The 144,179-nt window shown below is 48.2% G+C and overlaps 1 protein-coding gene, 1 pseudogene and 5 gene segments (V, D, J or C); all 7 read left to right on the plus strand.

Annotated features, from left to right (window-relative positions):
- Positions 1–8,332: 8,332 nt before the first annotated feature.
- LOC308492582 (immunoglobulin lambda-1 light chain-like) lies at positions 8,333–77,561 on the plus strand (the record flags this gene model as incomplete). The annotated part of the gene is made up of 4 exons (XM_081037758.1): positions 8,333–8,378; positions 8,501–8,802; positions 75,771–75,810; positions 77,112–77,561. 4 exons carry the CDS (start codon positions 8,333–8,335, stop codon positions 77,429–77,431), a joined length of 708 nt encoding a protein of 235 aa, XP_080893884.1. The 3' UTR covers positions 77,432–77,561.
- A 1,777-nt stretch (positions 77,562–79,338) lies between these two features.
- On the plus strand, positions 79,339–81,436 carry LOC308492642 (Ig lambda chain C region-like). The segment is given in 3 exons: positions 79,339–79,356; positions 79,656–79,695; positions 81,120–81,436.
- A 4,205-nt stretch (positions 81,437–85,641) lies between these two features.
- Positions 85,642–88,302, plus strand: LOC308492643 (immunoglobulin lambda constant 3-like). The segment is given in 3 exons: positions 85,642–85,667; positions 86,464–86,570; positions 87,983–88,302.
- Positions 88,303–89,658: 1,356 nt separating this feature from the next.
- Positions 89,659–92,275, plus strand: LOC308492644 (immunoglobulin lambda constant 6-like). The segment is given in 3 exons: positions 89,659–89,705; positions 90,422–90,528; positions 91,959–92,275.
- A 483-nt stretch (positions 92,276–92,758) lies between these two features.
- On the plus strand, positions 92,759–97,198 carry LOC308492645 (immunoglobulin lambda constant 3-like). The segment is given in 3 exons: positions 92,759–92,785; positions 95,584–95,623; positions 96,879–97,198.
- A 1,311-nt stretch (positions 97,199–98,509) lies between these two features.
- On the plus strand, positions 98,510–101,185 carry LOC308492646 (immunoglobulin lambda constant 3-like). The segment is given in 3 exons: positions 98,510–98,535; positions 99,340–99,446; positions 100,866–101,185.
- A 24,810-nt stretch (positions 101,186–125,995) lies between these two features.
- LOC308492648 (sodium/glucose cotransporter 1-like) overlaps positions 125,996–144,179 on the plus strand; it is a 61,990-nt pseudogene continuing 43,806 nt past the window's right edge. The window contains exons 1-3 of the transcript XR_013995420.1: positions 125,996–126,128; positions 140,228–140,299; positions 144,118–144,179. The exon at positions 144,118–144,179 is cut by the window's right edge and continues 43 nt beyond it. The product of XR_013995420.1 is annotated as a sodium/glucose cotransporter 1-like (transcript). The remainder of the gene's footprint in view (positions 126,129–140,227; positions 140,300–144,117) is intronic.

Raw genomic sequence — 144,179 nt, forward strand, 5'->3', positions numbered from 1 at the left:
GTCCCTTTGTCCTCTGTGATTTAACTATATTTGAGTCTCTGTCTCTTTATGAGAGTTTAACCCTCGCCGCCTCCCTCGCCTTCCCATGGCTTGTGTTGTGCAGGATGCAACAAAAGGGAATACAGAATGGGTAGTAAAAGAAGGTAATTATAAATACGAGCTATGATGACGTGACCAGTTATAGAAATGAGGACTATAATTGTCATGACTATTTCTTCTTTATTTTGTTATAAATATATTTGTGTATGTAGTATACATATATTAAGCAGATAGCTCGGTTTCCCTTCCTCTCTTGTTCCCTTATCATGTAATTGAAAGTCATGGAGGAATGCTTTTGATCCATTTAGGGTCAAATCTTTGGGAGGCAAATAATCTCCAGAGACTTATTGGTGCCTCTGTCTCCAAGGTCCCAAATCCCTGAAGCTGAGCGAGTCGTCTTACAATGTGGTGGCCACCATCCAATCGAATTGAAGAGAACAGTGACGTATTTAAAATATCCAACCGAGCCCTGAAGAATGGGGTCACATCCACCACTCCATCCTCCCTTCTTCAGTTGGCCCCATGAGGTCTGGGGAAAGCCTTAGTAAATAAACACCCAACACAGAGTTTCAGGTTCCCGGATTCCTCAAGTGCATAAATGAAAAGGCTTCTGGGTGGATCAAAGAAGGAAGTATCCAAATGACTACACATATCTCCTTCTGTCAGAAGGCACTAGGGGGCACTGCTAGTATTGGGGACAGAGTATCTGGCTGGATTTTAGGACTTCTAAGCTTGGGTAGACCCAGGAGCTGGCAGCTGAACAGGCCAGAAGGAGATATTCATGAGCACTGGAGTCATGGTGACCTTCCATGTGACCCCATGCTCTTGCCACCTCCCCAAAGCCCAGGGAGTCTGTCCTGACCTGTGCAGAGGCCCAGGAAAAGGACAGTGGTCCAGGACATGTTGGTGATGCTCCTAAAGACACTGCTTCCTAAGGACCTCGCAGCTGGAACTGGACTTGAAATGGAGCAGTTTGATTTGGAGGTTTTCAAAAAAGCACTGAGGATTGTTTCAGAAATCAGCCCAAGGCCCAAAGTTGAATCTGTCAGGCCTGAGTTGCTTGGGGGAAAGGAGACTTTTGGATGTGCAAGAAGCAGGGGGCACTGTGGGACCACATCTCTCTTTGTGGGGGCCTGGGCCCAGCTGTGAAACTTTTCAACTGATAGCATTTGCATTTTCCGTTAAGTGCTCACCAAGCGTGCCTCAGCAGCTGTGATAACCCTCACACTCAGGGCGGGCGGGCGACAGGAAGAAGGAAAACAGAAACAAAGCCCTCACCACCACCCACCTTCTTTTCCACCCACCCTTCATCTAGCAGAGTGTTTACCAGCTGGGACTCAGCCCTAAGTTCAAGCAGGAAACTGGGTGGAGATTTGCATGGAGGCCACCCTTCAGTGAAGAGATGGAGAAGGTGGAGAGTTAAAGTTGGAGGAGTCCAGTTCCAGCTGCGAGGTCCTTAGGAAGTAGTGTCTTTAGGAGCATCGCCAACATGTCCTGGACCACTGTCCACTTCATGGGCCTCTGCACAGGTCAGGAGAGAATCCCTGGGCTTTGGGGAGGTGGCAAGAACAAGGGGTCATGTGGAGGGTCGCCCCAACTTCAGTGCTCATGGGCATCCTCTTCTGTTCTTTTCAGCTGTCAGCTCCCAGCCTGTGGTGACTCAGGAGCCCTCCCTCACAGTGATGCCTGGACTGACAGTCACTCTCACTTGCTCTATGAGTACGGGACCTGTCACAACTGGGAATGCTCCAGGATGGTTCCTGAAGAAACCTGGCCACGCTCCTCAGCAGCTCATATACCAGATGGACAAACGCCCGGCATCTGTCCCCCACCGCTTTTCAGGCTCCATCCTTGGAGGCCGAGCTGCCCTCACCATTGCTGGGGCGCAGCCTGAGGATGAGGCTGAGTACTTCTGTATAGTCTGGTACAATGCACCTGCTTCACAGTGATAGCTTCTAATGCGCAGCTGAATAAAAACATCAGTGTACTCAGCCTGGAGTAGCAGCACTGTGAGCAGAGAGAAAAATCTCTGGGCAAGGGATGAAACCCACCCAAAAACCAGTTCTCACACAGCCAATGGTTGGACTGGATATAACGTTCTTGGGACAAATTTCTTTCCTTCAGAGCACTGTGGATGTTGCCTCACTGCTTCAGTAGGGCTCAGTGCAACAGGGAAGAGGTATAAAATGGTATGAGTTTCATAGTTTTGGGTCACAGAACTTTTGTTTTGGGAATTTGTGAATTCTTTGGAATAAATTTAATTAATATGAATTTGAAAACTAGATAATACATGCACATTGGCAAAAGTTTTTCAAATGATACCAGTAGTGGATGTTATTGGTGCCATGTCTCAGTCGACTTATTAAAAAAACATTTATTTAATTGGATTTTGGGTCTGTCCCTGACAGCTCTTATGCCACAATCTCATCTTCCAGGAACAGAGGGAGCTCTGGCTACCTGCTCACATAGATATCCTTCTCTGGAGATATGCATGTGGTTCTCTGAAGATTGACATTGCCTTGTGAAGAGGTGCTTGGAAACTACCCACTTGCTTCTGTAGCCAATGACTGACTGGTGCAGGGGTACACAATGAAAGAGGGCTCATTACGACTAACATTAAATAAAAAGTACTAAAAGAGAATACTATGAACAAGTGCATTCTAAAAAAAAAAGGTAGTGTGATACAAACTACTAAAACCAACTCAAGAGTAAATACGAAATCTGATTAAATTTATAACAAGTAAAGGGATTAAATTAGTAATAAAAAAAATCCCGTGAAAAAAGGTCTAGGCACCAATGGCTTCACTGATAAATTCTACCAAATGCTTAAAGATGAAATAATACCAATTATTCAAACACTCTTTAAGAAAACAGAATGGAGAACACTTAGCAACTCATTCTATGAAGTCAATATTACCCTGATACCTCAACCAGACAAAGATATCACAAGAAAACTACAGATCAATAATTTTTATGAATATAGAAACAAAAACAGCAACAAAATACTAGAAAACTGATTCTAATAACATATAAGAAATATTAAATACCATGACCAAGTGGTATTTGTCCCAGGAATGCAAGGTTCTTTTATCATATGGAAATCAAGTAATGTTAAATGCCATATTAATAATAAAATACCACATTAATAGTAAAAGGACAAGGCCACATGATTATCTCAATAGTCACTTAAAATGTTTTCATACAAACAGACATTGCTTCTTACTGCTTATCTAATCCTGTTAGAACATAATAAAGGTAAGAATCGAGGTGTAGAGTTGTGATGGGGGTTTTATTTCATGTAGACTCTGGATGTCCCACATCCAACTGTGAGGACGCTTAATGATAAATAAAAAAGGATTGTAATTCTGTGTTTCTGAATGTTCAGAGACCACTTCCTAGACAAGCGATACGTACACAGAACTGAAAAGATGACTGGGATTTAGGCACTCTCTGGGTGAGGAGCAGGGTCATGGGAAAGGTTTCAGTCAGAGAGAAACACATGCAGAGGCTGGAAGACAGAGAGAGCATAATGTGCAGAAAGTAGGAAAGTCCTTATCAACTGGAGCTGAGAACCAGAAAATGTCACGAACATCTATTTCTATCTGGGCATCCCCACACACACCCAGGGGGCTTGTGAAATGTCTGTTCTTAAAACATATCCTCCACATCATTGCTGGGTCTAGCATCTGAATCAAGCTCAGTTGATGAGGGCAGAACAGTTAATCACCAAGACCCAGGTGGTCTAAGAAGGGCTTGGGGGCACAAAAGGGAGGAAGTGAGGGTTTCCATGGTGACCTGAGCCAGAGCTTCTGGATCCTCAGTGAGCACACAAGTCCCCAGGTGTCTCCTAAGATGCAGCTGCCACAGCCGCAGGTCAGAGTGGGCCCAGGATCCTGCATGTCTGATGGCTCCCGGGGAGCCTGTGCTACTGGTCCTCCGAGGACCACACTGCAGTGGCTTCACTCCTGCTCACGTGCTACTCACCACAGGAAGGCACTGTCTGTGAAGCACAGGAGACCTGCTCTCCCTCCCATTCAGGGTCCATGGGGCCTTGGCCCTGCAATCACCCCTGTCCACACCTGTCCTTCCTGTTAGGGTTGGGGACACAATCTGTCTTTACTCTGCCCCCTTGGCCTCTTAGTATCTCCCAAACATGATCACATCTCCTGTGCTGAAGCAGCAGTGACATTGAGGGTTATAATAGTGTCTCCTGCTACCAAAGCTCTTGGCCACAGGTCCACATGTGGTCAGGACCCATCATGATCCCAGAAGGAACAGCATGTGGACATGGGGTCAACAATCAAACCTTAGATACCTCAGATTGTATCTAAGGACCCAAGTCTGACAAGTCAGCTTCTTTGAGCATCTCTCAGCTCAGCGGAGCCACGCGGCTGATTAGTGTTGCTGTTTCTATGCAGGGAAAGGGATGGGGCTCTTTCTCACCGTTTCTACGTAATAAGGAAGTGAAACCAAAGCCCTCCAGAGCTTCTAGACTTGACTTCTATCCCCTGGAATGCAACACCTTCCAGATTCAAGACTGAAGAAATGAGGTCTCTGCCTGTCTCTCATCACTCAGCAAAGTGAGCCCTTGAGGTTATCAGCTTATGAAGCCACTTGGGAATAAAGTCTCTGTCTCTGGCTGTGGTCTGCGTGCTCAGACGTGTACTTGATTTTCTTGAGAGAAGTAGGTATAGATGATGTCCAGAAGGCTCAGAGTTCAGGCTGGGAGAGAGCAGGGGTATCACCTTGAGATCCTGCCTCGAGCTACTGTTGTCCACTCCATTGTGGGATGGGGACTTCTCTATCCAGCTTTTCAGATCTGTTCTCTCTTCCCATTATCACAGAGAGAGTGGAGGACAGTTGATAATAGACTGACTTGCATGGTATTCAAGGAAGCAGCTTCTTGCAGGAGGGTTGGTGTTGCCAGGAAACATTGCCAGTGCCAAATGTCCCCAAACCAAGACTTTCTATGTTTCTGTATCTTTCTTCCTCCCACTATTCTGATGCCTTTGCTTTATATTAAGTATAAGGTGAAGGGCTAAGGATAGTAATAGAAGGAGGAGGAATAAACATTCATGTGGGCTTACTACATACCAGCACCATTCTCAGTGCTTTATATTTATTAAATTGTTTAATCGCAGATACTCTTAAATAGGCATTCTCATCATCATCCCCTTTTACAGAAGGGGAAGCTGAGGCACAGAGGGATGAACATCTTGTCTGAGGTCAGAACTAGAAAGTGGTCGACCCAGCAGCAAGCCGAGGTCTTTGATCCCAGGTCCCTGGGCTTCATCACCATCCTGTGGTCTCTCATTGTGCTTTCAAAGCTAAGACTTGGCCTCTCCTTAAGGTGCCAGAAAGTTCTTTCTCCTTTCTCAAAAGCAAGTGACTTATGGTATGGTGACTTTGCAGTATAGTCTTATCCAATAGAAATAAAATTTGAACCACATATGTAATTAAAAATTTTCCAGTAGCCACATTTAAGAGATTAAATGAAACAGGTGATTAGTTTCCATTATATAATTTAACTTAGTTGAAAAATACTATTTAATAGAAATAAAATACAATAATATTGATATAGTTTACATTATTTTTATACTGTCTTTCAAACCTGATGTGTATTTAAGAAGTACAGCATGTCTCTACTGGGACGACCCACATGTCATTCTCAAAAGCTGCATGTGGCTTATAGCCACCATATTGGACAGAGCAAGATAGATGGATTAGGTTTCCTCTAGGAAACTGTCCCTGCAGTATATACTCAGCCATTAGGGGACAACGGAGGGTCCCACTACCCAGAGGCCTCACGCAGGGGCCTCACTAGGGAAGAATGGTTGCTCCTAGAAATAATGGAATTCTTTTTTTTTTTTTTTAATTTTATTGGAGAATATTGGGGAACAGTGTGTTTCTCCCAAGGCCCGTCAGCTCCAAGTAGTTGTCCTTCAATATAGTTGTGGAGGTCGCAGCTCACTGGCCCATGTGGGAATCAAACCGCCAACCCTGTCGTTCAGGGCCCATGCTCTAACCAACTGAGCCATCTGGCCTCCCTGGGAATTCTTATAACATGCTTCCACTGTCAACATAAGAAATGTCCAAACCTGTAGAGAATATTTATAAGAGATTATTCGAGCCAAACTGATGACATATGCTGGGGAGCAAGATCTCAATGCTCCCAAGAATAACAGTTTTGCAGCTTCTTTTATGCATTTGAAATTAAAGAGGGATTACACAGAGATGGGAGAAACAAGGCAGGCATTGATTAAGGATAGTTAATAAGATTATGTACTTTCTTGAGGGTGGTTACAGTTTATTTCAAAGGTGTGTTAACCTAAATGCACAAACATAATGGACAAGGCCTGCATGAGGCAAAAGTAAGCCTTTTACTAGAGAAGTCATATGCCTGGAGCATAACTACCCACCATGACCTGCCCAGGTAGGAATTTATAACCAGATCACCCTATGAGGTTACTTTCCGTAGAACACCCCTTTTTTTCATCCACACTATACTTCTTCCTTATCAAAGACTAGATATTAAATACAATGACAGTTTTAAAGATAATTCTGAACCATCAAACACATTTTTATTATTAGTCAGTGTGATAAATGACAATTGTTTGTGTGAATTTTAAAATAAATATTGGTACAAGAATACCTTTCAGTGGAAAGATTATTTCCGTAAACCTCACATAAGTCATAAAGTTATATTTTGTGCAGAGATCTAGAGGGAAGGGGGATTGTAAGGAATACTTTATTGAGTTGGAAGACTGACTATTGTCTACAAAGGCACATATTGGCCTAATTCACAAGCACAGATCGTATTTATGAAAGTCAGTTCTCCCAGGACGGTACTAACAGGTTACCTCCCATGTTGTCATGACCCAGAGCACAGGTGGGAGAACTGGCCTGCAGGAGTGGACAGTGGGGTTCCATGGGGAGACCCTGAGGTGTGAAGTGTGTGGAGTGGAAACATCAGGTGGGAAGGTCAGAGAAAGCCATGTGTCACCTGCTTAGCTGGGAATAGTAATGGGAGGCAGGTGGCCTCCTATTATCTTCAATTGTCTCTTTTAGACCAAACTCTGAGGGGTGAGCCATGGGGTCTTTCTGTCTCTACACAGGTATCACCACAGTGCTTCACACGTCATTTCTACATACAATGTCTCCAGCTAGGTTACATCACCCTCGATTGTACTAGCTTTGAAAATAAATACATTTGTTTGAGATATAGGTAAAAATGTATCTTGCCAATCATATTTATTAAAATTTATAAGATTTCTCTTCCTATTCTGACAGTTGTCCAAACGCAATAGCCTGGACCATGTTAGAAAAGGAATTCTGAGCTGTTAGTACCCTTGCCTGACGAGAGGAGCCCAGTTACCTGATTCCCAATGTCATGCTGACATGTAATCCGTGTTGTTGGCCATGGGGGGAGCAGATTGAATGTCCCCACCTCTGTTCACAGACAGTCCCGTGTTTCACTGGGTAATGCAAATTCCAATACCATGAAGATCTGACACTCCTCAGAACAGACTCAGGAAGGACAGAGCACCTGAATATAGAAGACAGGGTTGTGACATGAGAAGCCCAAGAGGTCTGGGACATGTGGAGGAGGAGGATATGCGGCATGGTGAGGGGCAGAGTAGGGAGGGGGCTCAAAGGAAAGCTGGAGTCAGTCTCCTGGATTGGAATCCTGACTCACCATCACTGTCTGAGGGACTTTGAGGAAAACATTTTTCTCAGAATGACAACTCCCTCCTCATTAGACTGGAGGAGGAGGCTGTGCCTTTAGCAGAACGATGATGTTGGGTTATTATGATGTCGGGTGAGGGGGAGCTGGTAAAAAATTTATCAAGGGTCTGCATCTATTAAGGACTTTTAAGGACAAAAGTCTTTCTGTGAACTACTCATACATGTATGATGACATCTATCCCGGGGGCAACAGGGGGCACTGTGGGTCCTGGTTTGGGGACCCAAATAAGTCCTATTCCCCTGGGCCAAGCTCAGTGCAAAGGGCGTGACTGATGTTCCTTTGAAGACACTTCTATTGGGTACAATCAACTATCCACTCTGAAACCCACACCTGGCCCTTCTTCTGACCTCAGGAAATTATCAGCAGGAGACCCTTGGCTCAGGGCTCAGATAAGAGCTCAAACAGACACTTGGGGAAGAGAAAATAGATTTGCATTCATGCTCCTCCCTTCCTGAGCTGCAAGAAGAGAGAATAAGACAGGAGCTTGGAGAGGCCAGTCCCAGCTGGGCAGCCTCAGGGCAGAGCTCCTGGAAGACCCTCCCCACCATGGCCTGGGTTTCCTTCTACCTCCTGTCCCTGGTTTTCTCCACAGGTCAGAGCGTCCCAGGGCACTCAGGGGTCCTGCTCCCCAATATTTCCCTCCAAGCACAGTCCTGAGGGGAATCTGTCCAGTCAGGGTGCGTTCAGTATCTCTATTGTATTTTACGTTTCCAGGTCTCTGTGCTCTGCCTGTGCTGACCCAGCCCCCATCTGCGTCTGCCTCCCTGGGAGCCTCGGCCAAGCTCACCTGCACTCTGAGCAGTGAGCACAGAACCTACACCATTGCATGGTTTCAGCAGCAGCCAGGGAAAGCCCCTCGGTATGTGATGGTGGTTAAGAGTGATGGAAGCCACAGCAAGGCCGATGGGATCCCCGATCGCTTCTCAGGCTCCAGCTCTGGGGCTGACCGCTACTTAACCATCTCCAACCTCCAGTCTGAAGACGAGGCTGAGTATTACTGTGGAGCAGACTATAGTATTGATGGCCAGTACGGGTAAGCCACAGTGACACAGACAAAGGGGAAGTGAGACAAAAACCTCCCTCCCTCCGTCTCCTCTTCCCCACAGGGACGCAGGGTGAGCTGCTCTCTGTCTGTCCCCCAGGTGCTGAGATTTCATTTTCTCCCATCATCCTGCAGCTCCTCTGTGAGACAGCACTAGGGAGAAGCAGACATGGGTTGTAATTTAGGCCATTTTGACAACAAACATTCTGTTTCCTCTAACTCAGGCCTTTGGGGACAACGCTGGGAGAGACCAGACCAGCCAAGGCAGGAATGTGGTCTTGAGAGTGTAACTGGGCTGAAATGACCACATCTCCAGCAGCCACCAGGCTGTGTGCCTCCCATCATGGGGTTGTGCTCATGGAGGAAAGATGATCTCAGGGCTCCGGAGAGTCATTGCAACGAGTGTCTTGATCAGGTGCCCCACGAGTGACGTAGGACTGAGGTTCCAAGGGAGGTCCTCAGAGGAGGCAGGATGGAGAGCCTTGATCCTGTGGTGTGGGCAGAGCTGGGTCCTGTAGGAAAGCGGGGCTTGTTAGGAGGTCTGCAGCAGGACCGCCATGGAGCACGGCCTGGGCTTCTCCAGCTGTGAGGGATTCTCAGCTTGTGGTGACGGGACGGCTTCACATCTGCCCACAGGACGTTTCTAAAGACAGGTCAGGACCAAGTCCACTGGGACAGTGGCAGGGCATGGGGGATGGAGGACACTGAGGGGGAAAATACATCGCTTCCCCCACGCCTCAGTCTCAGCCTTGTGGGGGATCCGCCTCAAATACATTTGTGAAGAGCAAGTTTATTGGATGTGTTGATTTTCTCTGTAGCTTTTCAGGAAAAAAAGCACACACTCACCTCTTTGAGTCAATATGGCCGAGCCATGTTATCCATAATAACGCTGATTGGAGGACACTGAACTGAGCAGGGTCGACGGGGATTTGAAGGTTCATCCCCCGTGACTGATTCTGAGATGAAAGTCCAGGAGCTGCCCATGGTCTGAGTGACTCCCAAGGGGACAGGAGGGCAGGAGAGGCTAGTATCCGGGGAGAGAGTGGAGAGGGTGCAAGGGAACAGACTGAGACGTGGACTCAGGGCTCAGCCCTTCAGTGACCTCTGTCACTGAGGCTGGCTGGAGTCACAGGGACACACGGCTGTCTCCATCCTCCTCACTCCAGTAAAGAGTTGTTCTCTACAAGGATTGCAGTGAAGTTGTCCCAAATAAGTCTCCTGCAGGTCCCACTAGCGAGAAGTCTCCTCCAGCACTGACACTGCTAGAAAGAGAATTGGTAGAGAATTAAATCCAAACCCCAGTGTGGACCCCACCTTATACATGTCCACCAGGGCCTGTGGTGCTAATAACATGGACGTTAGTCAGCAGTGGCCTCGGATAGACAGATGGAGGGACATTCTGTAAAAGTGATGACAGTGAGTGGAAAGGGAGCAGACACAGATCATCTTCCCCTGCTGTGCTTAGATGGTGACCAGCCAGTGAGGGAGCTGCCACCACACATCCCAGGTCAGAGAGGGGCAAAGAGTCCATGAGAGGCCATTTCTTATGGTCAAGGTTACAAGAGGGTCAGGGTCTCACTAAGAGACCACTGTCACCTCTGTCCTGTGACAGTGACTAATGAGCAGTGTGAAGTATCTCTTTCATTGTGTGTTCCATCTCTGTGGTTTTGGCTTCATAGATGCCAGGTGATTCTGAGACCAAAAAGTGAAAATGGAAAGAAAAAGTTTTAGTGTGATATCAATTTTACTCAATATAGGTGTTGAAAAAAAGAAAAATGAATGCTCTGTGTACCCTGTGGCCTTGGGAGTCCCCAGAAGAAGCAGCTGAAACAGGTCACAGGACCTGCTCATGCGGCGAGGTGGAGCTGATATGGCTGAGAGTGTGACAAGGAGGCGGCCTTTCTCCTCAGGCTCGCTGTGCGTCTCTCTCCCTCTCTCTCTCCCCCACTCTGGATTTTTCTGTTACTAGTGATCTATTTAATTCTTCCGTATATCTCTGTTTTATGCTTTTTACTCCTTTTTCATCAACTCCTTAATTTTTTCCTCTTCATATACTGTGTGTGTGTAGTTAGTTCGATGTGATTTTATCCCCCGTGTAGGGTCCACCACAGCAGTCAAGACACACAGCACTTCCATCACCACAGGGTCCCTCGTGCTGTCCTTCGGGAACAGCACCCACCTCCTCCCTCTGAGGTTTTGTCCCCTGCACCTAACTAACCCTTGGCACCACTAATTTATTCTCCAGTTCTACAATTTTGTCTTTTTAGAATAGATCTATTGAAATAAAAAATAGAACCGTGTGCTATATAGCTTTTGGGATTGTCGCTTTTCACTTCACCTAATTCCGGGTAGATTTCTCAAACTTTTTGTTGCACGAAGAGTTCCCTCCTGTTCATTGCTGAGTAGTAGCCATGGTCTGAGTGGACAAAAGTCTGATCATCCACCATGGAGGGGCATCTGGATTGTTCTCACTTTGGGACATCATGCACAAAGGTGCCATGGACACTTGTGTATAGTTTCTCTGAAACATAAGTTGTCTCTTCTCTGAAATAAATGCTCAAGAGCACAATTGCTGAGTTGTGTGCTAATTGCAAGTTTAGGTTTTTGAGAAGCTGCCAAACTCCTTCCAGAGTGTCTGCACCATTTCACATTCCCATCAGGGGATGAGTGGTCCCATTTCTTCACAGCTTTGCCAGCATTGGGGGTTGTCACTTTTTTTTACTTTAGCCATTCTGATAGGTGCATGGAAATATCTCTTTGTTATTTTAATTTGCATTTCCCTAATGGCTATGACAAACATCTTTCCATGAGCTTGTTGCCCTCTCTCTATCCTCTTTTATGACATATCTTGACCCTTGACCATATTCTCAATGTATTACTTTTGTTTTCCTTTTACTGTTTACAGAGTTCTTTTTTTTAATTAAAGTTTTTTGGGGTGACAATTGTTAGTAAAGTTACATAGATTTCAGGTGTACAATTCTGTATTACATCATCTATAAATCCCACTGTGTGTTCAACACCCAGAGTTAGTTCTCCTTCCATCACCATATATTTGATCCCCTTTACCCTCATCTACACCCCCCGACCCCTTACCCTCTGGTAACCACTAAACTATTGTCTGTGTCTATGAGTTTTTGTTTCTCATTTGTTTGTCTTGTTCTTTTGTTGTTTTTGGTTTATAAACCACATATCAGTGAAATCATATGATTCTCGGCTTTTTCTGTCTGACGTATTTCGCTTAGCAGAGCGTTCTTTTTATGCTCTATACAATATTTGTTCACTGGATATTTAGTTTGCAAATATTTTCTATCTGTTATTTGGTTTTTATCCTCTTTAGACAGTTTTGCAAAACAAAATAATAATTTTGATATATTAACCTTTCTTTTTATGAATCATGTATCTGGTGTCATCCAGATTTTTTGCCTAACTCTAGCTCCCCAAAAATCTCACATTTCTTTGTTTTTTTCTAACATAACAAAAAGAAAGAAGAGAAAAAAACCTTACCTGAAAGTTCCATCACCAGTCTCACTGTGTCTGATCATGGAATCTGGCCTCTGGTCTCTGGCACACCAGCATGACCACTGTCCCTACAAGCACTCCCCACCACTACCCCTATGAATGACCTCATAACTAGGCAGGATGACTGTGGGGGGGGTCTCCCCAAGCCTATGGATTAGGCCCCGGGCTCAGCCTGAGGTGAGTATGCAGATGCTGGGTCAGGAGTCTCTCTCAACCCCACAGAGAGCTCTGGGGAACCTGGGTATAAGCCTGGAATGAGGGCCTAAATTTAAATACTCCAGAAGCCCAGCTATTCTCTGCTCAGTGGGAGACACTCAACTAGCCACAAAAGGAAGGAAGTAAATTTGCATGAAGGTCCTCCCCTCCCCCCGGAACTGTTTCTTGAGAATAAGAGCAGCCCAGAGACCAGTTCTCCATCTGTGGGCAAGGAGGCAGAACCTGTGGCATCTCCACCATGGCCTGGACTCTTCTCCTGTTCCCCCTCCTCACTCTCTGCACAGGTACCGACCCCAAGGCCCTGCCCATAAGCTTAGCACCCATAGGACACTGAGCTGGATGTGCCCCAGACCCTGGGCTCAGTCCAGGCACAGCTTCAGGGTGGAATCTACTCGGAATGGGTCTTTATCCTCAAACGCCCTCTTGTCTCCTCTCCTACAGGCTCTGTGGCCTCTTATGAGCTGAGCCAGTCGCCTTCTTTGTCAGTGGCTTTGGGAGAGACAGCCAGGATCACCTGCACTGGAGATTTACTGGATAAAAGATATACTTCTTGGTACCAGCAGAAGCCAGGCCAGGCCCCTGTGCTGGTCATTTATAAGGACAGTGAGCGGCCCTCAGGGATCCCTGACCGATTCTCTGGCTCCAGCTCAGGGAAGACGGTCACCCTGACCATCAGCGGGGCCCGGGCCGAGGACGAGGCTGACTATTACTGTCAGTCGAGCCTCACTGATGATATTACTCACAGTGACACAGGCAGATTGGGAAGTAAGACACAAACTTACTTCCCCATCTGTGTCACACTCTCCTACAGCCCCAGGACGACTGGTGACAAAGCCATGAGTAGGTCTGGCCCAATTCTCCAGATCTTAGATCCCCAAGCTGCCCCCACTTCTCAGCCCTCAGGGAATTCTGCAGGGGCTGAATCAGGAGTGGATTCAGGGCTGGCAGGACCACACTGTCCTGGTGTCGTCTGAGCCTGGGTGTGAGTTGGGAACAGAGGGGGTGAGTGGAAGGAAACGAAGAGGGAGACATACATCCAGTGGTAATCAACCCTGGATATCAACTTGATGGTGACTGGGACACTCGTTGGTCCTGTCCTGGATTAAACCTTAGAACCATCCAGCTCATCTGAGCTTATGAAGGCCCGGGATCCACGGCAGCCTGGGACTCCGAACAGAGCCACCCAGTGCACTGGACACTTGGAATCCACCACCGTCCCCTCCTCACAATTAAACCACCAGCCTACCCCTGCTGGGGACCCTGGCAGCTCACAGCTGTGCCCTCACTGGGAAGTGCTGTCATTGTAGAGACTGCCTTTCCCAAGGTCATGCCCCCTCTGAGAGTGTGGCCCAGGCCTAAGAACAACCTGAGGCCTGGATGCCGGGACCCTGCCTCAGTTCAGGATGACCTTGCAGGACCTCCCAGCTGAGTCCTCAATTGTTACCACATTGTATGTTACCAATCTTGTCTCCCACATTTACTTCCAGAAATATCACCCCAAAACCCTAGTGCAGGCAATTCTCCCTCTCTCAGTGTGCTTTCAGGGAACCGCAATTATTCATGAGTTCTGATGACCACATCCTCGAAGCAAACTTCCTGAGGCCATAGGGGAACCACCCAGAGACACTGGAGGGCATGCGCAGAGATCACACACAAATCAGAAGTCCTGCTTGACCCACAGTCATAATGGGAAAGCTCCTAATCAAGGCACCAGGTTGACTCGTCAGAAGAGCTTTGCCTCACTGGTGGGGAAATCAGCACAAGACTGAATGCTGCTCTGGTCCCACCTAAGAAAGTGTAACAGTAAGTTTCCATTAACTTTACTGAATGTAGAGCAATGTAGAAGACAAAAATATGTATAGAAATACAAACATTATGCAGTAAACAAGGAAATATTCACCAGGCCTGAAACCTATCAAAATTTCCTGGAAGGAAGCAGGAAAATATGTCCCGTAATAATCAAAAAAATCTATCAATGCAAACTGACCATGAAATCTCACAGGTGATTGAATTTGTTGGCAAGAAAGCAAAATAAGTTATTATAACTATATTCCACTTTATTGTGAATGTAAAGGAATGATTGACTATGTTAACTGCAGACTAGGAAGCCATTAAAAAAAACAAACAAACACCCAAGTCAAACTTTTAAAAAAGAAAAGTACAGTGTCTGACATTAAAATTCCACTTGAGATTGACAGAATATTAAGCACTGCAGTGGAAAAAATAATAGTGAATTGATGACATGTTGCTGTAGAAAGAAACGAAACCACAGAGAAAGAAAAGACTTTGACAAAAAATGAACAGAAGAATCAGTGTGATAGGACAACTTTAACAACCCAAATATACATGCAATTTCAGGCTTTAAAGCAAAAAGTTTTGGGGGTAGTTGGTAAAAAATATTTGAAGAAGTACTGGCTAAAATTACTCTGGTTCTGTGAAACTTCAGAACCCACATATCCAAGAAGCTCAAGAAACCCCACGCACAGAAAATATAAAGGAACCATCAACACATATCATAATCAAATTCCTTAAAACCAGCAATGAAGAGACAAATTTTGCAAAGTCAAATGTCCCAAAACCAAACTTTCTATTTCAATAATTTCCTCCTTTCACTATTCTGATGATTTAGCTTATAGTAAGTATAAAGATGAGAATTAATGATATTTAGACAAGGAAGAGAAGTAAACATTTATATGTGCTTAATGCATATCAGCACCATTCACAGCACTTCATAGTTATTACAGTGTTTAATCACAAATAGTATAAGACAAGCATTTTCACCATCACCCCATTTCACAGATGGGGAAGCTGAGGCACAGAGGATGAGCGCCTTGTCTGAATCAGAGCTAGAAAGTAGCCAACCCAGCAGTAGGACCCAGGTCCTGTGACCCCAGAGTCCCTGGTTTTTACCACCATCCTGTGGCCTCTCATTGTATTTTCAAAGCTAAGACTTGGCCTCTCTTTCAAGTGCCAGAAAGTACCCTCTCCTGTTTCAAAAGCAAGTGACATATGATTACTTTGCAGTACAGCTCTTTCCAATAGAAAAAAAAAATCGAAGCATGTAGGTAATTTAAATCTTTTGGGATCTACATTTAAGATTAAAAGAAACAGGTAAATTTAGTTTTTATAATGTATTTTGTTTAATTCAATTGATTGAAAATATCATTTCAATATGAATTAGATATACAAATATTAATATATTTTACATAATTTCATACTAAGTCTGTACAATCTGGTGGGTGTTTCAGAAGTACAGCACATCTGTGCCAGGAATACCCAGGACATTTCATACTCTCCAGCTGCTTGTGGGTCCTGGCCACCATATCAGACAGAACAGTGGATAAATGAGGTGTCCTTGCAGTACATACTCACAGCCACCAGAGGGCAATGGAGGGTTCCATGACTAAGGCCTCACAGGGGAGGAAGGGCTGCTCCTCTTTCCACCCAAACCAGGAATATTGAAGCCACCCAGAAACAAGGGCAGTTTTATAACATATGTCGATACTAGTTATTTATCAAACAGATGATATTAAAATAACTACAATCTTAAAGGTGAATCTGAGCTATCAAACACATTTTATCATTAGTCAATGTAATACATGACAATAGTGCCTGTGAATTGCCTTTATAAACATTGTTACAAGTAACCCTTTCAGTGGGAAGAACATTTCAATGAACCTCACAACAAATCATCAATTTATATTTGGTGCAAAGATCTAGAGGGAAGAAGGATCGTAAGGAATATTTTATTGACCTGGCTCCGCTGTGAGGTAGACCCTCCCTTGTGCCTCTCGGGACAGACCCGAGGGATGACTGCTGTCTCTGCCTCAGAGAGTTGGATGACGTGCCACTATTGTCCACACAGAGGAATATTTGCCCAAGTCACAAGCACAGATCATGTTTATGAAGGTCAATTCTCTCCGATGGCACTGACAAGTTACCTCCACTGTTGTCATGACCCAGAGCCCAGGTGTGAGAACCGGCCCGCAGGAGTGGACAGTGGGGTCCCATGGGGAGATCGTGAGATGTGACTTGTGAGGAGTGGAAACATCAGGTGCGAAGGGAGGAGAGGAGCCATGTGTTACCTGCCCCCCAGAGAACATAGCGGGCCTGTCACAGGCATGAGACCTCCTGTTATCTTCAATTGACTGTCTCCTTAGACCAAACTCTGAGGGGTGAGCCGTGGGGTCCTTCTGTCTCTACACAGGTGTCACCACAGTGCTTCACGCATCATTTCTACGAACAACGTCTCCAGCTTCTGTTAATGATATCGTTTCATCACATCAGCGGTACTAGGTTTGAAAACCAAACGTGGTCTGGGATATTAGGTGAAATATGCTTTTTTGCCATTTATGTTTCAAAAATTAAAGGGTTTCTCTTCCAATATTGACTGTTGTCCAAATCAATGGCCAAGACCATGTGAGAAAAGGGACCGTGATCTAACGGTCAGGAGCCGAGCCTGACCTGAGGAGCCCAACCGGTCACCTGATACCCATTCCCACTGACACATGATCCTGTGTTGTCTGCCTTGGAGGGAGCAGAGGGGGTGTCCCCACCTCTGTGCACACACTTGTGTTTCACTGGGAAATCCAGATTCCAACACCATGAGGACCTGAGTGCTATTCAGACACTTCATCCTCCGTGAGCGTTGTGACAGGAAGGCATCAAGCAGCCTGGGAAGGGGGAGGAAGTGGATATGGGACGTGGTGAGGGGCAGAGTAGGAAGAGGGCCGAAGGTAAGGCCCTGAGGTCAACTCCTGGATTGCAATCTGGACTCATCACTGTCCAGGGACTTTGGGAAAATCATTAAGCTGGCAGTGACAGCTTCCTCCTCATTGGACTGGAGGAGAGGCTGTGCCTTCAGCAGAGGGATGAAATTGGGTATTATGATAGCGGGTTGAGGGGGTGCCGGTAAAATACTCACCAAAGGTGTGACCTCAGGGCTTCAAAATAGTCATCCTATTGAACCAGCTACATTTGTAAGATGGCATTCATCCTGGGGCAGCAGGGGGCACTGTGGAGGTGTGCTCTGGGGACCCAAATAAGTTCAATTCCCCTGGGCTGTGCCCAAGTGCAAAGGGCATGACTGATGCTCTTTGAAGGCACTTCAGTTGGGTGGAATCATCTCCCCACTCTGAAACCCACACCTGGCCCTTCAGGAAATTACTAACACGAGGCCCTTAGGCTCAGGGCTCAGACAGGAGCTGAGACAGACACACTGGGGACTGGAGAACAGATTTGCATTCATGCTCCTCCCTTCCTGAGCTGCAAGAAGAGAGGATAAGACAGGAGCTTGGAGAGGCCAGTCCCAGCTGGGCATCCTCAGGGCAGAGCTCCTGGAAGACCCTCCCCACCATGGCCTGGGTTTCCTTCTACCTCCTGCCTTTGGTTTTCTCCACAGGTCAGTGTTCCCAGGGTAGCAAGGGTCCCCCTTCCCAAGTACAGACCTGAGGGACATCTGCTTGACTCTGGCACATTTGGTATCAATTTTGTGTCCTTCCCTTCCCAGGCTACTGTGGTTTAGTTGTGCTGACCCAGCCCCCATCTGCATCTGCCTCCCTGGGAGCCTCGGCCAAGCTCACCTGCACCCTGAGCAGTGAGCACAGCAACTTCTACATTCACTGGTATCAACAAGCCCCAGGGAAGGTCCCTCGGTATGTGATGAAAGTTAACAGTGACGGAAGCCACAACAAGGGGGACAGGATCCCCGATCGCTTCTCAGGCTCCAGCTCTGGGGCTGACCGCTACTTAACCATCTCCAGCCTCCAGTCTGAGGACGAGGCGGAGTATTACTGTGGTACACAGCATACAATTGATGGCCAAACCCGGTATACCACAGTGGTACAGAAAAAGGGGAAGTGATGCCAAAACCTACCTCTATCCCCTTTGCTCACCCAGGGCACAGGGTGTGCTGCTCTGTGTCCCTCGGCAGGACTCTGAGACCTTCGGCTCTTTTCCTTGTTAATCCCGTCATCCTATGGTGTGTCTCAGCCTCCCTGAGACACCACAAAGGAGAGGTCAGGGTTACAAAAGCGTCTGGGTCTCAGTGAGAGCACTGTCAGCTTCTATCACGTGTCAGTGACAAATGAATAGTGTAAAGAAGTGTCCCTTTTGTTGTCGGTTTCTTACCTATGGCTTTGGCTTCAGAGATTGTCAGGTGACTCTGGGACCAGAAAGTACAATTTCACATCAAACGTCCTTGTATGCTACCAGTTATACTCAATATAGTTGTTATGATAAAAAATAAAAATCGGAAGAAATGCTTGTGTGGCCTGTGGCCTTTGTTTCCAGAAGAAACATCATTCAGTTCCTTTGTATCATTTGGGGAATCTTTTGGGCCAATGAGCTCTTGACAATTAACCCAAAGGAGTAGCTTTAACAGGTCACAGGACATGCACATGGGGACAGGTGGAGCTGATGTGGCTGACAGTGGACGGGGAGGCGGGGCCGGATGAGAGTGCGCTGAGGAGGCGTCCTTTCCCCTCAGGCTCCCTCGGCTTCTCTCTCTTTCTCTCTCTCCCTGGAGGTGACTGGACTTTTCCATTATTACTGTTCTACTTAACTTTTCGTGTATTTCTGTCTTATGCTCTTTGTTCCTTTTTCATTAACTCTTTCTCTCATCATGTAGTGTGTGTGTGTGTGTGTGTGTGTGTGTGTATGCGTGTGTGTGTAGTTAGTTCGATGTGATTTTATCCCACGTGTAGGGTCCACCACAGCAGTCAAGACACACAGCACTTCCGTCACCACAGGGTCCCTCGTGCTGTCCTTCGGTAACAGCACCCACCTCCTCCCTCTGAAGTGCCCTTCCCTCCTCTAATCCCTGGCACCACTGATTAATTCTCTATTTCTACAATTTGTCTTTACAGAAATGATATATAGAAAGAAAAGTACCCTTTTACCATATTTAGCCTTTTAGGGTTGACATTTTTTTCACTCAGTACAATCCCCTATAGAGTCCTCATAATCCTGTTGCATTAAGCGCTCCTTCCTTTTCACTGCTGAGTAGTATCCACGGTCTGGGTGGACCAAAGTCTTTTTACCCGTCCATCATGGAGGGGAATCTGGATTGTTCTCACTTTGGGACATCATGCACAAGGGTAAAACTTTTAACTTTCTGAAATAAACGCCCAAAGCACATTTTCTGGGTCTTATGCTAATCACAGGTTTAGTTTTGGAGGAAGCTGCCAAACTTCTTGCAGAGTGTCTAGACCATTTCACATTCCCATGAGCCATGCATGAATGATCCCATTTCTCCACATCCTTGCCAGCACTGGGGGTTGTCACTGTTTTACTTTAGCCATTCTGATAGGTATGTGGTGATACCTCACTGTGTTTTGTTTTGTAGTTAAGGTATTAATTTTATTCTATTATTTTTATTAGTTTCAGGTGTACAAAACAATGCAATAGTTAGACATTTACACCCCTCACAAAGTGATAACCCTCCTTCCCCAATCATTTACCCCTCTGATATCGTACATTGCTGTTACAATTCCATTGACTCTATTCCTTATGCTGTACTCCACATCCTGTGACTCTACATATATTTAATTATAATTGACATCAGTATTATTTAGCTTCAGCTTCAGGTGTACAGCACAGTGGTCAGGCATCTACACCATCCATGAAGTTGTCTCCCTAATAAGACAAGTGCCCACCTGATAATCTCCAAAATCTTTACAACATTATTGATTATATTCCCCAAAATGTCTATTGTATCCCCATGGCAATATTGTGGTTACCAATTTGTGCTTTCTGATCCCCTCACCTTCTCCCTCATCCCCACCCCCTCTCCCATCTAGCAACCCTCAGTTTTTTCTCTATATCTGAGACTGCTTCTCAATACTTTGCTCATTTATTCTATCTTTAGATTCCACATATAAGTGAGGTCAGATGGTATTTGACCTTCTCCATCTGACTTATTTCACTGTGGTTTTCATTTGCATTTTCCTAATGGATACTGGTGAACATATCTCCATGTGGTTTTTGCCATTTCTGTATCTTCTTCCATGATATGTGTGCTCTTGCCCATTGCCCATTTTCTAAATGTAGTTTATTAGATTTGTTTTCTTTTTCTTTTTAGTTTTGCATGTTCTTTTTACATTCTATATGCTAGTTGTTAATTGGATATTTCTTTGAAAATATTTTCTCCCTGTTAGTTGTTTTCTTATTCTCTTTAGACAGTTTTGCAAAGCAAAACATCAATTTTGATGTGGTCCAATACATCGTTCTTTCCTTTTTTGAATCAAGGATCTGAGGTCGTCAAGATGTTTTGCCAGACTCTTAGATCCCCCAAATTTTCCTATTTAAAAAAAGAACAAACATAAAAAATGATTACCTGTGAGGGTCATGTACAATTTCACTGTTTGTGATAATGGGATCTGGTCTTGTACACACATGCATGACCATTGTTCTTACAAGCTCTTCCCCCCATGCCCATGGATGATCTTATCACTAGAGAGAAGGAATGAGAGGTCTCCCCCATCCCAGAGAGGAGGCCCAAGGCTCAGGCTCAGGCTGAAGTGAGTGTGCAGGTGCTGGCTCAGGGGTCAGCACTTTCTCTCTGAAGACCAGAGAGTTCTGGAGAACCTGGTACAGGTCTTGCGAATAGAGCCGATTGCAAAGCCTCCTTTTCTGCTCAGCAAGGAGATATCCAACAAGGCCACAAGAAGGAAGGAAGTAGATTTGCATGAGGTCCCCTCCTTACAGAGGATAAGAGAAGCCTGGAGACCACATCCCCAGCTGAAAGCTCATAGGCAGAGCTTGGGGTGTCTTCACCATGGCCTGGACCCCTCTCCTGCTGCCCCTCCTCACTCTCTGCACAGGTGCTGCCCCACAGGGCTCAGCCCCCAAGGAAACCAGGGAGCAGCCTGGAGCTGATTTTCAGCTCAACACAGGCGATGCAGTAGGGTGTGCACTCTCTGGGAAGGAGACCTTTACCCTTACCTTCACCTCCTCTTTCCTCTCATACAGGTTCTGTGGTCTCATCTGAGCTGACTCAGCCAGCAGCAGCGTCTGTGTCCTTGGGACAGACGGCCAGGATCACCTGCCAAGGAGAGATCCTAAGAAGCTATTATGCTAACTGGTACCAGCAGAAGCCTGGCCAGGCCCCTGTGCTGGTCATCTATGGTAACAATAAGCGGCCCTCAGGGATCCCTGACCGATTCTCTAGCTCATACTCAAACGGCATGTCCACCCTGACCATCAGCGGGGCCCGGGCTGAGGACGAGGCTGACTATTACTGTCAGTCAGCAGACAGCAGTGGTAACGCTCACAGTGACACAGGCAGATGGGGAAGTGAGACACAAACCCTCCTTCCCCATCTGTGTCACACACTCCTCCAGCCACAGGAGGATTGTAGACAAAGCCATGAGCAGGTATGGCCCAGGTCCCCAGATAGGAGATTCCCAGGTTGCCCCCTCCTCCCAGCCTTCAGGTAGCTCTACAGAGGCTGTACCAACTGAGGCTACATGAACAATCATATTTAATTTTTTATTGTGGGTAGAGGAAAGATTGAACATGTTAGGAACAGATAGGGAATATGTTCTAAAAATGCCAAATTGAATTTATGAAGAGGAAGTACCTGGTCTGAGATAAAAAACAAAACAAACAAACAAAAAAACCTGGAAAAAATTGTCTTCAGATTATATGCTGCAAAACAGAGATTAGTGAATTTGAGGACATGGTAATTGAAACTATTTAAAATACAGCACAGAAAGAAAAAGACTGAATAAATCAGTAAGCTTCAGTGAGTGTAGGACACCTTCACACAGCCTAAATAGTGTGTAAGTTGGTTCCCTGAAGCAGACCAGAAGAGGAAGGGTAGTAAACAGAAAAAATATTTGAAGAAATAATAGCCAATATTTTCCCAAGAAATATTGAAACTCAACAAATCTAAGAACTCAACAAAGCTCAGGCTCAGGAAAAACGGAAGCAGCACCAAAACATATAACCATGGAATTGCTACAAACCAGTGATGAAGAGACACTCTTAAAAGGAGCCAGAGGAAAAAGACACATTGCATATAGAGTGACGAACATGGTGCATCAGTGTTCTCATTAAAGCAATGCAAACAAGTAAATAATGGAACAACACCTTTAAAGTACTAAAACCTGTCAACCTGGAATTTTTCACCTAGTGAAAAGATCGGTCAAAAATGAAAGCAATGTGAAACTTTGTCAGGCTGCTACATCTCACAGAATTGATCACCAGCAGATCTTTATATGTAATAGTAAAGGACACCATTCAGATAGGAGGAAATGATGATACACAGAAATGTGAATCTACACAAAGAAATACAAAGCATCAGAGATGGTAAATACAAGGATAAATATAGAAATATTTTCATTTGTTAATGTCTATAACATGTAGTCAAGTGTTCAAAAGAAAAATCATATATGTGTATATATATATGTATATATATATATATATATATATATATATATATATATATATGCAAAACAAACATGTCTGAGAGATCTGTGCATCGAAACATCAGAAAGTGGGCGAATGGAGGCCAAGAGTGGAGAAGAGAAAGGAGAAGAGCAGAGACAGGTGCCGCAGACACAACCCAGAGTGCACTGTGGGTCTCAGGAGAGGGGAGGAATCAGGCTGCAGAGGCAGTCTCTGCTCCCCTGAGCATTCCTGCCTGAGTGATCAGCAAATAATACAGCTGAACAAAGCAATCAGGTCAGAGACAGAATACAGAAGTGTGACAGCTGTGCTTTAGCAGCTGCCATTGCCAGGCAGAAAACCAAGCCATGGGGACTGGCTGCCTCCCTCAACCCTCCTAGAACTAGCAAGGGCTCCAGAAGAAACTGCAGCAGTGAGTTTTGGGTTACAAAGTGAATATCTACAGCCCTGAGAACTGAAGAGGCAGTACTTGAGCAAACGACGCACATTGGCTAATCTCAATGACAGGGGTAGAGATGGACAGGTGAAGTAGCTGAGGTCCGGCAGTTGACATTACTGGGAGAAGAACAAAGCCACAAACACATCAGTGGCCCCTTCCAGCCCACCCTGCCCCCACACATTGTAGCTAATTCCAGCAGAAGCACCTAGGACAACTCAGACAATGCAGCACTGCCTCTGGCTGCAGGGGCAGCACTGGGATTTCAGGGGCTTGGAACCCCATCACCCACCACATTTTTCCACAGGGGTGGTGTCCTGAAATGAAGGTAACCTGGTCAGATGAGACTCCCACATCCCCAGGGAATACAAAGCATTTCCCACCACGCAGCAGAGATCCCAGAAGTGGGGGCAGTGCAAGAAAAATAAACATGTGCTCCAGAGCCACCAACTGGCAAACAAAACCTCTCTTATCAACCTGCATCAGAGTTCACTCCCTAAGTGCCCAAGCAGAGAAGTCACCCATCAAATACCACCAATGACCAAGGCAACAAGGCATTAAGAAAGAAAATGAAAAAGCTACAGGAAATAAATTTAGAAACATGGATGTATGTAATTTAAATGACTGAAAATTCAAGATGACAGTTCTGAAAAAAACTCAACGAGGTGCAAGAAAACTCAGACAGGAAGTTTCATGAACTCAGAAATAAAATCAGTAAACAATAAAATAAAATCAGCAATAAAATCAACAAACTTTACCAAAGAGACTGAAACTGAAAAAAAAGAAAAGAAAAGAAATCCTGGAGCTGAAGAACTCAATAAAATAGAAAAAGAATGAAATAGTGAGCTTAGGAAATAGAGCTGACAAGATGGAGGAAAGAATTAGTAATATCGAAGATAGAAATCTGGAAATGATGCAGATGGAAGAAAAGAGAGACTTCAGAGTTAAAAGAAATGAAAGAACACGGCAAGAACTATCTGACTCCGTCAGAAAGAGCAATATCAAAATAATGGGTATACCAGGAGAGGAGAAGAGGAAGGGAACAGAGATCTTATTCAAACAAATAGTCAACAAGAATTTCCCAAACCTATGGAAAGAACTGTATCCTTGAATCCAAAAAGCAAACAGAACACCTAATTATGTCAATCCAAAAAGGCCTTCTCCAAGGCACATTGTATTGAAGCCATCGAAAATTAACGACAAAGGAAGAATTCTCAAGGCAGCCAAGGAAAAGAAGATGGTAACATACAAAGGCTAGCCCATTAGATTATCATCAGATTTTTTCAGCAGAAACTCTACCAGTTAGGAAGGAATGGAATCAAATATTCAAACTATTGAAAAAGAGAAATTACTAGCTAAGAATAATATACCCACCTTAGTTACCCTTTAGATCTGAAGGAGAAATAAAGACCTTTCCAGACATAGAGAAGCTGAGGAAATTTTCCACCACAAGGCTTGCATTGCAGGCAGTACTGAAGGAGGTTATTTTACCTGAAACAAAAAGACAAAAGAATACAAAACTATCAGTAAGATGACTGACAGATAGAAGCAGGAAATTGCAAATTTATTCAGAATAGAGCACTATACACTTAAACATAACATAAAGGTTAAAGGAGGTAAAAACATAAAAAAGAAAAAGAGAAGGAGTAGACAATAGATACTGAAACTCGGAAATGAACTCACAACATAAAAAGGGGTAATTCCTGACAATAAAAACATAAAAGGCGAGAGGATAAAGGTCTGAATTTGCAAAAAGGAATGGAGATAAGATGCATGGAGAAGAAAAAGGACCAACTGTGTATATGAAACTTTCTTTTACATAAACTTAATGTTAACCACACAAAAAAATCCAGTGTGTAAAGTTTCAGGTATAAGGGGAAAAAAGATTTTCTGTGATCGTTGCATGGTTTTTTTTTAATTAGTATCAGGTTCACAAAACAATGTAATAGTTAGACATTTACACCCCTCACAAAGTGATACCTCCCTCCCCCAATATGCTATTCCTCTGACATCATATACAGCTGTTACAATGCCACTGATTCTATTCCCTGTGCTGTACTCCATACGCCAAGCTGAAGCTGAACAATATTGAATGTCAACTATAATTTAATATGTATAAAGAAAAATTTTGATGGTGCCTCCCGAGGAATAGTAGTGAGTGGTTCCTTGCCCATTTCCACCATTGATTCCTAGTTTCATGAATCCTGCCTATCGGAGAAGTCAGGTTGTATATTACATGCTGACTTAGAGCACATACAACCTCCTGGAGGACATTGCCTCAGCCCTAAAAGAGGTTGCCACCTACCCAGCCCTGGCACTGAGTCCTGGAAGGTCCCTCCATCATTCTGTCAATCCAGCTATGTCAGAATGATGGGGAAGATTATAAGACCAGTGAATTCCACGAGCATGGACCAATTGCTGCTCTTCATTTGTTGTGAAATGACTTCTTTGGCTAGAAGCCTCCATGCGGAATTCGACAATGCAGTGTGAGAAATTCTGTTAGTCTGTGAAAAATAGATTTGGAAGAAACATAGCAGGCAAGGAGGGAAAAATTTATCAATAGCAAATGTCTAATTCAGTTATAACAAAGCAGACCCTTCCATAATGAAGCAGGTTTAAGGTACTCAATCTGTCATGGCTGATTCCCCAGGGAATGGTATCATATTTGGAAACTCAGTATTGGTGGTTTCTGTTGTTGGCACATGGAACACTCAGCAACGGCTATAGGCAGGTCAGCCTGATGACTCAGTGGCTGATTCTCCACATTGATGATCCCACAAATAATCTCTATCCCTGCCACCATGGCCACTTTGTTCATGATTCTGTAGGGCAAAGACTTGAGTCTCTGGGGAAAGAGGCTGAGTAGCACCCACAAAACTGGCCCTCATATCTTCCTGAAAATTGAGATCATTTCCTTCTGAGGTCATGCTTTGGGGAGTCTTTATATAGGACCCGAATATCTTCATGATCTGTGCCCACTTCAAGATGTCTATTTTCATACCTCTTCCTCAAAATTATTTGCCACCAATTTTGCAATCATGTTCCTTCCAAGTTCCTGACCATCTAACTAAAGTATTCGTCACAGCCCATGAATTATTACGGAGGTATACCTCTCCTCTGGTCTAAGACCACGGACGAGCAGGCACATGCATACTGCTAGTAGAAGGATTTTCCCTCACCTCTGTCCTTCAAAGAAGTTCCAGAATAGTGCCTCAGTGGTGCAGCTGTCCATTCTCTGTGGTGTCTGCATCTCGTGCAGATTCATCTGGAATCCAAGCTGCCTGAGATATTTCCTCTCAGGCAGCTGGTCAGAAGGATCTCCCTATTAGGTCATAGCTGTGGGATGAGAGAGACGATATTACATATTAGTGGATATTAGAGTCACTTTCTCATGTAACTTTCTTGTGCCTTCATGACTTGGTCAAGCCCAATCTGATATATACGACTTCTCTTTGATGATGAGCGCTGCTATACATATACAACTTTATGGCTTTTTGAGTCAGATAATACCCAACTCATGATAGGAAGCTCAGGTTACGTGGTCAGTTACGTGGCCACAGTCAAGCGTACAACTCTACAAAGGCCCAGTAGGAAATAAAAGATCTCTCTCAGATGGAGCTTTCTGCTTATGCAGATAAAGTAGGAATCGAAGGTTTGCCCATCTATTTGAGGTCTAGGGACACCATGATAAACTAGTCAATACCAAAGACCTGTGTCACGCTTTTCTGATGACTACTTTGGCTCAGCTGCAGTTATGGTAATGACACCCACCGGTGCTTCTACTTTTCCCTTGACAACCATGGGATCCTATCAACCACACTCACAATTCAAAACGACTACGATGTCTGACAATTAAGTTCGCAAACTTGTTGCAACGATGTTGCTAACCTATTTATTATATCAAGGGATTATTCATTATGAATTAGTACCAACTGGACAAACAATTAACCAAGTTGATTATTTGGAAGTGCTGAAAAGGCTGCGTGGAAAAGTTAGACGACCTGAACTTTTCACCAACAATTCATGGCTCTTGCATCACGACAATGCACCAGCTCCCACGGCACTGTCTGTGAGGGAGTTTTTAGCCAGTAAGCAAATAGCTGTATTGGAACACCCTCCCTACTCTCCTGATCTGGCCCCCAATGACTTCTTTCTTTACCCAAAGATAAAGGCAATACTGAAAAGAAGACATTTTGATGACATTCAGGACATCAAGGGTAACACACAGCTCTGATGGCTATTCCAGAAAAAGAGTCCCAAAATTGCTTTGAAGGGTGGACTAGGTGCTGGCATCAGTGCATAGCTTCCCAAGGGGAGCACTTCGAAGGTGACCGTAGTGATATTCAGCGATGAGTTATTAGCGCTTTTTCTAGGATGAGTTCCCAAACTTAATTATCTGCCTCATAGAATATACAACACTGATGTATACATGTACATATACATGTATATACTTATATAGTTACACATATATTAGTACATAAACATGCAATAATGAGGAATTTGTCATAGGAATTTAACGTTATGCTGAACACACTCATCTATCTCAGGAGCTAAAGAAGCTGGAGGAAGTTCCAGGGGAAGGAGGAACTTTGCATTGCGGCCACTACAAAGGTCAGAGAAGTAAGCCAGCCAGGGATCCACATTGACTGTGAGCTGCTAAACGGCTGCTCCATCACTCCGGGTTCCACAGGAATTCACACCGGAACTTCTCGTGTGGCTCACTTAATTTGAAACATACAGAAAAGAGAATTCTGGGAAAGGTAGCCCACGTTGATACATAACATCAGCCACATGTAGCTAAAGAGTTCTAGACATGTGAATAGTGTAACTGAGGGACTGAATGATTTTATATTATTTTAATTAATTTTAATTTAAAAACTGAAGCAGTGTAAATAATTTTTCCAAATTAAAGAGATAATGGTATCCATGCTACCATTTAATACTAAAAAACTACCCTGTGAACAACCACAAACATGTTCACCTTTTCCCACAAGAGGCTGCAAAATACTATTTTTCTGCTCATGATATTTATTTTCTCCAGCTGATCCACATTTCCCGTGCAATAACTTGGAACATCAAAACCAGGACATAAAGTTGTGGGGACAAAGCCCCAAAAAGCAGTTTCCAGGCTCTCGGCCTCACATAGAAAGGTGCTGGCTCGGGTAGTAAATGGCCATCAACTGTGATCAGATGGCCAGCAGCTGTGGCTAGTTGGCCGTCAGCTGTAACCCGTAAGCCATTGGCCACTAATATAACTGCTGTGGCTACGCTAGCAGAAGGAATGGGGGCTAGCAAGAAGATGGTGGCTGGCAAGCGCGGACTGCTGTTAGGCAGATTATGTAGATCCTGCTTCCTGTGTCTCCAGCCCAGCCGCCAGCGAGAATATATTGGTTTGATTCCCCTATCTGTGGCTCCGTGGGTGTTCCTTTTTGGCCTTACCGTGTCCTGCGTTCTTGGGCGGGGAGTGGGAGCTGAGACCCTGCACGACAAAAGTTAACTATTTTTAACACAACCTATGTTGGGTGACAATGGGATGAGACGAGGGAAGAAATAAAAAATAGTTTATTAATATACATCTAAACACATTTCATAATAAGGAAAAAATGCTTGCCGTATTTTAAAGATTCTTCCAGGATTAAGATCAGCTGGAAGAACTAACAGGAAGAAGTGGTTTCTAGCCCAGAAGTTGGCTAAAGATTTTCTCCATTTCCCCTCCCCCATCCCTGCCTGGTTCTACTACATTCAGAAGAGGTTATTATTTCTGGTTTAGGACCTCTCATGTCCTCCTCTTCTTCTTCCTCCGCAGGTATCTTTAGGAACATGATTCACCTCCTGCCAGCCTCTGCTCTTCTCTGTCAAGTGCACTCCCCTTCCTTGTGTAGGGAAAACAGGGGAGGGGCATGCTTATGGAACCCTAGACTGATGGCTCAGGATTAGAGACACAGGCAGCACCATAAATCCCTGGCATCACTACATGGTGGGTACAGGTGGAGAAGGGAGCGATTATAACCCTTCCCTGGGTGGCCTCAGTCCCCAGGTAAACTATAGAGGGGATGGAGGCTGGTCTGACCTGTGTCAAGCCTGTGTCCAACCTGTCCCTGACCCAGTAGCATCATTCTGGAGGTCCCTATGTGTGCTAAGCAGCTGCCATAGAACCTGATTTGTTACCTGGAATTCCCCGCTGACCACCCCAATGACACATCATTTCTGCCCCCCAAATTCTTATGAGAAAATGTCACATTAGAACTGAACTGGTTTCAAAACATAGCCACTTTTAGTTCTTACTGTCTTTCTTCCTCAGACAAACCAGATTCGTCCCACAGGGCACTGACTCCCCAGACACATTTCCTGTTACTGGTTCCGCCTTCCCATCCTGAAAGCAGCCCAATGGTCACCTCCAGAGAGGCTGCCTCTAGTTTCTCACCGTATAATACCTGCCTGTCATTTTTGTCTGATCTCTTTTCTATTAATTGCCTGTACATCACCAACCACTGTATGGTTCTTTCTGTGTCATTAGTCGGAAATGTTTTTTAATACAAGAACACACACATGACAATCAGAGGCATCAACAGACAGGAGCCTATTTGTCTCCTGCAACAATAAGTCTGAAATGAGATGGTTGTTCTCCCGGTACTCACCCATTCCATGAGGTCCCAAAACTTTCTTACTTTCTGTTCTGTCATCCCGACCATGGAGGCTTGGCTTTCATTCTTTTTGGCTTAAGACGTCAGGATGGCTGTTGGAGTCCCAGCTATCCCACCCATATTCAAGAGGAAATGTCTTGCATAAATCCAGTCTATTCCTTTCCTTCATCAGGGCAAAGTTTTTGGAAAGAAGTCCAGCTGATTGACACTTACTTCCCTTGGGCAGTGCTGGGTCACATGGTCAATCCAGGTTGCCAGGGACCTGGGAAAAGCACCTGTTTCCCAATAAACAGAGCGGGCAATGCATAGATAGAGATTGGTGGGGACTGTCTTCTGGGGTGCAAACCCAGTGTGTCTACTACTGTGTCCAAACCACAAGATGGAAACTCCACTGAAGCAGAGACTGTGTCTTGTTCATGCTGAATTCCAGGATGGAATGTTTCAGACTAAGAGGGTCTGAATAAATGTTTGCTGGGTGAACGTTCTCCCGCCTCTGTTTTTGGTGTAGTAGCCATCACAGCCTCATGTCAGCTCTGCACTCACAGCGTGAACCAATCAGCGCCATCCTCTGAGTCCTGTGTCCCCAGTGCCATATCCTGGGCCACCTGCGTGACTATTCATAGCCTTAGAGGTAGTACAACGTGCAGAATGCCTCAGGTGGGCTCTGCGCCCTCCTCCTCCAAATGGGCAGGTTTAGGTTATCATGGGTGACCTGAGCCCTCGCGCCTGGTCTGAAGCAGGCAGGGCCACAGAGAGAAGAGGGTTTCCTCTCTGGTTCCAGGAGTCGTGGGTGAGGGAATCAGGACCTGAGCAGTGGGATCTGAATCCACTCAGGGACAGAGGACGCCCCTGCGCCTCCACAGCCAGTGTGGAGTGACCAGGAGGGGGCAGCAGAGAGCCACCTGCAAAGCCCTGGGCATCACGGTTTTAAAAGCACCCCTGCAGATCATGACAGGCAAGAGGGTTCCTAACCAGGACCCAGCACCTGAAGGAAAACGTGTCCTTTATTGCTACAGTATCACCTTAGACAATGATGTACAAAGTATTTGCCTGCATGGCCTCTTGATCTGAACCTTGTAGAAATTGTCTATTTCTCTGGCACAGCTTTAGGTCCATTAATTCCCCTCCACACACCCCAGTCCTGCTAAAGCTCAGGGGTCCACAGACACTGGTCCTTCCTGTGACCACACGTTTCCCATCTCCATCCCTGGCTCTGAGCGTCGGTGGTCCTGCCAGGAGGACAAGCTCCTCCCTTCCCTACCTTTCTTCAGGGGGCTGATGCCAAATTTTTTTCTTTCTCTTTTTCCACTCCAGATGCAGTGCAGATATTCAATAACCTTTATTTGACTTCATAAAATAAATGAAATATTTTCCTACTTAATGTAGTTTCCCCAGCAACCGAAAGCAATTTAACTATAATTAAATCTCACATGAGGCATTCTAATAATTTCCAGCCAAATTTCATTCTTTGATGCTCAATCCTTTCTCTAGAGCATATGACGTGTCAATGACCTGACCACAAATGGGGATACTGAGGCACAGGACGTACAACCTGCCAGAACCTCACGGCCAAGGGCTGACACTTACAGCCCTTCAGTGGATCTTTAAAAACTCCATGTGCATTGGTTAGGAATTTTATCTTTGGCTCTACAACTCAGGAGCTGTGATCTGGGGTAGGTGTGTGCACCTGGCTAACCTGCAGTGTCACCTGCAGAGTGAGGATGAGGAGCGTCCCTGCCCTGGGGACTTGCAGGTCAGAGGGGACTCAGTGTGTAAAGCCTCTGAAGGTGGAGGTAGTAGGGGACCAAATGTGAACACCACCACCAAATAAATGCTTATGGACGAGACACACCAGAGTCCCGGATGATATTAACCACCTCCCTCCTGAGACAGGGTGGAGCAGAGGAAGGACCTGGAAAACCCAGCATCACCCTGTGATCCTGGCCACGATCGTGAGAGGGCCCATGCACTGGGCGGTGTCTCAGGTTCCCTGAAAACTGCAGCCCTGTGCTCTGCTGTGGCCAGGCCAGGAGCAAGGCCAGGACAGTCTGGGGTGGACATGTTGTCCCAAGTGTGGGACCAGAAAAGAAGGAGGATCTCTTGGATGAAGGTGGAGTCCGCAGGGGCCACACCTTCGCTCCCTGTGTCCCTTGGGGTGAGTCCCTCTCTGAAACCACAAAGTTCCTCAGGCAGCACCCTGACCCTGGCTGATTTGCATACCCAGCAGCTCTCTCCACAAGGGGATAAGAGAGGTTAGGAGGAAACCTGCTCAGCCTCAGAATCAGGGTGCCTCCACCATGGCCTGGATCCCTCTCCTCCTCAGCCTCCTGGCTCACTGCACAGGTGCTGCCCCCAGGCTCACACCCACCCCCAGCCCCAGGGCTCTGGACAAGCCTGGCCCTGACTCTGAGCTCAGCAGGGCGCTGCCTGTGGGGGCAGGAGGCTCATGACCCTGCTGCAGGGTGAGGGGCTGGGGGGCTGAACCCCCCCACCGCCAATGTGCTCAGGGCTCTGTGTGAGTCCTCAGGGGCTGTACCTGCCAGAGAAGGGAGGGGGAGTCTCATTTGTTCACAGGCTCCATCCACCAGTCAGGCCTAATGTGTCACTGAGGATGAGATCATGGGAGTGGGCACCGTGGGGGCCCTGAGATTTCCTGCAGCTCAGTCCAGGCCAGGCAGAAAAGGGTCACGTAAGAAGGGGTCCTTCATCTTCAAGCCCTCCTCTCCTCTCCTCTCTTGCAGGCTTTGTGGCCGCCTATGAGCTGACGCAGCCACCCTCGGTGTCGGTGAACCCCGGACAGACGGCCAGGATCACCTGTGGAGGAAACAACATTGGAAGGAAAAATGTTTACTGGTACCAGCAGAAGCCGGGACAGGCCCCTGTGCTGGTCATCTATGCTAATAGCAACCGGCCCTCAGGGATCCCTGACCGATTCTCTGGCTCCAACTCGGGGAACACGGCCACCCTGACCATCAGCGGGGCCCGGGCCGAGGACGAGGCTGACTATTACTGTCAGGTGTGGGACAGTGGCAATGCTCACAGTGACACAGGCAGATGGGGAAGTGAGACACAAACCCCTGTCCCAGTCTGTGTCACACTCTCCTCGAGCTCTAGGAGGACTGGTGACAAAGCCAGGCGCAGGTTTCGCCCAGGTTCCCAGGCTACCTCCTCCTCAACTCCCCCCTGACACACACACACACAGTGTGGGTCAGGAGTAGATTAAGGGCAGGTGAGACAATGCTTTCTAGCGGTTTCTGCCACACTGTGTGATTTGTGGATATAAGGCCCACGATGAAGGACAAACTGATGGAATCATGTGTCCAGAGGAAATGGTCCTTGGAAATCCATACAATGTGACTGGGCCACACCTCTGCAAAATGTTCTAGATTAAGCACCAGAACCTCCCAGTTCAGCAGCCCTGGGATCCATGGGAGCCTGGGATTGAGTGGAGCAAACCAGTGTAGCGGTCACTGTGGTATCCACCTGGGTCCCTAATCAGATCTCACACACCCACCCACAACAGCTGGGACGCCCTTGCAGCTCACAGTGCTGCCCTCACTGGGAAGTTCCATTGGTGCAGAGAATTTCCTCCCTCACGGTTATGCCCTCTGCCTGAGGGTAACTCAGGACCTATGACAATCTGATGCCATGATTCCAAGTCCGGGCCTCAGATCAGGATGTCCTCACGGGGCCTCCAGCTGAGTCTTCAATTTTCACCACACTGCTGGTCTGCACATCTTACCTCCATGCTTCCTTCCAGTGAGATCACCCCAAACTCTACTATGTGATATTCTCTATGTCAGGGTGTTTCCAGGGAGGCCAAAGAGAAAATAAAAGTCTAGAGAGAATATTAAGAGGAGAGAGCTGCCCAGAGAGAACTTTGGAGGTCTGCAAATGTTCCTGAGAGGACTGATGGGCACATGTGGAGGAAACCACGTGACGTTGAGGAAAGACCCACCCAAGGACATTAGCGGGCTCACTGCACAGAGCCACTCACACCATCATATACACATGTGAGCCAGTCAGAGGGCAAAGCTCCTCATTAAGGCAGCTGGTGACTCTCTAGTCAGAGAGCTTTGCCTCAGTGGTGGGAAAATTGGCCTCAGATAAAGGCTGCCCTGGTGCCACCAAAGAGAGTGTAAACAAAAGGAAGTTGAGAAGGAAATGAACAGTGTCCAAATAATTTATTAAATCCAAATATAAAATTGAAAAACATAGAGGGAAGTACAAGTATTCTGTACCCAACAAGGAAAAAGGCACAGTAACTGTCATCCTATCAAAAGTTTCCTGCAAAGCGTCAAGAAAACGTGAGCCATTATAAATACAAAAAGCAATTTTTCCCAAATGGCCCAGGAATTGCCAGGATGACATATTTGTAAACTAAGATAGAAAATGATTAATATAACTCCATTTCATTTATTCATGAGGCCAGAGGAAAGACAGAACATGGTAAGTGATGACACGGAGAACACAACAAAATCCAAACTGAACTGTTAGCGATAAAAGCTTTAATGTCTGAGATGAAAAGACACACTGCCTGACATGGACAGCAGATTGGATGTTACCAAGGAAAAGGCTAATGAACTTGATGACATGGCAATAGAAACACTTGATAATGAACCACAAAATAAAGACCAATATTGAAAAGGAGTCTGACCTCTCCAACACACCACCCATGTGGCTGGAGAAAATGATTCTTCCTAAAACTTTTTTCCACACCATCACGGGGTCTAGCACCAGAATCAAGCTCAGTCTAACGAGGGCAGAACTGTTTATCACCAAGACCCAGGTGGCCCGGGAGACACGTGGGGACACAAGCAGGAGGAAGTGAGGGTTTCCATGGTGACCTGGACCAGAGCGTCTGGAACCTCAGAGAGCACACTGTCCCCTGGGGGCTCCTAAGATGCAGCAGCTGCTTCAGCAGGTCAGGGTAGGCCCGGGAACTTGCATGTCTGGTGGCTCCCGGGGAGCCTGTGCTGCTGGTCGACTGAGGACCACAGTGGACTGGCTTCACTCCTGCTCACCTGCCACTCACAGCTCTGGTGAGAGTCACCAAAGGAAGGCACCGCCTATGAAGCACAGGGGACCTGCTCTCCCTCCCACCCAGGCTCCATGGGGTTTTGTGCACACACCCCGTTCACACCTCTGTCGCGGGTTGGGGGCCCCGTCTGTCTTAACCACCTCCCTAGGCCTATAGGGCCTGTGAACAGATGGTCACCTTCTTCTGTCCTGGAGCAGCTGTGACACTGGGGGTTGTAATCCTGTCTCCTGGTACCAGCAGCTCCTGAGGGCAGCTCCACATGGCTGAAGAGTGGGGTTAGAATCAATTATACAGACTCCAGTCTCCATCTCTGACAACTTGGCCACTGACCATCTCTCCCCTCCAGTCAGCCATGAGCTGGTTATTACTGTATTCCCCATGCAGAGTGGGGAGGGGGCTCTCCCCCACAGGGTCGTAGTGATGGGAAGTGAGAACAACCCACCCTGGGTGGGCCCGACTCCCATCCTATGTCCTGGATGTTGTGAGGTTCCCCGGCATGGGACACCTTCTAGGTTCAAGGATGAAAAAAGGAGGTCCCTCCTCTCCTGCCACTTGTCCAGGTGAGTCCTTGAGAACCATCAGTCCATGAGGCCCTTGGGAACAATGACCTTGTCCCTCTCTGTCGTCTGTGTGCTCAGAACCCCCTTGACTATTCAGGAGAGGGAGGTATAAATCACATCCAGGTGGCTCATAATCCAGGCTAGGACAGAGAAAAAGTGTCATCTTGACACCCTGACTCTAGCTATTGTAGTCTACCTTCTTCTGTTCTGGAGCAGCTGTGACACTGGGACCTGGGACCTTTCTGTTCAGGTTTTCAGATCTGTCCTCTCTTCCCAGAACCAGGGAAAGGAACGATGGGGACACTTGACATGGGTCTGAGTACCGTGTTACCTGAGGAAGCAGATCTTGAGGACAGTGGCTCATCAGTCTGCAGGGAATTCAGGCTTGGTGTGCACCCAGTAACCTTGGAGCCCTGAAAGAGGCCTGGATCCTCCAATCAGAGATGCCTCCCCCCTCCCCATAAATCCCTGTCTTCACCCCACGGTTGGTCTCAGCTCCCTGCCCCTCATCTCTCCCTGGGAAACCGGTCCTTACCTGGTTCATCCACATTATCCTTCAAGGTCCTGTAGGAAAGTCCCTTATTCGGGGACGTCGTCCAAGACATAGAGACTGAGTGAGATGCGTTTGCAGAATAATGTCATTGGTCCCCGTATTTCCCCTTTGCAGCTCTCACCACATGTCATATCTCGTTGGTACCTTTTCCGCCACTTAAACTCAGTTCTGTGAGGGAGATTGTGCTCAGCACTCTGCACGCTGGTGACTTTGTGTATTTCCAGTCATGGGGATGCTCACGTTGGAAGCTGCAGAACATTCTTGTGGGACAGGACAGTCTCTGGAGATCCTGTGTGTCACTGCTCACCTTGACCCCAGAAGGAGCAGGGAGAGGGACGGAGGGTGTTAGTTTACAGCAGAGACTGTGGGGCCTCAGACTGAGACAGGCTCCTGGGAGGAGGCTCAGACCCTTCAGGGGAGGGAAGCTCATGGCAGGAGGCCCCTCCCCATGGCTTGTGAGCACAGAGACAGAAGCACCTGGAAGGAACCAGCCCTGCCCCTGGGGCCCTGGGAGCAGAGTCCTTACGGGGGCCTGTGTAGGTGCTGGGGCTGCGGTAACAGATACCAACATAGGGGGATGACAAGAGAGATTTACTGTCTCACGTTCTGGAGGGAAATGTCTCAGATCAAGGTGCTGGCACGGTTGGAATTTTTTTAGGCTGGAAAGGACAATCTGCATCCTGCTTGTCTTCTAGTTTCTCATGTTTTGCTGGGATCTCAGGTGTCTTTAGCTTGTAGGTTCTGCCGTCATCTTCCCATGCCATTCGCTGTTGTGAGTGTTTGTGTCTAAATTTCTCCTTTTGTAATCACACCAGTCAGGTTGGATTAGGGGCCCACCATACTCCAGCATGAACTCATCTTTATTACTTATATCTCTAGTGACCTATTTCCAATAAGATCCCCTCCTGAGGTAACGGGATTAGTACTTCAACACATGAATTTTGGGGGGAGGCAGACATAAATGTGCTGTGGTGGCCCCCCTTCCCTTGGAGGTGCCCCACCAAGCTCTGAGATCAGGTGGGATGACTGCCAGCCCGGAAGGACCCTGACCTCCCCCGGCTGGTCCCGCTCTGTGTCTGCACATCCAGCTCCATCCTTGCTCCCTGATCACCACAGTGAGCAGATCTCTGAAGCAGGACTAGCTGCCTCCACAGCACCCTAGTCAGGCGGTAAGTGAGACAGGAACCCCACTTCTTCAGTCAGGACTCAGGGAAGCTGTTTTCCTGACATATTCCCCAGGATACCAAGCTGATCTGCTTCTCTTCCCAAATCAGGTCCTAGGTCTCCTGACCCAGCTCAGCTGCCCTGTGTACGTGGGGACCCTAAGAGTTGCTTAAACACCCCCCATCTGGTGCCCTCCGGCCTGTCCCCCAGGATCAGTGTGAGATGTCCCTTCTCCTCTGCCCCAGTGTCCCTTCTCCCTGCTGACACCGGCCAGCTCTGAGGCCTGTCAGTGCTCACCTGCCAACAAGGGCTCCGTGCTGCTTTCTGTGGACACACACGTAAGAGGACACTCACTGACCGTCAACACGTGCAGAGAAGAGTGTCAGTTTCTTCAGCACCACGTGCCCCTCCTAGAACGGAGAGTAACACGTGAGGCCATGTCAATTGAGACAAGACATGCATCACAGACACACTGGACAAACATGAAGTAGTTCTGCTGTAGTTCTCCTGGAACATTCCGTGATGGAGAATCAGGGCCGCGTGCCTGGGCCCACAGGCACTGTAGGCAAGACAGGGGGCTGGGTGGATGTGCCTCCTACGACCTGTGCAAAGGGCAGTACATCTGTGGGCATGTATGCACATCTGTGTGTGTCAATGTGTGCTTACATGTGTTTGCATGTGTGTAATTTGTGTGTACGTGTGTGTATTTCCATATTTGCAGAATACGTTGCCAATGTCAAATGTCCCCAATCTAGAACTTTCTATGTCTCTGTCTTTCCTACTATTACTATTCAGATGCCTTTATATTAGGTATAATGGTGAGGATTAAAGATATTGGTAGGAGGAAGAGTAACATTCATCTGTGCTTAATATGTACCAACACCATACACATAACATTATATTTATTAAATTGTTTAATTGCAAATACTCTATGAGACAAGCATTCTCATCATCACCCCGTTTCACAGATGGGGAAGCTGAGGCACAGAGGGATGAGCAACTTGTCTGAAGTCAGGACTAAAAAGTGGCCAACCCGCAGCAAACCGAGGTCTTTGACTCCAAAGTCCTGGTCTTCACCCCACCCTGTGGCCTCTCATTGTGTTTTCAAAGCTAAGACTTGGCTTTTCATAAGGTGCTAGAAAGTTCTCTCTCCTATTTTGAAAGCAAGTGACTGATATTGTGACTTTGCAGTGCAGCCTTTTCCAACAGAAATAATATTGAGCCATATGTTTAACTGGAAATAGTTCAGAAGCCACATTTTAAAAATAAGAAGAAATTGGTGGAATAGTATCCATAATATATTTAGTTTATCGCCATTGGTGGAAAATATCATTTCAATATAAATATAAAATATTGATATATTTTACATGATTATAATAAATCTTTCAAATCTGGTGTGTGTTTCAGAACCACAGCACATCTCTACAGGAACTACCCACATGTCATTCTCAACTGCTGTGCGTGTGGCTTGTGGCCACCATACTGGATGTCAGGTGAGTGGGAGCCAGTAAAATACTCACCAAGGGTGTGGCCTCTATTCAGGATTCAAAAGTAGTCATTCTGTTGAGTCAGCTACACATGTTCAATGATATTTATCCTGAGGGCACCAGGGGGCACTGTGGGTTCTGGATTGGTGACCCAAATAAGCCCAGTCCCCCTGGCAGTGCCCAAGTGCAAAGGGCATGACTGATGCTCTTTGAAGACACTTCAGTTGGGTAGAATCAACTCCCCACTCTGAAACCCACACCTGGCCCTTCTTCCGACCCCAGGAAATTACCAGCATGAGGCCCTTAGGCTCAGGGCTCAGACAAGAGCTGAGACAGACACACTGAGGAATAGAAGACAGATTTGCATTCATGCTCCTCCCTTCCTGAGCTGCAAGAAGAGAGAATAAGACAGGAGCTTGGAGAGGCCAGTCCCAGCTGGGCATCCTCAGGGCAGAGCTCCTGGAAGACCCTCCCCACCATGGCCTGGGTTTCCTTCCACCTCCTGTCCCTGGTTTTCTCCACAGGTCAGAGCGTCCCAGGGCACTCAGGGGTCCTGCTCCCCAATATTTCCCTCCAAGCACAGTCCTGAGGGGAATCTGTCCAGTCAGGGTGCGTTCAGTATCTCTATTGTATTTTGCGTTTCCAGGTCTCTGTGCTCTGCCTGTGCTGACACAGCCCCCATCTGCGTCTGCCTCCCTGGGAGCCTCGGCCAAGCTCACCTGCACGCTGAGCAGTGAGCACAGAACCTACACCATTGCATGGTTTCAGCAGCAGCCAGGGAAGGCCCCTCGGTATGTGATGATGGTTAAGAGTGATGGAAGCCACAGCAAGGCCGACAGAATCCCTGATCGCTTCTTGGGCTCCAGCTCTGGGGCTGACCGCTACTTAACCATCTCCAACCTCCAGTCTGAAGACGAGGCTGAGTATTACTGTGGTGAGGGCCATACACTTGATGGCCAGTACGGGTAAGCCACAGTGACACAGACAAAGGGGAAGTGAGACAAAAACCTCCCTCCCTCTGTCCCCTCTTCCCCACAGGGACTCAGAGTGAGCTGCTCCCTGTCCCTCCCCAGGATACTGAGATTTTGCCTCTTCTCTGTGCAAATCCCACCATGATGCATCTCGTCCCCAAGACATTACTAGGGAGAAACAATCATAATTTAGGTGATTTTGATGACAACATTCTGTTTCCTCCACCTCAGACAAGTGGGGAGGACCCAGGACACATCAGAACTGCCCAGGCAAGATCATGACCCTAAAAGGGTGTCTGCACTGAGATGCTGTGTCCCTAAGAGCCAACAGGCTGTGTGACTCTGCCATGAGGCTCTACTCAGGGAAGGAACACAGAGCCTGGCGTTCCAGAGGTGACCTTGGATGTCATCTGGAGCGAGTGAAACAGGATTGAGTTTCAATAGGAAGCATGTGGCCCTCAGGAGAGGCTGGACCCAGAGATATGATCCCATGGTGGGTGCAGAGCTGAGTCCAGTAGGAAAGCACGAGCACGTTTGGAGGGTCTGTGGCAGGACCAACAAGGACCACAGCCTGGGTTTCTCCAGCTGTGGGGGATTCTCACCTGTGGTGACGGGATGTTTCCACATCTGCCCACAGGATGTGTCTAGGGATAGGCCAGGATGGCATCGGAAAAATGGCAGGGCAGGGGGATGGAGGACACTGAGGTGGAAACTATGTTGACACCACACACCCCCTTCCCCAACCACATTGCAGTCCTGTGGGTGAGTCGCCTTAAAGGCATTTGGCAGGGTTGGGGTGAAGGCAGGTTTACTGGACATGTTGAGATTCTGCTTAGCTTTTCTGGAAACTGAAATACTAGCATGTTTCAGTTTCATGTTACACACACACACACACACACACATGCTTTAGAGGTGCCATGTGGAGGTGCCATGTGGACCAATGTCATTTGGTCCCTGGTCACATACCAGTGATCTGCAAGGCTGGGCATTGAATGGAGCAAAGTGGGGCAATCTTGTCGTATGATTTTGGACTGGACGCCAGAACATTAGACTGCTCCCCGTGGTGACTCATACTGTGATGAAAGTCCAGAAGCTCCCCATGGCCTGGGTGACTCCCAAAGGGGCAGGAGGAGAGGAGGGGCTTGTCTCCGGGGAGGGAGTGGACAAGGTGCAAGGAGACCAGGACCAGAGATGGACTCAGGGCCCAGACCTGCAGTCACTGACCTCTGTCACCTGAGGAGTCACAGGGACACAGGGCCATCTCCAACCTCCTCAGTCCAGTAAAGGGTTGTTCTTTACAATGGTTTCAGTGAATTTCTCCGAAACAAGGCTCTCACAGGTCCCTCCAGTGGGGAGGCTCCAGCAGTGCTTACACTGCTAGAAAGGGAATCTGGAGGGAATTAAATCCACACCCCAGTGTAGACCACACCTCATCTATGCTTGTGGTGTGAATAATGTGGAAGACAGACAGCAGTTGCTCTGATGGACAGACAGAGAGACAAACTGTAGTAGTGATGATAGTTATTGGAAAGGGAGCAGACACAGATTGTCCACTGCTATGCTTAGATGGTGACCAGCCAGAGAGGGAGCTGCCACCACACATCCCATGTCAGAGAGGGGCAAAGGGCCCATGAGAGGCCATTTCTTACGGTCAAGTTTACAACAGGGTCAGGGTCTCAATAGGAGACCACTGTCACCTCTGTCCTGTGACAGTTACTAATGAAAGGTGTGAAGAAGTGTCTTTTTTATCATCTGTTCCATACCTGTGGCTTTGGCTTCATAGATGCCATGTGGTTTTAGACCAGAAAGTAAAAGTTTACATCAAATGTATTTGTGTGGTATCAATTATACTCAGCATAGCTGTTAGAAGACAAAACAGAAAACGATATCCTTTGTAGCCTATGGCCTTGGCAGAGGCTCCAGACCGTTATTTCCATTGTCACATTGGAGGAATGTCTTGGGTCTAATGAGCTATCAAAATTAACCCCAGGTAGCAGCTGAAACACGTCACAGGACCTGTACATAGAAGCTGGTGGAGCTGATGTGGCTGAGAGTGGGACAGGGCGGCGGGCCGGATGATAGCGCGCTGAGGAGGCATCCTTTCCCCTCAGGCTTCCTCTGCTGCTGCTTCCCTCCAGGCCTGGGAGTCTTCACCTGCCCCAACCCATTTTCTATTTTCTTCTTTTGTTTAATATTGAGATATAATTTACATGCACTAAAATCCACCCATTTAGTGAACCGTTCTGTGCGTTTTGACAAATTCATACAGAGGAGTAAGCACTTTCACCATCATGATTTATAGCTTTTCCATCATTGTCCACAAATTCCCAAGGCCCCTTCGCTGTCAGAGCCCCCTGTACCATGGCTCCTGAAACTACTGATCAGTTTTCTGTCCCTAGAGCTGGGTCTACGCATGGATGTCACAGAAATGGGATCATACAGGGAGCCTTTTGGTTCTGGCTTCTGTCACTCCACATAATGCACTTGAGATCCGTCTGTATTATTGTACGTTAAATAGTTCTTTCCATGTTCATTGCAGAGTGGCTTTCAATTGCGTGGTTGAACCATTGGATGCTTATCCATTTTTCAGTTAATAACATTACGGATGTTTCCAGTTTCCACTCTTTGGCAGCTTCACATAAAACCTTCGTAACATTTGTTATAGGTGTCTGTGTGGACATAGTTTTCATTTCACTCAGGTATTTACCTGGGAATGGAATTGATGGGTCACATGGTAGACATATGTGTAACCTTCTAAGGAACTGACAAACACTTTTTCAACATTGATGCTTGATTTTGCATTTCATGATCACCAAGCATTTATGAGAGTTCCGGTTGCTCCACTCCTATTGTCACTGTAGATCGTCTCTTTTTTTTTCCAAGTCATTCTATTATATCTCTAGTGGTATCTCATTACGTGTTTATTTCATTTTCCTTACTGATGTGTGATGTTGAGTGTTTCTTCAGGCTCATTTGTGATCTGTGTATCTTGGTGGGTGAAGAGTTTGATCAAATCTTTGCCCATTTTTCAATTTCAGGTTTATAGGTACTTTGTGTGTGTGTGTGTGTGTGTGTGTGTGTGTGTGTGTGTGTGTGCGTGTGTTTAGTTCTACGTGATTTTATCCCAGGTGTAAGATCATTTGTCCACCACAGTGTCAACACACAAAACACTCGATCACCACAAGTGTCCTTCACATTTTCCTTTTATTACAACATCCTCCTCCTTCCTCCCATGTCCCCTCCTGTCCCTAACCCTTGGCATCCACTAAGTGGTTTTCCATTTCTAAAATTTGGTCTTTTCAGAAACAATTCATTAAAATAAATATAGAATCCCATAGTATGTATCCTCTCGAGATAGTCACTTTTCACTTCACACAATCCCCTCTAGATTCCTTAAAACTGTTGTTGCATTAGGGGTCCCCGCCATTTCATTGTTGAGTAGTGTTCCGTGGTAGGGATGGATCAAAGTCTGTTGAAGCAGCCACTCATGAAGGGCCTTCTGGATTGTTCTCAGTTTGGGGCATTGTGCACAAGGGTGCCATGAAAATTACTGTACAGTTTCTCTGTCATCTTCAGTTTTCACTTCTCTGGTATAAATGCTCAAGTATCAGTTACTGGATTGTGTGGTAATTACAAGTTTAGTTTTTTCAGAAGTTGCCAAACTCCAGACTCTGTACCTTTTCACATTCTATCAGCCGTGCCTGAGTGATCCCATTTCTCCACTTCTTTGCCAGCACTGGGGTTGCCACTATTTTTACTGTAGCCGTTAGGATAGTTGTGGACTGATAACTAATTGTTACTTTCATTTGCATTTCCCTAGTGGCTAATGATGCCATGATTTCATGTTCTCTTTGCCATCAATATTTCCTCTTCCACTAAATGGTTATTCTTGTCCATTGCCCTTTTCTAAATGTATGAGTTTTGTTTTCTTCTCACTGTTTACTTTTGAGAGTACTTTTTATACTCTGTACACTCGTTTTTCATTGGATATTTAGTTTGCAAATATTTTTCTCTTCGTCTATTACTGTTTTTTTCCCCTTCATTTTCTTTAAACAGTTTTACAAAGAAAAATATCAATTTTGATATGATTCCATGTATCAATCTTTCCTTTTATGAATCATGCAAATGGTGTCATAAAGATTAGTTGCCCAACTCTAGATCCCCAAAAAATTCTCAAATTCTTTTTTCCTAAAACATAGAAAAGGAAGATTACCTGAGAAGTCAATAACCATTTTCACTGCATCTGGAATCTTGCCCCTCACACACCAGCATGACCACGGTCCCTAAAAGCAGTCCACGCCCAACCCGGTGGATGACCTCATCACTACACAGAAGGACTGAGGGGTCTCCCCAATCCCAGGGAGGAGGCCCAGGACTCAGCCTGAGCTCAGTGTGTAGGTACTGGGTCAGGGGTCCGCACTGTCTCACTCCACACTGCAGAGTGCTGTGGGGAACCTGGGTGCAGGCCTGGGAACGAGGGCCCAAATTTAAATCCACCATTAGCTAGCAGTTCTCTGCTCAGTGGAAGCCACTCAACAAGCCATAAGAAGGAAGGAAGGAAGATTTGCAGAAGGACCACTTATAGAGGATAAGAGAGGCCTAGAGAACACATCCTCTTCTGTGGGTGAGAGACAGAGCCTGGGGCATCACTACTATGGCCTGGACACCTCTCCTTTCTGTGTCACACTGTCCTCCAGTCCCAGGAGGCCTGGTAACGGTGCCGGGAGCAGGTCTGGCCAAGATCCCCAGATCTGAGATCCCCAGGCTGCCCCTCCTCCCAGCCCTCAGGCAGCTCTGTAGATGAAGGATCAGCAGTGCATTCACTGATGATTGAATTTATAGGCAAAGATGAAAGGAATAATTATAACTGTATTTTATTTGTTTAGGAGAGTAAAGGAATGACTAACTATGTTAATGGAAGAATAGGAAGGCATTAAAAACAAAAAACCCAAGTCAATTTCTAGAAATGACATTACAGTGTCTGAGGTATAATTCCACTTGATGCGACTGAAAGCATATTAAACACAGCAAAGAAAAAGATTAGTGAATCGATGACATACAACACAAACTACAGAGAAGAGATGAAACCAGAGACAAGAAAAAAACATTGGACAAAATAAACAGAAGCATCAGTGTATTGCAAGACAGCTTCAAGGACCTAATAGGCATGTAATTACAGTTTTTGAAGAGAACTTTGACGAGAAAAGATTTGGGGAGGAGAGGAGTAAAGAAAAAGTATGGAAGAAGTAGTCACAGAAAATGTTCTAATTTCAGTGAAACGTGGAATCACAGATCCAAGAAGCTCGACAAACTTCACACAAAAAACATAAAGGAAGTAACATCAATGCACATTATAATCAAATTCCTTAAAACCAGTGTTGAAGTGACAATAACAAAAGCAGGGAGAGGTTCTATAAGGAGGAACAATCAGAGTGATCAGAACATATCTCTCCTTCAAAACAATGCAAATGAGAAGACAGTGGAGCAGTGTCTCTAGAATGCTAAAAGAAAAAACCAAAACAACAAAAGACCTGTCCACTTTCAACTCTCTACCCACTGAAAATAGCTTTCAAAAAAGAAGGGAAAATAAAACTTTCTGACACACAAAAACACAGAGGACTGATCACCTGCAGACTCTTAGTACCGGATTTCACAAAGACACCCCTCACACAGACAGAAATGGGAATCTACACCATAATGAAAGGCATTGTGGCTGGTGACTATGCAGATAAATAATATTTTTACTATGTTGAATTCTATGAAACATATCGCCGTTTAACACAAAAACACAATACCAATGTATCCTGTGGTTTATAACACATGTCAAAGCAAATATATGACAATGTCACCTCAAAGGTTTGAGACGGAGAAGAACGTGTTATAATAAACTGAAGTGTCCATGATTCAAAACTAGTTCATGTCCAATGTGATATTTTTTTCAAAGTTAATAATTTGGAGCAAGAGTGATGTGCTGCTCGAATTCCCTGGGCGGTATGTTTCCGGTGAACGTGAATCACGGAGAGCTTCCTGTGTGAATGGCTGAGCAAAGAGAAGGGGAAGCAGCGGCCCTCGTGGCGTGACAGTCCTTGTGGCTCATCTGCTGGCTCACCTGTTTGACACGGGACAGCGGCCACATAGCAATGGCTCCGCCTTCCCCTGGACCCGCCTTCAGCTCCTCTGACTCCTGGGCCAGGTGTGTGTGTTCAGTGTCACGTCACATCCCTGTGACACGTCCCTTAATATTATAGATTTACATCACATTAGAAGTGGACTGGTTTTCTGTCCTAAACCCCTCAGTTTCTCATTGTCTTTCATCCTCAGACAAAGCAGACTCCTCCCCACAGGGCACTGACTCTGCTCTCCCCAAACACACTTCCTGTTACTGGTTCCACCTTCCCAGCCTGACAGCAGCTCCTCAGTCGCCTCCTGAGAGGCCTCCGGCAGCCTCTCTCCACGCAGTACCTGCCCGTCATTTTGGTCGGATCTCAATTATCTGCACATCACCTGTAACGCATGATTCGTTCCATATCATTATTTTGATTGATTGAGTGGTGTGGACTAATTATTTACTTCATTAGTCAGGAATTTTTTAATGTAAAACATACATGACAATCAGAGGCATGAACAGACAGGAGCCTATTTTTCTCCTGCAACAATAAGTCTGGAATCAGATGGCTGTTCTCCAGATACTCACCAATTCCAATAGTTCCCGGATCTTTCTCACTTTCTTTTTTTCTCTTCTTTTCTCCCCCTTCTTCCGCCTCCTCAACCACCACTCTGGTTCAAGCCGTTGTTTCTCAGTCTAGTTGTGTAGGACACAGCTCCCTGGCCCGTGCTGGTGTTAGGAGCCTTGCGCTCCCCCGACCCCCCCCCCCCCCAGGCTGTCGGTCAGCCACTCATAGCTGTTCTCACCTGCTGCCGGCTGCTCACAGCGTTAGGAGCACGGTGCTTCCACCCCCTGAGCCACCAGGCCGGCCCTGTTTCTCACATTCTGTTCCACCACCTCTACTATGGAGGTTTTGCTTTCATTCTTGTTCTAGACAGACCTCAGGATCGCAGCTCCAGCTATCACAACCATATTCAAGAGGAAAGGAGCTGTCTGTATCTAGTCTTTCTTTCCTTCAAAAGGCAAAAGTTTCTCGGAAAGAAGCCCCGCTGACTGATACATCCATAGGCCAACTCTAGGCCACAAATCAATCCGGGGCAAGAGGGACCTAACAATAACAATTGTGTGACTTTTAACTGAATATGAAAGACATGGTACAGGTAGAAGATGGGGGTGACTGTCTGCTGTGTCACCAAAACAAGTGTGTCCACTCTCTGCCCCACCCACATGATGGAAGCTCTGATAAAGGGGTGTGTCCTGTTCACACTGATTTCCCAAGATGGAAGTGGGTCTGACTCCATGTTTATTGGGTGAGTGTTCTCCTGTCTCCAAGTGTGGAGCATTAGCAGCCAGCACCCTATTTGACTCACCATCAGCAATGGGCTCCAGAAAAGGAAGTCCAGAGTCCTCTGTCCCCTGAATCCAAGCCCCTGAAGACCTTGCATGACCACCCACCACCCCAGAGATATGTGCAGTGATGCCTCCTGTGGGACTGGTCACCTGTTCCTCTCAACAAGCTGTTCATGTTACATGGGTGATCTGAGCCCCTCGTGCCTGTCTGAGATAGGCAGAACCACGTAGAGAAGAGTGATTCCTCCCCTGGGCCAGCAGTCCACAGGTCAGGGAATCAGGACCTAAGCAGTGTGATCTGAATCCACTGAGGAACAGAGAACCCCCTGCGCCTTACAGCCTTGTGGCGTAGCCACAGGGTGGCAACAGAGACCACTGGGCAAAGCCACCTGAAGATAGGGTGGGGCCTGAGCATCAGGATTTCTAGCATGTAGAGAGGGTTAGTAATCAAGACCTGAGACCTCAAGGAAAAGGGGTCGGTTTTCTACACCATCATCTTTGACACTGATGTAAAATTCTGACTCCGTGTCTCAGATCTGGTTCTTATAGACTTTGCCTATTTTCAGGCAAAGGTCCAGGTACTTCATTCCTCTCCAGCCCACCCCACTCATGCTAAAACTCTGTCACCCTGAAACCTCTCTCAAGGACAGGATCTGTCCCTGACACTTAGGACACACTGGGGATACTGACGCATAGCATCTATGACCTGACCCAGGAGCTCTCAGCTAGGACAGACTCTGACAACACCTAAGTGGCTCATTAAAAACCCTGTGTGCCATTAGCAAGGTGAGAGTGTTTTCAGGTTCTGATGCTCACAAACTGTGATCTGGGTAGGACACTGCACTGACCTAAGGCTCAGATGGTCACCTCTCGTCTTAACAGTGCATAATGGGTTCGGAAAATGCAAGCAACCTTCAACCCTGAGCACTGCTGTGACCAGGCCAATCCAGGATCCAGGTCAGGACACAGATGGTGATGGACGTATCAGCCCCACTATGGCAGCGGAGAATGATCCAGGATTTCCTGGGCTGAAGGTGGGGTCTGCAGGAGTCACACCACCCCTCCCTGTGTCCCTTGGGGTGAGAGCCTCTGTGAAACGACACAGCTCCTCCAGCAACAGCCCTGACCCTTGGTGATTTGCATACCCAGCAGCTCTCGCAAGCAAGGGGATAAGAGAGGCTGAGAGGAAACCTGCTCAGCCTCAGGCCTCAGGGAGCCAAACCAGGGTGACTCTGCACCATGGCCTGGACCCCTCTCCTCCTCGGCCTCCTCGGCCTCCTGGCTCACTGCACAGGTGCTGCCCCCAGGCTCACACCCACCCCCAGCCCCAGGGCTCTGGACAAGCCTGGCCCTGACTCTGAGCTCAGCAGGGCGCTGCCTGTGGGAGGCAGGAGGCTCATGACACTTTTACAGGATGAAGAGCTGGTGGGGAGGAGCCCCCACTGTTCTCACTAGCTCTGTGTGAGCCCTGAGGGGCTCTGCCACAGAAGTGGGAGAGACTGGATCTCATTTGTTCAGAGGTTTTATGCATCAGCCAGGTCCATGGTCCCTGGGGCTGAGATGGTGGGAGAGGGAGTCCTGGGGGGTTCAGAGATTCCCTGGAGTTCAAGCCTAGAGAGGCAGGTGGGGGATCTCCCAGGAATGGGTCCTTCATCTTCTGTTGCCCCACCCTTCTCTCTTATAGGCGTTGCGGCTTCCTATGAGTTGATTCAGCCAACCTTGATGTCGGTGGCCCTGGGACAGACGGCCTGGATCACCTGTGGGGGAAACAACATTGGAAGGAAAAGTGTTTACTGGTACCAGCAGAAGCCGGGACAGGCCCCTGTGCTGGTCATCTATGCTAATAGCAACCGGCCCTCAGGGATCCCTGACCGATTCTCTGGCTCCAACTCGGGGAACACGGCCATCCTGACCATCAGCGGGGCCCGGGCCGAGGACGAGGCTCATTATTACTGTCAGGTGTGGGACAGCAGTGGTAAAGCGCACAGTGACACAGGCAGATGGGGAAGTGATACGAAAACCCCCTTCTCTGTCTATGTCTCTCTCCTACAGCCACAAGAAAGCTGGTCACAAAGTCATGGGCAGGTCTGGCCCAGGTCCCCAGATGAGATCCCCAGGCTGCCCCTTCTCCCAGCCCCCAGGCAGCGCTACAGAGGCTGGAACAGGAGTGGATTCAGGGCTGGCAGGACCAGGCTGTCCTGGCGTTGTCTCGCCTAGGTGTGAATTCGGGGCAGAAGGCGTGAGTGGAAGGACAGACAGACATCTATCTTGTGGTTAATGCCTTCATCTCCATGTGGTGGTCACTGGGTCACTCTTTCAGTCAACTGACCAGGATTCTACCCCTGAATTTCCCTCCTCAGCTAAGCTCCTGAAGCTCCAGGCTCATGGGGCAATTTGGGATTCTGAGTGGAGCAAAAGAGTGTGGTGTCCACCTATGTCTCTTCTGGGCTCTCACCCACCACCACTGTTGGAAACCCTGGCACCTCTTAGTGGTGCCCTTCCTGGGAAGTGCTGTTGGTTCAGAAGAAGGCCTCCCAGGTTTGTGCCCTTCTAAGAGACATCAGCGTAGTGGCCACCTTGGGCCAAGGTCCCCAGGCCCTGCCTCAATTAGTGTGACTGAAAGGTGACAGCTTCACTGTGTCCTGGAGGAACCTGAGGCCTCATGTATAACCTCATGTGGGTCACCTTTTCCTTCTTTTTATTGTCACCTCCGCACTTCCTTCCAGATTTTCTGCACATGCCCAATTCTCCAACTCAGTGTCTACCTCTAGGGAATCCCATCTAAGAGGGCCAACTGTCCCCAACGTGGTCACCAGGGCCAAGGAGGCCACTATACACCCACAGAGCTCTGGTTCTCACCTAAGTTCCCAATGTGCACGTCAAAGTCCCCAGGGAGATCTGAGTGTTCCTTGTATTTTGTAGAATGAGAAAGAGCCTGACGCACTAGGTGCCCTGGGCTCTGAAAGACAGAGAGTGTCAGATCCATCCTGACTGTGAGTCCAGGGGAATCGGGACTGTCCCCTCCTCCTACAACGTGACCCAGCAGACACACAACTATGGTGTGAGCTACACAGTGGATACTGCCTCACTTTTACTCTCCAAATCTTGCGCAAGAATCTCTCTTCACACCCACCCGAACCAGAAATATAGAAAGTAATTCTGTGAAGTATAGTTCAGCCTGTCAACGTTGACACTTAATAAGCCACCACAGTGCACCCTGGTCACCATGAAACCCACTCACATTTCCACAAACCACATATTTTCCAAATTAAAGAGAATAACACTATCCATGCTTCCACTTAATATGATAAAACTACCCTGTGAACCACCACAAACATGTTCACCTTTTCTCACAAGAGGCTGCAAAATACTGTTTTTCTGCTCGTGATATTTATTTTCTCCAGCTGATCCACATTTCCCGTGCAATAACTTGGAACATCAAAACCAAGACATAAAGTTAACTATTTTTAACACAACCTGTGTTGGGTGACAATGGGATGAGACTGGGGCAGAAATAAAAAACTGCTAATTAATACATATCTAAACATACTCATTACACAATAAAGAAGAAGTACTTGTTACTCCTATAGTCTCGTTTCTGCGATTAGCCCTGTGGTCAGACCTGGTGTCTGTAATCACCTCCTTCCCTACCCTTTCCATATCCCCCTTGCCCTCAGCAAATGCTTTAGCTAGTCATAATCCCTTGTCAGGTGGGTTGACAAAACCTTCTTTCTGGAAGATTTTGGTCCATTATCAGTCCTGCTGAGTTGGATGGTTGTTGTTTTTTTATAACTTTAATCACAGGCCCAGAGAGTAATAAAGCGTGTCCTGAATTCCGTTCAGACTCCTGCCCACCCCCGTTGTGTAGTAACAATTCCCCTTTAAAGGCAACATCGCCTTCAAAGGCAGATCCTGGATCAGGATCTGTCGATAGAGGATATTTTCTGCACAAAATCCAGAGGATCCGAGCAATAACTCACAAATTCATCCAAGGTGAAGAGCATGAATATGTCTCTCTCCTTACTTCTGATCTGAACTATTCATCCTGGGGGGTTTTGATCAGCAACAAAGAAATGATGGGAGCTGGCTGTCCTCCCGGGTGCCTGACCCGCCCGAAGTCAAGGAGCAGGAGCGCCCACACAGGCAGCTGGAAGAACTGACAAGAAGAAGTTGTGTCTGTGAGAGCCCTAAAGTTTTGGCTCCTTTCGCCATCCCCCCTCCCCCATCCCTGCCTGGTTCCTTCCACTGCACTCAAAAGAGGTTGTTATTTCTAGTTTCAGACTTCCCATGTCCTGCTCTTCTCTCTCCCTCCACAGGTGACTTTGGGGACATCAGCTCCTGCTCTTCTCTGTCAAATTCATGCCCTTCCATCTGTGTGGGTAAAATGGGGGAAGAGCATGCTTATGTCCCAGCACCAGAGGTACAGGCAGCACCATAAATCCCTGGCATCACTACATGGTGGGTACAGGTGTAAAAGGTGTAAAAGGGAGGGATTAGTAACACTCTACTGGGTGACCTCCGCTCCCAGGTAATCTATAGCGAGGCTGGAGGCCGGTCTGAACACACCTGTGTGGAACCTGTCCCTGAACAGGCAGCATTGTGCTGGAGGCTCCAATACGTGCTAAGCAGCTGCCATGGACCCTGATTTGTAACCTAAAATCCCCCTGACCACACCTCATGACACATCACTTCTGTCCCCCAAATTCTTATGAGCAAGCATCACATTGGAACAGAACTGATTTTGAATCATAGACACATTAGTTTTTCATTGCTTGTTCATCCTCAGACAAAGGAGACCTTCCCACGGGGCACTGACTCTGTTCTCCCCAAGCACACTTCCTGTTACTGGTTCCATTTTCCCATCCTGACAGCAGCTCCACAGGCACCTCCAGGGAGGTCTACTCCAGGCTCTCACTACGCTATAGCTGCCTGTCATGGTTGTCTGATCTCTGTACTAATTGTCTTTCCCTGTCTAACTTATTTTACTTAGCATAGTGCCCACTCGATCCATCCATATTCTCACAAATGGTAAGATTTCATTCATTTTTATAGCCAAGTAATATTGCACTGTATATATGTACCGCCTCTTCTTTATCCAATCGTCTATTGATGGGCACTTAGGTTGCTTCCATATCTTGCTATTGTAAATAGCACTGCAGTGAACATAGGGATACATATGTCTTTTAGAATTAGTGTTTTAAATTTCTTTGGATAAATACCTAGAAATGGGATAAATACGCAGATTCTGGGATAAATACCCGGAAGAAGGGTCATATGATATGGTAGTTCTGTTTTTAATTTTTTGAGGAACATCTATACCGTTTTCCATAGTGGCTGCACCAATTTGCAATCCCACCAATAGTGAGTGAGTGTTCCCTTTTCTCCACATCCTCGTCAGCACTTGTTCTTTGTTGATTTATTGATGATAACCATTCTGACAGGTGTGAGGTGATTTCTCTTTGTGATTTTAATTTGCATTTCTCTGATGATTAGCGACATTGAACATCTTTTCATATGTCTATCGGCGACCCACATGTCCTTTTGGGAGAAAGGTTTATTCATGTCCTCTGCCTATTTTTTTTTTATTAAATTGGGGTTTTTTTTGGTGTTGAGTTGTATGAGTTTTTTATAAATTTTGGGTATAACCCCCTTATTAGATGTATCATTGGCAAATATCTTCTATTTAGTAAGTTTTTTCATTTTGCTGGTGTTTTCCTTTGTCTTATTTTGATGTAGTCCCATTTGCTTATTTTTTCTTTTGTATCCCTTGCCCAAGAAGATAGATTAGAAAAAAAAATTCTATGAGCAATGTCATAAAGTTTACTGCCTATGTTTTCTTCTAGGATTTTTATGGTTCAGGTGTTAACATGTGACTCTTTACCCATTTTGAGTTTATTCTTGTATATGAAGTAAGAAGGTGATCCAGTTTCATTTTTTCTTTGCATTTATCTGTCCAGTTTTCCCAACACAGTTTATTGAATAGACTCTTTTAACCCCACTGTACAGTCTTGCCTACTTTGTCATAGATTAATTAACCACATAGGTGGGTTTATTTTGGGGCTCTCTATTCTGCTCCATCGCTCTGTATGTCTGTTTTTATGCCAGTACCATGCTGTTTTGATTGCTATAGCCTTGTAGTATAGTTTGATATCAGCTGGCATGATATCTTCAACTTTGTTATTCTTTCTCAAAATTGCTTTGATTATTCAAGGTCTTCTGTGGTTCCATATGAATTTTAGGAATATTTGTTCTAGTTCTGTGAAAAAGGCCATTGGTATTTTGATAAGGATTGGATTGAATTTATAGATTGGTTTGGATACTATGAACATTTTAACAATGTTAATTGTTAAAATTTAACATTTTAACAATGTGAATTCTTCCTCCCCATGTGCACAGTCTACGCTTCCATTTATTTGTATGTTCTTCAATTTCTTTCTTCAATGTCTTATAATATTCTGCTTACAGGTCTTTCACCTCCTTGGTTAAATTTATTCCTAAATATTTTATTTTTCGAAGTGGTTGTAAATGGAATAATTTTCTGAATTTCCATTTCTGATTCTTTGCTATTATGTATAAAAATACAGCCAATTTCTAAATATTAATTTTGCATCCTGGTACTTTGCTGAATTCATTTATCAGTTCTAATAGTTTTTTGGTGGACTCTTTAGGGTTCTCTCTATATAGTGTCATGTCATCTGCAAATAATGACAGTTTTATTAACTCCTTTCCAATTTGGATGCCTTCGATTTCTTTTTCTTGTCTGATTATTGTGGCTAGGACTCCAGTTGGCAAGGCTTTCAATACCAGAACACACAGAAGGCCATCAGCGGCATGAACAGACAGACAGGAGCCTATTTTTCTCCTGCAACAAAAAGTCTGGAATCTGAAGGTTGTTCTGCAGATACTCACAAACTCATGAGGTCCCAGATCTTTCTCACTTTCTATTGTGCTTTTCCTGCTGTAGAGGTTTTGCTTCATTGCTCCTAACACCTCAGAATGGCCATTGCGGCTCCAACTGTCACGTCCGTTTGCAAAAGGGAAGAAGCTGCATAAATCCAGTCCGTTTCTTTCCTTCACAAGAACAGAAATTTATTGAAAGAAATCCAGCTGACAGACCCTTACTTCCCTTGGGCCAGTGCTGCCTCACCTGGTCAATCCAGCTGCCAGGGACCTGGAAAAGGGTACAAGTTTTCAATAAATAGAGGAGACAATGCACAGGTTGTAGGGACTGTCTGCTGTGAATGCAAACACAGGACGTCACTGAACTGCCCCACCCACAAGAAGGAAACTCCATTCAAGCAAGGACTGTGTCTTGTTCATGCTGAACCCCCAGAATGGAATGTGCCAGACCCAAGTGAGTCTGAGAAAGTATTTTCTAGATGGATGTTCTCCTGTCTCTGTCTCGGTGGAGTAGCCATAACTGCCCCTTTGCAGCCCTGCACCCACAGTCAGCACCAGTAAAAGCAATTCCCTGAGTCCTTTGTCTCTGTGCCAAGTCCTAGGACCACCCAAATGACAACCCAGGACCTTCAGGTATGTGCAGGACGCCTCAGGTGGACCCTGCCCCTTGTAGTTTAAGTGTTTAATGTTAAACTTTTCATTACTGAGGCATCTATTTCAAAAGACATCCACCAGGAATAAACATATTGCCAGCTGTATGACACAGCTACTAGCAAAGCAACCAGATATCCTTATCAACTAGGCTGCCATTCACTTGGGGTGCTCCTACAATTTGCAGCCCACTGTCTTTCATATACAGCAAGAGTTTCTATCAAGCTCCTGATCCCTCCCTGGCCATGACTGCATACTGGGGATACTGAGGCACAACACCTATGGCCTGCCCCAGGAGCTCACACCAAGGGCAGAAGCTTACAGCTACTCAATTGGCCTTTAAAAGTTCCATGTGAACTTTGTGCTAGAGGAATTTGACATTGGGCTTTATAACTCAGGGGCTGTGATCAGCACTAGGCCCCTGTCCCTATCTAACCCTCATAGTGTCACATGGCGTGGCTTCAGAAAATGCAGACAAGTCACCTCTGAGCTCTGCTGGGGCCAGCCTGAGAGAAAGCCCGAAAAGAGTCTAGAGAGGAGATGTCAGCCCCAGACTATGAGACCAGCAGGAGAAGAGATTTCCCTCAGTTGAGGCTGCCCCCCTCCTTTGTGCGTCCCTTGGGGCTGAGTCCCTGTCTGAAACCACAAAGCTCCTCAGGCAGCACCCTGACCCTGGCTGATTTGCATACCCAGCAGCTCTCTCCAGCAAGGGAATAAGAGAGGCTGAGAGGAAACCTGCTCAGCCTCAGAATCAGGGTTCCTCCACCATGGCCTGGACCCCTCTCCTCCTCGGCCTCCTGGCACACTGCACAGGTGCTGTGCCCAGGCTCACACCCACCCCCAGCCCCAGGGCTCTGGACAAGCCTGGCCTTGACTCTGAGCTCAGCAGGCTGCTGCCTGTGGGGGCAGGAGGCTCATGACCCTGCTACAGGGTGAGGGGCTGGGGGGGCTGAACCCCCCTACTGTGGTCACTGGCTCTGTGTGAGTCCTGAGGGGCTGCACCTGCCACAGAACAGGGAAGTCTCACTTGGTCAAAGGCTCCATCCACCAGCCAGGCCTAATGTGTCACTGAGCATGAGATAATGGGGGTGCCCTGGGGGCCCGCCCTGAGAACCCCTGCAGATCAGTCCAGGAGAGGTAGGTGGGGGTCACCTTTTGAAGGGGTCCTTCATCCTCAAGCCCTCCTCTCCTCTCCTCTCTTGCAGGCTTTGTGGCCTTCTATGAGCTGACGCAGCACCCTTGGTGTCAGTAAACCCCAGACAGACGGCCAGGATCACCTATGGGGGAAACAACATTTGAAGTAAATATTCTCACTGGTACCAGCAGAAGCCGGGACAGACCCCTGTGTTGCTCACTTATAGTGCTAAAAGTCGGCTCTCAGAGATCCCTGATCGATTCTCTGGCTCCAACTCGGGGAACACGGCCACGCTGACCATCAGCATGGGTCCTGGCCGAGGACGAGGCTGACTATTGCTGTGCAGTTACTGATGGTAGTGGGAGCAGCTGGCAGTGACTCATGGTGACACACACAGATGGGGCAGTGGGACACAAACCTCCCTGTGTAGGCCTGGAGCTCACTCTCACTTGCCTTCTAAGCAGCTATAGGTCAGACCTTATGGTCAGGGGTCCTCCCTCCGTCTGGCCTGGCCCCTCCAGGGCTGGGAAACTCCAGGCAGGTTCTGTATCCTTACAGGCTCTCCATGTATTCTGCTGAGAAATGTCAGGTGAGGATCTGTTCTGAGTTACAAAGACTGTTGTCAGCACCCATGGATCCAGAGGCCCCCTTACTAACCGAGCCCAGGGACAGCCATGTCCCCTCTCCAGGCTCAGCTCATTCACTCCTTACTTTAAGGAGTGGTAAGATTCAAGATGCCAAAAGGAAAGTTCTGGCTCCCAGTTGGCCGCTGATTCATTCTGTGTCACGTCCCGCGCAACAAGGGCAGTGAGGAGGCGAGAAGGGGCAGTTTGGGTTAAGTTTTTAAGAAAGAAACAAACAGAGACTTAATGCTGTTAAATCTCTCCGAAGGCCAGGGGTCTCTCAGTCTCAGAGGACTGGAGCCCAGAATAAGGCTGACTGAAGGTTTTTATTGATAGGTATACAACTACAAGAAAGTAACGTTGTTTCTTGCAAGGTCTGTGAGACTCATACATCATAGTAGAAAAATGTCTATTCCAATCTCCCTTTGTCTGTATACAGCTGAAGTACAAGGTCCCATGATGTCTTACCTAAGGTATGTACCTTCTCAGGGTCAAGTCTCTCATATTGTAACAACTCCGTTGAGATAAGTGGAGAGAACTGATCTTTATTGTCCTCATGACTTCTCTCACAAACAGGTGCAAGGGAAAAGCCAGGGCCCGTAACAGACTTTCCCAGGCAGGGGTAAGGGGAGGCAAGGCCCCTTCCCATATTTGTCTAAGGCAGCTCATTGGGGGTCCCCACTCAGTTCCGCCTGGCTTAGGTTGTATCTCCCGTGAGATATCTTACCCGTCTTTGGCTGCAAACCATCTTTTGGGGACCAGACAGAGAGACATAATGTGTAAACACAAAGATGGAACAGAGTCCCAGAAAGGCACAATCTTACAGACTCTGCTTTCCTTAAGGAAAGACATGGAGGGACATTGGGCTAGGCTGTTGTGTGACTACAATTCCGGTCATTCTTTTTTTTTTTTAAATTTATTGGGGTGACAATTGTTAGTGAAATTACAGATTTCAGGTGTACAATTCTGTATTACATCATCTATAAATCCCATTCATTCTGGTCATTCTTGTTCGTTTATGATCATACTGTGCTGAGAAAGACTCAAAGCCGTTTCATTACAAAGGGGTGTCTTTGTGAGGAGAGGGCTCTGGGTTGCAGCCGAGTCCTGAGCACCACCACCCATCCTCCCTCTAAAAGAACTGAAGTGCACCAGGGCCCCCGCTGCTTGGTAAGTTGACATCTACTGTTTTTATCAGATGTTTGTAAAACATTCACATCCCTCTTCTACACATATCAAATGGAAGCAAGTACCTCATTATTTAATGTCCATTCTTTTTAAAAATTATTCTCACATTTGGAATTTTTTTCTCTGTCTTGCTTCCCCTTGAACTCTGTTTCCATTCCATGTTGCTTACTGAATCTGACATGCTCACATGTTTTTATGCCTGAAAGTCTCTTATTCATTATCCTGCCATACCTCTCTGTCATAAAAATATACGTTAAATTGACATTTCAAACTTTGTTTTAGGTCCTGTGATTTTAAGTGTTATATGGTTTTCTTCCACATTGAGTTATCATCATCATTATTCATAGAAAATTTGATCAAAATGACATAAATGTATTAAAATTTTCATACGTAATTATTAAATTACGTAAAAATACGTAAATTAGTGTTGATTCATGGATCCCTCAAATAATATGACTTACTGCCAGAATGAAGTAGGGTCCTGCATCAATTCTGTTCTGGCTTTCACTTTTATATGAAACTCAGAGAAACTTTGGTCTCATAAACAGAAAATCCTAAACAGGAGTTTGGAAATGTAGGGTCACTTACTGATCTGAACTCCTTCCTAATTATATGTCATTAGTGGTTGTCAAAAAATTATTTTTTAATGATCTACCAGCTGGCAGCTATATTTCATACTCTTCATTTTGTTGAAAGCAAAGTATTGGAGACTATCCGACTTCAAGACGATTTGTATGGTGGACTGTTTGATGGACCACATTCTGGAATAAAAGACTTATGGCCCCATCTGCTGGGAGAGCTGCCTCCAGACAGCCCTGCCCTCATGTGTCACCTCCCTGGATGAAGAGAGCCACCTCACCCTGTGCCATGCTCCTGCCCTGGACAGCTGGCTTCCAAAGCCTGATCAATGTGAGAGTCTGAAGGTCCATCCTCCCAGCCCACCTGGGAGAGCTGGGAAAGGCCATCCCAGCAGCAAAGCTCCCTGTGGGGTGACTGAAAATGAGCCTGTACTGCAGCTGATCCTGCCTTGGCCCATCCAAACCATCCCTTGCACAGGGTTTGGGCCCAAACACTCTCCCTAATCAACCTACAAGCTGGCTCCATCCCAGAGTCAGTTTCCCAGGGGACCACCTGCACAGAGGCGTCACCCAGCCTTTTGTCCTCCACTTCCTCAGTTCCTGGGATATACACCAAGAAGCCTTGACCAGAACTTACTCATTTAATCTGCTACTCCTTTCCTAAAAGGCGCCCGTGTAAGACCTATAGTTTAAAAGAATGGGAAAAATTAGAATATCTATAAATGTAGTGCAGATTTGGCAATACAGTATGTTTTGAGGAAAATGATTTCACCCTTTCATGTGCTTTAAGTATATTTTTCCTTCAAAACTTGAGACGACTGCTGATTTATATCATTCAATCTATGGGAAAATCCCACTGTGTAATCTAATTGGCAAAGTCAGTCTACACTGTCAGATATACCGTTCAGATGTACTTCTGTTACAACCTGTCTGACTCTATTTGTCAATACAAGGAAGCATGCTAATGGGCATTTTGAGGACTATCATTAAATCACTGAAAATTTAAGGATGTATCCAGTGAGGTCAATATTAAAATGAGATGACCTTATGTGATCATTTATCTATTTTATATTCAGTTTTTAAAAACAAGATAAGCCATTAGGCTATCATTATTTAATCTGCAACATACATACAATGTGATAGCTACTATTGTATGCCATGTATAGTTCTAAGTAACTGTGAGGATGTGTTGGCTTTTAGGAATAATGAAATAAGAATCTAATAGAAATCACATTAGCTTTAGTAGCCATCAGGACGGAGCGCTTCCTACGAATGTAATAAGGCAGACTGCACCATCAGGCTGAGTGTTGCTGGTGAAATAGTTATAGGAGCTGTGGCTACTACAAAGCCACCACCTGCCATTCAGGGTCTCTTCATGGGGGGGTATACCCCTGCCAGGTGTCAATCTGCTATGCAAATGTCTAAACCCACCTGGTTAGGTGAGGCAGGAACTGCAGGGCACTGACCACACCCACTCCAACCCCCTCACCTCCCCTGGCTGGAGATAACTAACAGCTTTTCATAGTTGCAGACACAACCAGGCCTAGAGTGAGGCATGAGGTGCATAAGACACTCTCCTTGCAAGCAACATTTAAAGGAGGGGTGCCTAAAACTTTCACTAATCAAGATAAATAATATTTAATGCAATATTTTTTAAAAATAAAAATTAATGCAAAAAATATTCCGTGATGAATAAAACATCAAAACTGTAAGTAAAGTCAGGTTCCCATCCTACACTGGCATGCCTCACCTCACTCACCTTCCCCCAGGCCGGCTCCCACTCCCAGGGTTGAGGTGGGTGCAAGGGAAGATGCAGAACCAGAGTCCTGTCCCTGCAACACGCTCTGACCCCCTCCAGCGGAGCCCTTCCCTGGCCTTCCACCTGCTGCCTGTCTCCCACTTATGAGCTCCCCCTCTTTCTAGAGTCACCTTTCTCTACTGCTGGTCTCTGCTGCCCCCTACTGGTCTCTTCGCTTCAGGCTGCACTCCAGTCAGAGGATTGGGAGAGTTGTGAACTCAAGCACTGAAAATTTCCCAAGCCCCTCCTGGTTCCCGGCTGGCACCGCCACATGTCCAAGAAGGCTGGTCCTCCCAGGTCTCTGGCTAGTCCTCATGTAGTTTTTTTTTTTTTTTTTTTTTTTTTTTTTGAGAGCCCACTGGCCCATGTGGGAATCGAACCGGCAGCCTTAGAGTTAGGAGCATGGAGCTCTAACCGCCTGCGCCACCCGGCCGGCCCAGTCTCTGGCTAGTCCTGGTAAGTCCCAGGACAGTCTTTACACCAAGTTGCTGTGTGTCTCTGTCTGTTTCCTCAGCAGCAAAGGAGCTAGAAGATCCCTGCCAGGTTGGTGAGTCTGTAATATCTACAGAAACAGCAGGGTTCTCTTTCTGTTTTCTGAGGGGGCTGCACTCCCAGGATCACCAAATGAGCTGGGGTCTGGGGACCCCTCAAAAGGGGCTCCAGAGCCACACAGCCAGACCCTGGCTCAGGACTCTGAGAGATTCCAGAACCTTTGTCATACCCCTAGATGGATACTTTGTCACCCACTTCCTCAGAACCCCTCCCGGGCCCCAACACTGAGATGCTCAAGATGAGATGAGAAGGGCCAGCAGTTTGAGTTTGGGGATGGAGGGGAACAGGGAGCTGGGGAGACCTGTCCATGGTAGCCACAGGCAGGGATGGAGAGTGGGCCGGAGACTGATCAGCAGGAGGCAGGGGGTGCCCTCTGACACAGGGCAGGGCAGAAGTGACTGGACAGGAACACACCCCTCTGCTCCAGGAAAGAAGGGCCAGGGCAGGATGAAGAAGAGCCCGGGACCATGAGCAGGTGGTCTGCCAAGCCGGACAGCTGGACCTAGACTCCTCTGGCCTGGCCTGAATCTAGCCTTCAGCACGTCTATGTCCAGGGAGGGGGTGGGGACAGGCCTAGGTAGGTGAAATCTGTAGCTGCACCAGCTGGAAAAGCCCAGGCCATCCTTCAAGGATCCCCAGGGGCCAGCCAGACGCAGACTTCCGACCACAGCCACCACAAGAGGATGTGGTCTGTGGTGGTGCCTGCCCAAGGCGATGACAGGGGCAGGGCGGGGGGACGGGCAGCTGGGGGTGGTGCATTTAGGTACAGCCCCTTCTTTTCCCCCAAGACCTGGGGCTGTCCCCAGGGAAACCACGTCTTCTGGGCCCTGGATAGTGGGGTGAGTGTCAGACCCACATAAGGGTGCTGGGAGGGAGCAGCCTCCGCCTAAACCCCTAAGGGCAGACACTACTCCAGCCTCCAAGGTACCAGAAGCCCAAGGTCAGAGGCAGGAGGGGACCAAGCACCACAACAGGGAGAAGCTGGCCTGGGTCACAGGCCTCCCTAGGACCCCGCCCCCATACCCTGCATGACATCTGCTTGGGTGCGCACACCCCATTACCACTCAGTGCCTTGCTTGTCTCCATACCCAGGGGTGTGTGTGTGTGTGTAGCCCAGCCCTCAGCACTGGACCTTATCCCTCAGAAGTTGCCTAAGCAGTGTTTGTGGTGTGGAAGGATCCAGCCTGGAGTTCCTTGAAAGCTACTGTGATCAGTTTGGTGAAGCCGTTAGGTCCCCACCACCACCATCAACTTCACTTCTTTCTTCCTTCTCATTATCATTATTATCAAGAACCATGGAGATCTGAGATTTTTACTCCACTTGCAAGCTAAAAGGTAAGCTTGCTGCAGACTCCTGGATGCTAGCAGAAGACACATGACTCCTGGGTCAGGGATATAGGCCGTTCTATTATTCCATTTATTACTCAAGTAGCCGGAGTATTAGCATTATCAATAACATCAGTTGGAATATCAGCATCTTCTTACACCAGTTTTCTGAGCCCCATGGGGTGATGTAAAGAGGGCCAGATGACAGGAGCACATCTAAGCTTGGGAACCCCAAATCTTTTATTCTGGCCTGCAAGCACTATTTGCTACAGAGCAAGACATTATCTCTACCTTCCAAGGCTGTCCACGATACAAACATCCTTGAAAAGAGGGTCCAACACAAAGGCAATCAGTGCCTTTGCTCGCGAGAAACACAGAGATGCAGAAACACAGAGATCCTGAGACAATTGTCTCCCAGCAATCATTATCCCTGGCAACAGTTATATAGTTCCGGGCTGTTTGTCTGTTACCACATCCCATGGAAAAGGCTGGACTAATTTTCACCAAATGTAGCAGGAAAGTTAAGGGGTATTGACTCCAAACATGAGCCAGACAACTAACCCATAAAAGGACCTCCCAGGGAAGTCACTTTGGAGGGTCCTGAGGCCCCCTTTAGAGTTGCTGAAACAGAAAACCAGGACCTCTAGGGGCTACAGCTTGGGACTTGAGTGGATTTATGAAAGATCCTAGAGCCAAAACGGCAACTGGAAAGCAAGAGGGTGGGTACTGGATGTGACAGGCAGTAATCTGCAACTTGCTGCTTTGAGTTCTCCCAGGCACCCAGCAGTGTGACCCCACAGACACAGAGAGTGGTGTTGTCATCAACAAAGCATGCCTTGGAGCCACGCAAAGGCCAGCCCTCTTGACTGCATGGCACCAAGAAAGTACAGAATCTGCCTGAACAGCAATTTCTTCATCTTCAAATGGGGGAGATCATCTCAGCTCAGCAGGCAGATAGCCCCGTTCTCAGCACAAGGTAGGCAGCGGCATCATATTGTGTGTTATATTCCTGGGCTTCAAAACAGACCCATCCCATAGCACCTGTGCAGCCCACCCCTCCAGTACCCCTGCCCAACCGAACCCAAACCTTGGCCCCCCTGGGAGGACAGCACAAGCCTTCCAGGTGGACAGAGGACTAGAAATGCAGTGGATGAGCTCACTCCTAGATTCCAGCTCACATTGCATCCCACTCCGGGAACCACCTGCATTCATCTTCTGTGAGCCTTAGTTTTCTCTCTTGTAACACAGGGACACTTGGCTCAAGTACACACCAAGAGTTGTTCCAAAGCCCAAAGTAAGAAGAGCGGGGACAGGGAACCGTCATTTGTTCAACACTTGCTATGTGCCAGCACTTAGCTAACACATAATCTCATTCATCCTCAGGCCTTCCCTGCTGCAGAGGGAACTTGCCATTTCACAGATGAGGAAACTGAGGCCCAGAAGTGACCTACGCATAGGTCTAGATAGTTTCGACATTCATGAGCTTGGTCTAGATAGTTTCGACATTCATGGTCTAGATGCATAGGTCTAGATAGTTTCGACATTCATGACGTTACTCTTTGAGTAAGAGGTATAGACCACTCCCTGCAGGGCCATTGCTTAGCTGAGAAGCCGAGTGAACTGACCAGAGGGGAACCAACCAGGCCTCACCAAACTAGCCAAGGAAGGGCTGAGCTAGACTGGCTGGAGTGCAGTGTGCAGGGGCCCAGCCTGGGGTCTTGTCAGAAGAGAAGCCCCAATGCCACCATGAAGAACTCAGGGCTGGACAACTCCTGATCCACTGAACACTCAGCTGCCCTCCGCAGCCCCTCCAAGCCCCAGAGAGATGCTCCATAGATGAGGACAGCCTTGGGGAATCAGAGAAATAGGGCAGGAGCAGGGGGAAACGAGCCCCAGCCAGGGCCCCAGGGGCGGGGCCAACAGGGGTTTCGGTGGGAGGTGGTTGAGCTCTGGATCCCAACCACAGAAGGGCAGGTGGCAGATGCCACTCTGAGAAAGATCCCCAGAGGTAACAACTCTGGAGGGGACCAGGCATTGTGGGCAGGGACCAGAGAAGGCCCAGACAGAGGACAGGGCCTTTGAGATGGCCACTGCCAGGGAAAAGGACCGGGGGCACCTGCCAACAGCACCTGCCCCCTCCAGGTAGCCCACACTGAAGGCCAAGTGGGCCATACGGACCCCAGGGGGCAGAGCCCTGGCCCCAGACAGCACTGGCCCCTGCTGCTTCTGGGCCTGGCTGTGGGCACCCAAGGCCTGCTGCCCCTGATGACAGCACTGCAGAGCCAGACCTCAACATCCCAAGACCTGGCAGAAAGCAGCCCTTGGAGCCCGAGGGACAGGTAAGTAGCTGGCAATTCAAGAGTTGACATTTTTATCCAGTGTGGATTTGTTTGCGTTGGCTTTTGTTTTTTAGTATTGTATTAGAATATTATTTATCTCAATAATTGAGTTTTTTGGCACCTCTTATATTTTGCACCTAAGGCTGGTGCCTCACTCTCCTCACCATGGTTCTCAGGATAGGACACAAACAAAGAGGCAGGGCAGGACATATCCAGCCAGCACTATTCATTTTCAGGGTAGACCCTCCTTCTCTATGGCCCCACGAGTTCCTACTGTCATCCCCGTCTTAAAGACAAGAAGTGAGGCCCAAAGAGGTGGCTACAGCTCCAGGACTGGAAAAAGTTCTAGGACTGAATGCTATGACCTCATCAGCATGTCCTGTGTTTTAACAAAATGGTCCAAGAGAAGTGGTGGTCTGCAAGGTATACAGGGAAGGGGGCAAGAGCTTGGCTAGGTCTCCCCCCAAGGTCCTTGGCTCATTCATAGATACTGGAGCCAGGCCTGGGGACACAAAGTGGGTAGACCTGGACGACAGGAGTCATGTCCAGTCATGGGGACAGACCCTTGGGCCATTTCAGGAGAATAAGGTGGGAAGGGTATGCCCACGCTGGTCTTACCGATGGAGGCACACTGACTGGTGATGGGAGCACTCCAGGCAAAGGGAACAGCATGGGACAGAGAGAAGAGTGAGGTGTGCAGGCATCGCAGGGAGCTGGGGGCACAGCTGGGGCACAGACCACGGGGGTCTTGTGTACCCCGTATTTTATCTTAGGGTTTAGAAGGAGTTGTTGAGAGGTTTCAGTGGAGGACTGGCAGAGTCAGATTCCTGTTTGGAAAAATGGCTTCAGATCAGAGACTGGTGTGAGGCCAGATTAGAGGATGGAGAAGGGGCAGAGGCCAATGCCTAAGCCTTGGGGATGGGGAGGAAGTACTGGTCCCCGTGGCAACCAGGTTCAAAATCTCCAATGACATTGACAAGTGAATTTGAAATGATGGTACCAGAAAATTGATGGGGAGGAAAGGGCACTCTCATGAACTGTCTATAGAAGTCTAAAATGCACAACCATTTTAGCAATATACAGGTCATAAAAGAAAATGTATTTATTTAAACGATGTACAGTGGTACCTCGGTTTTCAAATGTAATCTGTTCCTGAAGAGCGTTCGAGGTCTGAAACGTTCAAAAACCGAGACACAGTTTCCCTATAGAAAGTAATGCAAAATAGATTAATCTGTTCCAGACCTTTAAAATCAACCCCTAAAACTGCAAATTTAGCATAACTTTTACTATCCAATGATACCATAGACCCATAAAATTTACGGTGTTCGTAAACCAAAATGTTCGTCAACAAAGACTTCGAAAACTGAGGTACTACTGTAATTTCACTTCTAGGAATTCATCCTGGGAGGGGGGAATAATCAAAGATGTAACCAAAGGTTTACAAACAAAAATAATTAGCTCAACATTATTAATGATGGGAAAAACTGGAAATAACCTAAATATCTAGCAGAAAAGGTATGACTAAATAGAGTATGCAGCATTTATCATAAGAAATCTTACACAGACCTCCAAAATTATGTTTATGAAGCACCTCAAATAATATGGCAAAATCCATTTTTCAAAGGATATGTACAGAATGCTTCCAATTCGGTTTGTTAAGTATGTATGCATTCTCAACAGCTTGGCAGAAAATACAGAAAAATGTCATTGGTGTGTCCCTGGCTGGTGGGATTTCGCCTAATTTAAATTTTGTTTCATAATTATCTGTAATTATGAAAATGTTTGCAAGAAAATTTATTTCATTTTTATCTTCTAAAATAATTTTTAATACAAGAGTAACATATACTTGTTGTAAAAAAAAATTAAACATAGAAGTATATTAAAGTAAAAATTGAGTGTTTCTGCTTACCTTTTCCCCACATTTTCCCTAAAACTCATTCTCTAGAGACAGCCACTGTCAGGTTGTTCTATAAACTTCCAGCCCCTCTCCTATGTGTGTATATCCCTGAAAACACACACACACACACACATCTAGTAAGTGTTGGGATTTTATTTTTCAAAAATGGAAACCATACTCTGCGTGTTATCCTGCAACCAGCTTTTAGCAACCTGTTATTGACATTTTCTGTATCAGTGCATAGGGGTCCCCCATGTTCTTGTCATGGCTTTGTACGACCTCAAAGTTTGGACAAACCAGAATATATTTAAGCATCCCCCTAGTAGTGGACAATTTAGGTTGTTTCCAGTTAAAAATATAATTACAAGTGATGCCACAGTGGAAATCCCCACGTGTGTGCATGTGCTATGTGTGCACGTACAAAGTGCACTTATGTTATTACCATAGGATAGATGTCTAAAAGTAGAATTGCTGGATCAGAAAGAAGGTGCTTTTGGAATTTTCATAGGTAGTATCCAGTTGTCCTCCCAACAGGCTCTTCCAACTTACGTTCACTACGGTAAATGGTGGTGCCCTTTCCTCTACATCCTTGCCCGTAATGTGATATTGTTGACTTTTTTTTATTTTGCCCACCTGATGAGCAAAAATGAGAGTGTGGTTGTGGTTTATTTGCTCACTGATGAAACTTACTTTCCTTTCATATTTTTACTGACTGATTTTCTTTCTTTTGTGAGTTTACCGGTCATAGTTTTGCCTGTTTTCTTATTTGGTTGGTTGTATTTTCTGGTAGATCTGTAGCAAGTCTTCATATAGTTGAGATATCAACTCCCTTGTTAAGTTTATATGTTGTAAATATTTTTCCCTGGTCTGTTTTATGCTTTTTGTTTAATTTCTGTGTGTCAGATTGGTTTAACGTGTTCTTTATTGTTTCCATGATTTGTGACAAGCATAGGAGAAGCATTGTTATTTCAATACTGTAAGATCGTTTTCTATTTTATCCTCGTACTGGTACTGGTACTTTCATTGTTTTGGTGTTTGTTTTTATTTCACCTGGAGTTTATTTTTGTGTAAGTAAGGATCTAATCTTATTTATTTTCCAAATGGAGAGCCAATCGTCACGTATTTGTTGAATATAAATGCGACTTCTATCAAATACTAAGCTATTGACTGATCCCTTTCTGTAGTTCTGATGGTCTAATGACCTATTTCTGTGTTTGTTTCACTCTGTTTTAATTATTTTAGTTTTACAGTATGTTTTGGTATCTGGTAGGGAAAGAACCCATCATTGCTATTCTTTTTCAAAATATCCGTGTCTATTCTCTGTCATTATTTTTACTGTTGGACTTTAGAATTGATTCACTCATTTTCAAAGATCATTGTTTTGGTGTTGTGTTTGTAATTTCATGGAATATATGAATCAATTTGAGAAGAACTGACATCTTTGCAGTGCCCAGCACTTTCTTCCAGAAATGTGATATGCCCCCCACTCACTTATTTTTCTATTATATCCAGCAGTTGAGTTTTATATTTCATTTATGGAAATCTTGCACATTTTCTAAGTTTATTTCTAGGGTTTTTATATATAATTTTTACTAGAGCTATAAATTTTCCCCCAATTTCATATCCTAAATGGTTACTGATCGTGTAGCTGGGAAACCTACTGATTTTTGCATATTGCTCTTGTATTCAGTCACTTTATTTAGCTCTTGCGTTAGTTCTAATAGTTCTTCAGCTAATTGTCTCAGGCGTTTTTAAAGTAGACGATCAAATCCTCCGCAAATAACAATGTTCGTCTTTTTTCCTATTACTTACACCTCGCTTCCCCCGATCTCATTTCATTGGCTAAAATCTGTAGAAAATGTTGAATAATAAAAGTGAGAGTGGGCTACCTGGCCTTGAAGAAGTTTTTGCCTTTAAATGTGAAGGTTGTTATAAGTTTTAGGAGAATTAAGAATGTTTCCTTCTCTTAGCAATGAATCTGCTTGCTCCCTGAGGTCAACAGTTAATTTTAGTTTTATATTATTTAGGTCACTGTAAATAAAAAGCTTTATTCATGTAAAAAAAAAAGAATCTTTCCTTCGATTACTAACCTAACAAAAGGATGGATGTTTGTTCTCTTTAAATCAGAAATGAGTGTTGAATTTATATTACTATTATATTCCATTTTATTTCAAATATCTTATGTGTACATCGTCAATACAACGATGGCCAAATGGCCCGGCTGCTGAGGTGAAAAAATGCTGGTCCCAATGCAATGGGTTGTCTTCCAATTTAGATTAACCCTACTGGGAGATAAAATAAGATTTGGCCAAGCCTAAGGATTCTTGCCATCAAAAACTCTTAAAGTGTCACTTGGGTGTTTCTGTTTCTCTGTCTAAGTATTTTGATGGGATTTTGTGTTATGGTAGGCCCTCTAAAACATAGAGGGTGATTCAATGAGAAGAAAGTATTCTGGGACAACTCCAGGCCTCTGGCTTGGAAAGAAATAAGCTGAAGTGTTGACAATATGGGGAAATGTGAGGAGTTTCAATGGGGCCTGTTGAGCTTGAGGTGACAGTGGGGCATTCAGGAAGAGTTCAGGAGGCAGACTTCATGTGAGTCTAGAGCCAAAAAGAGAGGTTGGGGCTAGAAATAGGGATGGGAGACCCCTGGGTCATCCACGTGCACAGTGTAGGTGAGAGGCAGAGAGAGTGGGAGAGTACAGGGAGCATAGGATTCTAGGTGGTGGTCTGGGAGTCAGCAGCCATGCAGGGGCTGGGGAGAAGGGAAGAGGGAGAACGGGTAATCTCAGATGTCAAGGGGAGAATGGTCACCAGAAAGAGGGACCTGTTGCAGAGATGTCAGGGAACTAAGGAGGAACTTTGGACTTGACTAAGACAAGGATCTTATTCGCTTTGACCTGAGAGGTTTCAGGGAAAGATGGGGGTGAGAGCCAGGGTGCCCCCAATCGTGTCCCACCATGTGAAACAGTTGGGAGCCATTGTTGGAGAGATGGACAGATAATGGTTGGATGGATGGATGTATGTATGGATGGATGGATGGATGGATGGATGGATGGTTGGATGGATGGATGGATGGATGGATGGATGGATGGATGGATGGATGGATGGATGGATAGATGGATGGAAAGACAGTGGTCTGAAAGATCATAAAAGGCTTGTGAAAGAGGTGGAACTGAACCATGTCTCAGTGTGTGACAACAAAGAGGGGAGGGGTCTCCAGGTGAAAGCACCATGAGTCAGAAATGACCTGGTATCCATGGGCCCAGGGAGGGAGTTCACCTGGATGGAACATGGGAAATTGTGAAGGAAAAACACTCAGAGGCCTTAAAATGAGGCCAGGAAAGGTCAGGCAGGTCTGAGCCACACCACACAGCTGCCTGAAGAGACATGGCACTTGGAATCTTTGTTAGCAGTAAGCATGGTTAGCCTCAAGGGGTAGGGGGAAAACACACTGGGCCACCCCCAGGCATGGATGGTGCCTGCATTGGACCGAGGTCTGGAACAAGGGGATGTATCTGAGCCCTGGGCCCACCCAGGTGTGCCCTGGTCTCTGGGGGACTGACTGCCTACATGCCCTGCCCCGGAACACAGCTCCTCCCACTGCAGCCCTGTGCCCGTCACGCTCAGCAGGTTCCTGGTCTGGACTGGTGTCTGGGGGATAGGCCCCAGGTGTTGGTCCATTGCGTTTTAGTCCGAGCCTCAGTCACCGTGGTATGTCTTCGGCAGCGGGACCCAGGTCACCGTCCTAGGTAAGTGGCTCTTACCACCCTTTCCAACCTATCTCACCCCTCTGCTATCTCAGGAAAGTCACTTTTCTCTATCTGGGGATTGCTTCCCCCTCTGCCCTCCCAGCCTAATGGACCAACCCCCACTTTCTCCAAGGGGTCTGGGGGAGGCAGGTTGGTCTCGGGGTAACCAGCAGGAAAGACCCCAATGGCAGGAGCAGCCACCTTCAGAGTTCAACAGTTGGACGTGACCAGGTCCTGGGGGCCTGGGCTGGGATTTGACCCAGGAGCGGGGCTTCTTCCCCTCTTCTAGGGCAGATGCCCACATGGGGGTCAGAGACTGGTTCTAGCAGTTGGGCAGAATAGAGGCAGCCCTCAGCCCCCAGAGTCTGATCTCAGGTTTCAATGCCTATCCAAGCTGGGAGGGCCACACTGGAGGCTGGGCACAGGCTGTGACCCCCAACCTCCAGGGACACAGGGTCAGCCTGAGGGGAGGACCAGGGAGGGTGGAGAGAAGGGTCTCTCTCACTCGAGGCTGAAGCTCTCAGGGTCTTGAGGACATGGGGAAGCACAGACACGAGAGAGATGGGCTGAGGTGGCCAGAAACCTGGCCCTCCCAGGACAGTAGTCAGAAAGGAGCAGATTTCATGGGGCAGAGACTCATCTCACCCTGCGGCCCTGTAACCCCTGGGGACCAGGTGCCCCATCTCTCCGAGGGTCAGCCTCCCACAGGTTATTAGATTTAGGAGATGATGAACGGCGGTGTGAACAGGGGACTCGGAGCTACACAGCTGCCTGTGAAATCAGGGGTTATCAGAAGTACTGCGGGGGCTGTGGGGCCACTGTGCCCATCGTCTGGGGGAGCAGCCCCAAGAACACAGCCTAAGTTAATGGTCCTGGGGTCAACGCATGAGGGACAGGGAGATGGGCAAAGCTGCAAGGAGCCCCAGGGCTTTTGCTGGGAGGACCCAGCCCTCACTGGAGAGCTGAAGCCAGGGAAGGGGCAAAGTCAGGTGCCCAAGGGAGACATGGGTCTCCAGGCCCCACTGAGTGCTAGGCTCCTGCTCGGGGCCACCCCACACACTGTCAAGATCATCCTGGCAGGCTGGATCGCGGACCCCAGATCACAGAGGAGGCAAATGGCTCCAGAAGTGAGGTGGGAGCCTGATGCTGGGCTGAGGACTTGGAAGGTCAGGGTCAGATTTCACACTCAAATTCTGGAGACCAGGAGGAGGGAGAACAGCCTGCCCTGGTTACAATCAGGGAAACAGGCTTAAGATGGAGGGGCTTAACCAGATCACCTTGAGGAGGTGACTTAGACGGGATTCTAGGAGCATGGAAGGCTGCTTTCCAGGGGCTGAGTGGAAAGAAGGGAGACAGAAAAGGAAGGAAGGTCCTCTGGGTGAACAAGCATGGACACAATGGGAATGGTCAGAGGCTGTGGGTATTGTGTGGGGGCTGCTCCAACACCCTGGATTCTCCCTTTTTGTCTCACACCCCTTTCTCTGTCCACACAGGTCAGCACAAGTCAACGCCCTCGGTCACTCTGTTCCCACCCTCCTCTGAGGAGCTCAGCACCAACAAGGCCACACTGGTGTGTCTCATCAGTGACTTCTACCCCAGTGGCTTGACCGTGGTCTGGAAGGCAGACGGCACGCCCGTCACCCAGGGCGTGGAGACCACCAAGCCCTCGAAACAGAGCAACAACAAGTACGCGGCCAGCAGCTACCTGAGCCTGACGGCCGACCGGTGGAAATCCAGCAGCAGATACAGCTGCCAGGTCACACACGATGGGAAAACCGTGGAGAAGACACTGACCCCCTCTGAGTGTTAGGTCTCTGAGAGCCCTACCTCGGGGACACTCCTCATCCGGTCTCCCCTTTCACCAGCTCTCCCCTGTACCCCTGAGACCCTGCCCAGAATCAGCTCACACCAGGCAGGTCTCCCTCCCTCCCCACTTCTACTTCCCAATAAAGACCTAATCATTTATCATCTCACATTTCTGATGTGTATTCTGTGTCTGGCTGAGTCTCCAGGTTAAAGGGTCTGTTATTACAGGAGGGGAGAATTATGACATGAGATTCCATTTACGTGTCATCCACTCAACCAACTTACCAGGGACAGGTGAGCTCTGAGTGCCAGTGGGAGCTGTGACCCAGAACAGGAACTTATCCAGCCCCTGGGATGCAATCCTTGTCACCTGGGAAGGGAGAAGGGCCAAATGAGAGGGATCGAGGGGCTATGAGGAGGAACCAATGAGACATGAGGAAGGTTCCAGGAGGACAGCAGTGGGCTGAGGATAGGAATATGGGGCAAAGAAACCCTTCAGTCAAGTCCATGGTCTTTAGAAATAGACATTGACATTCCCTGGTTCCACCAAGGAACCCAATGCGGTGAGCAATTCCCAGGTGAGGGGTCTGTGGTTGGCCCATTGCCACAGAGCCATAGAAAGCTTTGAACAATGCATCCCATAAGTACATTTCTCAAACTTTCACAATGAATTCTCACTATGTAAAGAAACTGACAAGTGCTGCAGCAGAAAAACAGTTTAATATCGTATAGCCTAACAATTCCCTAATCATGATCACACCCCCTACCAAATCAGGGAGACCTGGAATACTCTTCCAGATAGAGGTGTTCATGATCATTGGTGCTGGGAGTATGGAGTGAGTCTGAGGCACAAGGAAACTCAGTTTTTGTTCTGATGGGCCTGGGTCAGGGTCAGGTTCAAGGTGACTCTTGCAGGGGACTAGGACCTTAATCATGAAAAGCCTCAATATCTGAGGTTGGGTCAGAGAGAGAGTTTTTGTGGTTGGTTTATGATGGAGCAGGTGATGTCAGCCTATAGGAGAGGGGGACATGCAGAACTGGATGACTGAGAAAGGACACAATTCTGGGCACAGAATGGGCATCCAGTGATGTCCAAGGGAGGGTGTATAAACTGGAATTCAGGAGGAGAGTAAGGGCAGGTCAGACTTGCTCAGGGCAGGCAGAGTGTAGCCTCTGAGCTACAGCAAGGTCAGGCTTCCCAAGTGACACAGCACCTCCAAACCACTTTACTTATGGCCCCCTATCCCCCCACTCACTGTGGCTCAGCCCTGAGTGCACCTACAGCTGGTGTCAGACATACCCACACCCAGATCCCTGAGGCAGGTTCTGTCAGCTTCTCGGAGGTGCAGACCCATCCAGCTCTGTCAGTCCTCTGGGCCTCAGGTCTCTCAGACCCTTTGTCTGGGCCTCCAGCTCATCAGGAACATGGAGCTGCCTTCACCAGAGCTACTAGGTGGCTGGAATAGTCCAGGGACAGAGCCTGCAAGGACAGGGAGCTCTGGAGCCACAAGGGGCAAAAGAATGGGGCCCCCTTGGAGCTTGTTGCCATCCACCCACTGCTGCCACCCACCCACCCCTGCCCCAAATCTCAACCTAAGAAGTGGAACAAGATTAGTATGTTCTGTGTCCCATAGCATCTGTCTGACCCCATTTTATGGATCTGAATGCTGAGGCCCAAATGGGAGAGAGGAAATCTCAGGTCTCCTTCATCTCAATGGCCCTGCTGGTGGAATGCCAGAATTTATCCATCCTGGATGCTGTCCTACACTAATCTGCCATTGATTGTTCTGTAAGTTTTTATTAAGGAAAAATAGAAACACAAAAACAAGACACAGAGGAATAAGAATAACGCCATGTTCCAATCAACTAGGTCCCCAAATAATCAATTCACTTATGATACTGATCCAACACCAGAGTAACACCTCTCTTATGCAGTATTGTGAAGCAAATTCCAACTATCATATCTTTTCATCTGTAAATATTTCATTTGTTTACCAGAAAATATTTCATTTGTTTACTAAGAAGTAACTAAAATATCCTTATTAAACCTAAACAGAAATTGAGTAAATAATTACCGTGTTTCCCCGAAAATAAGGCCCAGCCGGACCATCAGCTCTAATGCGTCTTTTGGAGCAAAAATTAATATAAGACCTGGTCTTATTTTAATATAATATAAGGACGGGTCTTAATAATGTAATATAATATAATATAAAATAATATAATATAATAATATAATATAATACCAGGTCTTATATTAATTTTTGCTCCAAAAGACACATTAGAGCTGATGGTCCGGCTAGGTCTTATTTTCGGGGAAACATGGCAATTATTTACTCAATTTCAGTCAGTTTCCCATTGAATGCCTCATAATTGTCCTAAGTGTATTTACTTTGTTTTATTTTAGGTGCTATTGTTATTTTGGGGATTTCATTTTGTTTATATATGAGGATTGAATAAGGTTTGACATTATGATTGGTGGATGTTGCTCTGTAAGTATCTCCCAAATCACTTCAGCTTTTCCTTGCAAGGAAGTGGCTGCAGGGGCTCACATGCTATTACCTGGATTCTCCCCAGCTTCCCTGAGCTGTACCAAGGCACGTCTCTCTACTTCGTATTTCTGCAAAATAGTTCTGGCATCAGAGGCTTAACGAGGTCCAAGTTGCACTTTAGCAAAATTGCTTCCCAAGATGGTTAGCTAATTTGCATCAAAAGACTCATGTCGGGTTGACCTCCTTTGAGTGACATTAGGGGCTTTGATGTTCAATAACTCTGTCCCTCGGGTGGGATGGGATGCATCATGGGATATTTCAGTTCTGTCCTCCTCCTGCAAGGGGGATGCTCTTTCTTCACTCTATAGTGTGTTTCACACTCTAGTAAAAAAGAAAAGAAAAGAAAAAGAAATGGAAGCTCTCTCCATTTGTCCACCACTTTACAGAATGATAACCTAGTTTCTGCCATCCTCTTATGGTCAATAATTACTGTTGAGAGCATGGTGAACTCTAGGATGTGAGTGTATCTATTGTGTGAACACACTGCAGTTATCCTGTAGTGGTGATGACAACGTGGCTGCAAATGATGGACATTTGTCCACTGGGAGCCTCAGCAGGTGGCTTTTGGGTGCCCTTACATGAACTCCGGGTACCTCAATGGCTCCTGCTTTCTGAGTAACAACATGTTCTAGCTCATCTGTACCTTTCCTTCCCCAGGCCTAGAATTGGCCATTGTTCCAGGTGCTCTTTGGTAGGAGGCGGGATTTAGGGCCAAGGTCAAGGTGCTGCTCATGTCTCCCTTGGAATGAAGCAGAGCAACAATCATACCAACAGACCTTCCCCAATATAAGACCAGATTAGGGGATGACCAGGGATACTCCCGAGGTCACCCTGGAGGACAGGCTGGCACTTCCTACAGTACCACCCTGACTTCACTCAGGACAGTCCCAAACTAAGATGTCACCAGGGAAGATAAGTCTGAGGACCTGACTTGATGGTTGGGGAAATCGGATGTTACCTATGGACCCTCTAAATGGGCCAACCTGCTTCTCCCCGGAAGAGGATGTTTGGGGCTTAGGGGATACTCTCTGCCCTCACCTCATGGTCTCCCCAAGGAGTTAGGGTTGTTTGGATAGATAGAAGAGATGTCCCATCAATTTCCTTGGAGTCTCACTTGTACTGACACAAATCCCCTCCACAAACTCATCCCAAGTACCAGAAGACAGTAGTAGGAACAGCAGAGCAGACTCCAAATTCCTTTGGGATAATTGCTTCCAAGGATCCCGTTGCTGTATACTGACTCCTGTCATCTGTCCTATAATGGCATGTGGCCCCCTGCTAGACACTAGCCTGGGACAGTGGCCCACTTCCTCCTCCACAGCTGCAGGTGGGGAGCTGGGGGTGGGACAGGGGCCTCCCAGGGAGGGGTTTTTGTATGAGACTGTATCACAGTGTTGGGTGTTCGGCAGTGGGACCCAGTTGACCGTCTCAGGTGAGTCTCTTTTTCCTCCCCACTTCCCTGCTCTCCCAGAGGTTTGGGCAGTTTTTTGCTGCTTTTGCTGTTTTTCTGTGTCTTGTCTCAGCCCTTGACCAATATTTCACCAAGGATTCCAGTCCCTGGGGCCCTGACCTGTTTCCCTCCCTGTTTTTACTGTCCTGATTGCTTCTTCCGGTCACCATCAGCCCTTTATCTCTGACCCCAGAGGCAGAGGAACGGAAAGAATGACCTATGGGAACTCTATTTGTCTGCCAGGGTCCTGCTGGGTCCTAGACTTGCTCTTTCTATCCTCCCCATATGGCCTCTTGTAGGACCAGCTTTGTTTCTGGATGTCACTAGGGTCTCCCAACTCAAGGGAAAGAGAGAAAAAGAAGTACTAAGAGGGTGACAACTTTGGGGGGACCCAGAACCATCAGGGACAAGATTGGGGACAAACAGGTCAAAGGTTCAGAGAAGGTCCCCGAAACTGTGGGAGTCAGGATCCAGGGCTGAGAATGTTGCAGGCGTGAAAGGACTCCCCCAAGCTTCTGTGGAGTTGCCATGCAGAGTCCTGAGCTAATCTGGGACTCAGGGAACCCTCTAGGAGAGAGAAGGAAGCAGGAAGGAAAGGTACTGAAGGAATGGTCATTGAATGACAAAGCGTGAGGACAAAATGGGCTCCCAGGTCTCAGTACAATTCCTCACACAAAGAAAGGCAGACTCTGTAGAGTGAAAGCTCTACTGCTGTGATCATTTACCAGGGGGGATGCTAAAGACTGCAGAATGAGAGTCACCCAAGGACAGGCAGACAGACTCTGATGAGCAAAGAGCTTACTGTTAGAGAGGGTCCAGAAGAGATAGATTTAGGTAAAAACAGACCCCTTTGGGCAAAGACCCTAAAGCTCCCAGCACAGAAATGTCAGGTCAGAAATGTCCCAGATTTACCCAACAGGAGGTCAGAGAGCCGATATCACCTCTCCTGGGAACAAATAGACAGACAAAGACAGACCCTGTCAGAATGTCAGGAGGAGGCAGAACCAGGAGGGCGAGAGTCAGACATCTGTGGGGAGAAGGGAGTCCAAGAGAATCTCAGGACAGGTGATGGCAGGTGTCCAGGCTCGTTTACTCAGGAAGACGGGGAGTTGTTTGAGGAAAACCCTAACCTGCACCGCATGGCGTGGACCCCGCATGAGAGTGGTCTCTGAATTAGGGTTCCTAATAGGTCCTCATGAACCTGTACGTCACATCAAGACTGAGGTCAGGGGCTCCCATGAAAGACATCAGACCTCTGACTGGTACCCCTGCCCAACCCACAGGTCAGCCCAAGTCAGCGCCCTCGGTCACTCTGTTCCCGCCCTCCTCTGAGGAGCTCAGCGCCAACAAGGCCACACTGGTGTGTCTCATCAGTGACTTCTACCCCAGCGGCTTGACCGTGGCCTGGAAGGCAGACGGCACGCCCGTCACCCAGGGCGTGGAGACCACCAAGCCCTCGAAACAGAGCAACAACAAGTACGCGGCCAGCAGCTACCTGAGCCTGACGGCCGACAGGTGGAAATCCAGCAGCAGATACAGCTGCCAGGTCACGCACGATGGGAAAACCGTGGAGAAGACGGTGGAACCCTCAGCGTGTTCTTAGGACGCTGAGCACCCCCACCCTCGGGGCACTGGAGACACAGGACCCCCGGAGGATCACCCGTCCCAAACCTCCCTCAACCCTCTTCCTAAGCCCAATTAACTCCCAATAAAATGTCCTCATTGCCAATCAGACATCATGCTCTCTGCTCATTTTTGGTTTATGCGTTTTTGTCCTGAACTCTGCATTCCAAGGTGAACACAATTCTTCTAGCCATTTGAAAAAGGAGCCAGAGGACAGAGTCTGCATGTTATCCTAAGTGGGGGATTCACTCTCACCCACAATTGCACAGGAATGTTCCATAACAGGGGATGGGGGCAGCACTACCAGGAGAACCAGCCCTCTTCTCCATCCCTAATCTTACTGTTCTTGTGTGGACCATGTCTACTCTCAAGGTCCATCTCCAGGTTCCCCTGCACCCCGGAGTAGTGCTTGAGCTGCCATACCTGGATTCCTCAGTCTTGGCACTCAGATGCCTTCCCTGGCTTCCTAGCGCATCTCACATTCCCCAACCTCACTGTCGACACCATCACTTTCCATAGGGCACCCATGTTTCTCCTGCCTCACCAGATATGCAGTGCTGTGCCCCATTCCCCAGGCCCTCACTATCATACTAACCACAGGAACGACCATTGCTGGACCCTGGTCACTCACTCCCAAATTCCTTCTTGGGGACCCCCTTGCCTCATGTGTCATGAGGGTCAAACCTGTGGTCAATTCCCCTGGGAGACAGAACAGGTCTGCTTTCTCCATCCCCTTACAAACCAGCCCACCACTGACTCCACCACAAGACATAATGTCCACTTGTTCTCCGGTGACCTATTTGGGACCTGAGGTCAAAATCAACATCAGATTCTACAAGTGGGCTATAGACTGGTCTGTTAACTGACTCATTGTCTTAGGAGTAAAATCAGTGTTCACACACACACACACACACACACACACACGTATGAATCACGTAGATATACGCTCACACACATAATTTCATAAAAACATACATCCATTGACAAACATGACTGTGGTGGGCATTGCTCTGGAAGGATCTGGGAGAGCGGGGTAGATGGTGCTGCAGTGAGACCCAGGGTGGACATGACCAAAGAAAAGCCAGTCAGTGCAGTGGCCATGTTGTGGGCTTCCAGGGACAACTGAAAGGTCATTCCAGTCAAGTTTGAGAGGGAGACTGTGAGACCTGCAGAGGTTGGTCACAGGGAGAGTGGCCAGGAACAGCAGGCAGATCTGGGGGAAAAGGGAGAGTGCTTGTTGAGCATGACTCTGTGTCAGAAAGAGAAAAACACTAGGCATGTGTGTCCCTTATGTGAGATCTGCAGGTGACAAACAGGGCCCAGGATGCCGGCTGAGGCCTTGGGTGTTGCTTCACCAACTCCAACGTACAGGTCTGGCCCAGGGGTGCAATGTGCATTGTGGGTTGTAAGGGCACCCTAACTGGTGACATTCCTGAACTAGGACATGTGTAATTCAACACGTGCGTATGGGGACAGCACACACTCACACACTTAGAGCTCATAGAAAAGTACCATGCTGGGAGCGGCATCAGCTTCCCCTTGGGCACAGGGCCCTGGCTAGGCCATGCCAGCTCTAATTCAACCCAGGCAAGGAGGCAGCTGCACCCACAGGCTCAGAAAGGGGATGAACAGCGACTGTCCCCCTGCACCTCAGGTTATCCCAGCTGAGGGCCGGGACACTGGAGCGCAGGACCACGCAGAAGGGTCAGCATGCTGGGGTCAATGTAATTGTCCTCCCACCCACCCTTCCCATTCCCACCCTGTCATTCTACGTGACCTCGTCTGCTGAGGATGATGAGGCATTCTGGACAGCCCCCTGATTCCCACTCTGCAAAGGGATCCCAGCTCCAGCATTCTGTGGTAAACAGCCTGCTCACCAATTTCACAATGACAATGCCAAATGAGGTGGGTCAGGGGACAGCTCCTTCTGATGGATGCAATTGGGTGAAAATTCTGGATCGGTACCAGCACGTTCTCTCTAATGCCATCCTATGGCCAAGGACGCCTAGAATCCTAAAAATCCATAAAATTGAAATTCCATCCACCCCTAGTCGGGGAGGGACAACCCGCAGTAACCCTCCCATCTGCACGATCGCGACCCGTGACAAGGAGGCTGGGCTTTGGGCCTCCCTTGCAGCTGCAGGTGGGCCTGGGCAGGGGGTGGAAGGGGCGACAGGAGGTTTGTGTGTGACTCTGTATCACAGTGTCTTGTGTTCGGCGGAGGGACCCAGCTGACCGTCTCAGGTGAGTCTCACCCTTTCCCTCCTCCTCCTTGGGGTCCACACTAAAATTAGGGCAGATTTTTCTCTCCTTTCACTTCAGACTAGAACTAAACTGTGAATGGCTCTGGCATTCAGTAACCTTCACCTTTTCTGTCTGCCCGGCGCAGCCCCCACTACGCTGTTTTCCTTCTGAGGCACCTGGTGGGGACAGGATGGGAAAATTCTAGGGATTCCCTCCAGCCCCTCCACACTGTGACCCTAACCTCTCCCTCCAGGGGAACTTCACCCCTAGACTCTGAGAATTTCGGCTCTCTCATGGTCTCTGAGCCCTGGGGACTTATAGAATTGAAGGGCTGAAAGTCTGTGAGAGTGGGAGTCTCTGATTGGTACTCAGGACCAGGGGATGTGGGAAGGAGGCTGGGACCAGCTGAACTTTATATGTGTGTGTCTTTGGATTCTGTCCTCTCTGGGCGGTAGATGGAAGCTAGTGAGGGGCTAGGGAGGGGATCTCTATAGCAGGGACGTGAAGAGAGACATGAGGATCAAGGCAAGGTGGACAAGAATGGATGGAGGATTTTTGATGAGAAGACCTCAAGGTGCTGGAATCGTCCTCACCATCCAAAGCAGGCAGGGGCTCCCAGACAGGACAGGTGTCAGGACACTCAGGACCCAAAGTTTGTCCCATCCCTATCGACTCTGGAGCAGAGACCTCAGAACAGATGCTTGTGCTGGGACTGGTGACAAGGACAGGCCCTGCCAGGCAGACAGATGTCCTAGGACAGACAGATTCCTCCAGGAGAATGTCACAGGACCAAGAGACCCCTCCGAACGGACACAGACCGAGACTGAGAATAGCACAGTTAACTGCTAGGGGACCCACGTGGACACCCGGACTCCAGCCCTGTTGCTGACAGCACTCCCTACCCTGGCAGCTCTAGAATGTTTTCTGTGGGGAGTGGAGCACGGGCTACAACGATGATGCCAGGGGGACTCAGAGCAAGAAACTCTCTCTTCTAAAGAGAGGGGAGCCCAAGCGCAGGACAGGCAGATGCTCTGTTGTGAGAACACTGGTGAGAGAGATCAGGGGGCAGGTTCCAGAGAGACTGATGACCCAGCACAGACAGAGCGCTAAGAAAGATGGGGTATCGAGGTGATGCCAGTCAGTACCAGGAAGCAGAGCGTGGGATGGCTGGTAATGAGCCCTGTGAACCTGAGAAGGAAACAATGGGCAAAGGGGCAGTCACAGCTCCCAAGTGTCAGGCACTGAGATTCTGCCAACAGGAGGTGAGTGTCACCTCCCACCCCTCACCTGACCAAAGGGAAGCAGGGGCCTCATTGGGACCATGCCGTGGACTGGGAGGAGATGTAACCACATGTAGACCCAGGTCAGGAGCTCCCAGGATGGACACCAGACCTCTGAGGTGCTGTCTTTCCCGCACCCCACAGGTCAGCCCAAGTCAGCGCCCTCGGTCACTCTGTTCCCGCCCTCCTCTGAGGAGCTCAGCACGAACAAGGCCACACTGGTGTGTCTCATCAGTGACTTCTACCCCAGTGGCTTGACCGTGGTCTGGAAGGCAGACGGCACGCCCGTCACCCAGGGCGTGGAGACCACCAAGCCCTCGAAACAGAGCAACAACAAATACGCGGCCAGCAGCTACCTGAGCCTGACGGCCGACAGGTGGAAATCCAGCAGCAGATACAGCTGCCAGGTCACGCACGATGAGAAAACCGTGGAGAAGACACTGACCCCCTCGGAGTGTTAGGTCTCTGAGAGCCCTACCTCGGGGATACTCCTCACCCAGTCTCCCCTTTCACCAGCTCTCCCCTGTACCCCTGAGACCCTGCCCAGGATCAGCTCACACCAGGCAGGTCTCCCTCCCTCCCCACTTCTACTTCCCAATAAAGACCTAATCATTTATCATCTCACATTTCTGATGTGTATTCTGTGTCTGGCTGAGTCTCCAGGTTAAAGGGTCTGTTATTACAGGAGGGGAGAGTCAGGACATGAGACTACATCTACCTGTCCTCCACTCAACCTCCTCACCAGGGACAGGTGAGCTCTGAGCGCTGTGGAGCCCTGACTCAGAGCAGGAACTTTCCTGTGGTGCTGGCCACTGAGATGCAGTTCTTTTCACTTGGGGCGGGAGATGCTTAAGTTAGAGGGACCTGGGAGCCCTGAGGAGGGGTCAGGCAGAAATGAGCAGGGTCCTGTGCTGAGACCCAGAGTCAGTGGGTTTCTATTGAGATGTGTGGAGTCAAGGTCAGTCTCAAGGTCACCCTCGCTGGAGGCAGGGACTAAATCATGAAGAATGTCAATATCTGAAGTTTGATCAGGGGGAGTTTTTATGGTTGTTTTACTGATGGAGCAGATGATTCAGCTTTCATGTGGGGGAGGGACACAGAAGTGGGTCAATGAGAAAGGGCGCCATCCAGGACACAGAAAGGGCATCAGTGATTGTCCCTGGGAGAGAAATCAATGCGAATTCAGGAGGAGATTTAGGTGAGGTGAGACTAGCTCAGGGCAGAGTGAGTGTGGTCTTCAGGCTACACCAGGTCAGGCTTCCTGGTGACACAGTGCCCCCAGCCTCTTGTCCACGAGTACCCCTTCCACATCACTCACTGTGGCTCAGCCCCGAGTGCACCTGCAGCCTGGTATCACAGACACTTTCACTCCGGGCCCCTGAGGCAGGTAACGTTGCCTTACAGAGGTGCAGACCCAACAGGCTGTCAGTCCACAGTTCCCACCTCTCTCAGGCCTCTCTGTGTGAGCCACCACCTCACCAGGGACTGGGAGCTGCCTTCAGGCATCCCTGCCCCAAATCTCTGCCTAGGAGGTGAAAGGAAGCTAGGGGTCCCAGTGTCCCACGGCCTCTGCCTGACCCCACCCATGCATCTGAATGTTGGCACTCTTGTAAATAAGGTCCCCCCCACCCCAGATCTCCCTCATCTCAATGGCCCCGCTGGTAGAACGCCAGAATCTAAACACCCCGATGCTGTCCTACACTAATCTGCCATTTACTTTTGTCATTTTTTATTCTGGGAAACATTGAACACAAAAATGAGAAAGCAGGTGAATAAAAATGACCCTTGTCTCTATCAACCAGACACATCAAAGTCGTCAATTCACTCGTGATGCTGACCCACCCACACCAGAGTAACTCCTGTCTTATGCAATATTTTGAAGCAAATTCGTTATCATAACTTTTCATCTGTAAATATTTCATTAGTGTGCTGAAAGAGGAGGACGTAAAAGATAACTACAATATCATTATCAAACTTGAACAGATTATCACTTCTCCTCTAATATCAAAAGTCAGTTTCTCCAAAAACTCATAGACACAGACAATAGTTTAGTGGTTACTAGAGGGTAAGGGGGTGGAGGGAGGGAGATGAGGGTAAAGGGGATCAAATATATGGTGATGGAAGGAGAACTGACTCTGGGTGGTGAACACACAATGGGATTTATAGATGATGTAATACAGAATTGTACACCTGAAATTATGTAATTTCATTAACAATTGTCACCCCAATAAATTAAAAAATATCAGTTTCTCCTGAAATGGCTCATGATTGTCATAAGTCTATTTATTTGGTTGTATTTTTCATGCTGTTATATTTGGTCATTTTTTGTTGGTTTGTTTTCATTTTGGTGTTGTTTTTCCTTCTTGCTTTTTTAAAATTAGTTTCAGGTTTACAAACAATGTCATCATTTGTTATCTTTTCCTATGAAGATTGAATAAGGTTTGACGTTGTGATTGGCATATGTTGGGTCTGTATCTCCCAAATCGCTCCAGTTTTCCTGGCAAGGAAGTGGCTGCAGGGGCTGAGGTGCTGGTCCTGGGACTCCCCCACAGCCGGATGCAGCCCCAGCCTCCTTGAGCTGTACCAGGGCGGGTCTCTCTGCTTTGTGTTCCTGCAAAGTGGTTCTGAGATAGAAAGGATTCATAGGGTTCAGGTGTGACATTTTGATGAGACCCTTTTCTACGATGTTTGGCTACTTTCACCTAAGGTGCCCTGTGGGGTCATAACTGGTAGAATGAGGTCACTGGATTCTCAAACCTCAGGTGCATGAGATGGGATGGAACGCCAAGTGCAGTATTTCAGGTCTGTCCTCCTTTCTCTTGTGAAGTCTGCAATTAGTCCACACACGGAGGCCTTTCAGATGCTCTTTCCTCTCCCAGGAGTATGTTTCGTATTTTAGGCAAATATATAGATGCATATACATGTTTGGTCTTTCCTTTAATAGAACAACTTACAAGATGACGACCTGGTCCCTCTCATCTTCTGAAGGTGGACCCTTGAGCATCATGGTGAACTCTAGGATGTAAATATCTGTGACGTGTTCAAGTCCACTGGGGTTATGTTTTCTTGATGAGGAATGATCCCACCTTTCCCCACTGACCGCCTCCTCAGGTGGCCCTGGGACCCTCTGGAATCAGCCCAGCAGATCTCAACGACCTCTGCTCTCTGCTGTAACAGCATGTTTTAGGCCCATTCTGTGCCTTTCCCATTCGGGCCTGGAATGGGCTACTTGCCCCCAGTATCCTGGATCCTTTTACTGTGTGGTATTTAGGGATCAAAATCCAAGTGCTAGCTCACATCTCCCTGTCTAATTAGATGATCCCAGAGAAGGCAAAAATCCGATGAGATCCTAAAGTGTGACAGGGGATCCTACAAAGTCCTTGAAGATGGAGGTTGGCGTTACCTGCTAGAATCAGACCAGTCCTCCCTAGAGATGCCCATCCCAATCTAGGATAACCCTGGGAAAGCCAGAGAAAGGGAGATGCATGGAGTCCTATCCGAGGGTAACACAATTCTTTTGGCCCTTTGAAAATGGAGCCAGAGGTCAGAGTCTCCATGTTGCCCTGAGTGGGGGGATTCAATCTCACCCACAATCGTGCAAAGAATGTTCCAGAACAGGGGATGGGGCAGCACAACCCAGGAGAACTAGCCCTCCACACCTTTCCTAACCTTACTGCTCTTGTGTGGACCATGTCTAGTTTCCAAGTCCACGCCCAGATTCCCCTGGACCCCAGGGTAATGCCTGAGCTTCCATACTTGGATTCCTAAGTCCTGGCACTCAGATGCCTTCCCCCGCTCCTAGCCAGTGTCAGATTCCCCATTCTCACTGTCTTCACCATCCCACTTTCCTAGGGTGCCCATGCTTGTCCTAGCTAATCAGAGACTGCGCAATGCCCCATCCCCCGGCCCTCACTCTCACACCCTAACGAGATCCACAGTCCCTGGAGCCTGGTTGCTCACTCCCACACTCCCCTCTGCAGACTCCTGTGCCACAAGAGTCAGGGGTCCGAGCTGTGTTCAAGTCCCCTCGCAGATAGGACTGTTCTGCTCTTCCCATCCCGTTACTGGCCAGCCCACCACTCACCCCAGCGTGAGACCCAATGTCCACCTGTTCTTGGGTGACCTGTCTGGCGTGTAAGTTCAAATCAAGTGTAAGATTCTCAGAGTGGTCTATTGGCTACTCCGTAAACAGACTCATCTTCTTAGGAGGCAGACAAAGCTATCACACACACACACACACACACACACACACACAAGCACAAATGCACGTATGTATACACTCAAACACATAAGGTTCAGAAAAACACACGTCCATTGACAAACATTGTTCGCACAGGCTCCGGAGCAGTTTGGGGAGAAGATGTGGCTTGGGGACAAGGCTGGACAGGACTAAAGAAAAGCCAGTCACTGCAAGCCCTGTGCTCTGGCCTTCCAGAGAGCTCCAGGGACACATGAAAGGGCAGGCACATTGCAGTCCAGGTTGAGAGTGATACAGGGACACAGGAGAAGGTTTGTTGCAGGGAATGTGCCAGGAACAGCTGGCAGATCTGGGAATGAGGGCAGAGGCATTGCTGAGCATGACCCTGTGTCAGAGACCCTGTGTCAGAGATAGAAGGACGCAAGGCTTATCCCTTGCATTCTCTGCATGTGACATACAGGGAACGCAATGCAGACTGTGGCCCTGGGGGATCGGTAGCCACCTGGGTGATGGGTAACCACCTCGAGCCACATGGCAGGTTGAGTCCAGGGGTGCTATATTTGTCACATGTTGTGGAAGCATCCTGACTGGTGACATTCTTGAATATGGACATGTGTAATTCAACATTTGGGTAAGGGGACAGCAGACACTCTTACCCTGAGAGCTCATAGAAAATACTGGACTGGCAGAAGTGTTCACTTCCCCATCTGTGCAGGGTCCTGACTGGGCCATTCAAGCTCTAATTTAACCTAGGCCTCCACACCAGAAGGCACCTGCACCCACGGGGTCAGGAGCAGGACGAAACAGTGACCATCCCAATGCACCTCAGGCTGTCCCAGCAGAGGGCCGGGACACTGCCGTTTAGGACGGGCACGAGATTCTGCATGCTGGGATAAATGTGAGTGACCCCCACCCACCCTTTCCCTTTCCTACCCACTAATTCTACGTGACCTCCTCTGCTGAGGATGATGGGCCTTCCAGGATATGCCCGCGATTCCCAGCTCTACAAAAGGGTCCCAGTTCATCATCTCTGATAAACATGCCTGCTCACAAATTTCACACAACGAGATATGAATTGAACCAGTGCACCTTCCTAAGGATACAAGTAGTAAAAAATTCAGGTAAAATACCAACAAATTGGAACCAACACCATTCCACGGCCATGTTCATCTGGAATCCAAAAACTCCATGGACTTGAAATTCCATGCAGAAAAACCACAGACTCTCACCCTCCCATCTGCCTGATCATGACCCGTGACAAGGAGGCTGGGCTTTGGGCCTCCCTTGCAGCTGCAGGTGGGCCTGGGCAGGGGGTGGAGGGGGCGACAGGGGGTTTGTGTGTGAGTCTGTAGCACAGTGTGCTGTGTTCGGCGGAGGGACCCAGCTGACCGTCTCAGGTGAGTCTCCCTCCTTCCTTTCTCTTCCCGTGGGTTCACAGTGAAATTTGGGTACAATTTTCTCCTTCTGTTTAGTCTAGTACTGAAGTCTCAGTCTTTCTGGCATTGTTTGTCCTTCTCCTTTTCTGATTGACTAACTCAGCCCCCTTTACGCTGTTTTGCTTCTGAGGCATCTAATGGGGACATGATTGGAGAATTCCAGGGACTCTAACCTGCCCCTCGTTACTGTGACCCTGACCTTTCACTTCAGGGGAACTTCACCCCTGGACTCTGAGAACTTCGGCTCCCTCAGAGTCTGTGAGGCCCGGGGTCTTAGGAGAATTGAGGGGGTAAAGCTCAAGAGAGTGGGGAGCTCTAGTTGGTGCACCAGGACCATGGGATGGGAAAAGGAAGCTGGGGTCCGCTGAACTTGACAAGTGTGGGACTCTCTAGGATTCTGTCCTCGCTGGTGGTAGATGGAAGCAAGTGAGGGGCTAGTGAGGAGATCTCTCTAGTGGGGACATAAAGAGAGACAGGAGGGTCAAGGCAAGGTGGATAGAAATGGAGGAAGAATTCCAATGAGATGGCTCAGGGTGCTGGAAACTTCTTCATTTCCCAAGACAGACAGGACAAGTGTCAAGACCCTTTGGCTCCACAGATTGCCCCACCCCTCTAACTCTGGAGGAGGGACCTTAGAATGGACACTTGCCCTGGATACACTCTGGGACAGGTGACAAGAACAGGTTTTACCAGGCAGACACCTATCCTACAACATCAGCTTCCCCCAGTGTAATGACACAGGACTGAGAGATCCCAAAGAACACACACAGATGCAGACTGAAAACAGAACAGCCACCTTCCAGGGAACCCACGTGAAAACTGAAATCCCGCCCCGCTGCAGACACCACACCTCACCCGAGCTGCCCAAATGTGTTACGTGTGGGCAGGGGAGCAAGGGCAGCAATGACAGCGTCAGGGGGATTGTGAGGCACAATCTCCCTCCCCGGAAAGGAGAAGAGTGCAAGCCCAGGACAGAGAGGTGCCCTTTGTGAGGACATTGGGGAGAAAAATCACAGGGAAGATCTCACACAGATTGACACCCAGGACAGACAGAGTTCCGAGGAAAGTGAGATCTCAAGATGGTGCAAGCCAGTTCCAGCAAGCAGAGGGTGGGATGGTGGGTGGTGAGACCTGTGAACCTGAGGAAGAAAAGATGGGCGAAGGGGGCCTCACGACTCCCAAAAGTCAGGCACTGAGATTCTGCCAACGGGAGGTGAGTGTCACCCTCCATCCCTGACCTGTCCAAAGGGGAGCAGGGGCCTGATTGGGACCTGTTGAGCACTTGGGGCCCTGAACCCCTATCAACACCGAGGTCAGGAGCTCCCAGGATGGACACCAGACCTCTGAGGTCCTGTCTTTCTCGCACCCCACAGGTCAGCCCAAGTCAGCGCCCTCGGTCACTCTGTTCCCGCCCTCCTCTGAGGAGCTCAGCACGAACAAGGCCACACTGGTGTGTCTCATCAGTGACTTCTACCCCAGTGGCTTGACCGTGGTCTGGAAGGCAGACGGCACGCCCGTCACCCAGGGCGTGGAGACCACCAAGCCCTCGAAACAGAGCAACAACAAGTACGCGGCCAGCAGCTACCTGAGCCTGACGGCCGACAGGTGGAAATCCAGCAGCAGATACAGCTGCCAGGTCACGCACGATGGGAAAACCGTGGAGAAGACAGTGGAACCCTCAGCGTGTTCTTAGGACCCTGAGCACCCCCACCCTCGGGGCACTGGAGACACAGGACCCCCGGAGGATCACCCGTCCCAAACCTCCCTCAACCCTCTTCCTAAGCCCGATTAACTCCCAATAAAATGTCCTCATTGCCAATCAGACATCATGCTCTCTGCTTATTTTTGGTTTATGCGTTTTTGTCCTGAACTCTGCGTGACATGGTGAACACAATTCTTTTGCCATTTGAAAATGGAGCCGGAGGACAGAGTATCCATGTTGCCCTGGTCAAAGGGATATACTCTCACCCACAATTGCACAAAGAATGTGTCAGAACAGGGGATGGGGGCAGCACCACCCAGGAGAACTGGCCCTCCACACCTTCCCTAACCTTACTGCTCTTGTGTGGACCATGTCTAGTTTCCAAGTCCATGCCCAGGTTCCCATGGACCCCAGAGTAGTGCCTGAGCTGCCATACCTGGATTCTTCAGTCCTGGCACTCAGATGTCTTCCCCGATTCCTAGCGCATCTCACATTCCCCATCCTCATTGCTACTTCTCCCCCCTTCCGTAGGGTGCGGATGCTTCTCCTGGCTTATCAGACTGTGCTGTGCCCCACCCCCACACCCTAACTCTCGCATTCCCTACAGTATCCACAGTACTGGAGCCTGGGTGCTTACTCCCACACTCCCCTCGGAGGACCCCGTACCACAGAGTCATGGGGTCTAAACTGTGTTCAATCCCCTTGCTGACAGGACTGGCCTGCTCTTTCCATTCCCTTCCAGACCAGCCCACCGCTGACCCCAGTGTGAGACCCAATGTCCACCTGTTTCAGGTGACCTGTTTGGGGCCTGATGTCAAAATCAAGTATCAGGTTCTAGGAGTGGGCTATTGACTGGTCTGCAAACAGACTCATCTTCTAAGAGGAAAGTGGAAGCTGTCACATACCTACACATACACACACACGCACAGAAACCCACAAAACAAAAGTACAAATGCACGTAAACATACACTCACACACACGAGGTTCATAAATACACCCATCCACTGACAAACATTGCTCTCAGAGACTCTGGGAGAGTTTGAGGAGAAGGTGAGGATTGGGGACAAGGGTGGACATGACCAAAGAAAAGCCAGTCACTGCAGGCCCTGTGCTCTGGCCTTCCAAAGAAGTCCAGGGACACCTGAAAGGGCAGGGACATTCCAGTCCAGGTTGAGAGTGATGCAGGGACAGTGGAGAAGGTTGGCCGCAGGGAGTGTGCCAGGAAGAGCAGGCAGAACTGGGAAGGAGGGCAGAGGCATTGCTGAGCATGACCCTGTGTCAGAGAGAAGGATGCCAGACCAGTGTGACCCTCACGTGCACTCTGCAAGGTGACAAACAGGGCCCAGGATGCCGGCTGAGGCCTTGGGTGTTGCTTCTCCAACTCCAACGTGCAGGTCTGGCCCAGGGATGCAATGTGCATCACAGGGTGTAAGGGCACCTAACTGGTGACATTCCTGAACCAGGACATGTGTAATTCAACACGTGCGTAAGGAGACAGTGCACACTCACACACTAAAAGCTCATAAAAAAGTCCCATGCTGGGAGCAGTGTCAGCTTCCCCTTGGGCACAGGGCCCTGGCTGGGCCATGCCAGCTCTAATTCAACCCAGGCAAGGAGGCAGCTGCACCCACAGGCTCAGAAGGGGATAAACAGTTACCGTGCCACTGTACCTCAGGCTGTCCCAGTCACTGGACCTCGGGACCATACAGAAGGGTCTGCATGCTGGGGTCAACGTAATTGTTCTCCCACCCACACTTTCCATTCCCACGCCCCCATTTTAATAACCTCCACTGCTGAGCATGCTGAGGCACCCAAGACCTCCCAACAATTCCGAGCTCTGCAAAGGCTTCCCGGCTCCATCAACTCTAGAATAAACAACCTGCTCACCAGTTTCACAATGATAACCCAACGTGGGCCCGGGCACAACTCCAAAAGAAGGATGCAATTGAGAGAAAGTTCTGAATCAATACCACCACATTCTCTCCAATACCAATCCATGACCGAGAACATGGAATTCATATTTCATGTACTGTGGCGACCTACACTCACCCTCCCCTCTGCCCGATCACAACCCGTGACAAGGAGGCTGGGCTTTGGGCCTCCCTTGCAGCTGTAGGTGGGCCTGGGCAGGGGGTGGAGGGGGTGACAGGAGGTTTGTGTTCGAGACTGTGTCACTGTGTTATGTGTTCGGCGGAGGGACCCAGCTGACCGTCTCAGGTGAGTCTCTCCTTTCACTCCTTTTCAGAGCCCACAGTGAAATTTGGGTCAGTGTTCCTCTTCTCTCCATCCATGCCTATACTACAGTTTGAAGGGCTCTGGATTTCCGTTATCTGAACCTTTTCTGTCGGCCCGGCTCAGCCCCCTCTACAGGGTTTTCCTTCTGAGGCACCTGCTGGGGACAGGATGGGAGAATTCTAGGGATTCCCTCCAGCTCCTCCACACTGAGACCCAGACCTAACTCTCCAGGGCATTTCACCCTGACCTCTGAGAGATTCGACTCTCTCAGGGTCTCGGAGCTCTGGGTTCTTAGGAAAATTGAGGGTATGAAGTCCGCGAGAGTGGGGGGCTCTGATTGGTGCACAAGGACCATGGGATGTGGGAAGGAGGCTGGGACCAGCTGAACTTTATATGTGTGTGTCTTTGGATTCTGTCCTCTCTGGGCGGTAGATGGAAGCTAGTGAGGGGCTAGGGAAGGGATCTCCATAGCAGGGACATGAAGAGAGACAGGAGGGTCAAGGCAAGGTGAACAAGAATGGATGGAGGATTTTTGATGAGAAGACCTCAAGGTGCTGGAACCTTCCTCACCATCCAAAGCAGGCAGGGGCCCCTAGACAGGACACGTGTCAGGACACTCAGGCCCCAAAAGTTGTCCCATCTCTATAGACTCTGGAGCAGAGACCTCAGAACAGATGCTTGTGCTAGGGGCCCTCCGGGGACTGGTGACAAGGACAGGCCCTGCCAGGCAGACAGACGTCCTAGGACAGACAGCTTCCCCTAGGAGAATGTCACAGGACCAAGAGACCCCTCCGAACGGACACAGACCGAGACTGAGAATAGCACAGTTAACTGCTGGGGGACCCACGTGGACACCCGGACTCCAGCCCTGTTGCTGACAGCACTCCCTACCCTGGCAGCTCTAGAATGTTTTCTGTGGGGAGTGGAGCACGGGCTACAACGATGATGCCAGGGGGACTCAGAGCAAGAAACTCTCTCTTCTAAAGAGAGGGGAGCCCAATCGCAGGACAGGCAGATGCTCTGTTGTGAGAACACTGGGGAGAGGGATCGGGGGGCAGGTTCCAGAGAGACTGATGACCCAGCACAGACAGAGCGCTAAGAAAGATGGGGTATCGAGGTGATGCCAGTCAGTACCAGGAAGCAGAGCGTGGATGGCTGGTAATGAGCCCTGTGAACCTGAGAAGGAAACAATGGGCAAAGGGGCAGTCACAGCTCCCAAGTGTCAGGCACTGAGATTCTGCCAACAGGAGGTGAGTGTCACCTCCCACCCCTCACCTGACCAAAGGGAAGCAGGGGCCTCATTGGGACCATGCCGTGGACTGGGAGGAGATGTAACCACATGTAGACCCAGGTCAGGAGCTCCCAGGATGGACACCAGACCTCTGAGGTCCTGTCTTTCCCGCACCCCACAGGTCAGCCCAAGTCAGCGCCCTCGGTCACTCTGTTCCCGCCCTCCTCTGAGGAGCTCAGCGCCAACAAGGCCACACTGGTGTGTCTCATCAGTGACTTCTACCCCAGCGACTTGAAAGTGGCCTGGAAGGCAGACGGCACGCCCGTCACCCAGGGCGTGGAGACCACCAAGCCCTCGAAACAGAGCAACAACAAGTACGCGGCCAGCAGCTACCTGAGCCTGACGGCCGACAGGTGGAAATCCAGCAGCAGATACAGCTGCCAGGTCACGCACGATGGGAAAACCGTGGAGAAGACACTGACCCCCTCGGAGTGTTAGGTCTCTGAGAGCCCTACCTCGGGGACACTCCTCACCCAGTCTCCCCTTTCACCAGCTCTCCCCTGTACCCCTGAGACCCTTGCCCAGGATCAGCTCACACCAGGCAGGTCTCCCTCCCTCCCCACTTCTACTTCTCAATAAAGAACTAATCATTTATCATCTCACATTTCTGATGTGTATTCTGTGTCTAGCTGAGTCTCTAGGTTAAAGGGTCTGTTATTACGGGAAGGGAGAGTCAGGACATGAGACTCCATCTACCTGTCCTCCACTCAACCTCCTCACCAGGGACAGGTGAGCTCTGAGCGCTGTGGAGCCCTGACTCAGAGCAGGAACTTTCCTGTGGTGCTGGCCACTGCGATGCAGTCCTTGTCACTTGGGGCGGGAGATGCTTAAGTTAGAGGGACCTGGGAGCCCTGAGGAGGGATCAGGGAGAAATGAGCAGGGTCCTGTGCTGAATCCCAGAGTCAGTGGGTTTCTGTTGAGATGTGTGGGGTCAAGGTCAAGCTCAAGGTCAGCCTCGCTGACCTTGAAGCAAGGGACTATAATCCTGAAGAATGTCAAGATTTGAAGTTGGGTCAGGGGGAGAGTTTATGGTTTACTGATGGAGCAGATTATTTCAGCCTTCATGTGGGGGAGGGACACAAAGTGGGTCAATGAGAAAGGGCACCATCCAGGACACAGAAAGGGCATCAGTGATTGTCCCTGGGAGAGGAATCAATGCGAATTCAGGAGTAGATTTAGGTGGGGGCAGACTAGCTCAGGGCAGAGTGAGTGTGGTCTTCAGGCTACACCAGGGTAGGCTTCCTGGTGACACAGTACCCCCAGCCTCTTTTCCACGAGTCCCCCTTCCACGTCACTCACTGTGGTTCAGCCCTGAGTGAACCTGCAGCCTGGTACCACAGACACTCTCACTCCGGGCCCCTGAAGCAGGTAACATTGCCTTACAGAGGTGCAGACCCAACAGGCTGTCAGTCCACAGTTCCCACCTCTCTCAGGCCTCTCTGTGTGAGCCACCACCTCACCAGGGACTGGGAGCTGCCTTCAGGCATCCCTGCCCCAAATCTCTGCCTAGGAGGTGAAAGGAAGCTAGGGATCCCAGTGTCCCACGGCCTCTGCCTGACCCCACCCATGCATCTGAATGTTGGGACTCTTGTAAATAAGGTCCCCCCCACCCCAGATCTCCCTCATCTCAATGGCCCCGCTGGTAGAACGCCAGAATCTAAATACCCCGATGCTGTCCTACACTAATCTGCCATTTACTTTTGTCATTTTTTATTCTGGGAAACATTGAAAACAAAAATGAGAAAGCAGGTAAATAAAAATGATCCTTGTCTCTATCAACCAGACACGTCAAAGTCATCAATTCACTCGTGATGCTGACCCACCCACACCAGAGTAACTCCTGTCTTATGCAATATTTTGAAGCAAATTCGTTATCATAACTTTTCATCTGTAAATATTTCATTAGTGTGCTGAAAGAGGAGGACGTAAAAGATAACTACAATATCATTATCAAATTGAACAGAAATTATCAATTATTCTTTAATATTAAAAATCAGTTTCTCCTCAACTGGCTTATAATTCTCATAAGTTTATTTATTTGGTTGTACTTTTGGCGCTGTTGCATTTGGTCATTTTTTGTTTGTTTGCTTTCTCTTTGATGTTGTTTTTCTTTTTTTTTTTCTTTATTTGTTTCAGGTGTACAAACAATGTCATAGTTTGTTATATTTACATATGAAGGTTGAATGAGATTTGACGTTGTGATTGGCAGATGTTGGGTCTGTATCTCCCAAATCGCTCCAGTTTTCCTGGCAAGGAAGTGGCTGCAGGGGCTGAGGTGCTGGTCCTGGGACTCCCCCACAGCCGGATGCAGCCCCATCCCCCTTGAGCAGTACCAGGGCGGGTCTCTCTGCTTCGTGTTCCTGCAAAGTGGTTCTGAGATAGAAAGGATTCATAGGGTTCAGGTGTGACATTTGATAAGACCCTTTCCTACGATGTTTGGCTACTTTCACCTAAGGTGCCCTGTGGGGTCATAACTGGTAGAATGAGGTCACTGGATTCTCAAACCTCAGGTGCATCAGATGGGATGGAACGCCAAGTGCAGTGTTTCAGGTCTGTCCTCCTTTCTCTTGTGAAGTCTGCAATTAGTCCACACACGGAGGCCTTTCAGATGCTCTTTCCTCTCCCAGGAATATGTTTCGTATTTTAGGCAAATATATAGATGCATATACATGTTTGGTCTTTCCTTTAATAGTACAACTTACAAGATGACGACCTGGTCCCTCTCATCTTCTGAAGGTGAACCCTTGAGCATCATGGTGAACTCTAGGATGTAAATATCTGTGATGTGTTTAAGTCCACTGGGGTTATGTTTTCTTGATGAGGAATGATCCCACCTTTCCCCACTGACCCTCAGGTGGCCCTGGGACCCTCTGGAATCAGCCCAGCAGATCTCAACGACCTCTGCTCTCTGCTGTAACAGCATGTTTTAGGCCCATTCTGTGCCTTTCCCATTCGGGCCTGGAATGGGCTATTTGCCCTCAGTATCCTGGATTCTTTTACTGTGTGGTATTTAGGGATCAAAATCCAAGTGCTAGCTCACATCTCCCTGTCTAATTAGACGATCCTATACACACCCTAAAATTAGACACAGCCTAAAGTCCGATGAGACCCTGAAGGGTGACAGGGGATCCTACAAAGTCCCTGAAGATGGAGGTTGGCGTTACCTGCTAGAATCAGACCAGTCCTCCTTAGAGATGCCCATCCCAGTCTAGGATAACCCTGGGAAAGCCGGAGAAAGGGAGATGCATGAAGTCCCAGTTGAGGTCAGACTGAAGAACCTTACGGCCAGTCCATTCCAAGGCAACCCACTCTTCCTGTGGGGGGATTGGGGACACCTGTGGACACCTGCTACCCTGACCCTGTGGTTTTACTGATGGGTCAGTGTTCTACCAACTCTATACAGAAGAGAAACGTTAGTCTCCTGCAGGGAATTTCACTCCATAGAAAAGCAAATGCCGTCCTATAAACTCATTTCCATTCCTGGGCAACGATTAGTGGGAAAATCATCTCCAACATTCCAACTTCCTGCAGGACCAGACTTTCCGAGGGTACTGCTGCTTGGCATAAGGGGTCACCCATTCTGTTATGTGCTGGGGGTGGGCAGGGCAGGCATATGGACCCCCTGCTGAGCAGACACCAGTGCCTGGAGCAGTGGCCCAAGCTTCCTCCATCACAGCTGCAGTTGGGGGGGGGTGGTGGAGCAGGGACCTCCTAAGGAGGAGTTTTTGTACCAGTCTGTGTCACAGTGTCGTGTGTTCGGCGGAGGGACCCAGCTGACCGTCCTAGGTGAGTCTCTTCTTCTCCCCACTTCCCTGCTTTCCCCCAGATTTGGGAAATTTTCTGCTGTTTTTGCTCTTTTTGTACACCTGCCCTGAACCCCTGCTCATGCTGATCCCGGAGAGGGGCCCTGGCTTTTTCCCCTCTCTAGTGGAATCCTCCTGCTTGGCTCAGCTGCTCCCATCAAGTCTGACCACAGACAAGAGACGGGACCAGGCACAGAATAGGGCCAAGAGAATATTGGGGTCTTAAGACTTGTTCTTTCTGTCTCCTATGGACAACCTTTGTCTCAGGGGTCATTAGGGGACATCCTCTCCTGGGGAAAAATGGCATTGTGGGTTACCACCTGGAGACTTTACAAGGACTCAGAACCCCTCTTGTGCCAGGGACAAGCCTGGGGACAAATAGCTCAGAGGTTCAGGAAAGATCCAGGGACTGTGGGACTCAGAATCCACGGCTGAGAACATCGCAGGGGTGGAGGGGTTCCTCCAGGCCTCTATGGAGCTGCCATTCAGAGTTCTCAGCCAGCCTGGACCCAGGGAACCATGAGGAAGGGAGGACAGAGAGGGGATGAGATGCTAAGATCTAGGAGAAGGAGAATGGGAAAATGGGGGGAGGTGAAATCCTGGGACATCAGGGTTACACTCCTTAGAAGCACGAATCACTGAGGGAACAGATGGCAGATACCTTGGCATGAAATCTCCAAGCTAACCAAGTACCAGAAGGGAACCTCCAGTCAACTCTGCAGATAGGAAAGACCCAATAAGGCAGACAGAGTCTCCCTGATCAGCCACGTTCTTACCCCATTAGAGAAGCTCAGGGAAGACATTTTTGGGTACAAACAGACCCTTTAGAATAAAGGGTCTCTGCCCACAGCAGAGAAGTCAAGTCAGAAATGTCTCAAGACTGACCCCACAGTGGTCAGAGCACACATCATCCTCTCTGGGGACAGACAGATAGACCCCACACAGACCCCATCGGAAAGAGAGGATAAGGCAAACGAGGAAGGACAGACCTCTGTGTGGGAGGCCAGTAACCAAGGAGGTTCTCAGAAGAGGCTCTGATGTTCCCAGGAGAGGGGAGTTCATTGAGGCATACCCTCAAACCAGCCTTCTTGACATGGACCTCAATGGGCCCAAATTGTCCCTGAACTAGAGGCTATGATTGGGTCCTGAGGAGCCAGTGTCCCACATCCAGACCAAGGTCAGGAGCTCCCAGGATGGACACCAGCCCTCTGAGGTCCTGTCATTCCCACACCCCGCAGGTCAGCCCAAGTCAGCGCCCTCGGTCACTCTGTTTCCACCCTCTTCTGAGGAGCTCAGCGCCAACAAGGCCACACTGGTGTGTCTCATCAGTGACTTCTACCCCAGCGGCTTGACCGTGGCCTGGAAGGCAGATGGCACGCCCGTCACCCAGGGCGTGGAGACCACCAAGCCCTCGAAACAGAGCAACAACAAGTACGCGGCCAGCAGCTACCTGAGCCTGACGGCCGACAGGTGGAAATCTAGCAGCAGATACAGCTGCCAGGTCACGCACGATGGGAAAACTGTGGAGAAGACAGTGGAACCCTCAGCGTGTTCTTAGGACGCTGAGCACCCCACCCTCGGGGCACTGGAGACACAGGACCCCCGGAGGATCACCCGTCCCAAACCTCCCTCACCCCTCTTCCTAAGCCCAATTAACTCCCAATAAAATGTCCTCATTGCCAATCAGACATCATACTCTCTGCTCATTTTTGGTTTATGCGTTTTTGTCCTGAACTCTGCATTCCAAGGTGAACACAATTCTTTTGGCCATTTGAAAAAGGAGCCAGAGGACAGAGTCTGCATGTTATCCTAAGTGGGGGATTCACTCTCACCCACAATTGCACAGGAATGTTCCATAACAGGGGATAGGGGCAGCACCACCCAGGAGTACCAGCCCTCTTCTCCGTCCCTAATCTTACTGTTCTTGTGTGGACCATGTCTACTCTCAAGGTCCATCTCCAGGTTCCCCTGCACCCCGGAGTAGTGCCTGAGCTGCCATACCTGGATTCCACAGTCCTGGCAGTCAGATGTCTTCCCCGATTCCTAGTGCATCTCACATTCCCCATCCTCACTGCTACTTCTCCCCCCTTCCGTAGTGGCTCATCAGACTGTGCTGTGCCCCACCCCCACACCCTAACTCTCGCATTCCCTACAGTATCCACAGTACTGGAGCCTGGGTGCTTACTCCCACACTCCCCTCGGAGGACCCCGTACCACAGAGTCATGGGGTCCAAACTGTGTGACAGGACTGACCTGCTCTTTCCATTCCCTTCCGGACCAGCCCACCGCTGACCCCAGTGTGAGACCCAATGTCTACTTGTTTCGGGTGACCTGTTTAGGGCCTGATGTCAAAATCAAGTATCAGGTTCTAGGAGTGGGCTATTGACTAGTCTGCAAACAGACTCATTTTCTTAGAGGAAAGTGGAAGCTATCACACCCACGCGCACACACACACACACACAAACACACAAAAGTATGAATGCACGTAAACATACACTCACACACACGAGGTTCATAAATACACACATCCACTGACAAACATTGCTCTCAGAGGTTCTGGGAGAGCTTGAGGAAAAGTTGTAGCTTGGGGACAAGGATGGACATGACCAAAGAAAAGCCAGTCACCGCAGTCCCTGTGCTCTGGTCTTCCAAAGAGGTCCAAAGACACGTGGAAGGGCAGGGACATTCCAGTCCAGGTTGAGAGTCATAGAGTGACATAGGTGAAGGTTTGTTGCAGGGAATGTGCCAGGAACAGCTGGCAGATCTGGGAATGAGGGCAGAGGCATTGCTGAGCATGACCCTGTGTCAGAGATGGAAGGAAGCAAGGCTTATCCCTTGCATTCTCTGCATGTGACATACAGGGAACGCAATGCAGACTGTGGCCCTGGGTGATCGGTAGCCACCTGGGTGATGGGTAACCACCTTGAGCCACATGGCAGGTTGAGTCCAGGGGTGCTATATTTGTCACATGTTGTGGAAGCATCCTGACTGGTGACATTCTTGAATATGGACATGTGTAATTCAACATTTGGGTAAGGGGACAGCAGACACTCTTACCCTGAGAGCTCATAGAAAATACTGGACTGGCAGAAGTGTTCACTTCCCCATCTGTTCAGGGTCCTGACTGGGCCATTCAAGCTCTAATTTAACCTAGGCCTCCACACCAGAAGGCACCTGCACCCACTGGGTCAGGAGCAGGACGAAACAGTGACCATCCCAATGCACCTCAGGCTGTCCCAGCAGAGGGCTGGGACACTGCCGTTTAGGACGGGCACAAGATTCTGCATGCTGGGATAAATGTGAGTGACCCCCACCCACCCTTTCCTTTCCTACCCACTAATTCTACGTGACCTCCTCTGCTGAGGATGATGGGCCTTCCAGGATATGCCCGCAATTCCTAGCTCTACAAAAGGGTCCCAGTTCATCATCTCTGATAAACATGCCTGCTCACAAATTTCACAATGACAACACGACGTGAATTAAACTAGGGCACGGCTCCTTCCTAAGGATACAATTAGTAAAAATTCTGGTGCAATATCAACTCATTGGAACCAACGCCATCCCCATGGCCAAGCACATCTGGAATCCAAAAACTCCATGGACTTGAAATTCCATGTAGAGGGACCACGTCCACTCTCCCTCCCATCTGCCTGATCATGACCCGTGACAAGGAGGCTGGGCTTTGGGCCTCCCTTGCAGCTGCAGGTGGGCCTGGGCAGGGGGTGGAGGGGGCGACAGGAGGTTTGTGTGTGAGTCTGTAGCACAGTGTGCTGTGTTTGGCGGAGGGACCCAGCTGACCGTCTCAGGTGAGTCTCCCTCCTTCCTTCCTCTTCCCGTGGGTTCACAGTGAAATTTGAGTAGATTTTTTTATCTGCTTTCAGTTAGGCTAGAACTGAAGTCTGAATCTCTCTGCATTCTCTGACCTTCACCTTTTCTGTCTGCCTGATTCAGGCCCCTCTCCCCTGTTTTGCTTCCGAGGAACCTGGTGGGGACACAATAGGAGAACCCCGGGGACCTTTTCCTGCCCATTTGATATGACCCAGACCTCCCTCTCCAGGGGAACTTCACCCCTGGACTCAGAGAGGTTCAGCTCCCTCAGGGTCTCTAAGCCCTAACCTCTCAGGAGAATGGAGGGACTGAAGTCCTCGAGAGTGGGCGGCTCTGGTTGGTGCACCAGGACCAGGGGATGTGGGATGGAGGCTGGGATCCGCTGAACTGGACATGTGTGTGTCTTTGAATTCTGTCCTCTCTGGGCGGTAGATGGAAGCTAGTAAGGGGCTAGGGAGGGGATCTCTATAGCAGGGACGTGAAGAGAAGAGGAATCAGGCAAGGTGGATGGAAATGGAGGAGAAATTCCGATGAGATGGCCTCAGTGTGCTGGATCCTTCAGTTCCCAAGACAGACAGGACAGCCTCCCACCCCTCGTCCAGACAGGACAGGTGTCAAGACCCTCAAGCCCCACAGGTTGCCCCACCCCTATCAACTCTGGAGGAGAGACCTCAGAACAGATGGCTGCGCTCCTGAGACACGTGAAAAGGACAGGCCCTACGAGGCACACGGATGTCCTAGGACAGACAGTATAACATCACAGGACTGAGAGAACCCTCAGAACAGACACAGACCCAGACTAAAAAGAGAACAGCCACCTTGCGGGGAATCCACGTGGACCACTTGAAAATCAGCCCAACTGTGGACACCCATCCCTACCTGGGCAGCCCAATGTGCTCTCTGTGGGTAGTGGAGCAGTGACAGCAATGAGTGTCAGGGGGACTTTGAGTCAGAAACTCCCTCCCCACACGGGAGGAGAGCCCAAGCCCAGGACAGAGAGGTGTCCTTTGTGAGGACACTGGGGAGAGATATCAGGGGGAACTCTCACACAGACTGACGCCCCAGGACAGACAGAGCCCTGAGGAAACATGAGATCTCCAGGTGGTGCCAGGCAGAAACAGGAAACAGAGGGTGGGATGGTGGGTGGTGAGACCTGTGAACGTGAGGAAGAAATGGTGGGTGAAGGGGGCCTCACGACTCCCAAGTATCAGGCACTGAAATTCTGCCAACAGGAGGTGAGTGTCACCTCCCACCCCTGATCTGACCAAAGGGAAGCAGGGGCCACATTGGGACCATGCCATGGACTTCGAGGAGATGTACCCACATGTAGACCCAGGTCAGGAGCTCCCAGGATGGACACCAGCCCTCTGAGGTCCTGTCTTTCCCGCACCCCACAGGTCAGCCCAAGTCAGCGCCCTCGGTCACTCTGTTCCCGCCCTCCTCTGAGGAGCTCAGCGCCAACAAGGCCACACTGGTGTGTCTCATCAGTGACTTCTACCCCAGCGGCTTGACTGTGGCCTGGAAGGCAGACGGCACGCCCGTCACCCAGGGCGTGGAGACCACCAAGCCCTCAAAACAGAACAACAACAAGTACGCGGCCAGCAGCTACCTGAGCCTGACGGCCGACAGGTGGAAATCCAGCAGCAGATACAGCTGCCAGGTCACGCACGATGGGAAAACCGTGGAGAAGACAGTGGAACCCTCAGCGTGTTCTTAGGACGCTGAGCACCCCACCCTCGGGGCACTGGAGACACAGGACCCCCGGAGGATCACCCGTCCCAAACCTCACTCAACCTTCTTCCTAAGCCCTATTAACTCCCAATAAAATGTCCTCATTGCCAATCAGACACCATGCTCTCTGCTCATTTTTGGTTTATGTGTTTTTCTCCTGATTCTCACCTACCCTGAGCAACACAATGCTATTGTTTCTGTGGTTATGGAGCCCATCTCATCTCCAGAGGATCCCTGATTCATTAGGATCCCCTACTCCTCTTGTCTCTCCAGGTACACTGTCCTGTGTCCCATATCTTAGGCCCTCACTGTCACACTCACTACAGACCTTTCCGTCCTTGGACTCTCATTATTCACCCCTACACTCCCTGTTGGGGACCGCTGCCTCCCACCAGTATCTCGGGGGTCTCAGCTATTGTAGGCTCATGGATGACAGTGCCAGTTAAGCTGTCTTTCAATGCCTTAGAGGCCAGCCTACCACTGACGCCCCCACAAGCACTATTGTCAAATTGGCCTTTGGTGGCCAATGTCGCCATGAGGCTGAAGTGAAGAATCAGATTCTGTGAATGTACCATGAATATATCTCTGTACTGAGTCACCTTCTTGGCAGCTCAGATGCAACGTGAAAACCTGAAAAATTATCGTCCTAGGAGCTGACACAGTAATGGGGTCTGAGGTGTTAGACAGAAGGACAAACATGTGCACATGCACACGTTCTCATTAACATGAGCTTGCATGCACGCACACACACACACACACACACACACACACACACGTGCTTTTACAAAAATGACCACATAGCTCATATGTCCAGGATGTGGTATCCAGAACCCTGCCTCAGCTCAACAGAGAACACAGGCTCTTTCATCTCTGGGTTGTAAACTGGACTTCTCACTTGTTACACCTGACACTTCCCACATGGGCAGAGCCAGGGAAATAGCCGTTTTCAGGACTGGAAGATACCTGGGATACAACAGGACACTTAGACATTTCCTCTTACCCCCTCAAGGGCTGGGGAGGACTGGAAGGTCACTCACAAGGACACAAAGTTGCATGTGGGGAAGGGACCCTCCCTTCTCCCCCTTCCATCAGCCAGACCAGCCCCCATGACAAGGAGGCTGGACTTTAAGCCTCCCTTGCAGCTGCAGGTGGGCCTGGGCAGGGGGTGGAGGGGGTGACAGGAGGTTTGCGTTTGAAACTGTGTCACTGTGTTATACGTTCGGCCGAGGGACACAGCTGACCGTCTCAGGTGAGTCTCTCCCTTTTTTTCCTCCTTGGGGTCCACAGTGAAATTTGGGTAGATTGTTCTCTCCTTCCCATCCAGTCTTGGCTGGGATCTGAATCGCCCTGGCATTCTGTAACCTTCACCTTTTTGTCTGTCCGACTCAGTCCCCTGTAACCTGTTTTTCTTCCGAGGCACCTGGTTGGTATAGGGGGGAGGATCTCCGGGACCCCTTTCTGCCCCTCCTCACTGTGAGTCCAAAATCTCCCCCCAGGGAAACTTCTCTGGACTCTGAGGCAGAGGAAGTCTTCATTTTTCTTTGAGGGAGAGTTTCACTCTCACCCAGAAATACCCAGACAATGTTCCAGAACAGAAGAGAGGGCAGAGGACCCAGTGTAGCCATCTTGTACACCTTCTTGCTTATTGCTCTTTTTTTTTTTTTTTTTTTGGCCCATGTCCACCTCCAATATCCTCCCAATGGTTTCCAGGATAATGTGTGACATCCCTGCTTTAGAATCCTGGGGCCTCACCATCTGGGACTGTGGGCAAGACAGCCCCTCCTGAAATAGGAGGAGAACCTGAACCCAGGACAGAAAGATTCCCTGTAGGAAGACACGAGGGAGAGAGGAATCTGGAAGGATATCTCAGACAGACAAATGCCCCGGGACAGACAGATTCCCTAAGGAATATTAAGATCTCAAAGCGGATGCCAGCCAGCACAAAGGAGCGCCCTGGTGGGTGGCAATTTATAAGGATGTGTGAACCTGAGGAGAGATTGAGGCCAAAGAGAGGCCCAGATCTTCTATAATTAGGGTACTGAGATTCTCCCTACAGACATGGTAGGGCTCGCTCCATGTCCCCCCCTAGTTGTCCCCAGCCCCGCTCCTTGTACCCATCAACTCTCAATAAAGTGTCCTCATTGTCAATCAGAAATTGTGCTCTCTACTCATTTATTTTGCCTCATATTTAATTTGAGACCTCTATTCATTCTTGGGATGGGGTGGGGGGAATTCCTGGCACCCAATGGGAAGGCACCCCGTGGTGAGAGGCTCAAGTCAGGACGTAAAGACCGGGTCACCACTCAGTACCTCTGCCTTATCCCTACCCCTGTTCCTCCTCCAGGACACGGCTGTGCCCATTATGTCCCCCTTCCTGGTCGGAGTTGGCCATGGCCGGTGATCTCCAGATCAGCCCTCCCTCCCTGCCCTGGTCGGGACCTTCTACAATCCCCACCTCCCTACCCTCATGTCCTCTCTTTCCTCAGCCTGGAAACCCTGATGTGGCCTGGACTCCCTCTGCTCCTGGCCCTCACCTCTTAGAGTGCCCTCCTCCCGCACTGCCCAGCTCAGCTCCTGCTCCCTCCCTACCACTCCCTCAAGCTGGACCACCCATGGGGTCCAGGACACTCCAGCAGTGTCAGCTTGACAGGCTCTTAAATCTGGGGCCCACCTCAATTCCTCACCTGGCGACAGATTCAGAGGTGTGAGGGGACTAGAAGGAAGACAGCAAGGCCTGCCAGGAGGCTCGGGCACGTGACATAGATAAGCTCGGAGCTCCTCGGGAACCAACGCGAGGAGGGAAGTCGGTGCCTCATAACTTCTCTGAGATTAAACAAAGCCTTCGCTGGAGGAAAATTGGTATTCCAAGCATCTTGTACCAGTTATAAGTGAGGACATGCTTTCCCTGAGGCCTCAGCCTTGATGGGAATGAGGTTCTGACACACACAGGTGACCTCCCTGCAGCCTCAGAATGAGGGGACCAGAAGCTGGTTACAGCTGCCACTGCACGGAGAGCCCTCTGTGTGACTGTCTTTGTCACCGCCACGTCACCACTTCTGTGGGGTGCAGGGTAGGGGGTTTACATAGTAACAGTCACCTGATTTGCTCTAGAGTAGCCCGGCCAGCTAAGTAAGCTCCTCTGTCTGGATCCTGGGTGGACCCTTGACACAAAATCACAACACACACCCATCACACACCCAAGGCCACTCCACCCTTGCCTGACACCCCCCTGGGTGTCCCAGGACCCCTGAGCTGTCCCTTACTCACTCACAGTCCAGTTCTGCCACCTGGGAGCAAAGCGGGGTGGAACACTGTCAGGTATGTGGCATGGAAAGGCTCCTGTCATCTTCCCAGGGGGCGTTAATTATTGGCAACCATGTCCATCAGATTGTGGACATCAGCAGGAAAACCAGGTCCTGTGTGGTGACTTTGTGAGGCTGTGAAGTTCTCAGGGTCTCCCTGAGGATGAAGGTCCCTGGGCTCCGGTCCTTCACCACACTTTGGGGGAGTGAAGGGGTTGGGGGCAGTGCCAGCGGGTCAGGTACACCTCACTGCGGGCAGGGGGTGCCATGGAGGGGCCACACTGAGATCCTGGGTATGTCTCTCCCTTGGTTCCCGCATTAGCTTCCTGTGGACGACATAACAAATCATGGCAAACTCCGTGGCTCAAAACAACACACACATGTTCTCTCACAGGTCTGCAGGCCAGAAGTCCCAAATGAGTCCTACAGGCCAAGACGGAACTGTCGGCAGGGACACACGCCCGGAGGCTCCTGGGGAGAAGGGTTCCTTGCCTTTTTGGCTTCTAGAAGCACCTGCATTCCTTGGCCTGGGGCCCCTTCCTCCAACATCAAAGCCATTCTAGCTTCTCCACATCTCTCTCCCCTTCTCCCTGACCTCTGCATCTATTGCCACATACCTTCTCTCACTCGCACACTCCTGCCTCCCTCTTTCCCTTATAAAGACCCTCCATGAATATCAGAGCACATATGTCTTTACAGATAAATGTTTTCAGATGTTTTTGGTAGATACCCAGGAGAGGGATTGCTGGGTCATGTGGTAATTCTATTCGTAATTTTTTGAGGAACCTTCACACTGCCTTCCATAACGGCTGCACCAGTCTGCATTCCCACCAACAGTGTATGAGGGTTCCTTTTCTCCACAGCCTCTCCAACACTTGTTACTATTTGTCTTGTTGATGATAGCCATTCTGACTGGGGTGAGGTGATATCTCATTGTGGTTTTTATTTGTATTTCTCTTGAGGATTAGTGATGTTGAGCATTTTTTCATATGTCTATTGGCCATCTATATGTCCTCTTTGGAGAAAAGTCTATTCAGGTCCTCTGCCCATTTTTAATTGGATTGTTTGTTTTTACCAACCATTGTCACCCCAATAAACTTTAATTTAAAAAAAACCTACATGGGGCCACCCAGAAAATCCTGTATAATCTCCCCACCTTAAGGGCCTTAACTCCATCAATCTGCTACATCCTTATTGCCACATAAGGAACAGGATCTGGAGATTAGGATGGGTACCCCCTTGGTGGGGTTGACTATAGTCGACTCCATATCCCAGTTCCCCACTCCTGGGGCCTTCCCAGACCGGCCGCAGCCCTCTTTCTCCCTGGTCTCCTGTGGCCACTTTTCTTCCTGAGGTCACAGGGGAGGAGCATTGAATTTAGCTTCGGCGTTGGGGCATTCCCTTCCGATGGCCCCAGCCAAACGCTTTCCAGGTCTTACCTCTCGATCACCAGACCACTCTTGGATCCTGTTCTGGTCCCTGGACTACAGATGGAGACAACGAGGCCCAGAGACCCTGAGTAACCTGCCCAGAGTCACAGCAGGGACTGGAATAATGGCCACCTGGTTCCAGATCTCAGCTCCTGACCCCAGGTTCCTGCCACCCTCGGCCTCCTGCCCATCCAGCCTGGCCTTTCTGATTATCCACCTTCCTCCCTGGACACCTCCAGGCCTATCTATACCCAGACCCCTCTACCCTTGGACATATAGCCTAAGGGGACAGAATTGTTGGGGTCAACAAGGGACCAAGGGGGACAGCGGCCTCAGGTCAGTGAGGCTGGCTTCCTCAGCCTCTTCCCCTTCCTCTGGGTCAAAAATCAGTGTCAGGGCACTTGAAAGAGGGTCCAAGAGAGGTTTCCTCTTCCTGGGAACCCACCTCAGTCTGGGTTCTCGGAGGTGAGGGTCACCACTTGCCCCAACACCAGAGGGTCAGTCCCTGGCAGGTGGCTTCCCAGGCCAATCCCCTCACTCCCTGGTCCCAGCTGCTCCCCCTCAGGATGCAGGAATTCTTATCAACACCTTGAGCCAGGAATGCTCTCTGAGGAAAAAACACACAGAGCTGTGAGTCTGGGGGTCCCGGGAAAGGGAGCCCAGAGCCGAGCGCAGCAGGCGCTCCAGAGCTGGCCATGGAATGGTAGCACTGACTCATTTGAAACTCGCAGGGAGCAGGCCAGGACAGCACACACCCTGACCAGAGAGAACACCGGTGGCTTCCCTTTTTCCTGCTCCTGATGCCTAACCCCAAGTCCACTGCCATTCCTGCCCTTTCCTGACAAGAAACCCCCAGGCTCCCATTTCCTCCGGGATCACATCTGCTGCCCCGTGAGATGTCACCAAAGCTCCAGGAAAAGGTGCACAGAAGCGTCAGCAGAGGGAACCTGACTTCTGAGATCCTCACACCCTCAGATGGACAGACACCCTATGAAGGAGAGGCACACACAATCCAGGCTGCCATCGTGTGGGGGCACTTTACCTCTATAATCCACCTCGCAAAACCTCTCTTGCCCCCAGACCCTCAATGAAATCTCAGTGACACCCCATTTCCCTGATATCACTGATGGCATGACACTGCAGTCCCTTCCCCTCACACCCCTGGGAGCAAAGGTTGATGCTGAGACTGGAGCAATAACTGGCCCCATCCAGGTCCCAGGCCACCGCCACCAATCAGCAGCAGTTTCCATGTGCTGAGCATGCCCAATCCTGGCCCTGCCTGGTCCCACTGCAGCAGTCATGCAGGGCCCTGCCCAGACACCTGGCCAGTGGTCAGGGTTACCTCAGGGCCCCCATTACCTCTCCATGAGAGGATAGTTTCTCAGTCCCAGTACCAGCATTCAGACCTCAACATGTCCGTGTGAAGGACCAGTGTTCCGCCAGATGGCCGTCATAAGACCACAGACATGCTCTTACTGGAAAGAAGTAACCTGGAAATCCTGAAATGCCTGGACGCGGGGATGGCTCATCCTGACAAACCCTTGAAGATTTTATTCCCCGTAAGAAAACAATGGGACAACTATGTGTGTGAACAAACCTCAGAGGGATTGTGTGGAGAAGACACTCTAAACCTGGGACACAGGCCACGCCCGCAGGATCTCTGACCTCTGACACCCCTCCGTTGGCAGGCAGCTCCAGTAGCTTCCAAGGCACTTGGTCACTCCAGGGTAAACCATCTGGTTTGCTCAGGCTGCCCCCCTCCCGGCACCCACTAGGTCCCAACCCTTGAGCACGACCCATCTGGGCCAACCCATTGTCCTATCACCCTCTCCTGTCCCCGTGGCCATAAGCCCACTCTATCTCCCTACCCAGAACCCATCTTGGATGCCACCTTCTCTCCAGTTGCACCTACCTCTCTCCTGCCCCTTGCAGCACATCTCTGGGGTACTCCACGCCCCCTCCTTTCTTGCCATCATCTCATCTCTCCCCTACACTTGCCAAGGAATCAATGGCCTTCAAATGGCCAAATCTAACAGTCCCCTCACTATCTTCCCCATTGTCGACCTCTGGCTGGCCTTGAGCACCATGCACCATCCTCTCCATCTTGAAACTCCTCAGCCCCTCAAACCATTCTCCTGGATCTGCTTTTCTATCCTCTATCCTCCCTGATCTGTTGGTTCTGTTGTTGCCTTCAGGGACAGAGGGAGCCAGCCAGCCCGTCGGCTGCTCTTTGCTTCTCTGTCTATGTAAGATCATAAACTGGCTGGATCTAGAAGGGGCTCCTTAGTTCTTTATCACCCAGTCTCCCAGTCTTGTCTTGGGCTTGACAACCAGGGTTGCAGACAGGGCTCAGGATGGTAGGTGCTCGAGGGCAGGGGTTGCACCTCCCTCAGTCCCTCAGAGGATCAACTGGGTGCTGGGCGAGGCATTGCTGAGCCCCTGGGTGGCTACTGCCCACTTGTGGGATTGTCCCCAGCGCTGTCCAATTGTGGTTTTCTCTTCAGCTCTGTTCAATTGTAGCATTGCCCCCAACTCTGCCATTTGTGGGATCATTCACAGTTCTACCAGTATGGAATTTTCCCCAGCTCTTCCCACTTGTGGGATTTCCCCCAGTTCTACCCAACTGTGGGTTTGTCTCCAGTTCTGCTCAGTGAAGGGACTGTCCCCAGCTCTGCCCAACTGTGGCACTGTCCCCAGTTCTGCCCAATGGTGGGGTTGTCCCCTGCTCTTCCCAATTGTGGGATTGTCCCCAGTTCTGCCCTGTTGTGGGTTTGTCTCCAGCTCTACCTGTTTGAAGCATTGTCCCCAGCCCTGCCCAATTGTGGGTTTGTCTTCAGCTCTGCTCAACTATGGAATTGTCCCGAGCTCTGCCCCTTGTGGGATTATCCCTAGTTGAGATTGTTCCCTGCTCTGCCCAGTAATGGGATTGCTCCCAGCTCTGCTCTGATGTTATCTCACCTGCCACGAAGACACTGAACCTGGCCAAGTGCTGCTTGAAGGAAGTTCTGCACTGATGTTTGACATGCTTCACCTCCTGTGATCCCCAGGCCACCCGGGAGGTGGGTGCGAACACCCCCATACCTTACAGATGAGGAGACAGAAGTTCTGGGAGCTGAGGTAGCCTGCCTGTGTCCCACAAGTGATCGGTATCACACGAATGGTGGGCACAGGGTCTCCTGACCCAAGGTCAACAAAATGCCATCCTATCTTCCTGGATGTCAGACTAAGAAGGCCATGACGACTATGTCCCATAGATGCTCAGGGCCACACAGACTGTGGGCACTCAGGGCCTCTGACCTATGGTCACCCCCACTCCTAAGGAGGCTGTGCCTGGGCCGGAGCGGGAGAATGTGCTGAGTACATGGATATCTGAGGCATCCTTAATGCTCTGTGGGTGGGGGGACCTAGGTTCCTCAACCTCTATTGACTCAGTAAGGGCAAGAGGCAGGCAGGAGGGGAGCCACGGACCCTCTGAGTCCACATTGCAGAGAAGGAGCAGGTGTTGGGCCCCATTTCACAGATGAGAATATTGAGGCTCTGATATGGGGAGCTGTCCCGGGTCACAGGGTGAGTTGCTGGCTGACTTGCCCCACCCCCCGTCTCTTTCCACAGCTCCCCAATCTTGCGTGACGTGTCATTCATTCATTCACTCATTCATTCAGCAGCCCTCAGTGAGCACGGCTGTGGGGACAAAGAGATGAGGATGGCCTGCCCTAGATGAGCTCGTGCACTATGGGGAGCAGACCTGGAGACCACTGCTGACCCTCAGCCCTGTCCTCAAGCCCGTGGGGTCAGCCCCAGCTCAGGGAGTTCTGATGCAGCATGAGCGTCTCCCCGCACACACAGGACAAGTTTCACCCACAGAAACATCTGTGGATGCCCATAGCTCCATGTGGCACCTCTCCGGGCATGTCACAATCCCTCATGGACCCTCAAAGTCTCTGTTATGTCCCATTTCACAGAAGGGACACTGACCATGAGGGCTGCACTGGGGCTGCCCTGTCCAGCTCAGAGCCAGGGCAGCCCATGGGAGTGATGGCCCCAGGACACTGGGTGAGTCTCTGCTGGGCAAACCCCTCATGAACAGAGAAGAGTGGCAGGGCCCGGAGTAGGGCTTGGCTTGGCCTTGCCCTGCCTCTCTGTGCAATCTGAGCAGCCCCCTCCCTCTGGGGCCTCCTTCCTGCTGGTGGCCAAGGCTGAGGAGGCATTCAGTCAGATGGGGGAGGAGGACTGTGGCTTCCCTCACAGCCAACCAAAAATACAGAGCCCAGAATAGTCTCTGGCAGAGGGGCCCTGGGGGAGGGGAAGGGAGGTGACTACTCAGGGCCCTGGGGGAGGGTAAGAAAGAAGAGGTGACTGTGCAGGGCCCTGGGGGAAGGGAGGGGAAGAGAAGTGACTGTTCATGGCTCGGGGGGTGGGGGGGAAGGGAGGAAGGACTGATGGGGACCTAGGGGAGGCCTGGCAGCTTCTACTGATCAGAGCTGAGTGAATTTCCCATCTGCCTGCTCCCCTGTGAGACCTGCAAAGGCACTGAGAGAGTGTCTCCCAGACAGCACAGTAGTCACTGAGCCCAGCAGTGGTGAGACGGGGGTTTTGCCCCTAGACTGTGTCTCACAGAGACACTCACCAGGAAACAGACACACCAGACCTGGGTATGCGCACTTCCCAGCACAAAGGTCCAAACCCAGGTTTCCAGCCACCTTGAAAATACAGCTTCCAGGGGTGCCACAAAACAGTCAACTGTCCCCTGCAATGCCTGTTGGTTTAGTGACACATGACACTGTGCAATGACAATCACATATCTCAGAGTGGGCTCTCCTTTGCCCCCTTCTGCCCGACGTATCAGCCTCATCTTGGAGGCTGTCACCCCTGTCACCCCTGGCCAGGTTGTGCCCTCCCCTCCCCCCGGCTTATCCAAGGTCAGATCTCATATCAACTTCCTCCCAGCGGGAAGTGTGGAAGGAATAGGGCCTGGGTGCCCTGGGCCCTGGCTGCTCACACAGAAGCATGCCAAACCAGCGTCCATGGGGCCAGGCCCCTGGGTCTCCCCCAAAACACTGCTGTGCAAAGGCCCCAAGAGGCACCTCTCTGCAGGAGCGTTCGCAAAGACTCCCTCTGGGCTGATCTGGGGGAACGTCTGTCATATACATTCACCTTGAGGAATTGTCATCAGGACTTGGGGACAAAAACACAGTGATGTGGTGGTAAGTGGAGTTACGCAGGTCCAGTCTATGGAGCAGTTGTTTAAAAAGCTAGTTGGTCACTTAGGACCAAAGCAAATCTAATCCTGTTGGGCCAGGAATCCACAGTGATGGCCTCCCTCAGAGCACACGTGCCCAGGGTCTACTTTTTGGGGTAACCTGGTCCTAGATTTCCCTAGACATTCCCAGTTCGTGCCTGTGTTCTGGCATAATTATTAATCGTGCCTCTTCCACTCCCAGAAATGCCCCAGTTTGGACAATAAATGTTGGTTGTCCAAGCTCAGAGTAACAACTGGATGACTAAATGATGCTCCTTGTAGTGGGTTAAAATGGAAGGGGAGCCAAGGCCCTGTGGTCAGCTGTGCCAGACACTGTGCAGCTCCATCTGGTGCTCTGTGGGTCTGACCTGGACCGAGGCACGAGCAGCCTCACCAGGGGTCCCACCCAGGCAGTCACCGTGGGATTCCAGGTCTCTGCAGGCCCTGTGTGGGGCCCCTGGCTGTGACTCAGACCATGAAAGGCCCATATGTGACCCTGACACCATTTCCTACCCAAGGACAGTACAGTATGTGCAGGGACCAGCAAAGGACGAGTCCACTGGGCAGCCCTTATCCCTGGGGAAACTGGCAGAAATCAAGGAAAATGTCTCAGAGCTGCCAGAACAGAGACCAAGTGAAGGCTGGGTCACTTCTGTTGCCAGCATCACAGAGCTGGGGTCATCAGATGCCTCCAGGTCCACTCTGGGGACAGAGTGGCTGATGGTCGCATGACCCACCATGGTACCTGCCATGCTCCTATGTCCACACAAGCCACCCCTTTGTGGTGACTCTCTCTTTCTCGTGTGGTCACATCAATAGCCCAGGTCCCTCCTGCTCCTTAGCATCTGGCCTGGGGACATCTCAGGTCAGGGCTGATGTCCCCTGTGCCGAGGATTACACTGGGCTCTGGAGCCTGGACCACCCATGAGTCCTCAGTTGATGGGCCGTCCCTGCCCACCCAGTGCCCAGACCATGTGGGGAAATGTCAGAGTCTCCTGACAGCCCTGGGAGTAGAGAAGAAGCCATGGTCAGACCTGGCCTGGTTCCCAACAGAGGACAGAAAGGCTTCAAGTGCTGGGGGGCTGAGAGCGGCTCTCTGAGGGAAGGGCGACTGGGCAGAGCAGGCTGGAGGTGGGACCCCAGACCAGCCAGGTGAGCCCTGTTCTCAGGTATCCTGGGTCAGAAAGGGCCTTCGGCTCTGTTCTAGAGTGGACTATGGCCCAGTGTGGATGAGGCCCCAGTGTAGACACTGCCCAGAGCAAAGGCACCCATTCAGCATCTCCTTTTTGAGCACGTACTATGTGTGAGACACAGTGGTGGGAAACACAGCCTCGGCACTGCTCAGAGCGCTCACGTTTGGGGAAAACGGGAATCAGCCCAATAGAGAGTGAATGGTGTGTAGGAGATGGCATCCATGCCGTGGAGAAAATAAAATGGGGGTGCCAGGGAGCGTTCAGCAGGGGTCTCACAAGGGGTGACGTCCAAGAAGCTGGAAGCGGCCAAGGGCCAGGTGGAGCCCTGACTTGAGGCCAGGAGCCTGCAGCTAGGGTTGGTGGCTTAGGGCCTCAGTTTCCCTTCTGTACAGCTGGGTTCATAATAATGGAACCTTACTCCTTGGAGGGAAGGATGATCAGATGGAAAATGGATGTTTTGATTGTCTCTGTGGCTAACTGTTGTTTCCGTTATCGCTGGGCTGCTCCCCACCAGCCGGCCTCAGGCCAGCACCCCTGGGCTCCCGCGGGCATCTCACCCTCACCCCAGTGCAGCTGGCCTGGCGAAACCAAGAGTCCATGATGCCCGAAATAGCCAGGAAACTCTGACTAGCCCCAGCCCTAACAGCAGGTGCCTTCTCCCCAGGGTAGGGGGTGGAGTAAGGGGCTCCAGCTCTAGAAGCTTCCACCACCCCAGCTGGAGAAGGGGCCCGCATCCCAGCACCAAGGCCACCAAGCACCTGTGCCCAGGCCTGAGCCTGGCAGCATCTGGAGATCATAATCAATTCTATCCCAGAATCTCGTGTTTGTTCAAGTCATATCCCCTCCCCTGGAACTTTTGTAAATGCCAAGACACAGAGCTGCAGCTGACCACAGAACACAATCAAACACTCCGACCTCAGAGTGTGGCTGGACATGGGACACTGTGGGTCACACCTCACCTGCTGCCCCCAGGCCTGGGGCTCTTCAGGGGGTCTGGGCCAAGTATGGGAAGGGAGAGAGAAATGTGGGCCCTCACAATCACTGCCCAGGGAGCCTGGGATCTGGGGTAATTATGAAGAACCCAGAAGTTCAGCTGTCCCCCACAAGACCTCACAGGGTTCTCCCCCAGTAGACAGGACCTAAGATTGGTCAATCCTTGCCCATCTGTCCATACATGTATTTGTACTTCTGTTCATGTACCTGTCCATTCATCCATCATCCATACCTTCATCCATCCATCCATCCATCCATCCATCCATCCATCCATCCATCCACAAAGTCTCCCAGGCTGGGGACCTGGTCCATGTGGGATTCTCAGCTGTCATTTCCCAAGCAAGGCAGGACTGGCCAAGTCAAGGTCAAAGTGAGGCCTGGAATGTGCTTGCTTCACCATGAGAGGAGCGGGAATCAGGCCCTAGGGTCCCTGTTCCCTGCCCAGTCTGCCACAGGCTGGGTCTAGATGCTGAGGGCAAAGACAGGGAAGCGAGAGGTGTGCCGGAAGCATCAGGGTGATGATGCTTGATGACCCCTGTCCACTGGGTCACCAGACTCTCCAAGCACCCACATTATAGGCTTCTCCAATGCACCCTTCAGGCTGACCTTCCTCTTCTCACCTCTCCCCCTGTCCTTCTCTAATCAGAGAGGTTGCCCGTCCACCCACTCCCGTTCATGACATTCAAAGGTCTGATGGGAATGGAGATAGGGGACCAAGGACCCAGCCATAGTTCCCTGGGTTCACCCCCAAAGATGGCAAATCCCTTCTAGCAGTGGGACTTCACTAGCTCATTCTCAGGGGACACTGCTAATAGCTTCCCCAGCCCAAGGAAGCCAGGAGCCAGGCCTGCTGGCCATGGCCATTACACCATGTCACCGACACATGAGATGTGCAGTGTCTGATGGGTAAGTGTCCCCACCCAAGAGCCTTGGGGAGGATGGCCCTCCCCCAAGCCATGACCAATCTGCTCATCATCAACCTCTAATCACTCCTCACCTCCCCTGTGACAGGTACCACATGTGCCAGCCCAGGTCATGTCCTGGAGGTGAAGCCAGGTCAGGGAGACTCCGCTCTTCCCAACCCAGAGCTCAGGGCACAGACAAGGCCCTCCTACCCTAAGCATTAGTGGGAAAGACAAGGAGTGAGCAACCCTGGGGTGCTGGACAGTCAGCAAATGTGATCTGGGGGCAGCAGCAACTTGAGCCGCTCAAAAGAGGGCCTGGGAGCTGGGCAGCTAGGGCTGCAGGACAGGGGGGAAAAGGGCATCGTGGAGGCTCAGTATGAGCAAAAGCACAGAAAGGGCAACTACAGTGCCCCTCAGCCAATGCACGGAAGCCTGCGGTGAAGGCCCCTGACCTCTCTACCTCACTAATCCCGGACTCCTGTCTCCCAGGCTGCCTGGCCCAACATCTTGCTCACCAGGCAAAAAGCCCTTGCATTCTATGCCTCATAGCCAGGCCCTGCCCTGGAGAGGACGGAGAATCAGACATAGACAGCAACGCCAGGCAGAGAGGGGATGTGCAGAGGCTACTGGAAAGAAGGTCCTGGGGAATACACAGGAGTTCTCCAGGGTAGACGGGAAGTCTGTGCCACAGGGAGGGGTGAGGTGGATCAGGGGTGCAGTGATGGGACTCAGAAGGGGCAAGGCCAGGGATAGAGGTCCTGGAGGCCTCAGCACTGACCAGATGTGTGATTCCAAAAGTTGCTGCACCCTGAGACACTACTGAGTGGCCTATTGTCCCTGTACCATCTGTAAAACACAGGAGATGAGTTATCTGGCTGAGCCACTCACAGCTTCTGTGAGCTGACAGCCAGGATCATGGTCCCATTTCACAGATAGGAAAACTGAGGCTCAAAATGCTTAACATCCCAAAGAGCAAGACAGAGTCAGCCTAGGGCTTCCCATCTGATGGATGTGGAAATTGAGGCCAGCAGAGGATGAAACCTGCCTGGGCTTACACAGGGGTGGTCTGTGTGGCATACTGCCTTCTGCCAGGCGCCAAATATGCTCACATGAGGTGACCTCTTCCATTCATCCCCCAGCCCTGACTCCATTTCTGGCGTGCAAAGAGGAAGCCTGAATGTGGACACAGTGGCCACCCCTTCACCCTATGGCTGGGAGGAGAAAGGACTGGCTGGTAAAAGGCCTTGGGGAGACTCTATGGTGGGAGCCCAGACTCCACAGTCAGACTGGGAGAGTTCCCTATCCACACGCAGCCCTTGACCTTGAAAGATTTGCTTCCACTCTTTGGGCCCTATTTTCCTCCCTCACAGGGTGGGCTTGGAGATTAAAGAAGATGCCCGTGATGTGGCTGGCTCGTGGTGACCCTTACTAAACCCCAGCCATTGCTGCCATTTCCTGAGCCTTTGCAATGGACTGCCTCTGACACGTTATGTGACCCTGAGCAAATTCCTTTCCCTCTCTGGGCCCCAGCCTTCCTCTCTGCTCAAGGAGCTGGGTGAGGGGCCCTGAGGTCCAGAAATTGTAGGAAAACTGTGGAGTTCCTGAATGAAGGGCTTGGGCAGGAATGCCCTGGGCCTGCAGGGGCAGTGAGGCCTGAGGTGGGAGCAGGTGGGGGGTGGGGGCAAAAAAGGGGGGGTGCTAGCTAGCCTTGCCTACAGCTGGCCACCTCTGGGAATCCCCAGGCTAAAGTTAACCCAGCGTTGGCTGAAACCAGAACTCAGGGTGGCAAAAGAGGAGAAATAAGGGGAAGAGAAACTGAGCCCATGGCCAGCAGGGCGTGGGACCAGTGACAAACAGGGCCAGGTGTGGCCCAGGAATCAGACTGCGCAGTTTCAGAGCTGCAGCCGGATGTTTGTGCAGCTCACAGGTGGGGGTAGCAGAGCCCAATCCCCACCCAGGGCCCCCACCCATGGCCCCCACCCATGGCCCCCTCCCAGCCCTGGCTTGGGCCTGGTGCTGCCCCCTGGCTGCCTCCCCACATCCTCCCTGAATTTCATCCTGAGTCCTAGAATCCTCAAGGGCCTGACTGCAAGGGGTCTCAGAACTGCTAGTGGCCGCCCTCTTTGTCAGCAGGGTTTCAGGGAGGGGATGGCCTGGGTCACAGAGTGAGTGGGCACCAGAGGGAGGGGCCGGGCTCTGGAGCTGCAGCCTTCGCCCTTCCTACAGCAGAATGAGTGGGTGAGTGGGCCAGCAGGTGAGCACAGGCGTCCTGACTTTCCAAGAACCCATGGTTCCAGGGGGCCCGGGGAGACTCAGTCCAGCCTTTCAGAAGGGAATTTTCCCCATGTCCACGGCCTGGGAAGGCACTCTCCTTTGACCCCAGCGGTCCTGCTGGTAGGAATTAATCATGAAGACATCTCAGGGCCAGTGCATGGAGATGCCAACGTGCTCCCTGCAGTGCATATCTAACAGCAATACGTTACACATGGCCTGATGTCCTCAGCCCCAAACTGCCTTGGAGACAGGCCATGGATGGATTCCACCGTGGGGGAGAGTGGGACTCAGGCAGGTGACAATAGAAGGTCTCGCCTGAGCCCATCTTTGTGAAAAGGACTCAACTATATGCAGAGAAATGTCTGGAAAGATCCACCCTGACAGTAGTGAGAGCAGATATTTGCTTTATGTTCTTCTTTATAATTCTGCTTCCTGATTTCTCAAAGGACATGTATTACTTTTATAATCAGAAAGCAAAACAATGAACTGATTTAAGATCAATGATCCCCTAAAAATGATGTATTAGAGTTGAATGACATCTGAAAAGGCTTGAACATAATGTTATCCCAAAGAGGTCACAAGACGTGACATATGAGAGTGTGTCTCTAAAGCTACAACCTATCTACGTCCTTATTCATGTCTGTTACCTGGGGTTTCCTATGGGGTGGAACTATAGGTAATGTTGGGTTTTATTTTGCACATTTGACTTTTCTGATTTTTGTATAATGGTTATACGTTTATTGTGTAATCATGAAAAACAGAGGATTTTTTTCACTTAAGCATATTTATTCCAATTAATTTAACATCCAAAAATATTTATTGTTTGCCTGCTACATCCAAGACAGGCTGGGTGCAGGGTCTGGGTTTATGCTGATAAAAAAGACAGAATTGTCTCTTGGACAGTGGGATGATGGGGGAAATGCATATGAAGAGAGGTCACCACAGTATTAACATGGATTCTTTTTGTTTATTAAGCTTTTTTTATTAAGCTTATTGACATTGGTTAATAAAATTATACAGGTTTCAAGTATACAATTCTATAATACATTACTATGGATTCTTATCCCTAAGTCTTAGTCCTGTTCAAATCCATGAAACTCTCTCACAGCTCCAGCCCCACAGAGGCAGGAAGCAGAGAGAAAGTTGCTGGGCCATGGCATAAACAAGAGGTATTCCAGGGGGTGGTGAATCCTCAGCAGCAGGCATTTAGCAAAGAGGACTAGAGAAAAAGCAACTCCGTTTACACACAGTTAAAAACAGAAGAGTGAGTAATTGCAAACCAAAGTTTAAGCAATTTCTGCAAAGAGTAACTAAAAACTCGCCTATGAATAAAGCAGGTTGGTGGGAGACAAGGTCAGTCCAGGGCTGGCAGAAGTTGTGAAGGGAAGAAGCACTATCTGGCCTAGACCAGGATGGACTTGGAGAGTTTTCACCTGTTCCTGGGTCAGGGAGAATATGTGGCAGGTCCGAGCATGATGTGTGGAGGCGGGAAGACCTAGGTTGACAAACTTCTCTACCACATAGGTGAAAATTTACCTTGACAGTCTCTCTCCTAGTTGAGGCTGGTAATATTAGTTGTTACATCTCACGTCCATTATGGGGAACATGAGAGAATGTACATAAATCCCTTAACAGAATACCTGGTTCAATGAATGATAGAAACAGGGTAGAAACTGTTACTGGAATTTCACTCTATATTACCTAGTTTGTTAATTCTAATTCTATTTATGTTAGCTATCTAGTCACTTGTATATATGTCACTTCTTTTCTCATAGTCACAAAATCTTGGTTTAAAGAAACTCTCCACTTAAGGTCACGGCCAGCACTCTGTTCTATAAGTGACATGTAGACAGACACCATACCTCAGCTGTTCACTCCACACTTTCTCCCCAGAAAAATACAAGTTTTTAATACAAATCAGTGTCTAGAGTTATGACCTAGAGCCCAAAATGGCAGAAACTCAGCCACGTCTCCAGCCTGCCTGCTTCCTGCCTCAGCTCCCTCTGCCAGGACCCTCACTGACAAGGGAAGAGCTGCAGGCCCCAAGAGATGCAGCCCCTTCACAGGTCTGTAGGCTCTTCATCTCATCAAGGTTGTCAATAAATGGCCTGAATGAGGGAAGGAAGAAAAGAAGGGAGGGAAGGAAGGAGGGAAGGAGAAAGAGATGGATGGGTGGATAGACGTGTGCATGGGTGAATGACTGAGGGTTGGGTGAATGGATGAGAGGGTGGATTGGTGGATGAATGGGTGGATGGGTAGTCATATGGGTGAATGGATAGTTGAATAGCTGGGTGAGTGGGGGAAAGAATGAAGAGAGAGGTGGATGATTGATGGATGTGTGGGTGGATGGGTAGAAATGGATGGACGGATGGACAGATGAATGGATGGTGAATAGACGGATGGGTAAATGGATGAGTGGATAGATTGGTGGGTGCATGCATGGGTGGGGTGGGTAGTTGGATGGCTGAATGGATGGACAGAGAGTTGGCCGGGTGGGTAGGTCCTAATCATGAGAAACACAGAATGTGGGTGCCTGGCAGCTCTGTGGAGAGGGACTGAACCCAACACTTGGGTTTTAGTCCCAGATCTGATACTGACTAGTATGACCTTGGACCATTTCTTTAATGTCTCTAAGCCTTGTCCCCTCATAGGCAAAGAGGATGCTGGTCCTCGCCCTGCCTACAAACTGCTGGGAAGGACAGTGAGGGGCACACATAATGGAAATGCGTCAGAAAGCCTAGAAAGCTTCTTAGGTTCACCTTCGTGTTGGAAGGACATTGCAGGCATCATGCTGATTCCCCGAGGATTGGATCACAACTTGTGGTAAGAGTCTGAGCTGGGAGCCCAGACAGACCTGAGTTCTAGTCCTGGCTCCACCGCTTTCCAAGTGTGCGACCTTGGGCTGGTGACTGTCCTCTCTGTGCCCTCCCTATGATGTGGAGGTGCTGATCGTGGCAGCTATCCCTCGGGCTGTGTGAGGATTCAGGGGGATAATTCTGGAAAGCACTGAGCACAGCACCAGCAATGATGGATCCAAGGTCTGCCTTGTGGGGTCACAAAAAAGAGACCCAACCTCACCTCTTTATCTAGTCGAGTGCGCTGAAGGCCAGGAGGTTGTTCTAGGATCTCTAACTGAAGAAGTTACAAAAGTCTGCAATGTGTCTGTATAAATGTGCTTCATGGAGACGTCCAGGCCTTTGTGCAGAAAGAGGCCATGACGCAGCGAGGGTTAATCACATTCCTTTAATCCCAGAGCCTCATTTAGGAGACTGAGACCCGAGGCCCGTCCAAGAGCACACAGTGGGTCAGGGGACAGCAGAGTATGGGCATTCAGCCCCGTGGGAACCCCTGCCGGCCTGAGTAGAATTACAACCACCTGGAAGCAGCGTGCGCCACTCAGAAGCTGCAAGAGTTGGGAGGAGAGAAAATAGCAGGGGCCATCGTTTGGATCGAGCAGTACGATTGGGGGGGGGGAATTTCAACTTTCTTTTCAATTTGTCTTTCAAGTTTGTTACAAGAAATCTTTAACATTAAAGTTGAGGGAGAAAGAGGTAGTGGCTGGTGGCAAAACATCTCGACCCTGTCTCCCAGGGGACCTTCATTTCTAAGTTCGTGAGCTTGTGCTAACAAAAATCAACTAAACACGAGGCCCAAACAAAGGGAAATAGAGTTTAAGCAAACACAGAGTGAGCCAAAAGCACTTGGAGCACATAATCTGGGAAAATAATTACCATTCCTGGAAGGAATTTCTCTCCTGTGTCAGGGGCCATCTTGTCAGAGAGGTGCAGGTGCCTCCAGGCCCCAAACTCCAGGCCCAGGTGGAGGCAACAGGGTGTAGAAGAGCTACAAGGACACAGGGGTCAGCCCAGCGTCAGCGAGAGTCACCTTGTTTGTTTTCTGAGTTCCTCTTAAAATAGTTTATTGGTCTTGGTCTTTGGTTTAAAAACAATAACTGCTCACTGTAAACAATGTGAAAAGTACAGAAAAACAAACGGGGGGAAGTAAACTCACCCTCACACGTCTCCCAGAAGAACCACTGTTAATATTTTCATAGATCTCCTACTTTAATTGTAAACTCTAACAACCATTACATAAATAAATAAAATGTGTCTATAAAGTTTAAAAAGTACTTAGAAACGTGTGACTGTTGCACAACCTAGTAGAATGTACTGGGTGACTGTCGTGCGGGGCAGCCTGGGGGTGTCTGGCCCCGCTCCACACACAAGAACGCAGAACATGGTGAGGCCAAAAAGGAACACCCACGGAGCCATAGGTCGGGGAATCATATCACTATATTCTCACTGGCGGCATCCGCCTTGCTGCAATTCGCTCATGCTAGCCCCCATTTTTCTGCTAGCGTAGCCACGGCAGTTATATTAGTGGCCAATGGCTCACTGGTTACAGCTGACGGCCAACTAGCCACAGCTGATGGCCATCAAATCACAGCTGATGGCCATCTACTACCCGAGCCAGCACCTTTCTATGTGAAGCGGACAGCCTGGAAACTGCTTTCTGGGGTTCTGTCCCCACAGTGACCATACATAAAATTGTGGATTTTAAAGTGGTGAATTCTTCGTGAATGTGAACGTCCCATCAAGCAGCCTCCCAGGCTAATAACGTGGTCGGGGTCCCAGTGCTTCATCTTTACTTTTCCTTGGAGTTCTGTGTCTTCTGTGTGTGCCCTTGAACCAACTATTTTTCAGCTTCATCTGTTTTTGAACTTCACATAGATTGAGTTAGAGTGTGTGCTTTCTTTCTCTCCACACTGCATCTCTGATATCCACCCACTGCTCACGGAAGAACCGTGCCCGGCTGTGCATCCGGCCAGCGGCCACACTGGGCAGATCTGCCCCGGAGCAGGCCCATCAACCGTGCCTGGAGCCCAGAGTGAGGGTCTCTCCAGGGCAACTCATTGTTGACCTTTGTCTGTTTTCAAAAATGGAGACAGCTTAATTTTTTCCTGATTATACAAAGAAATACAAAGATTCTTTAAAAATAAACAGAAAAAAAGTACAAAGAAGAAAAGTTTCCAGCACAGCCTACAGATAGATCTGCGCTGCTTGTATCTGGAGTGTGTCCTGCCAAACTTGACCTCAGATTTCACGTAGACAACTGATCGATGAAAGATAGGTAGATAGATAGATGGATAGATAGATAGAAAAATAGATAGATGATAGACAGATAGACAGATAATAGATGATAGATAATAGATAGAAAGATAAGTAGATAGATAGATAGATAGATAGATAGAGAAAAATAGATGATAGATGGATAGATAGATGACAGATAATGTTAGATAATAGACAGACAGACAGACTGACTGAACAGTTTTACCTTCCCACTGAGCCCCACACCCACACAGGTGCGTAACCTGTGTCTGCATCACACTGTGAACGTGCAGCTCTAACAACACTCAGGCTGACCATGCTGGGTCCAGATAAGACTGTTCCCCCCAGGACAAAGCCAATACCCAGCCTCTGTCCCTGTGCGCGGGTCCCACCAATGACTTCCGGTTGACCTTCCCCATATAGATCAAAGGTTGTGCCTGTCTAAGATTTTGGAAGCATGTTACAGACCAACTTCCAGACCTTCCAGAAAGGGAAGCATGTACCACACCCTTCCACACACCTCAGAGCCTGGGAGGAACCCCTGGGTCCCAAGGGAGGGATGGCATGGGCTGGACATAGAGGCACCCAAGGACACTGCCCTCCCTGTCCCACCCTGACCCCTGCTGTCCTCTGAGACAGGGGCAGAGAGGGGCCCTAATGCCTCTTCCCAGCTCCTCAAGGCACCCACCACCAGGTGACCTGAGTCCCCTCCAGAAGGCCCCTCCTCAGGAAGGCCTTGGAGGCCTCTCCCCACCACAGTTGCTCTGTGTGTCCCCTGGCAACACCAGGCACCCCTCCCATCTTCCCCTGACCTGCTCATCCCAACTCCCATTTAGGAGGGGAAGGCTCAGGGCTTTGAGCTAGGCCTCTGGCTGCCTAGGGGGACTGCAGACATGTGAGTGTTAGAAGACGGGGGCTGGAGATGCGGGCTGTGGGCTGGGGTCTGTGGGGGTCTGCAAATGTGGGGCTGTGAGGGGCACAAGAAGCCCTGTTGGTGGCCCCCACAGTCAGAGCCCAGGGAGGGGATTTGGTCCTCTCCACCCCAGACAACATGGCCCCTCAGTTTCTGAAGCTAGAGACCCCAGTCTGGTCTTCCTGCGGCAGCTGCCCTTTTTGTGGGGGATGGGTCAGGAGAGCTCCAGCTCCAATACCTCCAGCAGCAAGGCCTGGTACCCTCACCCCCGACCTCAGTCTCAGAGTCTGGGGTCAGGCCCATCAGGGGTCCCACCTGCCAAGCTTGGCTGCTACAGGAGCCAGAGGGAGGCTGGTGTGAGGAGGGCGAGGTGGAGTCAATGGGCAAGCCTAGAAGGGGCCTTAGAGATTGGGCCCCACCACTCAGCTAACACAGGAGAAACCGAGGCCTACAGGCAGCAAAGGATTTGAGACTCAAGGCCCAGTGCTCTCACCCCCACAGTACTCACACGCCTTTGGCCCTGAGGGGCCCCTTTTGGCTGGGCTCCAGCCCTGTGACCTGCACCCTAAGACTCAACATTGGCCACTCGGAGCTGAGGAGCCCTCAGGGTCCACAGTCAAGGCCATATTGTCAGCACTACCCCCTGCAGGCCTCCAGGCCCCAGCCCAGCTTGGCTCATGCAGGCCCAGCACCTTCCTTCCCTCCTCTGGGCTGCAGATCTGAAGCACACTCAAGACTGAACATCAGCTTCCCAGTCTCTCAGCTAACCACCTTGCACCCCAACCAAGATCCAGGCTCAGGGGCAGCGCCCGCTGGGAGCAGGGAGCCCCATGTGACCTCCATGTAAGTGGGTCTCAGCCCCACCCTGAGCAGACAGAACATGAGGGGCCTCGGAAATGTTTGTAATGAACGTGAGGGCTATACAATGTCTGAGAGGAGAAGCTGTCTTCCTCTGCCACCCCCACTTTCAGGCCTCAGGGAGCACAGTGAGCCCACTGCCCTGCACTCTACAATCGCCCCACAAACCCAGGTCCCTTCTGACAGACCAGGCCCCACTCCCGAGTTCTCCCCCAGCCCAAGGGGCTCAGGTCCACACCTGGGGAGAGGAGCTCCGGCTTGTCAGGAGCTGACCTGGGAGCAGGATGGCCAAGTGATGAGGATCCCAGCCAGGCAGTCACCACATACCATGTAGGGGTGTCACCCAGACAGGGACGTCATTGCCTTCACCACTGTCTTCCATGGGCCATGCAGGTTCTCGACTGCATTCCTGGTCAAATATCCCGACAGTCCCTGCACACCACCCTCTCACACCCTCACAGTCACACACATTTACACTCGCATGCACACACAACTCATACACGCTCACACACATGCTCACACACAGTCACACAGGAGCACACTCGAGCTGACAGTGCCCTCTAGTGGCCACTGTTGTCACTTCTCATAAAGGTCACACACCAGTAATAACCCCAGGAGTGTTCATCAGAAATCCTGGCTGCACAAGATCATTCTCCCCTTTCACAGGAGAGGGAGGGATATGACCTGGCCAAGGTCACACAGGAGGTAAGGGGTAGAGCCCTGGGCCTCGAATCCCGGGCCAGTGCTCTCACCCCCTCCCACTTGGCCCGGGTGCTCAGATTCCAGCTCATTCCAGCTCTCAAGTCCCCGCCACAACTCAGAGGTATGACCGTTGCCCACGGGAGAGGTTGGGGCAGAGAAGCTGAGGGGTCTTATACCCACCTCCAACATACACAGGGTGCACGGCCCTCAGGGTGGAAGAAGGTACCTTGGGAAAGAAGAATTTTCAGACTAGACAGTCCCTGAGATGGAGCACCTCCATGCTGGATGAGAGGTGTCAGGAGGGGAGGAGGCTGGGCTTTAGGGAAACACAAAAGATGCCTAAAACACTGACACAGAAGACACACACTCACCACACAGAAGCAACAAATGCTGACCTGGGTCAACTAGCTCCTTTGCTTTTATAAAGAGAAGATAAACAATTGGTCATGCTGGACTCCCCTTGTCTCCTGCCCCCCCACTCCCAGTCCCATGCTCTCCCTCCTTCCCTGGAAGAAACCTAGTGCCTTTCATTCCACATGTAACCACTGAGCAGCTTCAAAGACAAGCGCTGCTTTAGGCCCTGGGGACACAGCAGTGGCCTCGGAGACCAAGTCCTGGAGCAAAGTTCCAGTGGGTGACAGAGGCCAGAATAACACATTATTCTATAATACATGATGTGATGAGTTCTTTAGTAAAAGAAGGGGCTAAAGGGGGGAGAAAGTGACTGCTGGTTTAGATGCATGGTCAGGAGAAGCCAGCCCTGAATGGAGCTAGGGGACCAGCCGGGAAGGTGTTTGGAAATGAGTGCTCCGGGCAGCAGGTACAGCAAGTGCAAAGGCCCTGGGGTGGAATGTGCCTAACAAGTTGCAGGAACAGCAAAGAGGCTAGTGTGGCCAGATCCAAGGAAGAGGGGGAAGGCAGGAGAGGAAGCCAGCGCCTCCCTGGGGCCTTGCAGATCATGCTGAGCACCTTGCATTTTGTTCCAAGTTTTCAAATGTACCTGAAGGACACCCCACCACAACCACACTCCGTCTAACGTCCTGCAAATACATCTCTACCACTGGGATCCAACCACGTCAAATAGAGAGAGCTAGATGGCTGTGTGGGAACAGACAGAACCCTACCGGCTGGTCCCGGTGGGTGGACATTTGGCCAGTTCCGGTTCTTCTTTCACAAACGTGGCCCAGGGAACCCCTACACGTCCCTATGTATACAGCAGCCCTTCTGGAGGGTACACACCTAGACCTGGAAACTGGGGGACACGGAGTCTATGTTCAGGTTTCCTGTGAGCTGCAGCCTGCTCTCTGGAGCAATGGGACTAATTTACATGCCAGCGACAGGCCACGGTCCCATTCCCACGTCAGCCCTTCCTTGGGTTGTTGACGCTCAGATCTTGAAATCCCCAGGAGTGCGCGTCCCCCTCGTGGCATTGAGAACTCAGGAGGTAAATCCCACGCGGCGTCACTCGGCAGTCACTAAGCCCCGCCACCCTGACCCCCACTCTGCCTCAGTCTCCTGCGACCCTGGACTCCCTAGCTTCAGTGTCCCGTGGCGTCACTGGGAAGTCCCCGATCCCGCCTCGAGGTCCGGGTCTCCACTCCTCTGGTCTGCGCGCTGGAGCCCCACCCTGCGCTTCTAGCAAGGGGAGAGAGACCCCTGGCGGCCGCGGAGGGTGAGGCGGGTCCGGGAGCCTGGACAGGATTGCTGGAGTTAGAGGCGGACCCACCGGGCGACTCCTGGGTACAGCACAGAGATCCCAGGAACCCCTCCCTGGGACCCACACTCCAGGCAGAAGCTGGGCCAGGGGTGCGCCCATAGCTGGGGAAAACTCCAGGTCGCCTCCTCAGTTGGGGACAGCGCGACTCAGCTTCTGGGTCCTCAAGGACAGAGGGGAGAATGCTGACCTTGAAGCTGCCCAGACGACCAGGAAAAAAAGCACTCTTCTCCGTCAAAAGGATCTGAGCTTCGCTTAATTCGAATCAGCTCCTCGACGTCTGACCCCCTTAAAAAAGGTACAGGAATTTTGCACCTTGAACCAATTCTCAGGGGAATGTACTAATTAATTTGGGGGAAATGTGACATCTTTACCACTTTGAATCTTTCAATTCATGACTATCCTCTCTCCCATTAATAGATTTATAATTTTTAATAATAATTAATAATTTTCAGTGAAGTTGTTAGTCGAGTTTTCCCCATAAACACATGGCTTGGACATCTCTTTAGATTAATTTCTAGTTAACTATATTTTGTAATATACCAAATAGCAATTGTAAGTTGCACCCTTCTTAAATCTTAGTTTCTATTCATTTGCGATACATAAAGATATAATAAGTTCCTATATGGAAATTGGATCTGGTAAATTCGCCATACTTTTTCATAGATTCATTAATTTATCTGTACATTCTGTGGGACTTGCCACATACTTAAACAATATCCTCGGTGAATAATAACAGTTTTGTTCTCAGTTCTTACACATATCTTTCCCTTGCCTTACTCCCTCTACTGGTTCTCTGTATCAGGTGCGACAATAGAGAGAATAACGGGAGGGAGCTGAGGGTAAGGGGGATCAAATATATGATGATGGAAGGAGAACTGACTCTGGGTGGTGAACACACAATGGGATTTATAGTTGATGTCATACAGAATTGTACACCTCAAATTATGTAATTTCATTAACAATTGTCACCCCAATAAATAAATTTAAATTAAAAAAAAGAAAAAAAGAAAAGAAAAACATAAATAAATAAATAAGTGGAAATAGAGAGAAGAACGCATCCTTGTCACCAAGGGATGTTTTTTAACATTTAAGAGTTGAAACATGACACCTACTATAGTTTTCTTTAAAGATTCTCTCACCAAATTAAGGAAGTTCTCTTGTGTTCCTTGTATGATAAGTGGGTTTTTCAAAATAATTTTTTGGATTTTATTCACTGCTTTTTCTGCATCTTCTGATATGACTTTTTCTCTTTTAATGTTGCGAATTGTGCAGATTTTTCTAATGTGGAACCAACTTGCATTCTAGGAAAGCATGAACCAGACTTGTCCATTAGGTGTTATCCTGAATTACCCCTGAATTCAGCGTGCTGCTATTTTGTTCAGACGTTTGCAGCTCTATTCCTGAGTGACATAGAGCTATAATCCTTCTTTCACTGCCCTTGTCAGGTTTTGCAATGGAGATTGTGTTTGCTTCATAAAATGAGACATTGTTTATTCTCAAAAAGAATTGTTTCTCCTCTGGAGGGATTTGTGTAAGGTTGGAATTGCTTACCAGTGAAGGTCTCTGAGCCAGTTTTCTTTGTAAGAAAGAGTATTTTTGACTACAGATTCAATTCCTTTAAAAGAGTTGAGATTTACAGTTTTTTCTTGAGTCAAATATATGTGTTTGATTAGAGTTTTCTAGGAATGTCCTCATTTCATCTCAAATGATTGACATAATGCTGTTATGATAGACTCTGATTATCCATTTTAGGTATTTCATGTCTGTAAAAATGTCCCCCTTTGCATTCCTGATATGTGTGATTTTTGCCTTCTTTCTTTTGTTCTTGATAAATTCACCAAAGCATTTTTCAATTTCAGTCATATCGTAAAGGAACCAACTCTCTGATTTCTTGCTTTGTCATCCCCACTATTTGGTATCTATTTCTTTAGCATTTGTCCTTCTCTTTCTTATTTCCTTCATTCTATTTTTCTTTAAGATAATTTTCTTTTTTAACTTTGTGATATATATGCTTAGTTCACTAATTTTCAGTCTTTTCATTTCCTGTGAAACTTCTATGTAGACTTTAAGGGTATCAATTTCCCTCTATGTACTACACCCTCTGTATTCCACAAGGGTTTTATGTAGTGATTTCATCATTGTTCACTAAAAAATGTTATCTAATTTCCAATTTGAGTACTTCCCCAAACTATTGGGAGCAGATTTCTTTATTTCCAAACATCTGAGGATGTCTAGTTATTGATTTCTAGTTTGTCAGTGATTTCTAGTATTTTGCTTATAGAATATATGCTGAATGGTTTCAGTGATTTGAAATTTGTTTAGGCTTGCTTTATGACCCAGTATATGGTCAATTTTGTCAATGCTCCTTTTCTGCTTGAAAGGAATATACGTACTGTAACTCTGGATGCATGTTCTAGATATAAGTACATGAGGTCAAGTCAGTGAAATCTTCCAATCTGCTGTTATCGGCTTCAGGTTACTTCAGGGAATGCTTCTTGACCTTAAAACTTTTAAATCTAATATCAATATGACTACCTACACCAGCTTCCTTTGGGATAGGAACTTCATAGTATCTTTTCCCATCCATAGTATCTTTTCAGTTACTTTTAACTCAACTGAATCACCTCGCCCACCATTCCCAGAAAGGGAGCTCTTCTCCAAATTTCATAAAGAATTATGAAACATTCATTTGTGAAATGTCTACCAAGCATTTACATTGTGTGCAAGAGTCATGTCTGTGCCCCTTGTATCTTCAATAGTTTGATTGCCTTAGTATGGTGGAAATTCTTGGCCCTTTCCTTCATTCTCTGAGGTGGGAGCAGAAGAGCTGGGCACCTCTCCATGTTTCCAGAGCATGTGTGCAGACCTCTGCTTAGTGCCAGTCAGTGATCCTGTGAGACATACCAAAAAAAAAAAAAAAGGCCTCAAACAGGGAAGGAATTATTGGCTCATGGAATTGGAAATCTAGATATGAGATACTCAGGGCCACCTGAAACCCAAAGGCCCTGGCCCTGTTTCTCTAAGATTCTCCCTGCCATGCTCTGGTTCGTACATTGGCTGGCTTCCCCTCATGAAGGCAAAAATGGCTCTGTTAGATCAGAGTCTCATCTCTGCACATGACATAGAGAAGGAGGTCTTGAGCCTGGTTTCCTGATGGGTCTACACAGTATGCTGGGACCACCAGGAGATGGCTAGCTGCAGCACTACAGCCCCACTCAGGAGTGACCCTGAAGGATGGCAGTGAAGGACACCTCTCCCAGGGACAGAAGACTGAGGGTACGTTTCAGATCTGCTTGACCTGGATTGAGCAATGGCAAGAAATATGGATCTACACTGGTTCATAGGAGTTACCAGTGGTAGGGCTAGATGGTCAGTATTATAGGCTGTTTGTGTCCTCCCAAAATTCATATGTTTAAGCCCTTACCATCATTATGGTGGTAGTATTTGGATATGGGGCATTTGGGAGGTCAGGGAAGACAAGAGAGAAATCTATCTATCCATCTCCATCTCCATCTCCATCTCCATCTCCATCTCCATCTCCATCTCCATCTCCACGCACAGAGGAAAGTCCATACTAGCACACAGTGAGAAGGCAGCCATTTGCAAGCCAGGAATGTGACCCTCACCAGGAACTGCATCGCCAGCACCTTGATCTAGGACTTCCCAGCCTCCAGAACTGTGAGAAATAAATGTCTGCAGTTTAACCCACCCAGTCTATGGTGTTTTGTTATCTGACTGAGACAGTCAGGGACTCTGAAGGATCAATGATCTTGGAATGGACTCTGTGTAAAGATATTCACATCCCATCTCACCAAATGACCGATGAACACTCTGCGAGGAGACCTCCATCATCAGGTGGACAAAATGACACACTCCCTGATGTCAATGGACCTCATTTCCAACCATGCTAGTGTTTGCCCACTGGGCTCATGAACAAAAGTGCCAGTGGTGGAAGGTAGGGGTGCAGGGCATGAACTGGTGGACACCGTCTCCCGCTTACCAGGCTGATCCAGATACTGCTGCCACCTAGTGGCTAATCGGCCAAGAGCAGAGAACAACGCGGAGCCCCATATATAGCACCATTCCCTGGGGGACCAGCCTGCCACCTGGTGGCAGGTTGATTCCATTGCACCTCTTCCATCTGGGAAGGCGTACAAATTCTGGATATGGATTTGCCTTCCTTCCCTGTAATGCTTCTTCCAGCACCACCATCCCTGGACCCTTGGAATGCCTTAGCCACCATCTATCATGGAATTGTCCACAGCATTGTGTCCATCAAGGAATTTACATATTCCACAGCAAAGGAAGTGCAACATGGAATTAACTGGTTTTAGCATATACTCCATTGTCCAGAAGCAACTGGCCTAATTAAAAGTGAACTGGCTTACTGAAGACTCCGTGATAGCACAAATTGAGAGAGAACACCCTGAAATACAGACTTCTGCAGTTTATGCTTTGAATCAAAGGCCGTTATATGGTACAGTCTCCCCCACAGCCAGAATACTGGGAATGAATGAATTCCCAGAATGAATCTGGGAATCAAGAGATAGTGAGAGTGTGTTCTTTCACAATTAGTCCTAATATAATTCATTCAGAGAATATTTGCTTTCTGTCCTGGAGGCTTTGAGATCTGCTGCTTTGGAGATCTTAGCTCCCGAGAACGTAATGATTCCACCAGGGGACACTACAGTGGTTCTATCGAGTTGAAAACAACAGGCAGAAAAAGGGGCTACTCTACTGGTTGGACTGATTGATCCAAATTACTAAGGAGAAATCAGGCTGATGCTACACAAGGAGGCCAGGGGGACTTTTCCCATAACCCAGGACACTAAGCATCTTAGGACTTCTCAGTATTCAGAGCCTTCAAGAATGAAGGGTTAGATCCCCACCATCACCACCACCAGGTAAAGATCCATGACCAGCTGAGATTCTAACTGAATACGAGAGAAATATCTAATGGGTAGAGGAAGAAAGACGTCATAGACACCAACTGTGACCTCCTGACTAGGGCCACCAGATTTAGCAAACAGAAATACAGATGCCCAGTTACACTTGAATTTCACATAAACAACGAGTAATCTATGTCCTGTGCAATATTTGGTACATGCTTATACTTTTTAACAGAATTTGAGTTTATACTTTGGCCAGCTCTAAAACAGCTTGGATTCCTGCACAAGAAAGAAAAACAATTTAGATGGAAAGATGAAATATTTCCGTTATGGAAATTTGTTAGAAAATCATGAAAAATGCTATAAAAGGTATTTTACAAAAAGTGAAAGATTTTTTTCAATTAAGTCTCAAAACAATTGTCCACAGAATGTAAGGCCTTTCCAACAATATCAAAAATGAATGGTCTCAAACAATGAAAATTTGCAGGCACATTTCTTTAGCTTTAGTTGAGTCATATGAGCTGAGACACTGCCCCATTAATACGGTGAATATATTTTGTCTCAAAGAACACACAAACCTATGAACAAATGTTGCCAATTCATGACCTAAAAGATCAAATTTGTGGCATAGATATTTTTAACCTTTTACGTTTATCAAAGAAGAATTTTAGCTAAATGTGGAAAAAATGTGTTTACCATCATGGACAGTGCTCCAACTATGTTAAGTCAAAATTCCAAATATAAGGGAATTTTAAAATAAGAGATTGATGTTTCCATATTGCATATTCCACTCTATGATACATATTTAAAAATATTTGTGCTTAGTTTTTAAAGCAGACTTTATGAAAACCATCCCGAATGGATTCGGTTGTTAAAATCATTTGGTATATATGTGCGAATAATATGAATCATCACCATTTTATGGAACTGATGAAGAAATGAGGGCAATGAATTTAATGATGTGCTTTTGCCAATGATCATTGGTTGAGTCTTAGAAATTTTACAAAGAATTACTATAATGTCAGTTGCAATTCAAGATTTTCTTGAAACAAAAGGAATGGTTGTCGTGCGGGGTGTCCGGCGGGGCGGCCTGCAGGGTCTCTGTTCCCTCTCCCCACATAAGAACGCAGGACATGGTGAGGCCAGAAAGGAACACCCATGGAGCCATAGGTAGGGAAGTCATACCACTATGGTCTCACTGGAGGCTGGGTTTACATGACGTGCGATCTGCTGTCCGCTTTGCTGCCAACCGACCAACTGTCCTCGACTCTCCTTCACTCTCCTTCTCTCTCCTTCAGTCTCCTCCTTCACTCTCCTCGGCTCCCCTCTGTAGCCAAGGCAGTTATATCAGTGACCAATGGCTTAATGGCTACAGCTGATGGCCAACCAGCCACAGCTGACGGCCATCCACTATCTGAGCCAGCACCTCTCCACATGAGGCCGAGAGCCTGGAAACTGCTTTCTGGGGCTCTGTCCCCACAATGGTTGTCAAATATTTAATAATCAAAGACAAAAATGGCAGTCTGCACTAATATTTCTCAGTAATATGTACTATATGTGAATGAACTAAATTTGAATAGTCAAAGACAGGAAGAGCTTCTTTGTGACCTAGCTAGCCAAGCATAAGAATTTATGTTGAAATTGAAACTTCATAATACAAATCAATAATAATGATTTTACACATTTCTCCTAACATGAGTCAATATGTCAAACATTCTAATTGCAACTGTCTTTGTGATATAATTGGCGGCAAAAACTACAAGAAAAATTTGAAGAATGCTTTGTGATATTGATTGATTGAGAAATGCTTTTCAAAGTATTTAATGCCTCTTTGATTTAGATTTTAATAATATGGAGTTGACATCAAGAATTAGTGAATTAGTTAACTTGGACAGATATAATTTTGAAACTGATATGTGCTTTTGCTTCAAAGTCAAATCAATTCTTCTAAAAAAGATGAACCGGTTTTGTCATTGACTTAAAGGAAAATGAAATTTTTGGTAGTATATTCAGTTACTGGAAAACTGTTAAGTATGTTTAGAACAACTTGACACCTTATTTCTGATGGAATGTTAGTGTATGAATTGAGATGTACTGTAAATGTAACATATACACCAGATTTCAAAGACTTAATATGGGGGGAAAGAACATAAAATGTCAACAATTTTTTCATTGATTACATATTGAAGTGCTAACGTTTTAGACATAATTCAGTTATATAAAATATATTATTTAAATTTTACCTCTTTACTTTTTTGATGTGACTACTGAAAATTTTTAAATTATATGTGATACACAGCAAAGGAAACAATCAACAAAATGAAAAAGCAACCTACAGAATGGGAGAAAAGATTTACAAACCATATATCTGATGAGCGGTTAATATCCAAAATATATAAGGAACTCATACAACTCAATAGCAAAAAAAGCAAATAACCGAATTAAAAATTGGGCAAAGGCCCTGAAGAGATGCTTTTCCAAAGAAAACATATAAATGGTCAACACGTACATGAAAAGATGCCCAACATCATTAATAATCAAGGAAATGCACATCAAAACCATAATGAGATATCACCTCACACCTGTTAGGATTATCAACAAGTGAAAAGATAACAAGTGTTGGTGAGGACATGGAGAAAAGAGAATACTGGTATGCTGTTGGTTAGAACGTAAATTGGTACAACCATAACTGAAAAACAGCATAAAGGATCCCCAAAACATTAAAAATACAACTATCATATACTCTAGCAATACCACTTCTGGGTATACACCCAAAGGAAATTAAATGACTATCTCAAAGTGATATCTGCACTCACATGTTAATTGCAGCATTGTTTATAGTAACTAAGATATGGAAAGAGCCTAAGTGTTCATGGACAGATGAATGGATAATGTGAGATATATAGATCTATTATATATATATATATATATATATATATATATATACACACACACACACACACACACACACACACACACACTGTGTTTCCCCAAAAATAAGACCTAACTGGAAAATAAGTCCTAGCATGATTTTTCGGGATGATATCCCCTGAACATAAGCCCTAATGTGTCTTTTGGAGCAAAAATTAATAGAAGACCCGGTCTTATTTTCGGGGAAACACAGTATATATATATATATTATATGTAATTATATATTATATATATACTATGTATATATATATTATGTATATATATATATTATGTATGTGTATATATATATATATACACACACACACACACACACACACACACACAGAGATACCTGGGGTGCCAAAAAATGTACAGATTTTATGAGATGTTATCTATGTATTACTTTTTGAAGTTGAATTGAATTACAGTAGCAATGTGTAGTACAACGTTTCTCAAAAGGTGCCATTAACCAAATGAATGCTAGTGTCATTCATTGTATTATAATTTTTTTTACTCGTATGTGGGATATAAAGCTGAGAGCAACAAAGAAACAAGACAAACAAACAAACAAAAACTCATAGACATAAACAATAGTTTAGTGGGTACCAGAGGGTATGGGGGGCGGGGAGGTGGTACCCTCATGGGTAAACAGGATCAAATATATGGTGATGGAAGGAGAACTGTATTACAATTTTAATACAGTTTTTTCCTTTCTTAAAATACATTTTTTTGGCACCCTCTGTGTGTATGTGTGTGTGTGTGTATTACTCAACCTTTAAAAAGAAGGAAACCCTGCCATTTTCAACATCATGGAGAAACATGGAGGACATTATGCTAAGTGAAATAAACCAGACACAGAAAGACAAATATTGCATGGTCTCACTTATTATGCAGTGTTTTAAAAACAATGTAGTGAACAGTAAAATCTTTTTTAAGAAGTTTAACTCATAGCAACAGAGAGTAGGATCATGGTTACCAGAAGCTAGTGGGTTAGGGGAAAGCGGAGATGTTGATCAAAGGGTACAAGCTTTCAGTCATAAGATGAATAAGTTTCTGATGTACAGCCTGGTGACTATAGTTAATAATAATGGATACTTAAAATTTGCTAGGACAGTGAATCTCAGGTGTTCTCATCACACACAGTCAAAAATGGTAACTAAAGTCCTTGATGTTTATTTGCTTGATTACGGTAATTATTTCACAACGTACACGTATATCAAAGCATCACATTGTACACCTTAAATATGTACAATTTGTAATGGTCAATTATACCTCAATAAAGCTGGAAAAAATGACATTTGTGAGTCACATTGTATTTCTTTGGGACATCGCTCAACTAGGACTGTAGCATATGCTCGGCGGGCTGAGAGCGTGGGCTTCTGACTGGCTACCAGGACAGGCCTCCCTGCGGTGTGGTCATCACCTCAGACCAACTGGTGGTTGTGAGAACCCAATGGGTTAATATACGCGAAGTGCATAGAAGATCTGGCGCCTAGCAAGAACGATGGAAACGTTGCCTAGTACCATTAGCAGCACTGCTGATCGGATTTCTGAGAAGACAATTTAGCAGAGACACACCGCAAGGAGAGTAACGCGTGGCCTTGTTTGCAGATGCGCACATCGCCAGTGAAACCCAACTGCAACCACCTGCGGACCCTGTGTGGTCAGTAGGTCTCCTCGGGGCGTTGACTGGAGGGAGGCAAGGGAGACAGTGTCCTGCGGGCGAAGCTGAAGGAGGTGCTGGTATGCCAATGAAATATTTTAACAAATCAAAATGAATGCCAAAAACTCCACAATGAACGAAATAGCAAAACGATAAACAAAGACAGAAGCAGTGTTGCTCAAGCCCGTTCCTGAGCCTGCCGCAGTATCCTCACGCTGGTCCCAGACCCACTGTCACCCGAGGATAAAGCGCCTGTGGCCAACAAAGCGAGGGCCTGGTGCCTGGACTAGCAGTGAAGAAGTGCTTGTCGTTATTTTCACTACACAGAGTAACCACTAAGGAAGGAGGTCCCCGCAGCCCGGCGGGGACAGGGCAGAGGGCAGCGTTGGGCCACGGAGCCTGACAGGAACTCCCAGGCTGCCCCGCGGCCGTTCCCAGGATGCCCCGCGGCCGTTCCCAGGATGCCCTGCGGCGGAAGTGGAACCAAAGCCACAGCCAAAATCGAAACGGTCGCCGCCTATGGGACAACCGGTCCAGGAGCACCGCCATGACCTTTACCGGGCATGGCATCACCATGAACTGGAATCCTGTGGGCCTCCACATCAACAGCACCGTAGACATCCTGGTGATGGTTTTGTACGTCCTGCTGGCCCTGGGGGCATCGGGCTGTGGGTACGTCGAAGCCCCGAGGGGACGGCAGGGCCCTGGACACAGGCTGGGTTTATAAATAAAGATAGGAGCAGTGTGACTGGTGTCTCCTGGTGTCCGGGGCTCCGACATGGCTCGGAAGGACAGTTACTGAGCCCGCCTCTAGCCTCACGCTAGTCCCAGCCCAGACTAACTCTTACTCTGCCGTAAATAATTGTGCCGGGTACCGGGTGCCCACCTCTCATCCCCGCTCCCGCCTGGGCACAGCCCTCAGCCCAGCCCTCTCCGCCCTCCCTTTGCTCGTTGCTCCCCACCCTTCCGGCCAAGAGTTAGTGCGTGTCCTCCGACCCACCCGCCTTTCCCCGCCCCAGTGAACACCTGGGTCACCTGACCCTGTGCCCCCTGCCTGGAACCTAAGTAGTATTTCACAAGAAGTGGTTGTTACAATTATCGTGATGATGGGCATACTAATGACAGCTACTGACGACTAGGTGCTTCTGGGCCTCGCGTCCTCCCCACCCTGCTGTAAACAGCACACACTGCTACTCATAGTTCCTCCAGGTCACAGGGGAGGAAACGGAAGGGCAAGGGAGTTAAGTAACAACCGGGGAATCGGGACGCTCAGATGCAACCCTAGAGCTGCCTGCTCTGACCCATGCGCTTCAGCGCTTTGCCTTGCTAGCAGGAGCTCGCAGGTTAACACATGCGTAACGTAGGGATCTAAGTGTTCTCTTTAAATTTGAAGGAAGAGTTTATGTTTTCTAGTACAAGGTTCTCTTACTAGGAAAGAGACCGTGTCTCTATCACTGCCATTCGCCCACTAGAGCTTAGCGTGTAAGCACTCAAAAAGGTGTCCCTTAACCATACCCCTCAGGGCCAGACCCGGCCCAGGGGGAGATGGGCCTTGTTCCAGTGAAAGGCCAGATGGGTGTGAAGGCTTTGGCTGATGTCATGATGTTGTCCCTCAGCCAAGCTGTTAACCATCAAAGGCCTCCGCCTGGCCTGCATCACCAAGCCGAAGCATCTGGTAATAATGCCACCATTCACTGACCAGTGGGAGAGTTTTCATTCTAGTTGGCCCATACCCCCAGCTGAAGCTTTCATGCACGTGTGACCTTTATTTGGGGGTGCCTCACCAGGTCACAAGCAGGACCTTACTGTGCAAAATTTGGCCCTTCAAAGTATGACCATTGGACACTCTTGTGAGGGCTTACGAGTCATATTATGCTACTAGTGGGCAGATAGAGTAATTGAGACATGGTATCCACCCTATTAAGAAAATGTTTTACCAGAAGAGAAAATAGAGACCCCTTCTTCCAAACGTAAAGGAGAAATCTGAGGTATTTATCCAAATCATGCTAACAAATGATTTTTTTTAATTGACCTCAATTATGAAAAACGTCCTTCCATGTGGCCTAGGCAGGAGCTCTGAGTAGTACTTGTTTTGGGATCCTGCTCTCAGTTGCTGTTACTGAATTAGGAAGCCCCACCCCAGCTTTCTTCCCAGACCAGTTGGGGCCTAGGCCTGGCCAAGGTCAGAGGACTAGTAAGCCATCTGGTCACTTCCAAGGGAAACCTGCTGTTCCTTCTGTTCTTCTTGGAGCCATAAAACATCCACAGTTATCCAGGATGCTTTGATCTTTTTCCATCTTTGTACTATTATCTTCTTTTGATTCTTTCTATAAATCATATATTGTTTTTAATTATGAGAGTATAACATGCTTATTGTAAGAAGCGAAAAGATGTATAAATATCTGAAGAATCTACTAATCTTCTTCCCCATCCATTCCCATCTCTCTGAGATAACCATGTATTATCTGATATTTCATCAGATAATCGTGTATCCTTCCTTCCTTTTCTCAGTGTTTATGCAAGTATACGGACACATATGTCGAGTTTCTATGTTTTGTCTTTACAAAAAATGTGATCATATCACATATTATTCTTCAGCTTGCTTTTTTTTTCACTTACTGTATGATGGAGAGAGGCTTACAGGTCAATAGATACAGATCTAGTTCATATTTTTATTAGCTACATAATATTCATACAAACGCGCGTGCTATTCAGCTCTTCCCAACTTATTGACACTTAGATTGTTGCCCGGTTGGTTTTTCTTTCCTTTTCTCTTAATGTCTTGGTGCTTTTAATCTGTGTAGCATGGGTTCCTAAATTGGAGTTGCTGGGTCAGAAGTGTATGCTTACTTGAAATTTTAGTAGATAGTATTAAATGGCAGGTCACAAAGATTGTTGAGATTTAACATTTCTCAGAAGTAGTATATGAGAGTGACCTTTTCCCCAAGCCCTCACCAGCCTTGCTCATGACTGCTACTTGTTGGTTTTTGGTTTTGCTTTTTTGCCAGTCCGATAGGTGAATAGTGGCATCTCGTTGTAGCTTTGATTTGCACTTCCCACACTCCTAGTGAGGTTGAGCATCTTTTCATGAGTTTACTGTCCATTGATTCTCCTCTTCTGTGACTAACCAGTGTATTTGCCCATTTTTGAATTGGATTGTTTGACTTTGTTTTTATCAACTTGTCTGTCATTTGAATTGCTGATACGTTTTTTCCAAACTATCATTTGTCTAGGCCAGTGTTTCTCAACCTAACCACTACTGACATTTGAGACCAGATAATTCCTTGTTGTAGGGGTCTGTCCTTTGTGTTACAGGATGTTTAGAAATATCCCTCGCCCCTGGTAATTCACAACCAAAAATGTCTCCAGACATTGCCACATATCCCCTGGACAGACGGGGCAAAAAATCACCGCTGGTTGAGAACTACCGGCCTAGACTCTGTTCATGGTGTCTTTTTGTTATTTGAATTTTTCTTCACTTTCAAGAAATCAACTATCCCTCTTTTCCTTTACATCTTCTAGATTTCCTGCCTTGCTTAGGAAAAATTTCTCCCACTCCAAGTTTATACAAATATTGTTCTAAATTTTCTTGTAATGTTTTATGAATATATAAGAATATTTAACTCTCTAAAACATCTGGGATTTGCTTTTATATATGATGTGGTAGAGGAGTCTAACTTTGTTTTCTTCCAGTTATTAAACCAACCACCCTTTCTCACTGAACCAAATTGCCCACATTGGCACAGATGGGACCCCTTTCTGAAGGCAGTCAGCTTCTGTCTGCAGAGCACCCACAGGGAACTGGGAAATCAGTCTTTGTTGCTGGTGCTTTGGATCTTACACTGTGTTAAAGGGGAAAAACTTGAATGTTTTATTATTTGTTTTATTTTTTATCAATCTTCACCCAGAGATTTAAGAAGGTGTTGAATGCATCTTCCACCCTACCAACCTGGCTGCCATGGTTGTATTATTCCAGAAAGAGAGCAGGGAAGAGAGGAGAGGTAGGGCCATGTGTGTAAGCCACCTTCTTCCCAGGATCTCTTCTTCTTGTCTGGTTCTTTCTTCAATGAAAAGAGGATGATTTTATTCATCTTAGAACATTTTGTAAATTTTTTTTTAAAGTTTTAATGCACCTCTACCTAAATACCACTGATAATTTCCTTAGGAAAGGTCAACTCTGCACATAGTAGGTTCTTGATAAATATTTAGTGAAAGGATACAATGAGACTAACTTAATGTGTCTGATGTAGAGTCGTTTCTTTGGTTTAAGGCTTTATGATGTAAGGGGACCCCCATGATAACGCAGATACCTCAGATGTTGATAATAAGTTCACTCTTCCCACAAAAATACATTTCTGTCAATCAGTTGTCATCCTTAGGTTGTGCTAGTCCCAGGCAATCCAGGAAATCCCCAGGATTGTCTTTCAACCATACTGGGTGCTGGGAATCAGAGCTAGGGACCCTGTGTAGACAGGACACCATTGGAAAGACACCATAGTAATGGCAGCATGACTGCTGTCTCGAAAGAAGCCAAGCCATGTTCAAATTTGCCCTTCTTGATTAATCCATTCATTCACTAAACCACTTATCTCCCAGACTCTGCCAGAAACCATGGCACTGGTTAACAGTTGGGGAAAAAAATAAAACAATATTATTTTCACAAGAGTGTACAGAAGTGGACGTTCCCATGCAATGTCAGAGCTGGAAGAGACTGGTCTCCAGCAAGGCAGGCAAGAGCCCTCATCTAACTCAGGGAGTAGAGGCTTCTATTCCCAAAAAGAAAGAAAGGGGAGAATGGATTTGGCATCTCTGCTAAAGAGATTTACCCCATAAGTGAGTCGTTTGAAAGACCTTTGTCACGAAGCAGCTTGATTTCTTGTGTTCCATTGTTTCTTATTTGTTTGTTTTTGTTTTGCTTTGGCGCTTTTAAAGACTATACTGTCAAGAAGTCGTGAGACTGTAGAAGAGTTCTACCTGGCCGGCCGAAATCTAGCATGGTGGCAGGTGAGTAAGCCTTTCATGTGGCAGCCCACTTTGCCATTTAACTTGTTTCGTTGCATTAATTTAGATGTCTTGTACCCAAAATAACTTGAAGTTTTTCAATCAGGAAAGCCATTTCATTGGTAGTTCCTTTAACTTTTAAGTAATTTCTTACCTAAATGTTTCTGTGTACCTCAGTTTAGTTCAGTAGACGTCTATTACGTGCCTAGTATGTACAAGGCATTGTTCTGGGTCTCAGGACATAGATAGGAAATAGACAGTTCTGCCCTCTGGAAGCGCACAATCTAGAATGGGAGTTAGACGTGCGTCCAATGAATTAGAGTACATTACAGAGCAGTACAACAGGTCTAATAGGAGGCACGTGGGCCAGGTATGGATGAAAGGTAAACTCAGGCTTACTGGGTGGAGGTAGTACGTGATGCAAGACAGAAAAGGTCTTACAGAGGTGGGGTTGTTTGAGCAGGCTTTGGAGGTGGAGCAGGTGTTTGCCAGTAGAGTATGTGGTCATTTCAGGCAGAGGGAGCAGTGTAACCAAAGCATGGACGTGTGGAACAGCATGATGCTGGAGGGAGGGACACAGAGACTAAGGGCTGGAAACATAACTTGTGGTTTTTATATTAAATAATTTATTCATTATACAAAGCGATTCCACCTGAGAGCAGTGCCCTGAAACCCCCACAGCAGCAGAGGCAGCTGCCTGTCCATGGCCCCGTACCCATGGTGGAGTTTGGGGATTGCCTCAGGAAGGAGGAGGATGTGGGAACCTGGCAGGGCTCTACGTCTGAGGCCGCAAGCTAAGCCTGAGCCAGGGCTGCTTTGTAACTTATTATGTAAAAACATACATATGTTCCTGCACAGGAATATAAGGTACACTGAGAGAATTGTACAAGAAGCAGGCCCTTACTCACAAATATTCTTTGTCGTCAAATGTTTACCAGTCTATGGCAAGGATTCAGTCCTTCACACTGGGGGAACGTTTTATAGAAAGAAGTCTCATCTTGGGAGGAGAAGGTGCCTTTATTCAAAGGGAAGAGGAAGGCACATTCATTAACTCTGATGGATCAAACAACCTAACAGAAATGGCTTTGCCTCGGTTAGCTGAGAGATTTGGGGACAAGCATTTTCCTGGTGTTAACACTGAATTATGCTTAAATCTTCATTTTTGTAAACCTGGTTTAGAAAGAGATTGAATGTGGCAAAGAAATGTTTGCAATGGGCCTCCTACCTTAGCTTCTTTTTCATAAGAAGATTCTAGCAACACAGTCTCTCCCTGGGCGTGAAGCCCCCAGTCTTTTTCCTGAGCCACTCTTAGGCCTTAAAGTTCTGTATTCTGTACCCAGAAAAATATCCATCTGCTGCCCATGTTATCTTGTATTACTGTGACACTTGTGATGGTTTTCAGATGACAGTAACATGCTTTGCTCTCCCAATGTTTTATATGTTATGATTTATTAATTTCTTTTTTCATTATTAGGGTTATTGCTTAATGAACAAAATACATTATGGTATTATTATGGTATTATTAAAGGAAATTGAAATAAAATAATAATTTTGCCACTCCACCTTTTTTTGTTAATTAGCAGATAGCTAATGGATATCAATTGCTCTTCTCAGGGTCCTCCACATGGCTCCCTTCCCCCATTCCTCCTTCCCTACCTCCGTTCCCTCCCTCCTTCCCTCCCTCCCTCCCTTCCTTCCTGTTATTCTTGTAGTCAGTTCTCAGTCCTCATCTTACCTGGCCTGACGTTGATGAAACTCTGAAACTCTCAGTCCTCCCTCCCTCCCTCCCCGTTTTGTCACCTGGCTCTCCTTTCCTGCCGCATCACCAGTCACTCATTTGTGTCTCCCTGGCTTCTCAATGCTAGCGTTCCCCAGGGCTAGGGCCTGACCTCTCTCCAATTACACTCACACACTTGGCACCCTCCTCTAGTCTCATGGCATTAAATATCAATTACATGCTAACACATCCCAGATATTTCCCTTGAACTTCAGACTTGTGTGTCCCACTGCCTGTGTGACACATGCACTTGAGAGGTCTATCAGGTATCTCAAACTGAACAACTCCAAAAGGAACTCTGACTTACCTCTGCAAATGTCCTTAAACAGTCAGCTCTGCTCCTGCCTCAGGGCTTTTGCCCCTGCTGCTCCAGCTGCCCAAGGGCTCTCCCCAGATAGCCCATGGCTTGCTCCCTCACCTCTTCTGGTATTCCTCAGATCTCCTCTTAGTCTACGCCAACTGCCCAAATGCTTAGCACTTCCTATTAACTTTCCCACCTTTTTTTCTGTAGTACTTATCATTGTTTATTATGAAATAATAACATTTCATAATAATTTATGATTTATCTATTTATTATTAGAAAATAACCCCCTATTTATTTTGTTTATTCTCGTCTTTTCAGAAGAATGTTAGCTTCATGAGGGCAGGGATTTTTGTCTGTTTCACTCACTAATGTATCCCTAATACCTAGAACAGTGCCTGGGCCATAGGTGGCAATCGACATTTATAATAGTTATTGAATTAATGAATGGTGACTTTTTAACCTATCTTTTCATTTAATAATGTACCAGTATCTTCCCTAGGTCTATATAAACTTGGGTAGGTAGTTATAAATATTTTATATTTATGTGCAATTATATAGTATTGTATGTACATTCCACCATTTATGTGCCATATTATTGGGCAGTTTAGGTTGTATATAATTTTTCACTATTATGATAGATGCAGTGAACATTCCTAACAGTAATACCAATATATTCCCAATAGTACCATTATTTGAGTACTTATTATGAGCCTCCTCTAAGATTTTTTTGCCTTATATTTGTTGTTGCTAAGATGTTTGGTGCCCATATGTTCTCAACTATGTCTTATTAGAGCCTTTTACCTTTTATAGTTATGACAACAAAACCTCTTTTTCTTGCTTAACGCTTTCGGTCTTAAATGCTATTTTATCTTACGTTAATGTTGTCAGTGCTGTTTTTTTGTTTGCTTTTTTGTTTGTTTTTACCTAAAAGGCTTTGTTATTTTCTTGGTGATTTGGTTTTAAATGTATCTCATGTCAACAGCGTAATAGTTGGATTTTTGTTTTGAATTGAATGGCTGTCTCTTTTTAATTAAAAAGCTAATATTGGTTTAGGAGGGATTTTGTTCATTTTAAATGCCTCTGGGATTTTTTATTTTGAAAGTAACAGATGTTGGTTGTAAAAAAAAATAAAAAGTTACAGTCCAAGTGTAGAACTTGAAATTTTCTCCCCATTCCATCTCTCTACCCATAATTCCAGTTCCCAGAAGTATTTTGTTTTATATATGCTGCCAGAATCACTCCTGTATATAAATATATATGTACACAGGCGTGATGTGCACACATAAAATTTTAATGAGATATTATACATATTGTTTACCATATCTTTATTACTTAATAGGTTTTCTTTATTCTTTATTTATGCTATATTGTATTTCATTGTACCTTAGTATTTTAACCAGTGTCTTATAGACAACCAGATTGTTAATATTTTTAAATTATTTCTAAATACTAATGGAATTTCACTCCTGCTAGTATTTTTGCATTAGGGAATTGCAAGTAAATCAGTGGAGCTTGTGGAGGGTGGCAACATAAGAATGGCTATTCTACCTTTTTCACGTTCTCCGTCTTCCCTTGGCTTCTAATTTATGGTTTTATGTAGAAGAGACATGAATGGAAATTCTGCCCAGGGAATAATCCCTTTTGAGAAACTGTAAAATTCAGTTTGAGTTTACATTTGTGAAAATTAATTCTTGGACTTGGACTAAAAGTTCTGATATAGAATCATCTTTTGATTATCAGATAGGTGCTTCTCTTTTTGCTTCAAATATTGGCACTGGCCACTTTATGGGCCTGGCTGGAAC

Source organism: Rhinolophus hipposideros (assembly GCF_964194185.1).
Source record: "Rhinolophus hipposideros genome assembly, chromosome: 24".
In the NCBI taxonomy this organism is placed as follows: domain Eukaryota; kingdom Metazoa; phylum Chordata; class Mammalia; order Chiroptera; family Rhinolophidae; genus Rhinolophus; species Rhinolophus hipposideros.